General features: G+C 39.6%; 12 protein-coding genes and 1 pseudogene across 12 annotated transcripts; 5 read left to right on the plus strand and 8 right to left on the minus strand.

Moving 5' to 3' along the window:
* Positions 1–7,515: 7,515 nt before the first annotated feature.
* Positions 7,516–10,340, minus strand: LOC146979421 (neural cell adhesion molecule 1-like). Its single transcript, XM_085788902.1, has 5 exons — positions 10,298–10,340; positions 9,811–10,152; positions 9,353–9,697; positions 8,802–8,909; positions 7,516–7,535 (listed from the first exon to the last, which is right to left on the minus strand). Exons 1-5 carry the CDS (start codon positions 10,338–10,340, stop codon positions 7,516–7,518), a joined length of 858 nt encoding a protein of 285 aa, XP_085645028.1.
* An 8,462-nt stretch (positions 10,341–18,802) lies between these two features.
* Positions 18,803–21,325, minus strand: LOC146979422 (uncharacterized). The gene is made up of 6 exons (XM_085788903.1): positions 21,143–21,325; positions 20,671–21,012; positions 20,212–20,556; positions 19,632–19,748; positions 19,209–19,264; positions 18,803–18,949 (listed from the first exon to the last, which is right to left on the minus strand). The coding sequence occupies exons 1-6, from the start codon at positions 21,183–21,185 to the stop codon at positions 18,815–18,817; spliced, it is 1,038 nt and encodes a 345-aa protein (XP_085645029.1). The 5' UTR covers positions 21,186–21,325; the 3' UTR covers positions 18,803–18,814.
* Positions 21,326–23,995: 2,670 nt separating this feature from the next.
* On the minus strand, positions 23,996–26,179 carry LOC146979423 (uncharacterized). The gene is made up of 6 exons (XM_085788904.1): positions 26,137–26,179; positions 25,656–25,997; positions 25,215–25,559; positions 24,863–24,979; positions 24,433–24,494; positions 23,996–24,180 (listed from the first exon to the last, which is right to left on the minus strand). The coding sequence occupies exons 1-6, from the start codon at positions 26,177–26,179 to the stop codon at positions 24,046–24,048; spliced, it is 1,044 nt and encodes a 347-aa protein (XP_085645030.1). The 3' UTR covers positions 23,996–24,045.
* A 777-nt stretch (positions 26,180–26,956) lies between these two features.
* LOC146979424 (uncharacterized) lies at positions 26,957–38,592 on the minus strand. The gene is made up of 5 exons (XM_085788905.1): positions 38,550–38,592; positions 29,901–30,242; positions 29,446–29,790; positions 28,115–28,222; positions 26,957–26,985 (listed from the first exon to the last, which is right to left on the minus strand). The coding sequence occupies exons 1-5, from the start codon at positions 38,590–38,592 to the stop codon at positions 26,957–26,959; spliced, it is 867 nt and encodes a 288-aa protein (XP_085645031.1).
* A 4,893-nt stretch (positions 38,593–43,485) lies between these two features.
* Positions 43,486–45,583, plus strand: LOC146979425 (uncharacterized). Its single transcript, XM_085788906.1, has 6 exons — positions 43,486–43,489; positions 43,993–44,301; positions 44,463–44,810; positions 45,004–45,129; positions 45,297–45,346; positions 45,449–45,583. The coding sequence occupies exons 1-6, from the start codon at positions 43,486–43,488 to the stop codon at positions 45,581–45,583; spliced, it is 972 nt and encodes a 323-aa protein (XP_085645032.1).
* Positions 45,584–46,737: 1,154 nt separating this feature from the next.
* Positions 46,738–49,224, minus strand: LOC146979426 (immunoglobulin kappa light chain-like). The gene is made up of 6 exons (XM_085788907.1): positions 49,125–49,224; positions 48,663–49,007; positions 48,244–48,573; positions 47,857–47,970; positions 47,633–47,682; positions 46,738–46,913 (listed from the first exon to the last, which is right to left on the minus strand). The coding sequence occupies exons 1-6, from the start codon at positions 49,165–49,167 to the stop codon at positions 46,761–46,763; spliced, it is 1,035 nt and encodes a 344-aa protein (XP_085645033.1). The 5' UTR covers positions 49,168–49,224; the 3' UTR covers positions 46,738–46,760.
* Positions 49,225–51,521: 2,297 nt separating this feature from the next.
* Positions 51,522–55,378, plus strand: LOC146979427 (uncharacterized). The gene is made up of 6 exons (XM_085788908.1): positions 51,522–51,564; positions 51,673–52,002; positions 52,103–52,459; positions 52,557–52,676; positions 54,984–55,180; positions 55,373–55,378. Exons 1-6 carry the CDS (start codon positions 51,522–51,524, stop codon positions 55,376–55,378), a joined length of 1,053 nt encoding a protein of 350 aa, XP_085645034.1.
* Positions 55,379–55,395: 17 nt separating this feature from the next.
* Positions 55,396–67,171, plus strand: LOC146979428 (uncharacterized; annotated as a pseudogene).
* LOC146979429 (uncharacterized) lies at positions 58,480–61,991 on the minus strand. The gene is made up of 6 exons (XM_085789274.1): positions 61,949–61,991; positions 61,457–61,798; positions 61,016–61,360; positions 60,658–60,774; positions 59,664–59,728; positions 58,480–58,608 (listed from the first exon to the last, which is right to left on the minus strand). The coding sequence occupies exons 1-6, from the start codon at positions 61,989–61,991 to the stop codon at positions 58,480–58,482; spliced, it is 1,041 nt and encodes a 346-aa protein (XP_085645400.1).
* Positions 67,172–68,485: 1,314 nt separating the features above from the next.
* Positions 68,486–70,418, minus strand: LOC146979430 (immunoglobulin kappa light chain-like). Its single transcript, XM_085788909.1, has 6 exons — positions 70,344–70,418; positions 69,882–70,249; positions 69,481–69,799; positions 69,116–69,229; positions 68,778–68,842; positions 68,486–68,623 (listed from the first exon to the last, which is right to left on the minus strand). The coding sequence occupies exons 1-6, from the start codon at positions 70,384–70,386 to the stop codon at positions 68,486–68,488; spliced, it is 1,047 nt and encodes a 348-aa protein (XP_085645035.1). The 5' UTR covers positions 70,387–70,418.
* A 2,026-nt stretch (positions 70,419–72,444) lies between these two features.
* On the minus strand, positions 72,445–77,537 carry LOC146979431 (uncharacterized). Its single transcript, XM_085788910.1, has 6 exons — positions 77,495–77,537; positions 77,028–77,357; positions 76,577–76,921; positions 76,354–76,464; positions 72,991–73,055; positions 72,445–72,573 (listed from the first exon to the last, which is right to left on the minus strand). Exons 1-6 carry the CDS (start codon positions 77,535–77,537, stop codon positions 72,445–72,447), a joined length of 1,023 nt encoding a protein of 340 aa, XP_085645036.1.
* Positions 77,538–80,894: 3,357 nt separating this feature from the next.
* LOC146979432 (signal-regulatory protein beta-2-like) lies at positions 80,895–82,892 on the plus strand. The gene is made up of 6 exons (XM_085789272.1): positions 80,895–81,132; positions 81,227–81,556; positions 81,741–82,097; positions 82,282–82,413; positions 82,526–82,584; positions 82,691–82,892. The coding sequence occupies exons 1-6, from the start codon at positions 81,090–81,092 to the stop codon at positions 82,814–82,816; spliced, it is 1,047 nt and encodes a 348-aa protein (XP_085645398.1). The 5' UTR covers positions 80,895–81,089; the 3' UTR covers positions 82,817–82,892.
* Positions 82,893–88,138: 5,246 nt separating this feature from the next.
* LOC146979433 (signal-regulatory protein beta-2-like) lies at positions 88,139–90,130 on the plus strand. Its single transcript, XM_085789275.1, has 6 exons — positions 88,139–88,181; positions 88,290–88,616; positions 88,714–89,082; positions 89,228–89,347; positions 89,415–89,461; positions 89,551–90,130. The coding sequence occupies exons 1-6, from the start codon at positions 88,139–88,141 to the stop codon at positions 89,677–89,679; spliced, it is 1,035 nt and encodes a 344-aa protein (XP_085645401.1). The 3' UTR covers positions 89,680–90,130.
* Positions 90,131–101,219: the final 11,089 nt, after the last annotated feature.

Raw genomic sequence — 101,219 nt, forward strand, 5'->3', positions numbered from 1 at the left:
AAATATTAAGTTTGGATTTCAGGATTTCACAAGGCTGTAGCTTTTAAATGGTCAGGGATAAATCTATGGTGTAAATGAGAAAAAATATTCATAATGACCTAAAGTTTGTGCCCCGCCGGCACCGCCACTCGTCCGCGGTACTACCGCGACACGGCTCGGCGGGGCTGGGAGGGAGGGAGGGAGGCGGAGGGGGGTTGACGAGTGTGTGTGTGTGTGTGTGTGTGTGTGTGTGTGTGTGTGTGTGTGGTGTGTGGGGGGGCGCACGGTGTTTCTCAAGACCTGAAGATCACTTCCTGGTCGCTCCGAGCTGCGTGAGCTGCGTGAGCTCCGCGAGAAAAAGCAGAGCGCCTGTGCGCCAATCAAACTTTTTTTCCTCAGATATTTTGTAGAAAAACACACCCACAAATGACGTCAGGATTGAAGCTGAACGTGTTCGCCATCTAGTGGTACCAAGCAGTAACAATATAGGGCAGTAGATTTAAAGATATGGGCTGTTTTATCCAAGCATGCTGCCTGTCGCAATAATGCGACTTTGGCGCCTAGAGGGTTAAATATCGCAATGAAGATATGACTTACAATAAATAAGGAAATAAATAAGGAAATCTTCATCAATCTTCTTTCTACGACTTGCTGCTGTGGTACCATGAAAAGATGTCTCTTCGACTAATATATGAAGAGAAAAATCCCACACACTGTGTACCTTGCACAAATGTATGTTTTAATTAGGGCTGACCCCAAAAAAATCGAAGCTTCGAAGCTTCGTTCGTTGCCATGGAAATCGATCTTTAAGTCCGTGATCGATTGTTTTTTTTTTCTTCCTTTTTTCCTTTTTGACACCGGTTCTCATCGGCAATTGTTACATTAAAATGAGTAGGCGACTTGGCATCCTGGAAACCTGCCTGATTTTGGAGATATGCAGTGTTTGTTTGCCATTACTTTCATTATTTCCGCTACGATCGCGCCCCCCTCCGGCCGTCGAAGCTTTGATTAAAATCGATTTTATATCCGCGAAGCTTCGATTATCACAATATGATAATCGGGTCAGTCCTAGTTTTAATTAATTATAGCAACGTTTCAGTCATCAGACTTTCTTCGTCCGATGACTGAAGCGTTGCTGCTGTTAGTACACACACCAGGCTTGTTGTGGCGCTGTAAGGGCCCATTCACATGGAGCGCCTAAAAACGCATGGAAAACGCCAGCTGGAGCTTTTTGCATGCGTTTTTCAAAGCGCTTCGGTCGCGGTTCCAAAGCGCTGCCGTTGGTCGCGCTGCGGTCGCGCTTCTACCGTCTCTAAGCAACCAAAACTACCTGCTTCTTCTTCCCCCAAAACTTCAAAGGACGTTCATTAAAAAGTAGCGATGGAGGAGCGACTGATACTTCTTGTGCAGGGTTACCCCGAGTTATATGATCTGTCTTCCTGCAATTATTTTGATACCGCCAGGAGGAACAACACCTGGAGGATCATAAGCACGGAGCTTGGGATAACTGGTGAGCATATATGTTATTTATTTATATTTATATTATTTTATGTGGATAACGGTTGAGCTGAGTACGCTAACGTTAGTTCATTCTGATGTTTTTCTTTCCTTTTCTCTCAAAGACAAACATTTCCAGTGTGTAGCAAGTATAAAAAAAATATGTTCAGCCTGTCAGCAAACATTATAGCGATCCAACAGTAACGTCCTGTCAGTCAAGAAGTTATATTGTTTGCAATGTACGTTGCCCTATATTACCGTTACGGTTTGTTGTTTTATAATATTTATACGTTAATTGCTTACTGTTTGTTGTTTTATAATATTTATACGTTAATTGCCGTTGTCTTGTCACAACATCGTATTTACACAGATGACGAAGCGAGAAAGAAGTGGAAATATTTGAGGGACAAGTATATAAAGGAGAGGAAGGCAGAGAAGGAGAAGAAAAGTGGCTCAGAGGGAGGAAACAAAAGGAGGTGGAAGTACATGGGAGCCCTCAGTTTCCTTGAACGTTTTGTGAAGGAGAGGCCGACTTCCTCAAACATCCCCGGGTCCCCAGAGCAGCCTGACTCAGAGGTAGATTATAAGAACGAAATTAATAATAATAATAATAATAATACCCCTAAGTAAGCTCTTCAACAAGAGTGTTAGATTTCTGGTATATTTGTTTGTTATTATTATGATTATGATTATTGTTATTGTTATATTGTTATCATTACTACTAGAATATTAGCCTACTTCTATAGTCTATTTTAAGAAGCTGTACAGTGATGAAAACAGTTTGGATTATTCAAACGTATACCTATTTAAAATATATGTGAGAAATTCATAAGTATTTGTCACATTTAAAGATATTTTGCTAAAACAAACCCTTCTCTTATCCCCATAGGAAAGTCAGGGTGATAACCTCATCACCCTGACCCTGTTTCCAGTGGAACAAGACACAGAGCCAGCAGGAAGCAGCCAGCAGGCACGCAGCAGCCAGTCCCTCTCACCCCAGCCCCCCCTCCCTGTTACCCCTGTCTCATCTGGACCACGTGTGACGAAAAAAAGAAAGAACACTGAAGAAGATCTGAGTGACTTTCAAAAAGTTATTCTGAACAACCTGAGCAAACCTCAAGATCATGACGAACTCTACTTCATGAGTCTTGTGGGAACATTTAAACGGCTATCGCAGCAAAAAAAATCACAAGTTAGAATGAAAATTGAGCAAATTTTATATGAAGCAGAGTTTCAATGAGAATCAATAAATAGATTGTTAGAAATGAGTCGAAGTTTCATTGTTTTTTTTAACAAATATAATCCATTTATTTTATCATGAACACAATTTATATTTGTAGATTCTGTATGATTCAGATATTGATAAGATATTATGATATAATGTTAAATAATGTCTTCCTGCCATGTAACTGCTCCCTCAGCAGACGAGAAATATTCTGTGAACCTCTCTCTGATGGCGATAGCCTCCCGTGAGGCGTTGTTGCTGCTCAAACGTCTCAGGCCCCCCATGGCCCTGGGACTATCTTCAGATCCTGTTGTGGTCTGTGGATGATCATTCGACAGACCTGCCCTGAGAAGATTGTGGAGGACACATGTGGCTTTGACGGCTTTCTCTGCCATTTCCGGTGTCACTCCTAGCACCCTTCTGTACAGCCGCCACTGTGATGCCAATATGCCGAAGGTACACTCCACCATGCGTCTGGCCCGGGACAGTCTGTAGTTGAAGATTCTCTTTTCTCTTCCCATGTTTTGGCCGGGGTATGGCCTCATCATGTATCTTCTCAGGGGAAATGCTTCATCAGCCACAAATACATGTGGCATAGGCCCCAGATGTTCAGCACCAGGAAGTGTTGTGTCGTCCGGAAGAGCAAGAGTTCCCTGACAAAGAGCTCTTCCAAATGTTGAGACAGCTAATGTCCCACCATCACTGCTTCGACCATAAGCTCCAACATCTACCACTCTGAAGCGATACTGGGCATCAACAACAGCAAGCAGCACAATAGAGAAAGACCCTTTATAATTATAATACAGGGATCCGCTGGAGGCAGGGGCCTGGATCACCACGTGCTTTCCATCCACTGCCCCGACACAGTTGGGGAAATTCCACAACTGATGGAAATCGGCCGCAATTCTTCTCCAGCTTTCTCTGTTGGGGGGTGGCATGAACTCTCCTACCAGGTTGTCCCAGATGGCTTCACAAACGTGTTTCACGATGCCAGCAACTGTAGAGTGTCCCACACGGTAACTGAATGCAATGGTCCTGAAGGAATCCCCAGTTGCAAGATACCTGTAATAAATAGAATATATATTAATTGTATGTGAGAAACAGGCTGAGAATTATTGTGACAGTGATTATGTTAATGTAATTTAAAACATTTTTTTTTTAAGTAAACCTAGGACTCTGTTGCACATAAAAATCCAACAGGCCAAATAATTGCAATGCAGTGGCATGATAGATATATGACATGATGTGACATTTTAAAAAATAATTTGTATATATGTGACATTTAAAAAAATAATCAGTTTGGGTAAGAATAAGCATATCTGTGTTTATTTTCGTAATTAAAAATAAACATCAACAAATCCACACAACTGACATTGTTCATCGTTGAGCCATCAATTATGAGATTACTGATGATAGATAGATGATTGATAATTAATTCAGTGGCACTGCTATTTGTAGTGGACAAATGAGGGTCATATTTTGAGCCTTAACATACAGTAAACACTATAGCGGCTGAGACAAAGAAAAGAAAAAGAAAAAAAGTATTACAACCGTCTCGGGTCTCCCCGACATATTGAAATAAAAAAAATAATTACCTCAGACAAATGCACAGCCGTTGCGCTGGAGAGATGGTTTCACGGCAGACGCTCTGTCTTGTGATACTGGGGCCAACTTTTCTGAGGAGCAGCTCAAACTGATCTTTATCAACTCTGAAATATTCCTTGAACCTGCCGTCGTCCAGACGAAGCTCCTGGATCAGATGATGAAATTCACCCAAAGTTTTCCGACGCTGAAGGATGGGATGCACCCAGACACGGCGAGTTTTTCTCTTCTTCTTCACAAAGACACCAAGCAGCAAAGCTGCTGAGAGCAGTTTGCGGTGCTGGAAATCCATCTTTTTCCTCCAAAGGTCTCCTCCAGCAGTGACAGGATGTTTTTGTTGAAGTTGATCTGCTCAATTCTGATCAGATGACACGCGGTGCGCGGGCGGCATTCGAAAAAGTTGAGAATTTTTCATCTCCGTGCGCCTGGGACGCGCCTCGATTGCGCCTCGGACGCGCACGGAAAAAAAGGCGCGTCGCACCGCGTGCGCGGCGCGTCGGCGTCGCTTCGGATTTGGCGCGCGCAAGGCGCGCGGTTACATTGAAAACAATGGAAACGCACGCGCAAAAGACGCTCCATGTGAATGGGCCCTTACACTGCCACAAACAGAGAAGAAGAAGAGTGAAAAGCTGCTGCTGTAAACAAATGACAAATATTATAAGTTGACTGAACAGGAGAAGTTGTGCCAGAACATTTAATATGACGAGCGATCAATGCTAGTGGATCATCGACACGTGCAGACTTCCACTTGCAGCAAAAAGGTACACGGGAGGACTTACAGCAAAGAAGGTTGCTTACAGTAGGCTATGTGCCAGTAATGCAGTGCAGTCCCAATAGAGGATCGGGTTGCAGATCGGCACCAGTCACAGACATTAAAAGAGCATTTTAATCATTTTAAAGTTAATAATCGGTTAATGAGTGTTGGTTAAATTAAAATGTGCGTCCCTAAAATATACTCACTGTGTTTATCGTGCACGTTGGCATCATGATGACGATGAAAATTCAATTAATCGTGCAGCCCTAGCATGCATTATTGTACATGATTAGACTTTTTTGTAAACTGTACTTTCTCTTCAACAATTGGGTTTTTCCTTAATGAGTGGCACGTCAGCTCAGTGAATTCAAACAAAGCAAATGTAAGTAAGTGAGCAAAATATTTATTTCTCATCTAGAACGTCCACACTAATCAACATGTGTGACCACCTAGAGTTAGGGGGCATTGTGGAGCAGCTTTTAACAGCTTCTTTTGGGTCAGGGTTAAAGTTAAACCCTTTTCTGCCTCACTGCTCGTCCTGATTTCAGCCTGGTACAGTATGTTATTACATTAAACATTTAACATAACATAACACTCCAGCATTTTGATCAGTTCAGCATAGTTATCATATTAATATCTTCAGTCCAGTAATCTGAAGATGTCCTGGCAGCGTGCAGAAAGTTGCAGGAAAGAGAGCATAGGAGAAATGACAGGCAGCACCCTTTGTATACCTGTATTGTAGATTTTTTTTGAACAGGTGAATCACACGTGAGTTTGTGATTTCTGGCTGGGGTAGAGTAAGGTGTTGTAACTGTTTGAGTGATGAGCTGCAGATGAGAGGGGTGAATTCCTAGACTCTTATTACTGTGTGGTCTCACAACTTTCAGAAATGCAGCACAAAATTGCTGGGTGTGGTAGTACACTGTTGTTAATCAAGAAAATATTTAGTGTTGTTTATCAAGATGTGTCTTACAACTTTTTTTCTGAGGCTGTTTAGTGTGACATCTGACAGATGTTTTCCTGAGACCTTATGCCTTTTCATCTAAGGTCTGACACTGAAGCCTCAACCTGAGGATGTCCTAAAATATACATTGTACGTGTGTTCCATGCTGTGAGGGATGCTGGTTTTGGAGTCTCTGGTTACTATAGATAGGGTATGTCTGCTCCCTAGGCAAGGCAAGGCAAGGCAATTTTATTTGTATAGCCCGTTTTTACAAACAGTTTGTCTCAAAGGGCTTTACATGGCATCGTAGCAACATCCTCTGTCCTTAGACCCTCACATCGACGGAGGAAAAACTCCATGTGTGTGTGTTTGTGTGTGTGGGAGGGGAGTGGTATCATTTTTATAAATAAATACATTTTGTTAATTTTACCTTCAATGCTTTCTGCAAGACATTAGAGTTGTATATAGCCGTATTTAGCTGTGTATTTCCCATACTGTCAAACTACTTTTCTAATGAGACTAACAAACTCTTCTGCAGATAATCAACCAAATAAAAATTTAGAAAAAGGTAATGTCAGTGAAAAATGAGAACTGTTGATTTGTTGTAAAATCTACCTCTGTCAAATCAGAATGCATGCATATTTATAATCATAAAGACAGGGGTCAATATGGTGATAAGTTATAAAACACAATTTAATGTAAGATTAAGTCGACACAAACATCCCCTTTCTTCATTTCAACAAAACAGCATTAGCAAACACAAGTTAAGATTGGTAACATGCTTTTCTGAAAATACTGGTGTCTACAATGAGTCCTCACAAACCCACCGCCACCCCAAATGGGCTTTATGCACAGTTCCACTACTTCCTGAAATAAGCCAGCTCCTTAATTTCCTGTTTTACATGATTGGACCAATTGATTAATCCAGGTGTGCCTGACCATTGTTGTGAGGTCAGACACACCTGGATTAATCAGTTGGTCCAATAACAGGAAATAAAGGACTTATTTCAGGAAGTAGTGGAACTGTGCATAAAGCCCATTTGGCATCAGATCAACTAAACAGCTTTCTTTTCACTAAGATCCAATACAATGTATTGTACAGATAAGAGCTATATTACAATGGCCCTATCCCCTAAAAAAACATGTTTTTTCTACATAGCCAGTGAATCAACAGCTTGCAATAGCCTACAAATGGTACATGTACACACACAAAAAGCACTGCATTACTCAGATAAATGTACTGTCAGCCAAGCAAAGAAGGTGCAACAGATCAATAAAGTCACGGATCGGCTTGGATCGCGGTTTAAGATTCACGGATTGGATCATTTTTGGATCAGTGAAAATGGGGTGGGGGGTTATTCAGCTGTGGCGGTGCCCCTAAGTATTATCACACTACACGCACAACTTTTTTTTTCATCAACCGATCCGCTGATCAACACTGATCCTTTGCACCACTAAAGTCTACGGAGGAGACCTTGGGGTTCTCCGATCCATGAGCTCTGCCTCTGAAGAGGCTTAGTTCAATGTGCGATAGTCTGCTTTTACAGAAGAGTACACACACTCAGAGTACACAGACTTGCTCTTCTTTCCTCTTCTCTCGCTTCCTTTGGAGAAGTCCGATGCTACATAGTTAACTGATTTCACACCACCAGCCTACGAATGATGATTGTGCATTAGTAACTCATATTTTAGAGCTGTGAAATCAAAACCAGTAACATCACAATCAAGAATGGAATTAATACCATCACACTTTGCTATCCTGAGCACATTCTAACAAATGTTAGGGGTTTAAATTAAGACCCATTTCCTTCTGACAAATTAATTTAGTTGTTACTGTAATGCATTTTGGTGATGAAATATGTTTGAATTAATTTACCAGATGAGTTGATAGATCCACTCCTGTGTCACGTCCAGGATTATGAGAAGCACTCCTTGACCCTGTTCATGAAATCAAACTTTTAAACTGTGCACACACTATTTTACATTTTCACCTTCACAGTAACACATCACTCAAACAAAGCAGTAACTGAAACCTAAGCTGCATTTGCAACATTTGATGTTAGACTAATGCTTGAATTCAAATTTGATATTCATTGAGGTAAAAAGGTAATTATCATGTTCTGTGTTGGATCCAGAATACTATACTGAACATTAGGGCTGACCCAAAAAATTCGAAGCTTCGAAGCTTCGTTCGTTGCCATGGTAATCGATCATGAAAGTCCGTGATCGATTCCCCCCCCCCCCCCCCCTCCTTTTTCCCTTTTTGACACCGGTTCTCATCGGCAATTGTTACATTAAAATGAGTAGGCGACTTGGCATCCTGGAAAACTGCCTGATTTTGGAGATATGCAGTGTTTGTTTCATTATTTCCGCTCGCGCCCCCCGCCCACGGTCGCCGCCGCCGCCCCCCCCCCCCCCCCCCCCCCCCGCCCGGTCAGACGTTAAGATCGCGCACCCCGCCGGCCGCCGAAGCTTCGATTAAAATCGATTTTATGTCCGCAAAGCTTCAATTATCAAAATATGATAATCGGGTCAGCCCTACTGAACATATCCTGTAATAGATATTCAAACATTGTTCCATTAACTAACAAATTACTATCTACAAATTTAAGTGTTCCTGGGCATAAACAAATCACTAAGGGAAACATAAGCTACATTTGCTATATTACTAATGCCTGAAGTCAAATTTATTTATCAATGATATGACAAGTAATTAACCGTTTTAGAATTAGATCCTAAACATAATACATAATATACACATATACATACGTATTAAATCCATGTAGATTTAATGAACTTACCTTTGCAGTCTTCACAAGCTCTCCTTTGATTTAAGCAGAAAATAAGAACAGCCAAACAACAGGCCAACAGTCCTCCAAGGATGATGTTTACAGGGTCTAGTTTGGGTCCTGGAATTAGAAGGAATAATAACTAATAACTAATTTGTGTTGCCTTTACTTGCATTGACTCCTCTCAGAAAAAGTAAACATATGCTAATGATTGCCATGAAGAATACAATTTAAAGATGAACTCTGTTTCACTTTCTTTCACTTCACTGCAACCTGAGAAGGTTTTAAGTCTTGATGAAAATATGAAGCATAGTTCATTTTCAGTAAAAGTTTTGCAGAACAAGTTTAAAATATAAAACTCAAAACCACATAGATTTGAAAAGAAAAGTGATTTATCATTCAAGATTTTTCAAGGCAGATATTTTAATTTAATGTCGCAGGATGAGCGCAGCTGGGAGTAGTGACAGTACATGACATTCATATATCAGACAACTAGATTGAATGCAATCTGACCAGTGTTAAAAGTTCAGATGTATTTAAGATTTGAAGAATTAAAGCCATACTTGTTTCCACTTTAGTTCCTTGACCAAACAGGATCACTCCACATGTGACCACAGCACAGTAGTAAGTCCCATCATCAGAGGAGTTCTGTATAGTTTTAGATAAACTATAGACACAGCTCCTTTCTTCTTGTTCATTGCTTCTGTTGCTGTGAGTGTAAATGATTCCTGGATGAAATCCTTCTGATCCAGCTCTGAACCAGTGCACATGGTGTTCACCTGGACACTGGGCTCTGGTTTCTTTGTTCATGTTGAGAAGTGAACACCAGAGAGTAATTGACTTCCCCGGCTGGACTGATGCTGTCTCTGGACTTTGTTTCACATAGACAGATTGCTGGTCTTTATGATCTACATAAATCAATAAAAAAAAGACATCCACGGGAATTGATGATTAAATTATTTGAATGACAAATTTGGTGATAAATATCAGGTGTATAGACATGGAAAGAAGCAGATTTTACCATTGACAGCCAGGAACATGCCAGTAGAGTTCTGTTGATATGTTGATCCAGTTAGACAGATGTACCTTGCTTCATCCTCTTTAGTTACATTTCTGATGGTAAGAAGACACTGAGACTTGCCTGGTGTAACAATGAAACGTGAATTCATAAATTGTTCACTCAGTGTCAGCTTGAAATAAGTTCCTGTTGCAACAGTTTGAAGCATATATCCAGGAGTCTGCTTAAACCAGGTAATGAATTGGCTCTTTTCTTCTGAGACCGAACATGTCAACTTAACATTGTCACCGACTTCAGCCACAGTCATGGGAATCTGTTGAGGGACCACTGCAGTTTGAATCTGCACTGAAGGAAAGAGACGGTAAAAATTTAGTGATGACACAAGATGAAAACAACAAAGAAACTTCTAAAATGTTTGCCTTTAGAGATATATTGACTGTCATATTTTAACTATATTTAACTAGTCAAATTATTTAAAAGTCACACTTACACACTGCACTGATAAGAATCAAAGCACCCAGCCGTCCCATCATTGTGGTGAAGCACCTATGTCTTTCTCTACTGAAGTCTTCCTATCTAAATGAAGGTTTTGTCACACATCTTATGAGACTAAGTGGAAATCAACCTGATTGGCTGAAAGGCTGAAAATGAACTGTCCCCCAAATGTAGCACAGCTATGATCCATTTTGAAACAGCATATCTATACTCATATACTGTTAGACTAATTGAATTTTTTGAAGCAAGTTTCTCTAATCACAGTATAGAGATCATCTTTGAGTTTTGCTGTCTTTGAACCTCACTTTTTAGTGTGGTGTTAATGGAAATGTGGTGTGCAAAGTAACTTGTATGAAAGAAAGGATGGATATTTTTGGAGTAGCATCCACCTTAATTCACCTCATAAGTCTTGTCTTTTACTTTTTTAGCTAAGTATCAAACTCAGAGGAAAGTTAGATAAGATTAGACTGTTAAATATGCAACATATGAAGCAACACTACTGGAGACTTTTATGAGTCAGTTTATATGTACCAAAAATTTTGAAGAATATTGGACAGTTCTGTTGGAAGCTGTCGACATGTGGGTTGGTGTGAGGTTGCCGTGGTCAACAAAAGTCCTACAGACTGGAGTCCATGGATTGGATCTCAGTACAGGAGAAACATAGTGGTACAGATATGCCTTGGATGCAGAAGGACTACTACTACTCAAGCCTTTGTAACTTCTGACTAGGGATGCACATTTTGATTTTTTTTTTCTGATCGATAACCAACGCCCGTTAACTGATTATTAACCATTAACCGATAAGATTACAACGCTTGCGGTGCACGTATGTATTTAACGGCAAAAAAAAAAATCCAATTTTTTTTTTGCCGTTAGTCGTTACCTATAATGACCATGGTCACCAGTGAAACACAGCATGAGTCTCATGTACCCCTTTCCCAGTGGCCAAAAAACCCCATTTAAACCCGCTTACCCACTGGCCAAAAAAACCCATTTAAACCCGTTTACAACCGGCTTTTTGTGGCAGTGGGAAAGGCGCACCGACCCGCGTCGACCCGTGTCAAACGACTCGGCAAGTTACACGGGTTAAAATCGCCTTCAATCGGCTCTGATTGGCTTGCAGTGGGAACGCCAGACCCGGGTCAACCCGCTAATTTACGTGATGACGTTGAGCATTACGTGACGCCACGTCATAACATCGAGCCAGTCGCGTCTCATATCACGTACCAAAACAAAGCTCTGCTCGCATTCGAGACTGGGATTTGATCAAAAGATCAAACAACACTGACCAAAAAAGACTGAAAAAAGAAGCAACAGTCTGTTTAACTGACGTGTTGTGCCGCCGCAGACGTCCGTCATATACAGCTGCGGCAGACTCGCTGTCCTCCGCGGTCCTGGTGCTCCGCAGGTCAGCCAGTCTGCCTCGGCTGACGGACCTCACACTCCGTGTCAGGCGGCTGTGGCACGACACAGTGTTTCTTGCACCGTGGATGAAAGCAGGGCAACTGATTAAGGTCTGTCTGACTGGTGGGGGTCAGACCCGGCTCATTTTGGTCAATGGGTAACGAGCCAAATGCCGATTGATAGCTGGTTGACCCGCGTCGACAGCCGAAGTGGGTGTCACCCTCACAGGGATTGGTCCAATCAAAAAAAATCAAAAAAATCCTTTTTTTTTGCCACAGGCTTCATCTCTCTCTGTCTTTTTAAAAAAAATAAAACACAACCTCTCACTGGTCACATGTGAAATGCACTGAATCGGTGCTGATGCCGTTTTCTTTTTTTCTTTACTTGGCCTCTACTGTTGTGGAGCAAGCGCACATGCCAGAGGTGGGACCAAGTAATTGTTTTGCAAGTCATAAGTCTCAAGTCTTTGCCCTCAAGTCCCAAGTCAAGACCAAAGTCCTACAGTTTGATAATATTTACACGGATCATGTATGCTTTAAAATCTGTATTTATTTATCGAAACTTTGTTTTGCAAGAACATTCTTCAAACACATTTGAAAAAAACAAGTGCAAATTACTAGACAGGCTCGTCTAAAAAAATGGTGGATTACTCAGTTATTGAAGCACACCCAGGTTTGATGTTATTGGACCAATCCCTGTGAGGGTGACATCCACTTTGGCTGTCGACGCGGGTCAACCAGCTATCAATCGGCATTTGGCTCCTTACCCATTGACCAAAATGAGCCGGGTCTGACCCCCACCCATCCACGGTGCAAGAAACACTGTGTCGTGCCACAGCCGCCTGACACGGAGTGTGAGGTCCGTCAGCCGAGGCAGACTGGCTGACCTGCTGATTGTAAGCGGGTTTAAATGGGTTTTTTTGGCCACTGGGAAAGGGGTACATGAGACTCATGCTGTGTTTCACTGGTGAACATGGTCATTATAGGTAACGACTTGATTCAATTGCAAAGAAATGCCTTTGACCTCGACAAATGAGAATTTGCACAGACAATGTGGTGATAAAAAAATAAAAAAATAAAATAAAAAATAATATACAAGATTAAGTCAACAACAAAAATCAATTTTCTTTATTTCAGCATTAGCAAACACAAGTAAATACTGGAAGATGCTTTTCTGGAAATGCTGCTGTCTTCAAACACTCCTCTCATACATAGATAAACAAGCACTGGGGTCACTGGGAGACACTTGTGTGTGTGTGTTGTCCGTACATGTACATATAGGCCTCATATTTTGAATTTTTTGAATATAAAATATTAATTTGAATATAATGTTACAAAGCCTACAGTAGCCTATGCCCCATTGACATCAGATCAACTAATCAGCTTTCTTTTCATTGAGACCAAATACATGAAATTGTAGAGATCAGAATTATACTACAATGGCACTATCCCTGACAACAACATAGAGAAACCATTTTACATAGCCAACAAATAAACAGCTCTCCACTTGCCATTCCAGAATAGACTTTGCAGGCTCAGCATCCAACATCATTCTTTTACTCGCCAAGTGGATGTTTTGTCTGGTCTCACATTTTCCTCTGCTTAAGGTAGCATGCTATCCAGCTAGCCTCAATCCAGTATGCCCGTCGCATTACTTTCTGATAATTTACCATATCCTCTACCTTTACTCTGCCCTAGGAAGGAAATGATAATTCTCAGAGAGCAAATCATGACCTCTTACAAGATACTGAAAAGATAAAACCCAGCCTCACTCTTCACCGTTGACAGACTGCTGTGCCATTGAACTACTGGCTACTTAGAGGTTATATCTACAACTTTTCGGCTCCAAATATTTACATGTGGTTACATTGGTAACGTCGATTTGAAATGATCTCTGCGCCAACAGCATTAGTACGTTGACGTCATGTGAGGCAGAGCTCAGGGGGTGCCAGATCATGATAGCTGTGTGGAGAAATGGCTGGTAGGCTACTGTAACGTTTCCGGTGCAGGCGTGATGCTGTGGGTTTATTGGGTTCGTCTGCAGTTGAGTTAGCATGAAATGATTCAGATGTGTTTTCAGTCCGCTGTCAACACAAAAGCCAACACTTGTTAAATATGCTTAGCTTTATTAGGGAACATAGGGCTGAGGGAACATAGGGCTGTGGGAACATAAGCACGCTCCCCCGTTCCCTATAGGCATACCTGGCAACCAGTACAATTGAAGGTTGAGCGAGAGCGGGCAAGTGTGAGTGCGACATGTAGGCTACTGGCCGGGACAATTAAACTTGTAGCTAACCCCCTTTAATATAATATACTAGTATACTTAATATAACATCAACACATTCTGAGTGACTTCACATAATTTCCTGTGATATTTGTGGGATGGCAGTAGGCAAAAAAAAAAAGTGCAAATCACAACAGTCATTGCATGGTGTTTGCAAAGCCCTGTGGGTTAGTGCCATGCAAGGTTTTGAACACAGCCACGCAATCACGAGTCAGAAGGCAACACAACACCAAGTTGGATAACAAAACAGACATAAATACCAAATATATCTGGAAAAGTCGTAAAATGGCCTTCATAACAGCAATTGGTATAGGTTCAGCATTCCTCTTTTCTTAGTTCCCCACTCATTCTTTTTTTGTGTTCTTGCAAAATCACAATTTTTGTAAAAAAAAAAAAATCATGTCTTAACTGCCCAAGTGTATACATATGGGACACACACACAAAATCACTGCACTCCTCAGATAATAACTGTATTGTCAGCTAGGGCTGGGCGATATGAGAAAAAATCCTATCACGATAATCTTTTTCATATCAGTCGATATCAATATATATTACGATATAACTCAAGTCACTATTTTTGTCAAGCCTAAATGTTCCATCATACACACATAGATTTGAAGATATCAGAAGGTTATTTTTGATTTAAATATTTATTTTCTGTCAAAAACTGAACATGCAGATGTAATGATGGACATATAATAAAAGCAATGAGTAATAACAGTTTCAGATAAATAAAACTGGTATATAGCCTATATTTATACAATAGTAATTTGATTGGACAGGAGACATTCCATGAGTGCTGATATACAGTATAACAATACTGGGACTTTTACAGACATTATCACTCCACTGTTCAGGTGTTCTTTAACATCACATCAGGCAGGAGTTAAGTCAGAGCCACGCTCCCCATACAGGAGCTGCCCCATCTCTCTGCTGCTGCTACTGTTATAAACGGAAGTGGAAATTAAAACCCGGACCTGACGTGGTCCGTCTAATTAGCGATCATTCTCAGCCTAAACCCGGCTGAAAAAGAAAAGTAATCGCCGCGGTTAGCGCTTGCTTCGCCAGTGGCCAGTGTTTAGGTCGGCACAGTTGAACAGTTGCGGTGCGTCTGTCAGTGTGAACACAGCAGTCGCTCCAGTGTGAGCAGCAGCAGCAGCAGCAGCAAAGCGGCCACGCTGTGACTGCACTCCCTTTGATGTGTGACGGCGAGCCGCTCCGACTGCCTGCTGTCTCCGTGGTTAAAGTTTAGCGTTCTTCACAGTACTGTACTGTATCTCGGGGTTAATGTAAACATGACGTACCACGCCTGTTTTCACGGTCACTCGTCCGAGTTCTCCTTCATTTTTTATTTCGAGGCAACACTCATCCTCTCTCTTTTTTTTCCCCGACGATGTCCCGCTGCAGACGAGCACAGCAGCCCAAACAACTAAATCAAATCAAATCAATCTTTATTTATAGAGCACCTTTCATACATGGAAAATGCAACACAAAGTGCTTTACACACATAGAAAATAAAACAATTACAAGTAAAAACCCCTCCCTTCCACACTCCATACTACACACACACACACACACACACACACACACCCACACACACTCTCTCACTACTGACGCTAGGGAGACATGGCATGACACTGAGGATTGAGGAAGCGCTATCTTTGGGCCGTCCACACTGGGAGGAGTCGCAGGCCGTGCCACAGGGGGCACCAGCGCCCAGGCCCCCCGACCCCGACAGACCACAGCCAGCGGAGCCGAAGGGACCCAGGGACAGTGCCCCCAGCAGCAGCCCCGACGCAGCTCCCAGCGTGGAAGACCCCCCTGAGGAAACACTGGAGTTAAAAACTAAAAACATAAGATAGGATAAAAACCCTGAAAAAATAAGTTAACAGGGTAAACAGTTTAAAAAGATAAAAAGTAAATAAATAAATAAAAATATGTAAGATAATAAATAAAAGAAGTAAAAGAAGTAAAATTATTTAAGGTTAATAACAACTTTAAAAGCCAGATAGAAGCAGAAACATAAAATAAGATAGAATCATAAGAAGAATTTAAAATCGAGTTAAAAGCCTGACTAAAAAGGTGTGTTTCTAACCTTCCCTTAAAAATATCAACTGTCTCTGCGGCCCTGAGGCTCTCCGGCAGGCTGTTCCACAGGTGGGGGCCATAGTAGCTAAATGCCGCCTCACCATGGGTTTTGGTTCTGGGTTTTGGTATGGATAAAAGGCCGGTGCCGGAGGACCTCAGGGTCCGCGAGGGTTGATATGGTAAAAGCAGGTCAGATAAATAAGAGGGCGCAAGGCCGTTAAGACATTTAAAAACTATTAAAAGAACCTTAAAATCGATCCTGAAGCGTACGGGGAGCGACTCTAAAACTGGTGTAATATGCTCCCGCCCTCTGGTCCTCGTCAGCACTCGTGCGGCTGAGTTTTGTAATAATTGGAGATTAAAAATACTCTTTTTGGGAAGACCAGAGAGCAGGGCATTGCAATAATCTAATCGACAGGTGATAAAAGCATGCATCAGCACCTCCGTACTGGCCTGAGAGAGAAACGGGCGGACTCTGGCTATGTTTTTAAGATGATAAAAACCTATTTTTGTCATATTTTTGATATGTGGAAGAAAATTCAGCTCAGAGTCAAAAATCACGCCCAGATTTTTTACTGACTGTGTTGGTTTAAGATCCTGTAGTTTTGGTAAAAGTTTCTCTCTCTGGCCTTCAGGACCAATGACTAAAACCTCAGTTTTGTCCTGGTTGAGCTGTAGGAAATTCACTGCCATCCATGACTTGATGTCTAAAATGCAGTTAAAAAGGGCATCAATTGGCCCTGTGTCATCAGGAGACACGGCGATGTACAGTTGCGTATCGTCAGCATAACTATGGAAGCTGATGCCGTGCCTCCTGATGACATCCCCAAGGGGCAGCATGTACAGATTAAAAAGAAGTGGACCTAAAATTGACCCTTGGGGAACCCCACATCCAATTTCATGGATTTCCGAGGAACATGTATCCATACTTACATAAAAGCATCGGTCTGTGAGATAAGAACAAAACCAGTTAAAAACAGTACCAGAGAGGCCCACCAGGTATCTAAGCCTATTTAATAAAATGTGATGGTCTACTGTGTCAAAAGCAGCGCTTAGATCCAGTAGAACCAACACTGTGAGCTTTTTATTATCTAAATTCCACCTGATGTAGTTTAAAATCTTTAAAAGTGCTGTCTCGGTACTGTGGTATTTCCTAAAACCAGACTGATGCTTTTCTGAAATGTTCTTTCTGTTTAAAAAGTCATTAACTTGGTTAAAAACCAGTTTTTCTAAAACTTTACTTAAAAATGGTAAGTTGGATACAGGTCGGTAGTTATTAAAAATACTTGGATCTAAATTGCTCTTCTTCAGAAGGGGCTTCACCACCGCCGTTTTAAAGGCGGTGGGGAAGACACCCGTCTGAAGAGAGCAATTCATGATGTTTAAAAACTGTTCCTCAAAGAATCCATAAAATGATTTTAAGAGTGATGTGGGAATGGGATCTAAAAGGCAGGTTGTTGGGTTTACTTGGGAGAAAACTCGACCAAGCGTCCTTGCATCAACCAGGGCAAAACTCTCCAGTGTTTCCTCAGGCAAGGACAACAGTTCAGTGTCAACAGATAAAACCTGATGGGATAAAAGGCAGGATCTGATGTCCTTGATTTTGGTTCTGAAGTGGTCTGCAAAGTTCTCACAAAGATCATCTGTTGGTGCCTTAAAAACGTTATTAGAATTAGCACCTGTTAAAACATTAAAAGTGGAGAAGAGGAACCGGGGGTTGTTTTTTATTGATGGTGATGAGTTGTGAGAAATGGGAAATTCGTGCCTTTTTGACTGCATTATTGTAAGTTTTGAGTTGTTGACATAAAATCTCGTAATGAATTATCAGTTTACTTTTCCTCCATCTTCTCTTGGCACTCCTGCATTTTCTTTTCAGTTCATTGATTTCATTGTTTTTTCTCCACGGGGGTGTTGGTTTTCTTTTTACTGTTTTAGTTAAAAGTGGAGCTACTGAGTCCAGAGTTGACTTCAGTCTACTGTTAAAATTATCAACGATAAAATCACAAGGTGCAGGTAAAATTTCAGCAGGAGTGCTCTGTAAAATCTCCATAAAATTTGCAGCCACTTCAGAAGTAAGATAGCGCCTCCTCACTGTTCTCACTGGGGCCTCCTCTTGGTTAAAACTGGTGATGCTAAAAAACACACAGTAATGGTCAGACACAGCCAGGTCGACAACAGAGGACACACCGATGGACAGGCCATGGGTTATGACCAGGTCCAGGATGTGTCCTCTGTTGTGAGTCGGCTGTGCGACGTGCTGCTTAAAATCAAGACAACTTAAAAGATTTAAAAACTCTCTGGATATTGGATCCGAGGTGTCGTCAACGTGTAAATTAAAATCACCAGTTATTAAAATCCTGCTAAAAGAGGTGTGAATAATAGATAAAAGCTCTGAAAATTCACTGATAAAAGAGCTCGAGTAATGGGGTGGTCTGTATACAGTAAGACAAATAATTGGAGGACTGCTAAAAACTACACGTGTTGTTGTGTTGTCTTGAATGTCTTCCTGTGCTGTGTCAACCTAACCTGGCTGGCTCTTGGCTGTTTGTATTTTCTGTCAAAACATGAATGAATGAAACCTATCGACTTTCTATCGACCACATTTCATATTGCTATTGAGTAAAGTTATATCGCGATATATATCGTTATCGTTTTATCGCCCAGCCCTATCAGCAATTCAAAGAGGTTTACTGGGGCGACCTCGTGGTCCTCTGATGTTCTCTGCCTCTGAAGAGGTTTAGTTCAAAGTGCGATTCTCTGCTTTCACAGAAGAGTACACACACTCCTCAGGTGACTTGCTCTTCTTCCCTCTTCTCTCTCTCCTTTTGGAGAAGTCCAAAGCTACATAGTTCAATGCATCTGCACCACCATCCTACAAATGATAAATGTGCATTAGTAACTCATATTTTCGAGATTGGGGCCTTGAAATTAAAACCAGTTACATCACGATCAAGAATGAAATTAATACTGTAATACTTTGCTATCCAGAGCACATTCTAACAAAAGTTGGGGATTTAAATGAAGACCAATTTTCTTCTGACGAATTAGGTATAGCGTTTAAAACTTATAACAACCATGATGTTTATATTGTAATGTACCCTGGTATTCAGTTGTGTTTGAATTATATTTACCACATCAGTTGATACTTCTGTGTTGCGTCCATGAATATGAGAAGCACCCAGTGACCCTGTTAATGAAAGGAAACCTTTAAAGTGTGTGCACACACTTTTGCATTTTCAGCTTCACAGTAACACATTGCTCCTGTGATAAAGCTGTACCTTGAAGTGAAATCCTCCAGTGTCCTCCACTTATAAAGTTAATAACAATGGCTTTCATAGATATTCAAAGCTTCTTTCATCATGGCCAAAACTAAACAATTACTATCTTCAAATTAACAATTCCTAGTTGTTACTGGGCATAAACAAAACAGTACGGGAAACATAAGCTACATTTGCTACATTACTAATGTCTGAATTCACACTTGTATGACAAGTAATTGACATTTTTAGAGTTAGATCCGAAACATATAATCCATGTAAATTCAATTAATTTACCTTTGCAGTCTTCACGAGCCCTCCTTTGATTTAAGTAGAAAATAAGAACAGCTATCACAGTCACGCAACAGGCCAACAGTCCTCCAAGGATGATGTTTACAGGATCCAGTTTGGGTACTGGAATTAGAAGGAAAACACTTAACACCTAACCTTTGTTGCCTTTACTTGCATTGACTCCTCATAGAGAAAGTAAACACACATGCTAATGAGATTTTCATGAAAAATACAATTTAAAGAGAAACTCTGTTTTAGTTTCATTTACTTAATGGTAAAATCAGCTTCATTCCACCTGATATTTATCACCACGATTGTCTTACCTCTTGATATCTTTTTATTGACCCATGTAGATCATAAAGACCAGAAATCTGTCTAAATCTATCTACTCAAAACTACAGGGATGAATAGTTTTATACTTAAAGTGATTAACCATTGAGGATTTTTCGTAGCAGATATTTTAATTTAATGTAGCAGGATGAGTGCAGCTGTGACTAATGACAGTACATGACATGTATCAGACAGCTGGATCAAATTCAATCTGACCAGTGTTGAGTATGTAAGATTTGAAAAATGAAAGTCATACTTGTTTCCACTTTAGTTCCTTGACCGAACAGGATCACTCCACATGTGACCACAGCACAGTAGTAAGTCCCATCATCAGAGGAGTTCTGTATAGTTTTAGATAAACTGTAGACACAGCTCCTTTCTTCTTGTCCATTGCTTCTGTTGCTGTGAGTGTAAATGAATCCTGGATGAAGTCCTTCTGATCCGGCTCTGAACCAGTGCACATGGTGTTCACCTGGGCACTGGGCTCTTGTTTCTTTGTTCATGTTGAGAAGTGAACACTGGAGAGTCATTGAGGCTCCTGGCTGAACTGATGCTGTCTCTGGACTTTGTTTCAAATAGACAGATTTCTGGTCTTTATGATCTACATAAATCAATAAAAAAAGACATCCAAGGGAATTGATGATTAAATTATTTGTATATGACAAACTTTGTGATAAATACCAGGCACATAGACATGGAAAGAAGCAGATTTTACCATTGACAGCCAGGAACATGCTAGTAGAGGTCTGTTGATATGTTGATCCATTTTGACAGATGTACGTTGCTTCATCCTCTTTAGTTACATTTCTGATGGTAAGAAGGTACTGAGACTTGCCCGTTGTGATAATGAAACGCAAATTCATAAATTGTCCACTAAGTGTTAGTTGGATATTAGTTCCTGTTGCAACAGTTTGAAGTATATATCCAGGAGTCTGCTTAAACCAGTTAATGAATTGGCTCCCATCCTCTGAGAATGAACAAGTCAATTTAACATTGTCACCAACTTCAGCCACAGTCACTGGAATCTGCTGAGGGACCTCTGAAGTTTGAGTCTGTGCTGAAGGAAAAAGACGGTAAAAACTTAGTGATGACACTAGATGAAAACAACAAAGAAACAGAGAATGTTTACCTTTAGAGATATATTGACTGTTGTATTTTAACTATAATTATTTAAAAGTCACACTTACACACTGCACTGATAAGAATCAAAGCAACCAGCCATCCCATCATTGTGGTAAAGCACCTGTGTCTTTCTCTACTGAAGTCTTCCTATCTAAATGAAGGTTTTGTCACACGATCTTCAGAGTCTACAAAGTGGAAATCGTCCTGATTGGCTGAAAGGCTGAAAATGAACTGTCCCCCAAATGTAGCAAAGCTATGATCCATTTCGAAATGACGTATCAATACTCATATACTGTTGGACTAATTGAAATTTCTGAAGCAAGTTTCTCTGATCAAAGCACAGAGATCATCTTTGAGTTTTGCTGTCTTTTGAACTTAACTTTTTAGTGTGATTTTAATGTAAATGCTGTGTACAAAGTGATTTGTACTAAAGAAAGGAGGGAAATTTTTGGAGTAGCATCCACATTAATCCACCTATAGTCTTTTACTTTTTCTATTTTCTTTCCTTTAACTTATTGTCAGAAAAGTATCAAACTTAGAGGAAGTGTTTTTGTTTGTTGCAGAGCTGTTTAATATGCCTATCATAAAGCAACAATACTGGAGACTTTTTGTGAGTCTGTCGGTTTTTATGTGTACCAAAAATGTAAATTAATATTGGACAGTTCTATTGGAAGCTGTGTCCTCATAGATGTATGTGGGTTGGTGTGAGGTTGGCGTAGTCAACATAAGTCCTACAGACTGTAGTCCATGGATTGGATCTCAGGGGGAAATACAGTGGTACAGATATGTCTTGGGTGCAGAGGGACTACTACTAGGCAACTTGAGTCTTTGTAATTTCTGACTCCTTCCCAGGGAGAAATTTATAGTTTAAACTTTTTGACAACCCCCTCTGCTGAAAAATCCCTTTTACCCTGCATTTGTAAAGCCATGGATGAAGGTTTGACTTAATGCTGGGCTACTGTACATGTCAGTTGAGTTCAATGGGGAAACTAGGAGTATTATTACTTGTACTATTTCTCTACCCTTAACTGAGCACAAGGCTGTTTCCTCAGAAGAGAGTTGGCAATGGGCTTCAACAGGATATGCAGTGAGGTTAGAGATGAAAGATAAATGAACTCTTAATACACAGACACTCCAACCAATGCGCTCAAGTAACACCAAAAACGTGTTATTTATTCACCACACAACTTTGTGTGATTCAAATGCGCAAACCAAGCAGTCAAGTCAATTTTCAGCATCATAGAAAAGAGGAATCTGCACTTACAAGGTGTGAATCATGTGTGTTTGTTGTTCTGGATCTACACTTTTTTTGATAGACACTTGAACAGATCTTAAAGTGACATTAATTAATTAATTTGCTTTCATGCCTAAACCGCTATGAGAAGTACACACCACCTTCATGTCTGTGTGCTATATGAAGTTAGAAGCACAGAGGCAAATAGCATAGCTTAGCCTATATGCCGAGAACAAGGAGTTAGGTGTTGTAACTGTTTTAGTGGTGAGCTGCAGCTGAGAGTGGGAGACTTCCTGGACTCTTATTGCCCTGTGGTCTCACAACTTGCAGAAATGCAGCACAAGGCCGCTGTAGTTAAGTGGGGAGAATGTTTTTAAAGTTAAAGACAGCGATTAATGTGGTGATATCTCTAGGTAATTGACCCTTCGCGTAAGCCCCGCCCCCTTGGTTACTGTTGCTACGCCGGGCAAGCTTTCACTCCCAGCCATGCTTCTGGCAATATTTGAAATCGATTTCAAAGGAAATATCAGCAAATTTCTGGATAAACTGTTCTGAGATAATAGAGAGAAGAAGTCACAAAGATCATTCATAGTTTTCAGTGACGTGACTCGCGCAGGAGGATAAAACATCTGTTCAACGACACGATTGGACAATGTAGCTACAGAGCAGCAGTAATAAGGGCTGGTCATTTTACCGTCTATCAACCCACGAAGACTTAGGTCATCTCACTGGTTGTCAAACTGCAAGTTTTGGGGCGATTGTGAACCACATACAGCTTTGGCTGCTGTTTTTTTTCTCCCACCACTGTATCAGTCAGTGAAAGCAGTCCCTGCCTGGAGGATCCCTCGCCTAAAAGCCCAGGTAAAAGCCATAAAGGTACAGCTGTCATTTCGGAGGTGAACATATGGTTATCCCCATATTTACACTTGCTCAAGTCGAAAAAAAAGTCTGCTCGTATATGAACATCTCTATATTGCTGCTGCCGCAGCTGCCGCCGCCGTAGTAGCAGCAGCAGCAACAACAACATCCTTCTCTACAAACAAATGTTTTTCGTCCTAGTCTCAAAATGTGTCCACAAAAGCAAACGTAATGACTCACTGCCGAAAGCTTGCCAGGCCTATAGTTACGGTTGCTAACGTAGGATTGGACAATAGCCGTTTGTGGGAGGGTTGCCGAAGGGTCAATTGAATCAAGTCAACTGGACTTAGTTTTTGTCTTGAAGGCGTTTTGCCCCTTATTCAAGTGACTTCAGTTTGTGTAGACTAGACAGGCTCGTCTGAAAAAATGGCTCTGTGAGAGTGACACCCAAGTTTGATGTTATTGGATCAATCCCTGTGAGAGGGACACCCACTTTGGCTGTTATTAGCCCATGAGACTCATGCTGTGTCTCACCAGTGATGATGGTCGTTAGAGGTAACGAGTTGATTCAGTTGCTTAGAGAGATGCCTTTTACCTCGACAAATGAGAATTTGCACAATGTGGTGATATGTTTTTTAAAAAAAGCAAGATTAAGTCAACAACAAAAATACATTTTCTTTATTTCAGCATTAGCAAGTTAATACTAGAAGATGCTTTTCTGGAAATGCTGTGTCTTCAAACTCTCCTCATACGTATGGTACACACACACAAAAGTAGCTACTACACTCCTCAGATAGTAACTGTATTGTCAGCAATGCAAAGAGGTTTACTGGGGCGACCTCGTGGTCCTCTGATGTTCTCTGCCTCTGAAGAGGTTTAGTTCAATGTGCGATTCTCTGCTTTCACAGAAGAGTACACACACTCCTCAGGTGACTTGCTCTTCTTCCCCCTTCTCTCTCTCCTTTTGGAGAAGTCCAAAGCTACATAGTTCAATGCATCTGCACCACCATCCTACAAATGATAATTGTGCATTAGTAAGTCAGATTTTCGCGATGGGGGCCTTGAAATTAAGACCAGTTACAATCAAGAGTGGAATTATTACTTTAACACTTTGCTATCCTGAGCACATTCTAACAAAAGTTGTACGTTAAAATGTAGGCCAATTTCCTTCTGACAAATTAATTAGGTATGGTGTTTAAAACTTATGGCAACCATGATGTTTTTACTGTAATGCGTATTCAGATATATTGGAATTACATTTACCACATCAGTTGATAGATCTACTCCTGTGTCACATCCATGAATATGAGAAGCACCCAGTGACCCTGTTAATGAAAGCAAACCTTTAGACTGTGAGCACACTATATTACATTTTCAGGTTCACAGTAACACATCGCTCCTGTGATAAAGCTGTACCTTGAGCTAACACTCTCCAGTCTTGTCCCCTAATAGAGTTCATACCAATGGCTTTAATAGATATTCAAAGTTTCTTTCACCAAGGCCAAAACTAATCAATTACTATCCATGAATTAACAATTTAGTTGTTACTGGGCATAAACAAAACCGTACGGGAAACGTACGCTAAATTTGCTACATAATGTCTGAATTCAAGCTTATTAATCACTGATATTACAATCAACATTTTTAAAGTTAAATCCTAAACATATAATCCATGTGAATTCAATTAATTTACCTTTGCAGTCTTCACAAGCTCTCCTTTGATTTAAGTAGCAAATAAGAACAGCAATCACAGTCATGCAACAGACCAACAGTCCTCCAAGGATGATGTTTACAGGGTCCAGTTTGGGTACTGAAATTAGAAGGAAAAGACTTCTTATAGATAAGTAAACACACACTAACGAGATGAAAAATACAATTTAAAGAGAAGCTCTGTTACACTTTACAATTACTTCATCATAACACTGTGCTATCCCTCACTTCAAGATGCAACCAGATAAGATGTACTTCAGATGGTGGGATTGAATTGAATCCAACTAGTGTTAACAGTTAAGATGTATTTAAGATTTGAAGAATTAAAGTCATACTTGTTTCCACTTTAGTTCCTTGACCAAACATGATCACTCCACATGTGACCACAGCACAGTAGTAAGTCCCATCATCAGAGGAGTCCTGTAGAGTTTTAGATAAACTGTAGACACAGCTCCCTTCTTCTTGTTCATCGCTTCCGTTGCTGTGAGTGTAAATGAATCCTGGATGAAATCCTTCTGATCCAGCTCTGAACCAGTGCACATGGTGTTCACCTGGACACTGGGCTCTGGTTTCTTTGTTCATGTTGAGAAGTGAACACTGGAGAGTCATTGAGGCTCCTGGCTGAACTGATGCTGTCTCTGGACTTTGTTTCACATAGACAGATTTCTGGTCTTTATGATCTACATGAATCAATAAGGATTAATTAGGAAATTATTGGTATGAAAAACATAATGATAAATATCAGGTACATAGACATTAAAGGAAGCAGATTTTACCATTCACAACCAGGAACATGGCAGTAGAGCTCTGTATGTATGCTGATCCATTTTGACAGATGTACGTTGCTTCATCCTCTTTAGTCACATTTTTGATGGTAAGAAAGTACTGAGACTTTCCTGGTGTGACATGGAAACGTGATTTCATAAACTGTCCACCAAGTGTTAGTTGGATATGAGTTCCCGTTGCAACAGTTTCAGGCATATATCCAGGAGTCAGCTTAAACCAGTTAATGAATTGTTTCTCTGTCAATGTAAATGGACATGTCAAAGTAACATTGTGGCCAACCTCAGCCACAGTCATGGTGATCCGTCGAGGGACCTCTGCAGTTTGAGTCTTTGCTGAAGGAAAGAGATGGTAAATACTTGTGATGACACAAGATGAAAACAAAGAAACATAAACAGTGTGCCATTAGAGAGATATCTACAGTTATATGTTTACTGTATTTTACTGGTCAAATTAATTAAAAGTCACACTTACACACTTTACTGATAAGAATCAAAGCCACCAGCCATCCCATCATTGTGGTAAAGCACCTGTGTCTTTCTCTACTGAAGTCTTCCTAGCAAAATGAAGGTTTTGTCACACGATCTTCAGAGTCTACAAAGTGGAAATCGTCCTGATTGGCTGAAAGGCTGAATATGTACTTTCCCCTAAATGTAGCAAACCCTAACATATCCTATACTTGAATACTGTCAGACAAATTAACATTTTTAAAGCAAGGACTCTTATTGCCATGTGGTCTCACAACTTGCAGATTTGAAGCGCAAGGACACTGTTGTTAATTGGGAATATGGTTTAATGTTCAAGATCGACAAGCTTGCTATTTACTGTATTCCTACTCCTAAATTAAATTAATCTCACCAGCAACACTCTCACTCTGCACAAGACATTACTGTAGGTTGTATATAGACATAGACTTATTACCCATAATGTCAAAATAGTTCTTTGATGATATAACAGACCTTTCTGCAGACAAGACAACCAATGAAAATTAAAAAAAAAAAAGTTTTGAAGGTGACATCAATGTGAAATGAGAGCTGTTGAAATGTTGGAAAATCTGTCAAATCAGAATGCATGCATAATATTTACAATAATAAGGACAGAGGTCAATGTGGTGATATGTTATAAAACACAAATTTCATGCAAGATTAAGTCAACAACAAACATTTAGTTTCTTTATTTCAACATTAGCAAACACAAGTTAAAGGATCATTGTATAGGAATTACTCCTATCTAGCGGTGCAGTTGTATTTCGCAAGCAACTCAATCCTGTTCTTTATGCTGCATTCATGTGGAATCAGGCAGAAGGCAGACGGACGACAGCCACTGCACGTAATGGGATAAACAAGCGTCTATGTTAACAAGTAGTCCGTCAGCACGAGACAAAACAATACACATGACAATATGTTGTCATGGCGATATTGTATTGTTAACCCGATACACGTTTTACCGTCTTTCTCTCATCGACTAAAATGACATCCGGTTTGTTTCCAACTGTTGTCTGCCTGACTCCACCTGAATGCAGCATCAGTGTGACCGTCCATCCTTCCTCACAAAACAGACCTTGGGGTCCTCCAATCATGTCCTCTGCCTCTGAAGAGGTTTAGTTCCAAGTGCAATTCTCTGCTTTCACAGAAGAGTACACACACTCCTCAGGTGACTTGCTCTTCTTCCCTCTTCTCTCTCTCCTTTTGGAGAAGTCCAATGCTACATAGTTCGTGGCATCTGCACCACCATCCTACAAATGATAATTGTGCATTAATAACTCATATCTTAGAGGTTAGGGCTGTGAAATCCAGACCAGTTACATCACGATCAAGAGTGGAATTAATACGGTAACAATTTGCTATCTGAGCACATTCTAACAAAAGTGGGAGGTTTAAAAGAAAGTAAACTCCCTCTGACACATCAGTTACGTACAGTATTGTTGAATAAAAGATTGATTTTAAAACTTTTGGCAACCATTATATACATTGTATTTTTTGTAATGCATTTTTGTGATGAAATATGTTTGAATTACATTTACCAGATGAGTTGATAGAGCCACTCCTCCGTCATGTCCAGGAATATGAGAAGCACCCATTGACCCTTTTAATGAAAGCAAAGCTTTAAACTGTGCACACACAATTTTAGATCTTCAGTTTCACTCATGCAACGTAATAGCATAACATAACGTAATGTAGCTGTTCCTCGTGCAAACCCTCTAATTAAGTTTATTGCAATGGCTATAACAGATATTCAAAGTTTCTTTCATCATGGCCAAAACTAATCAATTACTATCTACAAATTAACCCTTTAGTTGTTCATGGGAATAAACAAAACAGGAAACATAAGCTACATTTTACTGTTAAACAAATACTTCAATTCAAACTTAGTAATAACTAATTGGACAAGTAATTAAAATGTTTTAGTGTTGGATCCTAAACATATAATCTATGTTGATGAATTTACCTACCTTCACAAGCTCTCCTTTGATTTAAGTAGAAAATAAGAACAGCAATCACAGTCATGCAACAGGCCAACAGTCCTCCAAGGATGATGTTAACAGGGTCCAGTTTGGGTACTGCAATTAGAACAAAAACAAATTATACCAAACTTGTGTTGTTTTGGCTTGCATTAACTCCAGAATAAATAAATACACGCCGCTGGGATTGCCATGAAGAATACAATTTTAATAGAAAGATTAACATTGTTTCAGCAATTACTACAGTATATCATAACACTCAGCCCTCCATGACTTCAAGGAATATATTCAGAGTAGTAACCCCTGAAGTATTCAGTATACATTTTTGTGTTAACAGTTTAGAGTATAAAACTTAAAGGGATAGTTCACCCTAGAATGATATTTCGCTCATTATCTACTCACCCTCATGTTGACTAAGGGCTGGAAGAAGTTTCAGATTCCTCCGTGGCTTCTCTGAGTTACAGGGGGTCTCGGCATAGCAGTGCATGTCCATATAACGGTTGCAAAGGGACACCGGAGCTCTTCGTAAAAAAACACACACAAAAAAACATCCAAATACCTCCATGCTGCTCGTATGTAATGTCCGTCTTGTGCTGAAGCCCCAAATTGCGTAATTGTCCCGAAAAAAATTAAATAAGTCTATATTTTAAGCTTGTTTGTAGCGGAAGCTTCTCGAAGCTCCTCTTCCTGGTCCGTCCAATCTCGCGTGATTTGCGCCGGCGTTCAGCATTGCGTCAGTGCGGTTACTGCGAATCACGCGAGATTTGGACGGACCAGGAAGAGGAGCTTCGAGAAGCTTCCGCTACAAACAAGCTTAAAATATAGACTTATTTAATTTTTTTCGGGACAATTACGCAATTTGGGGCTTCAGCACAAGACGGACATTACATACGAGCATCATGGAGGTATTTGGATGTTTTTTTGTGTGTGTTTTTTTACGAAGAGCTCCGGTGTCCCTTTGCAACCGTTATATGGACATGCACTGCTATGCCGAGACCCCCTGTAACTCAGAGAAGGGACGGAGGACTCTGACACTTCTTCCAGCCCTTAGTCAACATGAGGGTGAGTAGATAATGAGCGAAATATCATTCTAGGGTGAACTATCCCTTTAAGACGACAAAGTGGAATAAATTTCAACTAAAAGTGATTTACCATTGTGGTTTCTCATGGCGCATATTTGATTTAGGAGGATGAGTGCAGCTGGGACTAATGACAGTACATGACATTCACCTACTGTATCTGACAGCCAGATCGCATTTAATCTGGCCAGTGTTAACAGTTAAGGTGTAGGCTATTTAAGATTTGAAGAATTAAAGTCATACTTGTTTCCACTTTAGTTCCTTGACCAAACAGGATCACTCCACATGTGACCACAGCACAGTAGTAAGTCCCAGCGTCAGAGGAGTTCTGTATAGTTTTGGATAAACTGTAGACACAGCTCCCTTCTTCTTTTTCATCGCTTCTGTTGCTGTGAGTGTAAATGAATCCTGGATGAAATCCTTCTGATCCGGCTCTGAACCAGTGCACACTGTGTTCACCTGGACACTGGACTTTGGTTTCTTTGTTCATGTTGAGAAGTGAACACCGGAGAGTAATTGGGGCTCCTGGCTGAACTGATGCTGTCTCTGGACTTTGTTTCACATAGACAGATTTCTGGTCTTTATGATCTACATGAATCAATAAAAAAGACATTAAGGGAATTGATGATTAAATTATTTGAATGACAGACTTGGTGATGAATATCAGGGACATAGACGTGGAAAGAAGCAGATTTTACCATTGACAGCCAGGAACATGCCATTAAAGTTCTGTTGATATGTTGATCCAGTTAGACAGATGTACGTTGCTTCATCCTCTTTAGTTACGTTTATGATAGTAAGAAAGTACTGAGACTTGCCCTGTGTGACACTGAAACGTGAATTCATAAATTGTCCACTAAGTGTTGGCTTGTAATAACTTCCCCTAGCAACAATTTGAAGCATAAATCCAGGAGTCTGCTTAAACCAGTAAATGAAGCTCCTCGTCGCGTCTGAGAATGAAAATGTCAAAGTAACATTGTCACCAACTTCAGCCACAGTCAGGGGCATCAGCTGAGGGACTTCTGCAGTTTGAATCTGTGCTGAAGGAAAGAGACAATAAAAGCTTAGTGATGATGAAAACAAAGAAACATCTAAAAAAAAAATGCCATTATTTATCTGCTGTTGTATAATAGTAGTTAAAAGTCACACTTACAGTACACACAGTTCTGATAACAATCAAAGCAATCAGCCATCCCATCATTGTGGTAAAGCACCCGTGTCTTTCTCTACTGAAGTCTTCCTAGCAAAATGAACGTTTTGTCACACGATCTTTAGAGTCTACAAAGTGGAAATCGCCCTGATTGGCTTAAAGGCTGATAATGAACTGTCCCCCAAATGTAGCAAAGCAGTGATCCATTTTCATTTTGAAATAACATAACCATAGTCACTCATATGAATTGAATTTTTCAAAGCAAGTTTATCTGATGAAAGTTCAGGCATCCTCTTTGTTTTCTGCCATCTTTGAACTCCACTTTTTAGTGTAATGTTAATGGTAATGTGGTTTAGCTCGATGAACAACACACATTGCAAGGTGCTGTCATAAGTCCTTCAGACTGGAGGCCTTGTATTGTATCTGTAAGGGTACCATGAAGGTACAGAGGTACTACAAGGGATTTCCTACCTCTTACAAGAGTGCTTGCAAGAATAGGCAATCCCATATTCAGGGAGTCTTTCCAACTTTTGAGCGGGGGGCGGGGGCGGCGGCGTATGAGTTTCGCTTTTACCGTGCCCTGCTGTCATGCTGTCATGCTGTCATGCATGCGCGCTTCTCTGTGTGTGTGTGTGTGTGTGTGTGTGTGTGTGTGTGTGAGGGCTAATAACGGAGAAAGAGCACTATGATCACTGAACGGAACGCTATTGCGTTGCCGAAAGCCGAAAAATCTATTCGTGGCGGACGTAATTTATTTGTGGCATATCAGTGAACACCTCGTCGGGCTGTGACAGGGCTGGCGTTGGCAGCGTCACAGCCACAACACCAGCTAAACGTGTTTCCTCAAATTTGAGGCGGAGTGGCCACCCTGTTTACCACCGAGATTTTGTGTGCGGTCATATGACTACCTGGCTCCGTCTGATTGGACGTCGCCAGTGGCTGCATTTGATTGGTGAAACACTGTCATTTGACAGAGTATCTGTTGGAAGCAGCCAGAGAAGCGGCTTCATTAAAACAAAACAAAACAAACAGATCGCGCATTGGATCAATAAAAAAAAGTAGCGAGTGTGTGTGTGTGTGTGTAAAATCGCCAAGAAAACAAAACATCGCCGATCGTCCTTCCAATCGCCGATAGATGATTGGATCGCCAATCGGCACAACCCTAGTTGGCTTCCTGTGATTTGGGTTCAGTTGTGGACTTTGTAACTTTGTAAAACAAAAAACTGAGCGCCAAGGCTGTTTCCATAGAAGAGACCTTACAATGGGCAGATATGTTGCGAGGTTAGAGATAAATAAAAGACCTTAAAGATGCAGACGCTCCAACCAATAGGCTCTTCCAACACCAAAAATATGTTATGTATTCACCACACATCTCTTTTTCTCAATCAAGAGTGGAAGCCAAGCAGTCAAGTCTATTTTCAGCATCATAGAAAACAGGAATCTGCTCTTACAATGTGCAAAACATGAGTCTTTATTTCTCTTGACCTATGCAGCTTTTTGAGATGTACACTGGAACAGATTTTAAAGGGATATTTGTTTATTTGCTGTCATGCCTGAACTGAACACCACCTTCATGTTTGTAGCTGAAAGCACAGAGGCAACTGAAGTAGCTTAGCTAATGCTGAGCACAAGGAAAACTTAATGGGGAGTTAGGTGTTGTAACTTTGTAGCCTAGTGTTGAGCAGCAGCTGAGCAGAATGACTTCCTGGACTCTTATTACTGTGTGATCTCACAACTTTCAGATATTCAGTAAAAAAATGCTGGGTTGAGCAGTACACTGTTGAGGCAATGATTTCAAAGTTGAAGACTGCCAGGCTAACAGTTACCTGTTCCAATTCCTAAATTTTGTTAATCTTAACTTAAAGGTATAGTTCACCCAAAATTGAAATTTCAGGGTCTGTCCTCTTCCCAGTTCGTCCAAATTTGACGAACCGGGAAGAGGAGCTTCGAGAAGCTTCCGCTACAAAACAAGCTTGAAATATAGACTTATTTAATTTTTTTTGGGACAATTTCGCATTTCGGGGCTTCAATACAAGACAGACATTACATACGAGCAGCATGGAGGTATTTGGATGTTTTTTGGTGTGTCTTTTTGTTACAAAGACAGTTGGTATCCATTTGCAACCGTTATATGGACATGCACCGCTACGCCGAGACCCCCTGTAACTCAGAGAAGCCACGGATAACTTGAAACTTCTCCCAGCCCTTAGTCGACATGAGGGTGAGTAAATAATGAGTGAAATTTCAATTTTGGGCGAACTATCCCTTTAAACACTCTCACTCTCTAAAATGTTGGGTTGTATATTTCCCCAAATGTCAAATCAGCTCTTTAATGAGACTTAAAACCCTCTCAAAAATGATATCAATGTGAAAGGAGAGCTGTTGATTTGTGGTAAAATCTAGCTCTATCAAATAAAAATGTATGCTTACATATAATAATAAAGACAGGGCTCACTGTAGTGATATGTCAAAAATCACAGATTTAGTCAGCACAAACAGCCGTTTTTTATTTTAACAAAACGACATTAGCAAACACAAGTTAAGGCTCGAAGATGCTTTTCTGGAACTCTGGTGTCTTTGAACAGTCCTCACATACATAGATAAACAAGTACAGGGGTCATTGGGAGATACGTGTGTCTCTGTGAAACATTCATTGTCCATTCATGTCTGTACAATATTTTGCATACAATTATTGCAAACCCTCCCCCACCCCATTTACATCAGATGCAATACACAGTATTGTAGAGATCACAAACATTAACATATCTCTGTCAGGCATGCTTACCAATGATTCTCTACACTGACCTTAAAGGGACAACGAGGAGTTTGTATTTGGTTATAAAAAAGTCTCATATTAATGTCGATGAATCTATGTTACCCACACTTGTTAATGGGTCCATTTTCGATGAATATATAGTTTTGTCTTTATCGTTATTTTATTATTATTATTAGTGGTCGGCTCACCCAGCATTTCCTACTTTCGGTTTTGCGGACGCTGCTCGTCGGGTCATGGGAATAACGCAGCCGAATCGCCGTTCATGGTCGGAACTACGACGGTATCTGATCGTCTTTGAACCCCAGACTTTCATTTTTGATCAATGAAAACATTTCTGGCAAATGTTTTCGCTTTCGTCCGCCTTGCGCCGATCCAAGAATTTCACTGTGCGCGTGGAGGCTCATGGGAAATGTAGTGTGAAAACACTTGCTTCCCAAAACTCCTCATTGTCCCTTTAAATGTCGATTGAAAAAAGAAAAACTTAATTGCATTACACTGAGATGCACATCTCACAAAACAAAATGCTGAACCTCTTTTCTTGACATTCAGTGGATTTCATCAAACTGCTACTGTTGATTCTTCTTCTTCTTCTTCTTCTTCTTTGTCTCTCTTGTGGAAAAGGGCTGGCGATACAGCAGCTCAGTCCTCCCTTGCCAGCATCCTAAAACAATGATTTTTTTTCTTAACAAAAGCATTAAATTAAAGCTATGACATTGAGATAAAATTGGCACTTCCAGGCTTAGCACTTTGACTTTTGATTTGATACTGGTGGGTTTATAGTGACAATTTTCCAGCAGGGTTCCCGCGGGTCCTTAAAAAGTCTTAAAAAGTCTTAAATTAAAATCTGGGTAATTAAGGTCTTAAATTGTCTTAAATTTACCGTAAATTTGCTATTGGTATTAAATTTCCAGATGGCGCATTTAATGCCGATGAAAAAGCACAGTGGTCGCCCGTAAAACGTCTATTTGTTTGATCCCGAGTCCGTGTTTTTTTTTCTCTCCGACTTTTTATGCATTTATTTTGAAAAGACAGCTGGCGAGAGACAGGGAGGAGGGAGAGGGTAAGGAGGATTGACAAGTCAGGTTTGGAAATTCTCACCCGTCACTGGATCAAAAAAAAAAAAAAATCGGTATCGTAACGACACGTAGGCCCGATATGAAATGAGTGTGAGAGACAATCGTCCGTGTGCACCGTGTCAGCTGCATTGTGTTTCACTGCTGTCTCCCAAGCAGCTAGCCTATAGCTATAGCTTGTTGATGTTTAGCGCTACCTGGAGCAACAACAACAGTCGCTGTAGCTTCTACTGAGAGCGAGACCTACGACGTAGCGAGTCAGACGTTAGCACGTGACCGACCGCCGCACATGTCGCGTACATCGTCAAACTTCTCACACTGTTAAAAAAAACGACTGTTGTGTTGTGTGACGGCAGATACAGAACCAGGTATTTATTTAAAGTTAGAGAGGGAGGGAGGGAGGGAGGGTTGTGTGTGTGTGTGTTGTTGACTTATGCAGAGTGGAATAAAGAGCTACTGTGGTACAGTATTAGCATACAGTGAGCAGGGCCGTTGCTAGGAATTCTGGGCCCCCTGAAAGAATACTAAAGTGGGCCCCTGACTTTTCCACTTTTTTTAGACTACATATTATCATTTTTTTATTTACCCTATGAGTGTTAGTCAGGGTCTTATGCAGAAAAATTCAGTCATAAAGATTAGACTACTGGGGTTTTTTTGTGGGCCCTATACATGGGCGCTGGCCCCCTAGAATTATCATCACCTTTCTCACCTATACAACGGCCCTTACAGTGAGAGTTTGATATCATGATATGTCTTACAATACTGCAGTGAATATCATAGGCTTGTTATTGAGGTATTGTAATACTAGGGATGTAACGATATGAAAATCTCACAATTGCGATTTTCATATTGTTACATCCTTAGTAAAAGAGCAGAAAAATAGTGGGGTAATACTGTTACTCTACAATAAAAATTAAACGTGAGTGAAGAAATAGAGCATTTTCTAAATATTTTATGTGGTGGTACCGTTCCGTTCAAAATCAAACAAATTACAGTACAAATACCACAATTGTAGGCTACACTTGCAAAATGTTGGCGGAAACATTCATGTCGTTCATGTTGCAGTCACTTTACCTTGGACAATGTGGGAAAGTGGGGTTTTTTTTTCATTTGCATTTGTTTAGTTGGTCTTAAATTTCATTTCAAGTGGCATTAAAAAAGTCTTAAATTTAACTTTACTTAAGCTGCAGGAACCCTGTCCAGATACATTGATGATACACACACATTCCACAACAAGCAAAGTGTGTGATCCAGTTTGTTATGATGTGTCTTCCAGAGCTGTAATGTAGTCACTTTCTGACAAATTCTGTTCATACACAAACAGTGGTGGCATTACATTGTATAAAATGACGATATGTAGTTTAGTTTCATACTAGTGATGGGAATTCCGGCTCTTTTGGGAGAGCCAGTTCTTTCGGCTCGGCTCACTAAAAAGAGCCGGCTCTTTCGGCTCCCAAGTGGCTCTTCAGATTTTATGTTGCTTATCACCAAAATAATTCAAAACTATGTGTAAAATGAATTACTAATGTAAAAAAACAAACATTATATCAAATATTTTCATTTGTGCCTTTATTTACTGAACACACTCAACCTTGAATAGAGTGTTACAAAAATAAATGATAAAGTAGGCCTATAAAAAACAAAATCCAGGGCTCCAGACTAACTTTTCTTTTGCACTTATGGATGAAAATCAAAATCAAAATAATCAATCAAAATTGTCAATGCTGTACATCCTGCATACATATGTGCCTGTGCATGTGTTTGTGGAGCCTGCTCCATATGAGATTTTCACCTTGCACAATCTACACTCTGCCTTTGAACTGCTTACTGCTTATTTAAATGCCCAAATGCCCCCCTCCTCCGTCGGACGGTCAGACTGTCAGATGGGGGAGGATAGCAATTTGAAGCATTAGCGCGATTTAGCGCATTTGTTTATTACTGTCACTACCTACCTGTCCATGTGCCTGCGTGAGTGCCCGCACCAGCTAGAGAGTGAGAGAGGGAGGGGGAGAGAGATGAGAGAGAGGTGCTGCCACAGGCTCGTGCTGGAAGGCGCTGGTTGATTAGTTTCGTTTTACCCCTTCCCCCGTCGATCTGTGGCTTTCACTACAACAAGCAGAGGAGAAAAAAAAAACTAAAACGGCTCCCAATGAGGAGCCGGCTCCCGTCGTTCACTTCAAAGAGCCGGCTCTTAGAGCCGGATCGTTCGCGACCGACACATCACTATTTCATACTGTATTTTTACAGCAGTACACACTTACCTGCAGTCAATTGAGCAAACAAGGACAGCAATCACAATCACACAGAGAGCCAACAGGACCCCAAGCACAGTGACAGCAAGGCCACGTAAAGAAACGTCTAAACAATGTGAGAAAATGATTTTTCAAAAAGTTGTTATAAACAAACCAGAATAACCCTCAAGAAAAGTCTGTGTTGGTTTGGTCATAAATCAAGAGACTTTTGATTGATTCAGAATTTGAGTTTTAATCCGGTTCATGCTGGTATTAACCAAATACAAAGCCACTTACTTGTCCACAATCAGGGTTTCCCGCAGCGCTTTCCTGTTAAGGCGGCCGCCTTAACAACAAAGAGCTGCCGCCTAAACTAACGTCTTAAAAAAAGAAAAAATGTAGCGATATTCGCCGCCCCCCGTGAATCAGAGCTGTAGCTGGACAACTTTATCGCTGCACAGCGACCGCGCGCACCGTTGCACGTCGCTCCAAGAGCCGGTGCGTCCTGTCTGCAGCGGAGACACGGACACTGAGAGGCTGAGTGAGGGGACCGTTCTGTAGGAACGCGCCTTTTAATGAATCAAACCAAACACCCTGAACAGCTGAGTGCGAGAGGGAGAGACGACTGCAGCAGTTAAAACGGAAGCTCCTTGTCCCAGCATGTCGCCCACTCCGTCCGTGGCCGACGTCTTTTAAAACAGTGTTTCCCAACCTTGGGGTCGGGACCCCACGTGGGGTCGCCTGAGATTCAAATGAGGTCGCCTGAAATGTCTAGTAGCCTAATTGATGAATTTAAAAAAAATATGACCAAGAAAGGTTAGGAACCACTGTTTGAAAAGACACTTGGTTTTTTTGGAATGTACTTGCATAGATCTTTCAGCACTCACAATGGGCCGATATAAATGAAAAACTTTATTTAACTTCTAAAAAAAATAGCTTTGATGTAGCTAAGCTACATTTGTCATTTTATTGTAGCGTAGCTTGCTACATTTCTCTGGTGGGTAGCTTCAGTGTAGTGAAGCTTCATTTCATGTAGAGTAACTTGTAGCTTAGCTCACTACATTTTCCAAGTAGCTTGCCCAACACTGTCTCACACACATACACACCACAGAGAAGCGCGCATGCATAACAGCAGCGCGTGTTGAAAGCGAAACTTAATATGGCGCGTCGTCCCCCCCCCCCGACGATCGACCCCCCCCCCCCCCCGTCGACAGGTCAGACACCACCTTAACTAACAAATTTTCTGGGGGAAACACTGACAATGTTTGTCTAGCTTAATTTAGTGTGATTGTTGTCACAGAGAAAGAGTAAGATAGTAATTGTTACCCTCTTTTTCTACTGATCCAGCTCTGATCCAGTGCACACTGCTCACCTGGACACTGGACTCTGGTTTCATTCTTAATGGAGTGAAGAGGGCACTGCAGAATAACTGAGTCTCCCAGCTGGACCCATGCCGTCTCCGGACTTTGTTTCATGTGAGCCGTCAGCTGATTTTTATGATATTTTTGACTCACAAAAAGGAATTCAATTTTCAGTCTGTCATTTAAGTAGAATTGTAATGATTTATAGAACATGGAAAGTGTGGATTATTCACTTAATCAACTACTGGTTATTCACACTGATGTTACAGTTGTGATAAAATGAACATACTTTACCATTCACAGTCAAAATTGTGCCATTAATGAATTTCATTAAGTATGCTCCTCCTGATTGACACAAGAACGTTGCTTCATCTTCTTTGCTCACGTTTCTTATGATAAGAGAATAAAGATCGCCCACTTTTGTGATATTGAATCTTGAACTGTTAAAATGTTCTTTAAGTATCATTGTATCGTACGTTCCTGAGACAACTGTTTCAATCATATACCCAAAATTCAGCTTGTACCAGTAAAACAACCCAAAGTCTTTCCAAATGATTTTACATTTCAGAGTCACATTATCACCAGGTTCAGCCACAGTCAAAGAGATCTGTTGAGGAAACTCTGTTTGAACCAGAGCTGAAGAAAAGACAAACAAATAACAGTTAGTGCATACTGACTAAAACAAGAGATGAGTAATGTTGAATATGTTTACTCTTCACCCTTCACATACATTAACAAATATTTCTTTGCACTCACATGCTGTACCAAGAAGAATCAAAGCCACAAGTCGACCGTTCATTGTGGTATAGCACCCCTTGCACTACTTTTGTCTTGTCTTCCAACTCAGGTGATCAGTTTACAAAGCAACCAAAGTCTGGGGCCTTTTTTTTTTACTTCCTTAAATGATGCTAATGCACAGCTTTCAGATGCACGAAGAAAAACTAAATGACAGACTGATCTCTGTAATGTCAGCAAAATCAAATGGACACCTCTGCTATTTGTTTGTTTACGTCAGTAATACAGTTTTTATGAACACTGTTTCACAACATGTAACTCACTCATGTAGATGCAACTTAGACACACTTTTAAGTCTTGGTGGTTGGGTGGCTAAATTAGCATATTAACATATTCCCATGACCCCTTTTCTAGCCAATGTTTGTTACATGTCATACTCCCTCTCGCGTATCAACTATTCTTCAAACTCCAAAAAGTTAATACTAATTTCAGGAAAGTCAGCTGATGGTGGTTTTAACTGGCAGCACAAGACACTGTAGCTACATATACGACAGCGAGTGCTCTTTAACATACAGAGTGTTACTGAGTGGTGTGTGGTTGATTGGGAGTGAATTGCAGTTGCTTCTGAATGTGTGGGCTGTAACATCTTTACATTTCCAACTAGTGGAAGTGGTGGAGATGTAGAGTTGGTTATCTTGCATTTACATTTTTGGGGGGAATGTTTTAAAAGATAATGTCCTCTATAAAAAGAAATTGGAGAACAACTCCTCTGTCTCTCTTGTCTCACAACACATTGTGAAGGCCGTTTGCAATGAAGACGACAAGAAGCAAAACCACATGCAGCAGCTACATTCACGTACGTAGGCTGCGGTGGGCCATATCTCTGCCTTTGACCAACCACTGAAGCTGTTTACTCAGAACAGTATGGGCTTAAACAGGATATGCTGTGAGGTTAGAAGTATGAGAAAGGAAGTGCTACAAGAGGCAACAGAGAGCTAATTTTACTTTTAACCAATTTGATGCTCATTTCTAGCACAGAAGGATTACAGACATTTCTATTTGGACTGTAACTTTCTTTGAGTTTAACTGACATTCGAGTGAAAGGAAGGTGCAAAACCAGGAGTAACAGTCATGCTTCATCTCCTTATACATTCACCTGTTGTTTGTTTTTATCATCTATGCAAGCAGTTTATTATCCCCTTAACCCTGAATGTGTGTTTATTACAGTAACTATGACAACAAAAGTCCTCTATCTGTTTTTTTAGTAACAAGCCCAAATCACAATCTTTCCCAAAACCAAACTAAGTTGTTTATGTGTCTACTTTAACCAAACAGTGACTAATACACAACCAGATGTTTATTAGTGTAACCATGACAATGATGGTGCAATACATTGAGGTGCTATTTCAGGCGATGCCCCTGTGGGCTGTGACAGAGTGGAGGGACCAACAACTTCATCAAGTTACATCAAGTCGATCCTTTATTTTAAACAGCTACATTTAGTCATGTACACAGTGCAAATAGACATTAGGTCTACGTGAGATTAAAAATTAATAAATAAATAACTATACTGAAAATACGAGTATATAAGAGTATAATGTTCTAAAATGTTCTAAAAAATAAATTCACATACATAACAAAACCTCATTATGCTACTGCACACAGGTACAGACTTTTGCTTTTTTTTAAGCAGTCTAAGCACAAAATAATAATAATAAGTAACATTTTTTAGGAGCAGCTCTACAAATAACCCGTGTACTTTTGTACTGTGTGTGTCTCTGATGTTAAAGTTTAGTGTTACTTCTCAAAGTTTCATTTTTACGATCGGGGGTCATATAAACATGACGTACCGCTTGTCTTTTCAGGTCAGTTGTCATGGAAACATGACTCTGTCACTGGTGAGGAGTGAAAACAAACGTGTGTAGGAGCCATGGACAGCCAAGTATTTTCTGGGGTGGTACTTGGTGTAAAAAGTTTGAGAACTGGTGTATAGGATTACAGTCACCATGCACTGGAAACAAAAAAACACTTTTGGGCCAACCAGGTTTCTCGCACATCATTTGCTGTTTCCAGCCGCCTTGCTGGCACATCATGTGCATCATGGAACAAATACCAAAGAAAAGACATGTCCTCATGTTCTTTGAACTGCCTGTTTCACTGTCACTGGATAAATATACTGTATTAAGTAGTAATTAAACGTCATACTTATATTTATTATATAAATATAAGTATTTCATGGCATGAATGAATGATAGAGAGTAAAAGATAAAGATGTTGCAGTGGTTAATTTAAACTTTGTGAGAAATTCTGCACATTTTTTTCATTTGTTGACACATTCAGTTTGCAGTTTCCCTTAAAGCTGTGAGATGAAAGTAGCAGGTCAAAGAAGGCGGGGGAGGATCACACTTCATTCTGCGGCTTTTGACACATAGATCTCAGGTGGACAAGTGCGTGTGTTGCACAGACATGTCTATCAAACCACAATGAAAGAGCCAAAGAAAGAAAAGCCTAGAGAAGTGCACTGAAAACACTTACTGACGATGCATGAAGATAGTAGTGTGTCACTAAATTGGTGTGAGTTGTACAAATGTTGAATAACCTGCATAGTAACATTGTGCATTGCTATTCCATGAGTGAAACAGTATATTTCTATAATTTTATATTATTATTAAATGTAACTGTCTGTGGTGGAATGTGATGATGGTCACGTAGACTTGGTTGAATAGTGATACGACTAAAATTGTGAGAAGACAGGAAACAACAGTGGCTTTGAAGTCACACCATGTTTTGGTGGTCCAACCACACCAATGCTCATCTTTCCATGCAGCGCTTGTTTGTCAGAGGTGACCGTTAATGTGTCTATGTGTGTCCACACATACACAACAAAGCATAGGACAGAATACAAGTGCAGTATTTTTCACATAAGGATGGAAACTAGTTTGCCTGTTGTAATTGTGCAGGGTGAGGAACACATATGTCACAAACATGTCATTGCACCATGAGTCATTTTGGTCCTTTCAACTCAACCCCTGCAAACAAAAAGCTTCATGGGACGACGTAGTCCTTTGTCCTAAAGACCTGCACTGGTGAATCTGAAACTCTAAACTGTGAAGTGTCAACATACTGGATGGTGTGACAGCCCTCGCCCACTGTCTGTTTCACTCTTGCTGCTACTTTTTCTCAACAAATGACAGACACAGTAGGCAGGGCCACCACTGATGAAGGGAAGTTCCTGTCCTTTGTCCTTGGGTGGGTCCTCGATAGCTCCTCTGGCTTTCTCTTCAATTCACTGTGTCAATCTTTGTTTAATCTGTACAACAACAAAAAGGAAGAAAAAGAAAATTGCATCCTCAAAATCTGTATTAGCAGTGGAACTGAACTGACACGGTGGTTGAATTTTAAATTGCCGTAAGATATTTACTGCAGATACATTACAGCATTATTTGCTTATAGTTTATAGGTTATAGGTTATAGTTTCATTTGCTATTTGTTTTGTTTTTTATGTCATCAGGTTTCTACCAAAAGGTGGCAGTGAAGTGAAGTAAGAACAAAGAAGCTGTTGCAATCCACTGCCCTAAAATCTCAATACACAAACTAAATGTGGGAGGCCACAAATGATGTGACCACTGAATTTTGTTGTGGTTATGGTTGACTGTGTAGTTAGTTTGAAGAAATGTGTTTGTCATATATGATGCCATTGAGTTTAAACTTTGCCTGGTTGCCTCAGTGCTCCACAATTCCTGTGTCAAGTGCCAATACAGGAAATTGTGTGCTGAAGCATCATGGTGAAAATTAAGAAAAGTTGTGTCCCATCACAGTCCAATAATTTCACCTTCATTAAAGGACAATTCCAGGCGAATTCAACTCGGGGGTGTATTTTCCTATCATTTTAGGTCTAAAAGAAGGAATCTGAAGATTTTCAGTTTAATTGCTCCTGTTTTGCAGTAGTTGCATCTGTCCCCGCATCGCCACGGCAGCAATGAATGGGAGTGGATGTAAGTTCCGCTGTTTAGGCTGTTTACATCCCTCAAAGCCGCAATTTTTTTCCACAGACAGCGTCAGATGGCGACTCAAACATGCACCGAGAAGTTTATTTACTTCAAGCAAGCCGACATGTTTGTAAAAGTCGATCTAATTCAAAGTCTCCCGGAGTCTCGCGCGAGCCCGAAGTTGCAGTGCTGGTGTATTCAGGCGCAGTAGGAGCTCCCATTTGTGTCATAAACACAGGAATATCAACTCTTTACTTGCTTGAAGTGTACATTTTTTTCCACAGACAGCGTCAGGTGGCTACTCAAACATGCACCGAGAAGTTTTTTTTACTTGAAGCAAGTAAAGAGTTGATATTCCTGTGTTTATGACACAAACGGTAGCTTTTCCCACTGCACCTGAACACACCGCGCACGGCAACTGGGTCTCGCGCGAGACTCCGGGAGACTTTGAATTAGATCTAGTTTTACAAACATGTCGGCTTGCTTGAAGTAAATAAACTTCTCGGTGCATGTTTGAGTCGCCATCTGACGCTGTCTGTGGAAAAAAAATGCGGCTTTGAGGGCTGGAAACAGCCTAAACAGCGGAACTTACATCCACTCCCATTCATTGCTGCCGTGGCGATGCAGGGACAGACGCAACTACCGCAAAACAGGAGCAATTAAACTGAAAATCTTCAGATTCCTTCTTTTAGACCTAAAATGATAGGAAAATACACCCCCGAGTTGAATTCGCCTGGAATTGTCCTTTAAAGCCTGACCATACTATTTCTCTCATCAAATGTTACCATGTGCAGATACTAAAGAGATATAATCATGTACAGGTTTTAGACAAAAAAAGAAAAGATAGGATGCTCTCAAAAAATTCTAGCCTGTTGATGTTTTTTTAAATTTATCCCATAACTCCACAAAGAGTGCAGAAATAGAGCAAAATCTGGATTAATATTACATCTCCAGGATTGAACTGCATGATGGGTAAGAATTTATACCTAAAGTAATACCTTTGTACACTACTGTATATTTCAATTTTCGTATTTAGTATGAGCAATATAAACTGTTCTGTAAATGAACTTGTCATTTGTGTTATGAATAGAAATGAGTTAACACCAACAGTTAAAGAGGGAACAAACACTTGCTGTTGGTTTTGTTTCACGTGTTATAGTGTTTGATATTATTTCTGTGGCTGCACAGAGAATAAGTATAACAGGCCAATCAAATTTCTCGCACATTGTTCCCTCCCACTTTTTGTAATTATTAAAGTGTCTCATATACGAATTCAACAGCAGTTTCAAGTGGAATGGCAGAAACATGTCAATCATATTTTATATGCTACTGGTCCTGGGAATGGGGTGTAAGTACTGCATATTTATACAGATGTAATTTAGTCCAGTTGTGTTTCAGGTTTGTTTTAGGCTTAGAGAAGAGAATATTAAAACGAGTCGAGTTGTTAATCGTTGTTTTGTTTAATGTGTTTTCAGGGGGCACAGGAGAGCAGATCAGTGAGCCAAAGACTGTTCATGTTGGAGATAATGTGAACCTCACATGTGTCCGAGAAGGTTCAGGGACCTTGTTTTGGATCAGGCTTGTTTCTGGAAATGTTCTTCAGGTCTTAGGAAGAAGTCACAGCTTAAAGGCCATTGATCCCCGAATCACAGCGAGTGAAGAGCCTGGAGAATTTATTTTGCATATTAAAACAACAGAGCTCAGTGATACATCAGTTTACTACTGTGTAAAAACACATCAACGAGACTTGACATTTTTAAAAGGAATCGAACTGAGAGTTAAAAGTAAGTACAAAACAGTCACTTGTGTTTTTTCCGGCACTGTCTCATTACTGTTATTTGACTATCAAGCTAACTATCAACTTACTCTTAAATATAATACAAACATTTGTTTTGTATTAAAATTAAAAAATTAAAATGTTTAATCTTTTCAACTCTTTATACAGCAACAGAACCTGATATCACTGCAGCACCGACATCTGATCCAGTCCGCCCAGAAAACCCAGCGACTCTGCAGTGTTCAGTCCTATTTGACTCTGAGAACAAGACGTGTCCAGAAGATCACAGTGTGTACTGGTTCAGAGCCGGATCAGATAAATCTGATCCCAGTGTATTTTATGTCCATGGAGAAAATGGAGATATATGCAGGAAGGGTCCTGAAGCTCATTTGTCACACAGTTGTATCTACAACTTCTCTAAACGCATCAGTTTCCCTGATGCTGGAACTTATTACTGCGCTGTGGCCACATGTGGACAGATGTTTTTTGGATATGGAACAAAACTGGACATAGAAGGTGAGTGTTAATCATCTCAATTTAGTTGAGAGAAATAAGCTTTTTGGCATGTTCCATTGAAAATCTGTGAGAATCCGTAAAACAAAAACCATACCTCATGTCTATCAATAGTAATACATTGAGGAATTACGCTTTCTTTCGCTTTTACTAATTATTCATTTTCTTTATTTGCTCTTTCTCAATATTTTCACAGCAGTTTATACGTGTGACTGTCAGATGACCAACTCCACCGTGTTTCTCCTGTGTGTTGTTGTGGGTATAAGTCTGATTGTTATACCTCTCCTCCTTTGCTCCATAAATGCTTGGAACTGTTGCAGCGGTAAGGAAACATGAATTTTATAAGTGCTGATCACCGGTTAACCTTTAGAACATTTCCTTTTTTATTTTATTGAAATTCAGATAACCCTTGCTATATTTTACTGTTATTGTGTTTATTTAGAATACAGTACATATAATATAATACAGTACTTATCGTTTATGTAACAGGTACTGCAAACACTGATGGACAGTGCAATCAGCATTTCAGGAAGTCAAAGGTAAGTCTAACAAATGTCAGGTCTGCTGTCATTCATTCATTTATGCTTTCAACGTAATAGTCATAATCATCACAAAATTTGCCATGTACTGTATGTTGTCAGAGAGGTGAGGACGCTTGGGTTTATTCAGCCGTCGTCTTCACCATGATGGACATTGGCAAAGGTGGAGTGAGGGATGCACAAGCAGCAGAGAGAGAGAGGATCCATGACGCTGTCAAGCCTTTTGTGTTGGATTAGCCATACATTCAATTTTAACAAAAAATGAAATCTGGGTCACTCTAGTGGCTCGCCCTGTACAGCAGGTACCATGTGGGCTGAGTCCTAACTGCAGCAGCTCAGGTTAAAATCCATCTCACAGCCTTTTGCTACATGACGCCCCACATTTCCTGTCTCTCTCACTGTCACTGCCATATTAAAGGCCTAAAAAAATATATATATATATACGCCTCCATAGCATAGCTCTGAGCAGATCGCGGCTGTTTTTTTATTTCTTTATTATTTTTTCTAATTGGTTGTATGTCATTTTTGTACTTTTATTCACATATATCTTACATTACTTGTGTTATTGTTGCCAGTGAGCCAAACAAAATCACACAAACACAGCTTTTCTTCACAATATTAACAGCAAAATCACATAATGAAGATAAAATTTGTTACAGTATGTATTGATCCCAAAATCTATGATACACAAAAAATATTGTTACAGTATTGTTACTCAGACACAGAGATAGAACAGAACAACTCAAAATATAGACTTCCATTTAAATCTGAATTATACACCTTCACTGTTGGCAATGTATGTATTTTTTCTCTGATTTTTCTTTTTTTTGGGAGGGGAGGATGTTGCAGAAGATGTGGAGATATTTGTCCTCAAATTGTAAAATTTTGGGGAAATGTTAAACCTAGTTATTGTCAGAATTTTGGGCAATGGTTTACTTAAGTCATGTGCATTACTGTACTTAGGCATCATGACAGGAAATGTTGTGTTAAAAGAGGACGGATATTTACTGAAAATTCTGTTAGTAGATGACTGGCTGAAAATTGTGAATGAAATATATACTATGGAACAATTGACTCATAAGATAAGGACTCAAGGAACAATGTCGCGGAAAGTGGGAGAAATGGACTGTACACATATCAACAACAGCATAAGGACTATCACAGTGATAACAAAGCAAGATCAAACCGTAGAGGCATGGTGATCCAGCATGTTCTTTTTCTGATTGTTTTTCATTTTGCTTATCCCTTTTTTCCTATATAAAATGTACATTGCCAAGAAAAAAAACAATAAAAAGAAAGTATCAAAAAAAAAAGTCACCACTGTCTACATGGCTTCCTGTTACCCATACCACGACAAGATGAGTGGCACCAAAATACTTTTATACTTGTGGTTCTGTTGCGGGACCTGCAAAGCCTATGACGAGGGTTGGTCATGCATGTGGCAATCTGCTGTCCTGTCCTCTACAGCAGAGTACGTACACTCCTGTGGCGCCTCTGTCCGCTTCTTCAGTATTTTTTCTTTCCTTGCAGAGAAATTGAGAGCTGCATAGCTCATTGCTTCACCATCCTAGAAACCATGACCCACATAAAAAGTGAAAACCGTATACATGTAAAGGGGAACTTTACAGTTGGTTAATTATCTGTGAGTTTGACAGAACTGTATACAGTCATTTGACATATTGTTAATACTGAGATATTGACTAGCAGCTTCAAAACATATTTACCCCATTGTTTAAATGACCCACAGTTGACCTATCAGGTCCATGGAGATGGGCAGAATTTGCAGCTCCTGTTAAAAAAATTAATCTCTTGTATCACTTGCTTCGTTGGTTTTCTAGTGAACACAGGTTACCAATTTTCTGCATCACACTCCTCACAAAAATCTAATGGGTCAACTTAGATAAATGCAAGACTCTTTCAAGTAGTTCAATTTTAGTTCAGTCATACAGAACGAAACATCACAATCTACAACTGTGGTATTTTAGCCTTACTTAATTATGAATATTCTAAATGACAAATGTAAGAAAGTCACAAATGTATGTTGTTGTAAAGATGACAAACAGGTGGATGATTCAATTGTTTTTCGGAACATGTGCGGGGAACACACTGCCTGTGTTGCATGTGGAAGGTGGCTGCTGTTGCTGACCCACTGGTGGGAACCGTCACTGCTGCTGTCATCTCTATTCCTTGCAGGCTACTGGAATGTTGGATTATTTATCGTTGTAAAGTAATTTTTCTTATTCACAGTTGTCGTTAAAATGTCACTAAAATGCCATAGACAACTACAGCGAATGTCAATGCAGCCATCAACAAGTCTTTTTCCTTGTCTATTCTTGCTAGGAGCCAAAAGCAAAATGTCTAATCTCAAATCACTCGTGATGTAAGAAGTTAACAGTGTGTTTGCTACAGCCGGCCAGACATTCCCAACTCTAACTCTAAATCATGACTTTTATGTTGTTGTGTCATAAAGCTTGATTGAACTATAAAGTGAAACCAAATGTTGAACGTACCTTTGCAATGTTCGCACACTCTTCGATTTACACAGAAAATGAGGGTGGTAATCACTATCACACAGCACACCAACAGTCCTCCAAGCACAAGTACAACAGGGTCCAGTCCTGGTCCTGAATTGTATAAATATTCTTAGTAATTATTAAACATGATTTGATTGTGGAGTGGACTTTTGGCAGTACTTGTTTGTTATTGATAGGACGAGAATTTTGAAAAATCAAGCCATTTTTTAAACTGGTATAAATATAACATAAATATTATCTAGCTCAAAGCAATTGGCTTTTTGCTTAAATTAACAATAATAGTCAGGAAAAATGCAAGGTGTTTTAACCAACCTAAATTTATCAAAATTCACTTGTGATTTAAATACAACTGTAAATACATACTTGTTTCCACTTTAGTTCCTGGACCGAACAGGATCTCTCCACATGTGACCACAGCGCAGTAGTAAGTCCCATCATCAGAGGAGTTCTGTATAGTTTTGGACAAACTGTAGACACAGCTCCTTTCTTCCTCTTCATCACTCCTGTTGCTGTCAGTGTAAATGATTCCTGGATGAAATCCTCCTGATCCGGCTCTGAACCAGTGCACACTGTGTTCACCTGGACACTGAGTTGTGTTGTAAACCAAACACTGGAGACTCATTGAGGTTCCCAGCTGGACTGATGCTGTCTCTGGAATTTGTTTCACGTAGACAGTTTTCTGCTCCTCACGACCTGTGTGATTTGAGAAAAGACTTTTGTGACTATCCAATCTATGTGATCACTCACATAGGCTTAAACACTGAAAGTATGAGATGTTTTACCATTCACAGCTACGAATGTGCCACTGACGAAATTCTGTAAATATGTTGTTCCATTTTGACAGAAGTACGTTGCTTCGTCCTCTTTGCTGACATTTCTGATGGTAAGAAGATACTGATCATCCCCTTTGGTAATTGCGAAACGTGAGCCTTTAAATTTTTCAGTGAGTGTTACTGTGCCAAGTACTCCTGCAGCAATTTTTTGTACCATATGTCCAAGAGGCTGCTTATACCAATGAAAGAATTTACCCTCAGCCTCCAACACTGGACATGTCAATGTGACATTGCCACCAAGTTCAACCACAGTCAAAGAGATCAGGTGAGGAACCTCTGCAGTTTGAGTCAGAGCTGAAAAAAGAGAAACACAAAAACTAAGTTACAACATGAGATGACAAAATGTCTTCACACACAGTAAACAGCAGTGAGAGTGGTATTTTTGTCGCAGTGGGTAAGTCGTGTACTCACACATTGTACTAAGAAGAACCAAAGCAGCCAGTTTTGCGATCATTGTGGTACTGTACCCTTGTCTTGCACTGCTGATGTGTTTCCACCCAAATGGAAGGTTCAGTCACAAGATCATCACCGTTTGCAGAGAACAAGACATGCTGATTGGCTGAAATAGAAAATGTACTCCTCCCTAAGCTTAGCAAATACACAATTTCAATTCAGCCAAAATTACCATATAAGCAAACCTTTTTTTTTTCTTTACACAAATTTGATTTTATTTGAACAAAATTAAGTGAGATAAAGATTCAAGTCAAATTTTAAAAGTTTTTTTTTTGTTTTTTTTTTAATATTGTTTTTCTGTTGCAAGCTAATGACAACATGTAGCAAGACAGTTTAGTTCAGAATTATGTGATTTCTTTGTACTACACAAACACACAAAGCAGTATACTTATAAAAAACTGAAAGCTGTAGTGTTATAAAAGACTGCATGAGGGACTGAGGTCTAGAACTTCAAGGAACAGGAACAACCAGACAGTCATGATATGTTTTACTGTAAAGAAATCACGCTGACAATCGATGTGGTCATGTACAGTATAATCATGATGAATGCTAATACCAAGCTAAGTCTAAAACGGTGGGTCATACAGGAACAAAGACCCATTGAATATAAAAAGTCCAACCACAACAAAGTTTCCATGCATCATAGACGGTGTGAACAGTACACCGTCTGTGACACACTGCTCTGCTGTGACTTTTACGGAGAGGTAAGGCGAGATGGAGACCCACCACACCACCCACACCCTCCCACCACCTTTTGACAACAGTAGTAGCAGTAAACAATCTCGCTTAAATTCAGGGCCTATCCTGACTTGTGCTTTTCTACCTGTAAGTCTCTCTCTCTTTCCTATTTTTAAAGTTTTTGGGGGGCATTTCATGCCTTTTATTAGGTAGGACAGTGAAGGGACACAGTAGAACAGGTATTGAGACTGGGGGCATGTCAGGCAGTAAAGCTCTTCTCAGTTGGGAGTCAAACCGGCAAACACTGCTTTGGACTATGCATGCATGCAATGTGTTCTAACTACTTGAGCACTCTGCCGGCACCTTACTTGCTGTAATAAATATGAGGATTATTCATTTGAACTGACAGGGAACACAAAATGTGCAGACTATTTGAATAATGGCACACTCCATTGACGTTCAACAATCCTGTATGTTCCTGACTCTTGTTGTTTCAAACTTCTCAACGACGGTGTTTTTGTCACGGCTGACATCATGAGAATGCTGCAAACTAGTCACAAGTTACTACAATCAGAAAGATCCATAAAAGTCTGAAATCCACCTGCCTATGCTGTTTGGTCATCAGTGTGAACAGAAATGGTGGTAAGATCTCCCAGAAGGTCAGATGAAGGCAGTTGAAAGGATAATGTCACCTGATTTTGAAAGTCAGTGCATTGCAAGAATGGGTGGTGCAAAGAGCAGGTAAGTCCGCATAAAAAACATCAATACATTCAATCAGACCCCAGTCCCAATGCATGGCTAGTACTGTACTGTCATCAAGGCAATGGTGTCACGTTTTGGAATAGCAGGACCCAAATACAGACTCAATTGACAAAGGAATTTATTTAGAAAAAGGAAATCAAAGTACAACGGAAACAAAGTAGCAACAAAAGAGTCAACGAGCCTAAGTCTCGGACAGGGAGTAAATGAGGAATCCAAAGTTCAACAGAAAATAAGAAAGTACAAAACAAGGGACTAGAAATACCAAACTCACAACATGGAACACGGCAATGCAGGGGACAAACGCAGACAATCAGACAAAGGGAGACACTGAGGCTAAATACACAAGGGAAGACACAGGTGAGACACATGAGGTAATCAAACAGGCGGGAAACTTAACAGGAAGACAGGAGTAAGACGCTTTACTTCAAAGTGAAACAGGAACACAACAGGAAAACAGGACAGAACTTCAAAATAACAAATGAAATAACTATACAAAGGAACCCACAGAGGACATAACACTAAGACAAGACACAGGGACACAACGGGGACGCAGATCCTGACAAATGGTTCCTTTACCATTTTGCATCCTGCAATAAAAGGCTGTTGATATTTTCTTCACAGGAAACAGCTTGTAAAAACAACAGATATGTTGTTTACAGTACCTCACCTAAGAGAAGTGTTACTGTAGGTGCCCATCATCAGAATCAAATGTGAGTTGTCAAGCTACTGTATTGTTTCATGGTTTTAATGTGGAAAGTTTGGTTGACATATTTCCGCTGTGGTAGAACAGTGGAAGGCCAACATAATAACAGGCCAATCAGGTCGCTCTAAAATTGTTCCCTCCCTTTTGATATGACTACATTAAGGCAAATCGCGCCCTATATCAACTGCTGTGCCAGATGGTGAAACCTGAGAATGCTGATCATAATACATATTCTACTCTTGCTCAAAATTGGGCGTAAGTATTTACTCCAGAAATATTTAAAATACATTTTGCATAGAGACATATGACTGTTTCTCTATTGTTAACCGTTGCCATGTTTTTTGTTTTTTTGTTTTTGTCCAGGCTGCACAGAAGACTACAGTTTTGAGACAAAGACTGTTGATGTTGGAGAAAGTGTGACTCTGACATGTGTCCGCCAGAAGGATTGGCTTTCAACATATGTATATTGGGTCAGAATTGTGTCTGGAACGTCTCCCGAAACTTTAGGAGGAACATTGTCTCATGATTATGAGAAGATCAAGCAAACTCATCACGTAACAGCAAAACAAGAGCCTGGACAGTATGTTCTGCATATTTCCAAAACACAGTTCAGCGATTCTGCAATCTACTACTGTTTAAAAGTGACAAAACTTAAAATGACGTTTCTAAAAGGAGTGTTTCTGAGAGTCAAAGGTAAATCAAACAAAAGCAGAAACAGATATAAATAATTGTAGTGCTCCTGTAATTCATACTCATTGAACTGAGTGAAACATGTTTATGCTTTTTGTCATAGAACCAGAACCTGATATCACTGCCATCACTGAAGACTTCCGATCTGATCCAGTTCATCCAGGAGACTTAGTGACGCTCCAGTGTTCGGTCCTCTCCGACCCTGAGAAGAAATCATGCCCAGACGATCACCGTGTGTACTGGTTCAGAGCCGGATTAGATGAGTCACATCCCCGTTTAATTTACGCTCATGATAACAGTGGTGAACAATGTGACAACAGTACTCAGGCTCAGACGACACAGAAATGTGTCTACAACTTTTCCAAGACCATCAGCCCCTCAGATGTTGGGACTTATTACTGCGCTGTGGCCTCATGTGGACAGATATTAATTGGAAATGGAACAAAACTGGACATTGAAGGTAAGTGTACCACAATTATTTTCAATGAGGAATTTAATACTTTAAGATCTTGCTCATTATTACCTGTAGCTTAGTTTTTTTTTCTTTAATTTTTCAGTTGATTCACAAGAGGACAACACAGTTGCCCTGCTGTTATGTGCTGCATTGGCTTTAAGTCTGTTTGTGATAGCCATCCTTGTCTGTGTCATCACTAAAAAATCTTGTGCTCGTTGCAACGGTAAGAAAAGTTACTCGTATATCGACCTGCTGATGTAAATTTTTCCCAAAATCTATCATCATGATTCACATGTGTAAAGTTACTTTGTCATTCATCTTAAAAAATAAGGGTCTCATCCAGTTGTTTTTATTAAAACAGCTGCTGTCGGTCTGCAAACAATTACTGCTGAAGCCAGTAGTGATCAGCAGGTAAAGCACATGGCTATAAGATATAATCAGTATTCATTTTTTATGTATTAAAACCTGCTCTCATTTTTAATTTTGCAGCGAAACGAGGACTCTTTGGTTTATTCTAAAGTAATCATCACCAAAAGAAAAGCTGAGCAAACAGGGAGAAGGAAGGCAGCAGCAAGAGAGAGGACAGTCTATGCTGATGTCAAGACCTTGGTGATACATTAACAGTTCAAATACTTTGACTTTATTTACTAATGGTACCAAAAAATGTGTGTGACACAATATATCAGATGTATACCACAGTTGCAGCACTGCACAGCTCCTTATTTGCTGTTGTTAACATAGTAATTTAGAAAGTACATAATCTTTTATCTTGTGTAAATTTGACATTTTTATATTTAGTGCAAACTAAATTTCTGTTAGTTTTGTTTGTCTATTTTATTGTTTTCTTTTGTGAGCCATGGAAATAGTTTCCTGTTCTCTCTTTTCTGGGTTCATTTCCTGCTTAAGCTTCAGTTCTGGATCAGCTCAAAACAAAAACCTGTATACTAAAGACAATTGACATGTATGTGCTTGTTGTTTAATTTGTAAATAAACTTCACATCTAAAATGCAGGTGCCATTTACTTCATATGTCCACCCATATACAGTGTGTGTGTGTGTATATATATATACAGTGTATATATATATACTGTATATACACAGTATATATATATTGTGGGATTTTGAAAAGTATTTTAGTTGCATCACTTCCAGAAGCATCATGGAAGGTCAAAGGTCATAATAGTTGACATTTCCTTGCTCTTTCTAACCTCTTTGCATTTTACAAAACATGCTGAGAATTTATCATTCAAATCCACAAAACTTATCACTTCACAGCACAACATTAGACCTCCATTTGTTACTTTAAAAACACTGAAAGTAAAAATCGTAAGTATCCATTTAGGGCTCAGATAATGTCCAAAAGAAAACTGAAAGCATTTTGCTTATCAACCACGGTGGCCCTGATTGAAATATCCTGACACGTGTTGGCTGTATTACCACTGAATTTAATACACTCCAGAGCAAATGAGGAGATAAGGTATTTGGTGATTTTCTTACTTTTCATCTGACTCTTATTTAACTCTGAATGACACAAATGTAAAAAAAAAAAAAAAAAAAAAAGGGTTAGAAAAAAAATCTTCAGCCTTATCAGGCAGTCAAAGAAGAGCTACTTCAGAGCAAGGAGGTTTGAAGGCCACCTGAGCTTGTAACCCAAACCAGTGACAGCATGCACTTCTCTTAGCTTGGGCACCTGAGCTCCTGCATACAGCTGTCTCTTGATGGTCCTGTTCTCTGATCTCAGGAAAATGCTTCAAATCCAAGCAGGACACATCTACAGAGCATCATCACTGCATTTTATTGCATCATTGCTTTGAGTACCTTATTGAATACCTGATTTTACTGTACTTTATATATTTGCATTATAAATCGGGCTGGACTCTTACACCCTCAAAGCCTTCGACACATTTCTTCTGTCAGTGTTACCAAGTGCTGTGTCATATCATGCCACTTTTATGCAAGAATGTTGATTTAATAGATTTAGAAGTGTTGTCTGTTTGAAGACAAACCTGTTTCTCCTTTTGTATTAGCCAAGTATTAGTTCATGCATACATATTTGCTCTTTTCATTTTAATACCGATGTGAAGCAATAATAGTCTCCATGACAACTGTTAGCACGGCTCAAAAAATGATTTTAAAGAAGGAAATGTTCCAAAACCAAACATCACACACAAAAAAGCGTGTGATGAAAAACAAAAAAACCCAAAATGAAGATGAACTGAAAGTGGTCTGAGCCTCCGAGAAGGCAACAACAGTGTGGCAGGAAGTGCGCTTTAGACTCACATAACCAGTCAGGTGCGTTTGATGACCTCAGCTCCTTCCTTCACTGAAATACCTACAAATGTCCCAACAAGAGACACTGTCAAGATGATTGTTTTGTGGGTCACGTTGCTCGTTCTACATCGTGCATGTAAGTGTAGTTTTATTCCTGATTTTCAATTCAAAATAAGAGTTTATGCGTTAGCTGGATTTTAACTTTTAGACATTATACATTAGTTTTTATTAAATGTTTTTCTTCTTTTCTTTCAATTCAGATACGCTGGTTCCAGTGATCACAGTTCAGCTCGGGGAACCTGTGACCTTCACGTGTGCTCTGTTTGATGTTGAGATCAACCACAGGATACTCCACTGGTACAAGCAAAGTGTCGGGGATAATCTGAAATTAATTGTGTCAGTGTGGAGAACAACAAAACCTCAATATGCTCCAGAGTTTTCTGAATCCAGACTGAAGGTAAATAGTGATAACCATTTTATCAACCTGACCATAGTAAGAACGATTCAAGAAGATGAGGGACTGTATCACTGTGCGTTCACGGATTGGACTGACAATGCGTGGACTGGAACATATTTGTCAGTAAAAGGTAAATCTTTTCTTGTGTGTCTAAGCATTTTTTAAATTATCTTACTTGCATATGTCTTACAGATTTAACACAGTTTTGTATCACTCAGGAACTTCTCAGAGGACAAACTATACTGTTGTTCAGCAGCCGACAATGTCTGGTCCAGTCCATCCAGGAGACGCAGTGACTCTGCAGTGTTCAGTCTTCTCTGACAACAAGACGTGTCCAGGTGACCACAGTGTGTACTGGTTCAGAGCCGGATCAGATCAGTCTCATCCTAACATCATCCACACTGATGGAAATGAATGCGAGAAAACATCTGACTCCCTGAGGAGCTGCGTTTATCGCCTCACCAAGAACGTCAGCTCCTCTGATTCTGGGACTTATTACTGCGCCGTGGCCACATGTGGACAGATTTTATTTGGAGATGGAACAAAACTGGACATTCACGGTAACTGTATTATTTTTGTTTTAATTAAGGAATTTGCACATTTAAATTTCAGATAGTATAAAGTTTTACTAATGTAATATTTTACATTTCAAAACTTGTGATACTTAACATCATTGACTTGATCTTATTATTTTTATCTTTTCATGTTGTATCAGGAACCTGCATGTGCTCTCATTTGACCAGTGAAGCCATATTTACACTGTGTGGTCTCTTGGTTGTAAGTCTGGTCGTGACAGCCATCCTCATTTGTGCCATAAAGAAAAAAAAGTGTGACTGTTGCAACGGTAAAACAAAGTGTCACTACTCTGTCCAGAATGATTACATTCAAACTACTGCTCCTGATTTATGGTTTTCTCTTTGTTTCCCATTTCAAAATCCAGCTGCCGTCTGGGCACACATTGATGGTCAGAGGGATGTGAAGGTATTGTGTTTACATTTGGGACTAACCTTATCAAAATAAAATAAAAATCTGTAGCTTTCTTAACTCTTGTCTCATATTCTCTCTCAGTGCAAAGATGACATGAAGGTCTATTCTACTGTCACATTCACCATGATGAAAGCTGACTACAACTAACAGTAAAATAACGATGACAATTAGTTAAGTCCACTTGAGGAAAACAACTGTGTTTAAAATGAATGATGGAATGAGTTGGTAGAAAAACACTGATCCGATTCTATTGCTCAGTATTGGCGCCAGCATATTTAATAAACTGAGGATCAGAAGTTGTCAGATTTGGTTCTGGTGTGAAATGTTATATAATCATATACTTGCTGTAAGTAGCTACGTTGTGTTTCTTTTTTGGTTCATTTGTTTTTGTTGTTTTCCCATTTAAACTATTGAACTACTATTGTGAACATTATTTGGAACAATATCAAACTATCAATAAAGAAAACACATTTGATACTGTTGTTATCCATCATTGTGCAAAAGAAGCAATGGCAACATGTTTTGTCTAATAAATATAAGCAATACTTGATTTATAATTTGTGAAGCATTCTTCCTATATTGATACTAATTGGTGTTATTTATACAGTAAACATGTAAATGCAATCAGCTCTTCATTAATAAGCTCATCTAGAATGTGTTTCATGAATGTATTTTCTTACGAAGTGTAATACTGTATCAATTACAAACAAATTGTAAGATATCAGTGATTTGACTTTTATGCATCAACATTTTATGATGCATCATCATCATGCATATATTTTATGCACAATATATATATATATGCAGTACTGGCTAGTGAATGTTAACAGATGTACAGTATTAAAGCAGATATCATCGGCACGGCCGTTTCGGCTAATGCTGTGTTCAAGGCAGGCTTTTGAAACCGTAAGTTACAGCTTCAAGTCACAATTACGACTTGGTAGCGTTGCAGGTAACCCGTAGCTCGTGTTTTTACCGTCCTGTTGTCTGTGAAAGTTCCCTATAACGGCCACTCGTAACTTCCGACCCGTGAACTCGTACCAGATCGAACTGGTATGACTTCACAGGAAGGAAAAACACAAAGTACGAGTTTCCTTGAACGCACCATGAGTTAGCAGCCCCCGCCCTTGTCAGGCATCAATTGGTCCTCGTGCTACGTCACCACATTCACGCGCATCCCTTGGCTGCACACACAGCCCTTCATGCCGTTCTCTCTCCTCATTGGATAACACTTGTATCCCACAAGGAAAATTTTCTCCTCGGGTTACAGCAGAGCAGAGTGACGGAGAGACTCGTGTTTAGGCTGAAATACTTCATGTAAGTGATTGCTGACGGAAAATAGGACTATTTAGGACTTATATTAACAAAAACATTCCACTGATATCTGCTTTAAGCATTTTATATTTAATTCATATTAGAGTTTATTAGGCCTTAAATACTGACAGCTGCACAGGAAGTAGTTTTCTTACGGCATGTTCCATCCATTTCATGTGGACATCCTGTCAAAGCAAACATGAATTCTTCAGTGACCTCCAGTGAGGATTTTAAAAGGGATAGTTCAACATTTTGGCAAATTCTATTGCCATAATCCCTATCATCATAGCAGTAGGTTCATTACCTTTAATTATTGGCGCATGTTCTTTTGAGATCTGTGGAGCAGAGACGCGAGCTGCTCAATGAACACAATGGAGGTGAATGATACAGGTCCCCTGTCCCTCATCAAACTCATCAAATACACAATCCAACAACTTCAAAACGCTCTCATGGACAAGTGGTTACCTGCACATTGACCACACTATGAAATAATCATGTGGAATTATGTAACTTAACGACACATGAAGCAAATACTCTTAACTACTTGCGCTTTTGAAACCACTCCACTCAGCAGCCGTGTCTGGGATGTAGTTCTGGCTACGCATTTGCCTAGAAAACAACTCTCATAATGTTCCATTATTATTATTTTGTAACAAGAGCGTTTTGGAGTTGTTGGATTGTGTATTTGATGGGTTAGGGACAGAGGACCTGTAGTGTTCAACTTCACCTCCATTGTGTTTGCTGAGCAGCTCGCGTCTCTTCCCCTCTCGGATCTCAAATCAACATGCACTGAAAATTAAAGGTGATGAACCTACCCTGATGACCATAAGGATTATGGCAATAGGCGAATTTACCAAAATGTTGAACTATCCCTTTAAGTAAATGATGGTTGAATTGAATAAATACATTGATATGTAAATCAGCAACATCAACTCCACTGCCCTTAACATGCCCTGCGGCAGAGGGCCAGACACAGACCTCTGTGGAGAAAGGTGTTGCTAGTTGTGGTCATATGCTCTAACATCAGAGTACACACACTCTTGAGGTGACTCCCTCCTCTTCTTCTTTCCACTCTTCACTCTCCTTGTAGAAAAGTCCAGTGCTGCATAGTTCTCCACCTCATCATCCTGCAAACATATAATAATAATGATAATGATAATGATGTTTGTGTAAATTCAGATATCACAGCTGTAACAACCGATCGAGTTGAGAGTGTAAACTTTGAACATCTAAACTTTTGACTGTACTATAAAATAAAGCATTGCACAAAATCATGCAGGACACGGAAGTCATAAACCACAGCTATAGTCAGCTGACAGCCAGCAATTGTATTGCCATTTCTTATCTTGGGCAGAAGAAATTCTGCACAAACCTAAATTAAGAGTGTATTGTTTGATAAAGTCTGTTTACCAACTGGAGCCTTATGTCACCCTTAACCTAACTAGAGCGCAGAGGTCTGTTCGTGCCCAGTTGAGATATGGTATCTTGCCTCTGGCTGGCGGTTGAAACAGGACGTTTCCATTCAATCCCAGAAGAGAATAGAAAGTGTCACCTGTGTGACCTGAGAGAGGTAGAAAATGAAATGCATTTTTTGTTTTACTGTCCTTTTTACCATGACTGTAGACATACAGTAAGCTCTTTCTTAAAATGACCCCGGGCTGTCCTGATTTGTTTTCTGTGTCTGATGACTGTAGACTAGCATATCTGTTTAGTGAAAAAGTGTTTTATTTAGCTCAGTATGTGTTGAATGCTTACCACAAGCGCATGGGCGCGCTTTATGTTTGATTGTGGATTGTGCTTTCTGATGACTGTAGATCCCGGATTTGTGTATGTGGAGATGTTATTTTGTTTATTGTTCTTTATGTCTTTTGGTGTGTCTTGTAAGCCCATGAGGGCTGGGCACCTCTTTGGTGTATGACACCGTGAAAATAAAAAAAAAAACGAACTCCAACTAACTTATCAGTCACTGACCAGTCATCGCCATCCTCCCACAATAAGTGATCTATTTAAACCTAAGCTGTCATACACTGATCTGTCAAAAATGCCTCTTAAGTGATCTGAGTTACTTCAATTTCACTCTTGTTGGGGGGTTATTATTATTACGTATATACAGTGATAAGTCAAGAGTGGGCAAAATAGTTTTTGTCTGAGCAAATATAATACCAAACCACCACATATTTACCAGATTATTCGACTGATCCACATTTGACTCCTCATGTCCACGACGATGGGGAAAATGTATTGCCCCTGTGGGAAAAAAACAACTTCACTATTTATAGATAGATAGATAGATAGATAGATAGATAGATAGATAGATAGATAGATAGATAGATAGATAGATAGATAGATAGATAGATAGATAGATAGATCCATCCATTCATCCATTCATCCATTCATCCATCCATCCATCCATCCATCCATCCATCCATCCATCCAATGACACATAGGAGGGCAAGGGTGGGTTGAGTGTCTTGCCCAAGGACAATTTGACATTTGGACTGGAGGAAATTTAGGTGCAAGCGTACCACACAGACAGTATGTGAGCACAAGGGCTGACCCAAGAAAATAGAAGCTTCGTTCGTTGCCATGGTAATCGATCATGAAGTCCGTGATCGATTGTTTTTTTTTCTTCCTTTTTTCCTTTTTGACACCGGTTCTCATCGGCAATTGTTACATTACAATGAATAGGCTACTTGGCAACCTGGAAACCAGCCTGATTTTGGAGATATGCAGTGTTTGTATGCCATTACTTTCATTATTTCCGCTACGACACCCCCCCCCCGGTCAGACGTTACGGTCGCCGCCGCCACACCATTTTCAACATTTCATGAATCTAAAAATGGAGAATCAACATATTTTCAGTTTTTGGCTTTACAGTTAAACAAAGATGGACATCAAAACCTGTAATGTGCTCAATGCAGTGAGTAGTAATGTCCTAGTTCTTAGCAGAGACGCTTGAAACCTGGTTGAGTGACAACTTGTGGAGACATGTAGTCATGACATGTAAATATTAAAAATACTTGGTTGTTTTACACAAGGCCAAACATACACATTTATATGATTAACTTGTTTACAAAATATCATTACCCAACTACAAAATCCCACAAGCACAGAGACTTTTGAGGTTCCGTTTCAAAACCATAACTGAAATTAGAAGTCGAATATGTTGAACCTACCTTTACAATGTTCGCACACTTTCCTTTGATTTACGTAGAAAATCAGGAGACCAAAACACATCACACAGCAGGCCAACAGTCCTCCAAGAACAATGACAACTGGGCCCAGCACTGATCCTATCTCCAATGACACATTAAGCCAAGTCAAAATAATGCATAATGATTACATAATTATCATGAGTATATCTGGTTCATTTTCAATGTGTTTGCATCAAGTCTCAAAAGTCAAGGTGGATAGCCATTAAATTAAGTTGACCTCCCTAAACCAAAGAACTGATTTGTCACATATATATTTTAACATAGTCATATCAATTAATCAAACATTATTTATAATTTAGATACAATTGTAAACACGTACTTGTTTCCACTTTAGTTCCTGGACCGATCAGGATCTCTCCACATGTGACCACAGCACAGTAGTAAGTCCCAGCATCTGACGAGTTCTGTATAGTTTTGGACAAACTGTAGTCACAGCTCCTTTCTTCCTCTTCATCACTCCTGTTGCTGTGAGTGTAAATGAATCCTGGATGAAATCCTTCTGATCCGGCTCTGAACCAGTGCACACTGTGTTCACCTGGACACTGGACTCTGGTTTCTTTGTTCTTGTTGAGAAGTGAACACTGGAGAGTCATTGACTTCCCCGGCTGGACTGATGTTGACTCTGGACTTTGTTTCACGTAGACAGATTGCTGGTCTTTATGATCTACATGAATCAATAAAAAACAACATCACAGGTATTTCACAGTCTAAACTGTTTCATTCACATTAGAAATAGAATAGAAAGTATCAGATACTCTACCCTTCACAGCCAAGAAACTGCCATTGGAGAAAGTCTGTATATATCCTCCTGATCCACCGTGACAGAAGTACGTTGCTTCGTCCTCTTTGCTGACATTTCTAATGGTCAGATGATACTGACCATCCTCTTTCATTGATATAGTAAAACGGTCAGATTTTTCTTTAATTGTTACTTTGTCATTAAATACAGTAGCAACATGTTGGAGTATTTGTCCAAGAGGCTGCTTATACCAGTGGAGCTTTTCAGCTGAGTTAGTGAATGAACATCGAAAGTTCGCATCACCACCAAGTTCAACCACAGTCACAGAAATCAGGCCAGGACCCTCTGCAGTTTGACTCGGAGCTGAAAATCAGACAAACAAAAACAAAGTTACAACATGAGACGACAAGATTTATGAAAAAACATAAACAACTACCTTCACAGACCTCGCCTAAAATGCCAAAAACAGTTTGCACAGGTATTTTTGTCACAATTTGGACGCCGCACACTTACATACTGTGCTAAGAATAATCAAAGCAGTTAGTCGTCCGTTCATTGTGGTGCAACACCTTTCTCTTGCACTACTGATGTCTTCCTACCTGAGTGGAAGTTTAGTCACAACATCATCACAGTTTATACAGGAGAGGTCAGTGATTGGCTTACTTAAAGAAAAGGACCTCCCTCTTACTAAAGCAAGCCTCTGATGAGAGATGCACATATAGCTACCTTTTTATTTTTAGGGGTGTTATAATGACAACTTAATGATGGCTGATGAAATTTTAATGATGAATTTCATGGTTTATTGGGTATTATCCTCTTCACCATCTTTTGTGTTCTGTGCGACTGTTTTTTATGAACATTTCTGTTCTTTAAAGCAGTGCAGATGTCATCATACACATTTTATCTTTGGATGTAGAGGTGGCTAACCTTGTGACTAATGACATGCAACATGTAAATGCGACACTGCTGGAGTTTCCAACAGTTTTTACTGAGTTTGGCTTGTAAAAAAGATTGATGTTCAGAGGCCTCCATGTAAACTGTATGAGGAGGGTGAAAAGGACATGTGTGTTAGTAGCAACATCGATGGTGGTCTGTGGGTTAGGGAGGGACAACTTCATGAGAAAGTTAAAAGGAAATGTCACCAAAACCACAGAAAACCAAGAGATGTGGAAAACTCAAAAATGTTTGTCTGAGAGAGACAGAGTCAGAGCTCTACAATGTCAATTCACTTTAATTTTATTAAAATAGCATGCACACATTTCTTTTCTCAGGGTCTCTGCTGTGCAAAATAAAAATCTAACTTTTTTCTACAGTTTTCTAGACAATCTTGTTGACATCTACTTCACACTCTCAACTAGTTTCTTGATTGTTCTCAAATGAAACAGGTTTTCAATCAGGTGTTTTTTCACCAGGTTGTCACAGCTTTGGCTTCACTTTACATTTTTGCCAGGTACACTTGAAACTGAGAGAGAGACTAGTAGATGTACACTGAATGGGTTTGATGGTAAATGTATGCACCACAACTCCCCACATCTGCAGACAGAAACACACAAGCAGCATTTTATAACGCAAGAGACAATTCATCCTCCTCTGTTAACAAACACCAGTGTGCAGCTACTAACATTAATGAACCCCTGAGTCTCTCTGATCTCATGTCACTTTGTGCAGATATCCTTCACATCTCACTTGAGCACAACAAGTGAAACCACATGCAGCAGCTTCACGACAGACACAGGCTGTGGTGGGCCATCTCTCCCCCCTCTGACCAACTGAAGCTGTTTACTGAGAACAGACCTGAGTACGAGTTGCAACAGGATAAGAAGTGTGAACACAGTAGTACATATATAGTTGAACACAGTGAAATGAGCATTTTAGTTTTAAATCCACTCTTTTTGTGCTCTTCCAAAGTCCAACTAAAGCTTTGTCTTTATCTTATTAGAAGCATGTTATTGTATGAATATGTGATGTTCAAATAGATTAGATTTGTATTCATTTTGATTTAAGTTCATTCAGTAGTTATATAAACAGGCTACCAGTCCATCACTCAACTATGTGTTGCACATTGAAGCAGATTATCAAGGCTGCCAAACCTCTTTATCCATAATAGGACAAACTAAAAACCAGGTCACAGTACAAACTGCTGCTCTGCGCCAATGAAGACAGAGTGGGACGAGTGAATGATCCGGACCTCCCCCTCTTAGAGCAGCTACCAGTTAAAAGCATCAAACCACAGAAAAGTGTGATTTAAAATAATCAATTAACAGAGCTGCAGCGTCTTTAACTACTCCTGTTACATGATGTAATATCATTAATAATCACTATAGTACAGTGTGGTGATATTTACCTGGTCTCTATAAAAACTTTAATGCAGCAGTACAAGCTCAACTTACTGAGGCTAAAATAGAGAGTGAGAAAGGAAGAGAAGTATCTTTATTTTCACACTTTAGTTGAAAAACCACAGCCACAACAATGCTTAAGTTTCCATGCATCAGTTGTTTGTCAGATGCAGCAGCAGCGTGGACACAAAGACAGAGAAGAGAGCATGAAAGTATTTACTGCAAAACTTTTGTCTTGAATTAGTTTAGTCCCTCTTTGTGTGTAACTGTGTGTTTATTATGTACAGGGGCAGGACACGGCATCGTTTCATGAGATGATGAAATAAACTGTGTGTTTTTTGTTTTGCTTTTTTATACGTCAAAACTCCTGCTGTACATGTAGGATTAAAAATAACATCATTATCAACTTGTTCAGTCTTGTGGTCAACAGTGAACTGACCTCAGTACCGGCCACAAACCAAAGTGTCAGACAAAGACTGATGTGTTTTTAACCCTGTCAGTTTTCTACTTTTCTCTCTGTGCAGGTTGTAAGTAGCTGGAGTTGTATCAGATACCTCGACTCCTTTGTGGTCAGTGTTTGATGCCTCAGTCTGTGGTGTTGTACAGCATCACTGTGTGTGTTTCTACGATGCTGTGAGAGTGCTGCTCTGCTGCTGTCTTTCAGCAGCGCGAGAAGATGGACGATGTGACCACAACCACCTCCCCAGCTCTGTCTGCTCTGCTCTTCCTGCTGAGGTGACTGACAATCAGAGTGGGAGGATCATCGCGATGATGTGGAACGTCTGGATTGGCCGCCTTACACCATAATCAAGATGGCTCCTCACTGTGTGTCTGTGCGCGGCTGCAAAATGGCGGCTTAACCGAGAGTGTGGACATTTTTTGACGTTCAATATTCATCCTCAAAGCGCCACAAATCAAGTTCTTGAAAAGCTTTATTTTGATTTCACTTTGACTCTAAAGACCCTCCACACCAACTCACCCACTCACACCCTGGCTGAACAGATGTCTGGTGAGGTGGAAGCTTTAAAGGAAATTACATGATGTCATCAAACACTAATTAAGACGTTTTTTTGAACTGCAGTAACAGCAACAATATAAACAATAACAAGAAGAGGATGTGTCAATCAAATGTACACATCCAGAATTATTGGTAAATAAAACATTACGCAGACATTTTATACTTATAAAAATATTATAATTACCATGGTAACACCAATGTTATGACAGTGTAATTTACGCACATGTCAGTATGAAGATAGATTTCTATCGATTACATTAATATTTATGTATATAGATTAATATTATTAACCATAGCTTATTGTGGCAAGGTGAAGAGGGCCCGAGCGGGGATTGAACCCACACCTCCCGGGTAATAGTCATGCGCGCTTGCCAGTCACCCAAAGGGACATCCCCTTGGCCAAGTAGCCAGGGCACATGATCAATTGGAGGCATAGTGACAGGACCACCACTGTCACATCTCTCCCCCTCTTTTCACAAGCACGTCCTCGTGCTTCCGCGCAGGCTGCCACACATTAGGAATCCATGGACCCACCCCTAGTGCTACATGGATCCTGCCGACAACGCCAGAATGTGGCAGTTGAGGTTCCTGTCACTATGCCTCCAATTGATCATGTGCCCTGGCTACTTGGCCAAAGGGATGTCCCTTTGGGTGACTGGCAAGCGCGCATGACTCTTACCCGGGAGGTGTGGGTTCAATCCCCGCCCGGGCCCTCTTCACCTTGCCACATTCTGGCGTTGTCGGCAGGATCCATGTAGCACTAGGGGTGGGTCCATGGATTCCTAATGTGTGGCAGCCTGCGCGGAAGCACGAGGACGTGCTTGTGAAAAGAGGGGGAGAGATGTGACAGTGGTGGTCCTGTCACTATGCCTCCAATTGATCATGTGCCCTGGCTACTTGGCCAAGGGGATGTCCCTTTGGGTGACTGGCAAGCGCGCATGACTATTACCCGGGAGGTGTGGGTTCAATCCCCGCTCGGGCCCTCTTCACCTTGCCACATTCTGGCGTTGTTGGCAGGATCCATGTAGCACTAAGGGTGGGTCCATGGATTCCTAATGTGTGGCAGCCTGCGCGGAAGCACGAGGACGTGCTTGTGAAAAGAGGGGGAGAGATGTGGCAGTTGAGGTTCCTGTCACTATGCCTCCAATTGATCATGTGCCCTGGCTACTTGGCCAAAGGGATGTCCCTTTGGGTGACTGGCAAGCGCGCATGACTCTTACCCGGGAGGTGTGGGTTCAATCCCCGCCCGGGCCCTCTTCACCTTGCCACATTCTGATTATTGCTTATTTTTGTGTCTGTGTTTCCCAGAACCAGAACCTGATATCGTTGCCGTCACTGAAGATTTCCTATCTGATCCAGTTCGTCCAGGAGACTCAGTGACTCTCCAGTGTTCGGTCCTCTCTGACCTTGGGAAGAAATCATGTTCAGGAGATCACAGTGTGTACTGGTTCAGAGCCGGACCAGATGAATCTTATCCCCGTTTAATTTACGCTCATGGAAACAGTGGTGATCAATGTGAGAAGAGTCCTGAAGCTCAGACGACACAGAAATGTGTCTACTACAACTTCTCCAAGACCATCAGCTCCTCTGATGTTGGGACTCATTACTGCGCTATGGCCTCATGTGGACAGATATTAATTGGAAATGGAACAAAACTGGACATTGAAGGTAAGTGCAGAACATTTCTATATAATTTTTGTTTATTGCCCATTAAATTTTGTAATTTGGTGGAATCTATTAAGATCATGTATCACATAAATTTGTATCTACTGGATCTTCATATCTTGTCAAATTATAATACATTTTAAATTATGAATATAATTTGGTCTTTATATCATTTCAGGTCTCAACACGGAGGAGTTGCAGAAGTACAATGTAGTTCTGGTTGTATTATGTGCTGTTTTGGCTTTAAGTCTGATTGTCCATTGCCGTCCTGATTTATTTCATCAAGAAGAAAACATATAACTGTTGCAAACTCTCTCTTTACCTCAAACCACATTTTGTATAAGACAACTTTACTTGATTGACATTAGTCCTTTGTCTAAATTAATCTACAGCATCATTCAATTTTATAATTTTCTACTGTTCAGTCACAGTTTCTGGACAAACATATGCTACAACAACCAGTCGTGATCAGCAGAGACAACAGGTAAGGTCCATTAAAGTTGTTGGCATGTGTGTGTGTGTGTGTGTGTGTTTTTTTAAATTTATATGTAGATATTAAGATCTGCTCTTGTAACATTATTTACTATATATGTTCCCAGGGAGATGAGGACTCGCTTGCTGCTCCAACCTTCACCAAGAGGAAAGCTGGAAAAACAGAGAGTGGGTGAAAAGACAGCAGAGAGAGAAACAGTCTACACTGGTGTCAGAGCTCTGTGACAGATTAATGATCTCAGATGCTTAAAGTTGAGTTTCATCTAGTTTTTGTTGTTGTTGTTGTTGTTTTACCTTTTTTTTGTAGGACAGTGTAGAGAGACAGGAAAGCAGGCTGGGGGAATGACACGCGCTAAATAGCGTCTTGATCAGAGGTCAAACCAGTGATAAGCACCTTCACAACAGATGTTTTTACTTGTCATTACAGGGAGAAAACAAACCACTAACATTAACCTTAGACCACTGTGGCAATTGTTACAGTACAATGCAGCAGTAGAGAGTGTTAGAAGTTGTTCTGTACCTGTGTGTGTTCACCTGTGTGGCCAAGGTCTTTGGTTTCACCTCGTATTTTTTTGCCCTTTTTGCCATGTGCACAGTGAAATGCTGTGTGAGTGACAGAGATCTTCATCTTCTTATTTCGTCACTTGTCCGACCTCCCAAAAAGTATTAAACGAACTGCTGACATCTTTCTGATCTCACATCACTTTGTACAGACATGATGTGCCTCTGCCTCAAGCACAAGTGAAACCACACGCAGCAGCTTCACCACAGAAACAGGGTGTGGTGGTCCATCTCTCCACCCTCTGACTAGCACGTGGATAACCATGCTGACAATGGTACCAACATATCTTTATTTGTGAGCACGATTTCCCAGAATATAATTCATAAAGCAGACCAGAAAGAGGACAATGCACAGGTGGAGGCACTTGACATTATTTGTAACGTATATTCCCAACCATGCTTTTATATATATAAAAAACACAGCTATTCTTCACAATTTTAAGCAAAATCACAGTTTCACAATAAAATCAAACAATGAAGATAAAAGTCGTTACAGTATGTGTTCACCCCAAAATCTACAGTATGGTACACAAAAATATTGATCAGATACAGAGATATTGTAGAACAGAACAACTGAAAATATAGACTTTGTTTAAATCTGATATAATCAATTACACTGTTAGCAAAGTATGTATTTTTCTCTTTTTTTTGTTTGTTCTTTGGATAAACATTGTGTCTTAGATGACCTCAGACTTGACCGAATGTGAACCAAGTTAATGTTTAGCAAACTCATTAGCTTGTAAACACAACACACAAACAAACACACTATACAAAAAACATACAGTAATACCATTTACTGTCTCATCACTGTCTGCAAAATATTAAAACTTTTGTGAAACATTTTTTACTGTAGCAGAGGAGCGTATACATTGATGAAACCACCATTATCAAAATGGCTTCCTGTTACCCATAACACGATACGATTAGCTAAGCCAAAATACTTGTATATTTGTTGTTCTGTTACAGGACCTTCAATGCCTATGAGGAGGGCTGGTCTTGCATGTTGTACTCTACCACAGAGTACGTACACTCCTGTGGTGCCACTTTCCTCTTCTTCAGCATTTTTTTTTTCCTTGCAGAGAAATTCAGAGATGGATAGCTCATTGCTTTGCCGTCCTAGAAACCGTGAACCAGAGAAAAAGAAAGCAATACAAAGGGGAATTGCACAGTTGGGTAATAATCTGTGAGTTTGACAGAACTGTACTGTATACAGTCATTTCACATATTGTTAATACTGAGATATTGACTAGCAGCTTCAAAACATATTTACCACTTTGTTTAAATGACCCACAGTTGATCCATCAGGTCCATGGAGATGGTCAGAATTAGCAGATCCTGTTAAAAATAAAGCTTTTGTATCACTTGCATAGTTGGTTTTCTGGTGAAGTAGTCACTACTAATAGTGTTTCTACAAGTTACCATTTTGCTGCATCACACTCCCCACAAAAAGCAAAATGTCAAATCTTGAATCAAGCAAGGTGTGAGACGTAACAGTGTGTTTGCTGCAGCTGGCAAGACCGGGAGTCATGGGAGTCACCTCATGAGTTTTATGATGTTGTCTCATAAAGCTTCATTGAACTATAAAGTGAAATGAAATGTTGAACGTACCTTTGCAATGTTCACTCACTCTTCGATTTACACAGAAAATTAGGGTGGTAATCACTATCACACAGCACACCAACAGTCCTCCAAGCACAAGTACAACAGGGTCCAGTCCTGGTCCTGAATCATACAAATATTCTTAGTAATATTGAAAATGATTTTATTGTTGACTCTTGGCAGTGTGCATTTGTTATTGGCAGGATGGGATTTTTTACTGGTACATAATTATTACCAAGCTCATAGCAATTGGTTTTGTGTTTTTATCAACAAAAAGCCACTCTCCCAGACCTGAGAACAAAATGTAATGTATTTTAACCAACCTAAATTTATCAAAATTCACTTGTGATTTAAATACAACTGTAAATACATACTTGTTTCCACTTTAGTTCCTTGACCGAACAGGATCTCTCCACATGTGACCACAGCACAGTAGTAAGTCCCATCATCAGAGGAGTCCTGTAGAGTTTTGGATAAACTGTAGCCACAGCTCATTTCTTCTTGTTTATGACTCCTGTTACTGTGAGTGTAAATGATTCCTGGATGAAATCCTCCTGATCCGGCTCTGAACCAGTGCACACTGTGTTCACCTGGACACTGAGTTGTGTTGTAAACCAAACACTGGAGTCTCATTGAGGTTCCCAGCTGGACTGATGCTGTCTCTGGAATTTGTTTCACATAGACAGTTTTCTGCTCCTCACGACCTGTGTGATTTAATTTGAGAAAAGACTTTTGTGACCTGTCAATCTGTGTGATCACTCACATAGGCTCAGACAATGAAAGTATGAGATGTTTTACCATTCACAGCCAAGAATGTGCCACTGACGAAATTCGGTAAATATGGTGTTCCATTTTGACAGAAGTACGTTGCTTCGTCCTCTTTGCTGACATTTCTGATGGTAAGAAGATACTGATCATCCCCTTTGGTAATTGCAAAACGTAAGTCTTGAAATTGTTTGGTCGATGTTACTTTGCCAAGTACTCCTGCAGCAATTTTTTGTACCATATGTCCAAGAGGCTGCTTATACCAGTGAAAGAACTGACCCTCAGCCTCCAACACTGGACATGTCAATGTGACATTGCCACCAAGTTCAACCACAGTCAAAGAGATCAGGCGAGGAACCTCTGCAGTTTGAGTCAGAGCTGAAAAAAACAACATTAGATGACAAAATGTCTTCACACACAGTAAACAAAAGTGAGTGGTATTTTTGTCACAGTGGGTAAGTCGTGTACTCACACATTGTACTAAGAAGAACCAAAGCAGCCAGTTTTGCGATCATTGTGGTACTGTACCCTTGTCTTGCACCGCTGATGTGTTTCCACCCAAATGGAAGGTTCAGTCACAAGATCATCACCGTTTGCAGAGAACAAGATGTGCTGATTGGCTGAAATAGAAAATGTACTCCTCCCTAAGCTAAGCAAAAAAACTGCCAAAATTACCATGCATGTCTTTTTCAAGACCTTGAGCATCAAATCATGTGTAAACCTTTTTTCTTATTATTCTTTTTGTCGGTTTTATTTGATCAAAATCAAGTGGGGCAAAGTCAAATTTTAAAAAGTTGTTTTTTTATTTTGAATATTGTATTTCTGTTTCAAGCTAATGAGAACATGAACAAGACAGTTTAGTTAATATAATAACTCTGTGATTTCTTTGTACTACATGTGCAAAAAAAAAAGCACTTGCAACATTTAATAATGACTACACACTAAGCAGTAGTTAATTAATAGGTTAATTACCTTTAATTGGTGCATGTTGTTTTGAGATCTGTGGGGCAGCTGCTCAATGAATACAATGGAGGTGAACGGTACAGGTCCCCTGTCCCTCATTAAACTCATCAAATAAATACTCCAACAACTCCAAAACGCTCTTGTGGACAAGTTGTGACCTGCACATTCACCACACTATGAAATAATCATGTATTGACCCCTTGCAGCTACGTCACAATTAGAACGTGACACGAGAGGCGACGCCATGACGGACGGCAGAAAGTGCTCAGTGATAATGTACTGTCTATGGGTGCCGTCCAACAATGTGGCTCGATCACTTCACACTACAACCTCACAGCATTATCACTTATTTAAAATAGAATATCTACTCATCCGTTGCAATATATGTTTGTTTTTTTGTTATTCGCCGTAGATTATCTCAGTTTTCTGTGCATTTTCCACTGCTAAGTGAGCTAACGTCAGTCAGTGCCACACTCCCCATACAGCAGCTGCTCCTGTCTTTGCTGCTGCTAACTACAGTTAACAGACCTGGAAATTAAAACCTGGTCCGACCCGTGGGTGTTGAAGACCTGACCTGACGTCTGTATAATTAGTGATCATTCTCTGATTAAACCCGGCTGAAAAATAAAAGAAAACAGGAAGCCGTCTTCGTTGTAATCGCCGCGATCCGACGGCGGCAACTACGTTGTGACGGTGCTATGTTTAATACGAGCGTTAGCTGTTGTTAGCCACAGCATGTAGCTCAGCTAGTTAGCTTCAACTGTGTTTACATCGACTATACACTGTAGATAAACTAACTTATAATGGCATTGATAACGTGTCTGTATATCTTCGCACTGGTCCTGTTGCTCATGTAACCCCGCTGCCAGTGGCCAGCCCTGGTTCTTAGCTCCAGACCAGCAAGGAGTTGGTGCTTCAGACCAGTTTTAAGAACCAATAACCGGTTTTTAAGCGGTGGAAAAGCAAAGAGCCGGTGCTAGTCAGGCTCTGGCTCCGAACCAGCACTCGAACCAGCTCAGTGGAAAAGGAGGGGAAACCCTACAACCCCGGTATGTCACAAAACTATAACGCGCCCATTCAATTACATTGACGTTCACTGATCTTTTGCCGTCCATCATGGCGTCCGGAGCTATCGCGAGTGGAACGTGACGTCACGTGCAAGGGGTCAATAATTATGTAACATGAAGTTGACACATGAAGCAAATACGCGGAACTACTTGCACTTTTGAAATCACTCCAAAAAAAACTCTGTTTTATAATATCACATTATATCTCATAGCGTGGTGAATGTGCAGGTCACAACGTCTCCACGAGAGTGTTATGGCATTGTTGGATTCTGTTCACCTCCATTGTGTTCACTGAGCGCTCACATTTCTGCCCCGTGAAACTCAAATCAACATGCACCAATAATTAAAGGAAATGAACCTACTCCTTGGACTAGGGATTATGGCAACAGGTGAATTTACCAAAATGTTGAACTATCCCTTTAATTAAATGATGGTTGAATTGAATAAATACATTGATATGTAAATCAGCAACATCAACTCTACTGCCCTTAACATGCCCTGTGGCAGAGGGCCGTACACACACCACTGTGGAGAGAGGTGTTGCTAGTTGTGGTCATATGCTCTAACATCAGAGTACACACACTCTTGAGGTGACTCCCTCTTCTTCTTCTTTCCTCTCTTCACTCTCCTTGTAGAAAAGTCCAGCGCTGCATAGTTCTCCACCTCATCATCCTGCAAACATATAATAATTATAATAATGATGATGATGATGATGTTTGTGTAAATTCAGATAGCACAGTTGTAACAACAGATCGAGTTGAGAGTGTAAACTTTGAACATCCTAACTACATGCAGGACACAAGTCATGAACCCCAGCTGTAATCAGCTGACAGCCAGCGATTGTATTGCCATTTCTTATCAGTCACTCCTCCCACAGTAGGCAGCCTATTTAAACCTACTGTAAGATGTCATACACAGATTTCAACACCACCACCCCAGCCTCCATCTGCTTCTAAAATGCCTCTAAGTGATCTGAGTTGCTTCAATTCCACTCTTTTTGGGGGGTTGTTATTATTACAGTAATAAGTCAAGAGTGGGCAAAATGTTTTTAGTCTGAGCAAATATAATACCAAACCACCACATATTTACCAGATTATTTGACTGATCCACATTTGACTCCTCATGTCCACGACGATGGGAAAAACTCATTGCCCCTGTAGAAAAAAAACAACTTCACTATTTGTGTAAACATTAGATAGATAGATAGATAGATAGATAGATAGATAGATAGATAGATAGATAGATAGATAGATAGATAGATAGATAGATAGATAGATAGATAGATAGATAGATAGATAGATAGATAGATAGATAGATAGATAGATAGATAGATAGACTCACTCCCGAGTCCATGACCAGCAGATAGACACCGTCCTTTCGACTGTGCGTGCAGTAACAAGGGTGATACCATATCTTGGCACAACCATAGACAACAACCTCACCTTTCAGGGAAATGTAGACAACATTTACAAAAAAGCTAGACAGCGGCTGCATCTTCTTAGACAATTGAAGAGCTTTAACGCCAGTAAACAAACCCTGACCATGGTCTACCGGTCCCTCACTGAGAGTGTTCTCTCCTTTAATATCATCTCCTGGAATGGGAACCTCCCAGTCAGACACAGGAATAAGTTGGCCCAGGTAGTTAACCAGGCCAGTAAGATAACAGGAGACAAGCAAATGCAGCTTCAGGAAATAATCGTTCTATGGCCAAAAAAGCCACTCAAATTTACAGTGACACCACCCACCCTCTCAACTCTGCATTTGTTTTGATGCCACCAGGAAGGAGGCTCAGAGTTCCCTTAGCTAAAAAAGCAGGGTACAAAAAGTCATTTGTGCCGTCTGCAGTGGATATCCTGAACCAGAGCATCTTCAGGTGAACTTTGAGCTACAGTGAAACCGCAGCTGTTGTATGATACTGTAATGTTGTATTTCATGTGTTGTTGTATTTCATGTGTTTATTTATTCTAGTTACTGTGTTGGATGTACCCAGCTGTTGTTGTTGGCTGACTACCAAGATGCCAAAGGCAAATTTCCACTGTGTTTTTAAACCATTGGACAATAAAGTCTTCTTATCTTATCTTATACGCAGAGCTGGCGCACCGCAAATTAGCTTAGCTCAAACGCTGGAAGTACATAGGTAGTGTTAGCCTGCCTCCTACCCAAGCTGAAATCAGCAGTCAGAAGCTGATTTCATTTTAGCTCTAAACTCTGTAAATATATCACTTTGTCGACATTTCAAACATTTTTAGGTGAGAAAGTAGCCTAACCGTTTAGATCAGCAGTGTGTCATTAATTTGTCTAAATACCAGCTGTTTACAATTTTGTTCGGACGAATTTGGCATTACTCAAGCTAGCCGTTGTGACCAATGCACTTCCGGTTACTTTCACAATGCTAATGCTAATGGATAATGAAGCGTTCAACCAAAAAAGAATAAGTCCACTCGCGTATCTCTCTCTCCCTTGACCGGGCTGTTTGTGCGTTCACACCAAAAGCTTACAAAGTATCAAAAACGAAGAACGCCCAGTAGCCTAATGTGCTGCAATTCTCGGTCCCACGCAGCCCTGCAGATGTGACGTCAAATGACACGCATGCACGTCCTCGACGGCTTTGGCTTGCAACCAGCCACGGATGTCTATGCATGCGCCCGTGTCTGTATGTATCTTTATGCGGTGTGCCTGCGTGCACGCGAGAGAGATGGCAGGTGGAGGGGTTAGGGTTTTTTTGTTTTTTTTTTTTAAGGAAAGAAAGAGGTGTGTCTCATAAAACAAGTAGGCCTATGATCCTGCACTGCACATATATTTACATGATGAAATTTATTAAAAACTAATTTAAAAAAAAGAAATATAAGATGTAGAAGGAAAATGCTATAAAAAGAGGTGTGCATCGTATAGCAAGGGTAGATACTGTTTTACACTTATTTTGAGCCAATAGGTCACATGACCTGGAAGTTTTTGTGCTATAATGCTCATATTTACATTATTAAATCTATAAAAGAAATATGAGAAGTGTATTTCATAATGTAAATATGAACCTTATAGCTCAATAACCTCCAGGTCATGTGACCTATTGGCTCAAAAATTGTTTCCACACGCTGCAGTAAGCTTGCACTGACTTTCCCAGTTGTCTGAAAGTCAGCAATAAGGGAGCACTTGAAATGTTGAATCAGCTGGCTTGACTACGCGAAAACGAGAGACGGCTGGCTTGACTGTAGTTTATTTTCTGAAAGTTCTTATGAATGTAGAAAACCTCTCAAAGCCCACGATTGCCCGTCAGAACAGTTTCTAAGATGCTTCATTCCTGCTAGAGTTCTCAAAGACCCGACCATCCACAGGTGTTAAAGCCTGGACCCCATGCGGCCGGACTCACAAGCATTAATTCTCGGCCGGACCGCAGGAAAAAATTAAAAAAATTTAAAGAGAAGAAGCCCATGGTCCGACCCGAGTTATCAAATGTTTTTCGATCCGAACCTAGTGGATCTGGTCATGTTGTTCAGCCTGGTCTGACCCAAGGAAAGAGCCGTGTGGCCAGACCACACATTTATTTAGAAGAAGTTTAATCAGTGTTGATTAAACTTTTAAATTAATGCTGCTGTGGATCCGACTCCTATACTCACTCAAAGTAACAACAGAGCCATATGATTATAGATTTTCCATCTTTGCTGAGCATAAGATTTGTTCAGAATTAATAAAAAGCCTATCCCAGTTCAGCTCGTATAGAGACAGCCAACATACAATTTATGTATGTATACAGTATATTTAAGATACTTCTGGGTTGTCAGCAGAATAATAAAACAGGAATGACTTGATCTGGGTTACTTGAACCACTTTAATGTCTTATGCTACAGCAAGAAAACTGAACACCAATTACAACCAACATACAGGACCTTACTGCCTCAGATCATAATCCAACATGCCTAACCTTAGTATGGAGTTCCCGATGTAAATAAAGGATTTAAAAACAATTTATATTTACAAGATACTGTATGTACTCTGTATATCGTAGTCATCATTAATTTGATTATTCCCATTTGCTCAATAAACTTTTGCAGGAAATTATGTAATCAACAATAAAAGTCTAATTTTAGAATAACATTTTGTCTTTTCTGTCAACCTTTCATGAATTTAACAATGGAGATTCAACATATTTTCAATTTTTGTTTTTACAGTTAAACAAATAGATATATTAAAACCTGCAATGTGCTCAGTGCAGCTTGTCGTGAACTCCAAGCTGTGAACAGAGACGTGTGAAACCTGGCTGAACGGCAGCTTGTAAAGACATGTGGTCATGACGTGTAAATATTAAAAATATTGGGGTGAATTCCCCAAGGCCAAACATACACATTTATATTATTAACTTGTTTAGAAAATATTGTGACCCAACTATACAAAAGAGACTTTTGAGGTTGCATTTCAAAACCATAACTTAAATTAGAAGTTGAATGTTGAACCTACCTTTACAATGTTCACAAACTTTCCTTTGATTTATGTAGAAAATCAGGAGGCCAAACACAATCACACAGCAGGCCAACAGTCCTCCAAGAACAATGACAACTGGGTCCGACGCTGATCCAATGAGACATTAAGCCAAGTCAAAATAATGCATAATATTCTATGATTACAAAAAAAAAGCTATATCAATTCATCAAATATTATTTATGACTTAGATACAACGTACTTGTTTCCACTTTAGTTCCTGGACCAATCAGGATCTCTCCACATGTGACCACAGCACAGTAGTAAGTCCCAGCATCTGAGGAGTTCTGTATAGTTTTGGACAAACTGTAGTCACAGCTCCTTTCTTCCTCTTCATCACTCCTGTTGCTGCGAGGGGAAATGAATCCTGGATGAAATCCTCCTGATCCGGCTCTGAACCAGTGCACACTGTGTTCACCTGGACACTGGACTCTGGTTTCTTTGTTCATGTTGAGAAGTGAACACCAGAGAGTCATTGACTTCCCCGGCTGGACTGATGCAGTCTCTGGACTTTGTTTGACGTAGACAGATCTCTGGTCTTTACGATCTGTGTGATTTAATAAAAATAAATTTAAAAAAACGTCACAGGTATTTCACAGTCTAAACAGTTTCATTCACATTATAGCACAAATAGAAAGTATCAGATACTTTACCCTTCACAGCCAAGAAACTGCCATTGGAGAAAAACGGTACATATCTTACTACACCGTAACAGAAGTATGTTGCTTCGTCCTCTTTGCTGACATTTCTAATGGTCAGATAATACTGACCATCCTCTTTGGTTGATATAAAATGGACAGATTTGTCTTTGATTTCGCCATTGATTACAGTAGCAACAGTTTGAAGCATTTGTCCAAGAGGCTGCTTATACCAGTGGAGACTTTCAGCCGTGTTAGTGAGTGGACATCGAAAGTTAGCATCACCACCAACTTCAACCACGGTCAAAGAAATCAGGCCAGGACCCTCTGCAGTTTGACTCAGAGCTGAAAATCAGACAGACAAAAACAAAGTTACAACATCAGATGAAAAAACATAAACAGCTGCATCACAGACCTCGTCTAAAATGCCAAAAACAGTTTGCACAGGTATTTTTGTCACACTTGTAAAGCCGTACACTTACACGCTGTGCTAAGAATAATCAAAGCAGTTAGTTGTCCGTTCATTGTAGCGCAAAACCTTTCTCTTGCACTACTGATGTCTTCCTACCTGAGTGGAAGGTTTAGTCACAACATCGTCACAGTTTATACAGGAGAGGTCAGTGATTGGCTTACATGAAAAAAAGGACCTCCCTCAAGCAAGCCTTTGATAAGAGATGCACATGTAGCTAGCTTTTTTTTTTTTGTGGTTATGACAATTTATGATGGCTGCTGATTTAATGATTAATATAAGTTTATTATCTATTATCCACAGTTATCAGCACAGATGGCATCAAACACATTTTAACTTTGGATGTAGAGGTGGCTAACCTTCTGGCTGATGACATGCAACACGTAAAAAGTGACACTGCTGGAGTTTTCAACAGTTTTTACTGAGCTTGGCCAAAGTGGATAAAGTAGTTGATATCCGGAGACTTGGACCTCCATGTAAACTGTATGAGGAGGGTGAAAAGGACATGTGTGTTAGCAGCAACGTCGATGGTGGTCTGTGGGTTAGGGAGGGACAACTTCATGAGAAAGTTCAAAGGAAATGTCAACAAAACCAAGAGATGTGGAGAACTCATATGAAAATGTTTGTCTGTCAATTCACTTCAATCCACAACATTAGTGAGGAAATCAACCATGCTTTTATTAAAATAACATTCACACATTTCTTTTCTCAGGCTCCTTCCTAGTTTCTGTCATGCAAAATAAAAATCCAACTTTTTCTACAGTTTTCTAGACAGTTTTTCTAGAGAAAAGATACAAGATATAAATTAATTTTCAATCAGGTGTGTGTTTTCACCAGGTTGTCTCAGCTTTGGCTTCACTTTACATTTTTGCCAGGTTCACTTGAAACTGAGAGAGACTAGTAGATGTACACTGAATGGGTTTGAAACGTATGCACCACACCTCCCACATCTGCAGACAGAAACACACAGGCAGCATTTTATAACACAAGAGACAATTCATCCTCCTCTGTTAACAAACAGCAGTGTGTAGCTACTAACATTAACAAACCCCTGAGTCTCTCTGATCTCATGTCACTTTGTACAGATATCCTTCACATCTCACTTGAGCACAAGAAGTGAAACCACATGCAGCAGCTTCACGACAGACACAGGCTGTGGTGGGCCATCTCTCCCCCCTCTGACCAACTGAAGCTGTTTACTGAGAACAGACCTGAGTACGAGCTGCAACAGGATAAGAAGTGTGAACACAGTAGTACATATGTAGTTGAACACAGTGAAATGAGCATTTTAGTTTTAAATCCAGTCTTTTTGTGCTCTTCCAAAGTCCAAATAAAGTTTTGTCTTTATCTTGTTAGAAGCATGTTATTACATGAATATGTGATCTTGAAACAGATTAGATTTGTTTTAATTTTGATTTCAGTTCATTCAGTAGTTATGTAAACTGGATACCAGTGCATTACTCAACTATGTGTTGCGCATTGAAGCTGAATTTATCATGGCTGCCAAACTCTTTATCCATAATAGGACAAACTAAAACCAGGTCACAGTACAAACTGCTGCTCTGCACCAATGAAGACAGAGTGGGACGAGTGAATGATCAGGACCTCCCCTGTCTCAGAGCAGCCACCAGTTAAAAGCATCAAACCACAGAAAAGTGTGATTTAAAAGAATAGACTGATAGAGCTGGTGTGTGTCTTAAAGTTAAAGACACACACCAGCTCTATCAGTCTATTCTTTTATCATTCATATCATGATGTGATATCATTAATAATCATAATCATAGTATAGTACAGTGTTGGTGATATTCGACTGGCCTGTATAAAAGCTTCAATGCAGCAGTGCAAGCTCAACTTCCTGAGGCTAAAATAGAGAGTGAGAAAGGAAGAGATCATCTTTGTTCACACTTTAGTTGAAAAACCACAACAAAGCTTAAGTTTCCATGCATCAGTTGTCTGTCAGATGCAGCAGCAGCGTGGACACAAAGACAGAGCAGAGAGCATGAAAGTATTTACTGCAAAGCTTTTGTCTTGTGTGTAACTGTGTGTTTATTATGTACAGGGGCAGGACACGGCATCGTTTCATGAGATGATGAATTAAACTGTGTGTTTTTTATTCGTTTGTTTTTGCTTTTTTTTATACATCAAAACTCCTGCTGTACATGTAGGATTAAAAATAACATCATTATCAACTTGTTCAGTCTTGTGGTCAACAGTGAACTGACCTCAGTACCGGCCACAAACCAAAGTGTCAGACAAAGACTGATGTGTTTTTAACCCTGTCAGTTTTCTACTTGTCTGATTTCAGTCTCTGTGCAGGTTGTAAGTAACTGGAGTTGTATCAGATACCTCAACTCCTCTGTGGTCAGTGTTTGATGCCTCAGTCTGTGGTGTTGTACAGCATCACTGTGTGTGTTTCTATGACGCTGTGAGAGTGCTGCTCTGCTGCTGTCTTTCAGCAGCACGAGAAGATGGACGATGTGACCACAACCACCTCCCCAGCTCTGTCTGCTCTGCTCTTCCTGCTGAGGTGACTGACAATCGGAGTGGGAGGGTCATCGCTGATGATGTGGAGCGTCTGGATTGGTCACCTTACACCATAATCAAAATGGCTCCTCACTGCGTGGCTGTGAAAATGGCGGCTTAACCGAGAGGTAACTAAGAGTGTGGACGGATTCATTGAAAGTTTTTAATGTGCAATAGGCTACTTGTCCTCAAATCACCACAAATGAAGTTCTTGAAAAACCTTATTTTGATTTCACTTTGACTCTAAAGACCCTTCACACCAACTCACCCACTCACACCCTGGCTGAACAGATGTCTGGTGAGGTGGAAGCTTTAAAGGAAATTACATGGTGTCATCAAACAAGGCGTACTTGTCAAAAATAATTAAGACGTTTTTCAAACTGCAGTAAGAGCAACAACATAAACAATAACAAGAAGAGGATGTGGCAATCAAATGTACACATCCACGCATTTTCTCAGCATCTGCATCCGTAACAAACATCTGTCAACACAGTTCATTTGTCATCACTTAGATTTTCTCACCCCACCTTAACAAATATAAATAATCACCACACGTAGCTTAAGGTTTTATTTGGCAGCTTGTCTCTAATCTTATTTTTACATGATTGTGTGCTTTGTTTGGAGCAAATAATGACATTACTGACAGGTAAAATATCCACTAAAAAATTAGCACCTGATATTTATTCTAACTTTTGTTGAAACCAGGTAACAATAAATATAGTGGCATTACTGTGAATTAAAACACATAGAAAATATTTTGTTGTGTCATTTTGTGTTGTGTTTTACTGCACACTTTCACATCAACTCACCAGTTGTTGTTTACTCTCAGTGTCAGATATAGAAACCCACCACCAAACATGAGGCAAAAGCTCATTGTTGGTGTTGTTTCATGTACTTTGACTGGAAAGACAGTCTATTTTATTTCCACTGTGGTGGTACAGTCCACTGTGGTGACACGCCAACATAACGACAGGCCAATCAGATTCTCTCACACTGTTCCCTCCCATTTCATACGACTACATCAAGACGAATCAGTTTAATATAGAGTTTAAATTAACTGTTGTCTTCAGTGGATTAACAGGAAAATGGTGATCATACTCCATTTACTGCTGTTACTCAGAGCAGGACGTAAGTATCAATTGTTTTCTTCTTCACTGGAGATGAATTACTGTAATCCATCAGTGTTATTGATCATGGTTCTTCTATTCAATTATATTTTCAGGATGCACAGATGATCTGATCTTTGAGACAAAGACAGTTGATGTTGGAGCTGATGTGAAGTTGACGTGTCCTCGCCGGACATCGGATAACAACGCCAAATTATTTTGGATCAGACTTGTTTCTGGAAACTTGCCTGAATATTTGGGACGAACATTTTCTTTTGATTATGATGGCGTTAATAAAACTCCTCGTATAACAGCAAAACAAGAGACTGGAACTTATGTTCTGCATCTCAGTGAAACAGACTTCAGTGATACTGGACTTTACTATTGTTTGAAAGTAGATCGACTTCACATGACATTTTTAACAGGAACATTTCTGAAGATTAAAGGTAAATAGAACACAGTACACACACATTTCATATCCATTCAAACACTGTATTTATGGTAACACTACCAACATAATTTATCACAGCATGTCTATATAAAGCTAAAGTACATACTTCCATAACAGAGTATTTATATACTGTAAGTATAATAATTCAAACGGGTTTGCTTTGTGTCTGTGTTTCCCAGAACCAGAACCTGATATCGTTGCCGTCACTGAAGACTTCCTATCTGATCCAGTTCGTCCAGGAGACTCAGTGACTCTCCAGTGTTCAGTCCTCTCTGACCCTGAGAAGAAATCATGTTCAGGAGATCACAGTGTGTACTGGTTCAGAGCCGGACCAGATGAATCTTATCCCCGTTTAATTTACGCTCATGGAAACGGTGGTGATCAATGTGAGAAGAGTCCTGAAGCTCAGACGACACAGAAATGTGTCTACAACTTCTCCAAGACCCTCAGCTCCTCTGATGCTGGGACTCATTACTGCGCTGTGGCCTCATGTGGACAGATATTAATTGGAAATGGAACAAAACTGGACATTGAAGGTAAGTGCAGAACATTTCTATATAATTTTGAAGTTTGTTCATTAGTACATTTAATTTTGGAATCTGGTAGAATCTATTAAGATCATGTATCACATAATATTTGTATCTACTGGATTTTCATATCTTACCAAATTATAATTAATTAGAAAATTATGAATATCATTTGGTCTTTATATTATTTCAGAGCTCAACCCGGGGGAGTTGCAGAAGTACAATGTAGGTCTGGTTGTATTATGTGCTGCTTTGTCTTTAAGTCTGATTGTCATTGCCGTCCTGCTTTATTTCATCAAGAAGAAAACTTGTGGCTGTTGCAAAGGTAAGAAACTCTCTTTATACATCAACTTGCAATTTTGTAAAAGAAAACTTCACTTGGCTTACATTGTCTTCATCTACAGCATCTTAAAAATGTATACTTTTCTTCTGTTCAGCCAGAGTTTCTGGACAAACATATGCTACAACAACCAGTCGTGACCAGCGGGGACAGCAGGTAAGGTCCATCAAAGTTGTTGACATGTGTGTGTGTTTTATTTATTTACTTATTTTGATATGTAGATATTCTGCTCTTGTAACATTGTTGATTGATATGTTCCCAGAGAGATGTGGACTCAATGACTTATGCTGCTCCAACCTTCACCAAGAGGAAAGCTGGAAAAACCAAGAGAGCGGATGTAAAGACAGCAGAGAGAGAAACAGTCTACGCTGGTGTCAGAGCTCTGTGACAGATTAACGATCCAGACTGTGGACGATTAGCTATTAGTACGTCTTGCTATTGCAAAACAAGCATTAGCATAAACTCTTATTTTCCAGTCTACAAGGAATATTGCGAGCTCAGCATCAAACGTAATCCCCTCACTTGCCATGATCTGTCTCCTGTGGTGGAAACACTCACATGTAACTTCTTTTTCTATTTTTCTTCCACTTAAGTTAGCGCGCTAATCAGCCTATGTCATTACTTTCCGATACCGAGTCACTGTAGCATAAAACTTGCCCCAAAGAAACACTGCGTTGTTATGTTTGTTATGTTTGCGTGTAACTTTCCCACATTAACTGTCTAACAAGCATAGGGCTCGCTGTATTTGAGTTGTGCTCTGACATTATTCCAAATGTTTCCAGTAATTCTCAAATCTATAGGATTATATGGTTTTAATGGTCAAAATAGTCAGCATTCATATCGCCTGCCGTATTGCCTCTCAGATGCTTAAAATTTAGTCTTTTTTTTGTTTGTTTGTTTTTTGTTTTTTTTTAAGACAATTTTTGCCTCTTTTTTTTGCCTTGTTGCCACATGTTTCTGAGTATCTGTTGTGCAAATTAAATAGCAATTTGGGGGTTTTGGTTTTTTATTCACACAAAACACACAGATCTATTGTTGTGACGTATCGGCAGTGAACTCAAGATCATGTTGGACTTTAAGATATTATGAGGTTGTCTAACAAACTTTATTTTGCCTGACTGTACATCCTGTGTTTTCAAAGGCATTTCACCAATCTTGGCACACTGCGACGGTAAACTGCTGTGTATACTATGTTTAAAACAATTTCTCACAACTTAGTTACAGAGGCAGGACACACAAAAATGCATAGATAGAATTTTATGTTGATACAATTCATCTTCTTTTTCTTCTCTTGTCCAAAACAAACCACAAAATGTTAATGTGCTACAAAAAAAACCCTGTATTAAACGAGCTGCTGATGTGGGCCGTCTCTCAGAACAGACCTGAGTATGAGCTGCAACAGGATAAGAAGTGATGGAAGAACTACATGAGGCTGCAGCTGAGTAATTTTAGTTGAACACCGTGAAATTAGTGTTTTGCTTTTACCTCTTTTTAAATGTGCTTATTCAAAATACAACTAGTAATGTGAAACAGCCTGCCAGTCCATCACTACACGTTGAACCACTCATGGCTGCACAACCTATTTACTGATAAGTGCAACAAGTCAAGTGAATGATCAGCACCTCCCCACACTCACACCAGCTATCAGTCTATGTCAGTCATGCCTGCTCAGTCATGCTTCAGACATGCCTGTGTTCATTCTCCTGATTACTCATAACAATAATTTAGTACACTGTGGTGATATTCAACTGTCTTTTGTTATTTTTATCAAACAGCCATACAAGCCCTACAAGACTAAAATAGAGAGTAGAAGAGGAAGAAAAGCCCCTTTGTATTCACACCTTAATTTGAAACCAAGGCCACAACAAGGCTTAAAGGGATAGTTCACCCTAGAATGATATTTCGCTCATTATCTACTCACCCTCATGTGGACTAAGGGCTGGAAGAAGTTTGAGAGTCCTCCGTCCCTTCTCTGAGTTACAGGGGGTCTCAGCGTAGCAGTGCATGTCCATATAACGGTTGTAAAGGGACACCAGAGCTCTTCGTAAAAAAACACACACAAAAAAACATCCAAATACCTCCATGCTGCTCGTATGTAATGTCCGTCTTGTGCTGAAGCCCCAAATTGCGTAATTGTCCCGAAAAAAATTAAATAAGTCTATATTTTAAGCTTGTTTGTAGCGGAAGCTTCTCAAAGCTCCTCTTCCTGGTCCGTCCAAATCTCGCGTGATTTGCGCCGGCGTCAGTGCGGTTACTGCGAATCACGCGAGATTTGGACGGACCAGGAAGAGGAGCTTTGAGAAGCTTCCGCTACAAACAAGCTTAAAATATAGACTTATTTAATTTTTTTCGGGACAATTACGCAATTTGGGGCTTCAGCACAAGACGGACATTACATACGAGCATCATGGAGGTATTTGGATGTTTTTTTGTGTGTGTTTTTTTACGAAGAGCTCTGGTGTCCCTTTACAACCGTTATATGGACATGCACTGCTACACCAAGACCCCCTGTAACTCAGAGAAGGGACGGAGGACTCTGAAACTTCTTCCAGCCCTTCGTCAACATGAGGGTGAGTAGATAATGAGCGAAATATCATTCTAGGGTGAACTATCCCTTTAAGTTTCCATACATCATTTGTTTGTCACTGGTGACTCTGAATGTGTGTTTATTTGTGTCTCTCTGTGTGAGAGTTCACATGACATAAACCATTACTGTACAGTATATTACATATTACATACACAGCAGTTAAAGAGTCTCATTTCATAGCTGGAGTTGAATCAAGAGCAAATATTGGAAATTGATTGGATTTACATATCCTGGGGTACAACATGCAACGTATGCTAATGTTTCACCTTACCTGATAGAAAAACATTGGAAATGATGGCATGGGAAATGGGCCTTTACATTTTATAAACAGCACATGACATGCAATAGTTATACGTTTTAAAGGCTATAGACAGATCATTTTGAACCTTATGTTCTGTCTGTTGCATCAGTTTCACCAAAATATGGCTCTGATGTAAGAGTGAGCAAACTGCTGGAGATGTGTTTTAGCATTGCTGCAGTTGGGATTAAGTATCATGGCAGGAAGAAGCACACCAGGCATGTGACGGACTCATAGTTTATTTGCCATTACAACAATTGTTCTAAATGGTTATCAAGTAGTTTGAATCAGTAGTTTCCTTAAGGAGCAGTATGTAGCTTATTTGGCTTTTTATTAGCAAAAATCAAATATTGCTTTCATAAATACGTATTTACCAAAGTCTAATCACAATCGCATACAAATAAAGCCGTCTCGTAGCTTAGAATGAGTTGTTTACAAACACATACAGGTAGGTGGCCGGTGCACCCACTGGAGGCTGCCATGTTGCATCGCCATCTTTGAATACGGTACGTGAAAGCAGACAAACTTGGCTCAAACGCTCTATTGAGTGTCTGTGACTAGGCTTGTGCCCGGAGGATGATCAACATAGTTTGTTTGTTTTTTTGCCGTTATAAAATACTCACAGTTCTACAGCAGAGCAGTATTAGCAGCTAGATCTTACATGTTGAACTGTTCTTATACAAAGTGCAGCCAAACACCAGGCTGAAGAGAGAGGGACAGCAGAGCTCCTCTGACCACTGTGGAGCTGCAGCTGAACCACCTGGAGAGCACAGCGACCCACGTCGCCTTAAATGCACATTAACAGACAATTAACATCACAAAGGAATACAAAAAGAAAAACATCTTGAGATTGGGTCTCATCTGTCACACAGATAGCACTGTAAAGGGTATAGCACATATCTTGTTTCTTTTTTTTTTTGCAGCGCCATTGTTACAGCTGATCATTTTACTGTAAAATATGACTGAAGGCACAAGTGAACGTGTGTTTAAAAAAAAAAGATAATTAAATTAACAATAGTAATTGGTCAAAGATATTGTTATCAGTTAGCGGTTAGTTTGCAAACGTGTTTGTCCTCAGCAGCCACTGTCACAGGGATGAGCGAGTGGTGGGGCAATCGCCCTTCCAACATCCCACCAGTCCGACATAGGCCTCTACTTGTCTAAATGGCAACATTCAATTTTCTATCATATGCCCCATCATTCCGACAGTTTTTGCCTCCTATCCACACATCCATTCCTATTTTACGCCAGGTGCCGGATAGTCATAGGATCAGAGAAAAAAGAAAAAGAGAATATCCGCACACTGGATTAAGGCTCCCCGTTTATGGGGTAAATGCAACGTTTCAACCAAAGTGTCAGTGCAGGGAGCTTAAAAGTGTTGCTTAAAGGTACATTGTGTAAGAATTACTCCCATCTAGTGGTGCGGTTGTAGATCACAAGCAACTCAGTCGTATTTTTCATGCTGCATTCACGTGAAATCGGTTAGATGGCAGAAGGACAACAGCTGCTGCAGGTAACGGCTTAAACAAGCCTTTATGTAAACAAGTGGCCTGTCAGCACGAGGCAAACCAATACACATGACAATATGTTGTCATGGTGATGTCGTATTGTTTACCTGACCCACGTTTTACCGGCTTTCTCTCGACTTCTGTGACTAAAATGACATCTGGTTTGTTACCGACGGCCGTTTTTCCGACTGTCCTCACAGTCCTCACTGCACCGCGGTGACTTTTCACAGACGCCACCTCGACCTGAGGGGTGAGTTCCCCGTGGTTTCCTACCGTCACGCTGCCACTGAACGTAAAAACATGGCGATACGACATGTCAGCCATCACCGAGCTTGCCCGCTCGATGTATATATGAACGATATGAACGGCAAATTCAGAGCTAACCAGAACACTTTAGTTTGTTGATGGGGGTATTGATGAATGAAAAACGTACTTTTGAACGAAATAATCGATTTTCGTGAATAGATAACAGGAGAACTTACACAATGTACCTTTAATGAATCAGTGCAACACAGTATAAACAACTATTAAAGTAATAACTTGGGAAATAATCATATCACATTACCATCTTTAATATTAGGCTATTGATTGAACATGCTGATCTGATGACACATGGATTTAAGTGACTCAGATAAACAAATATAACTATGAAAGAAAGACACCAAGACACAGACTCCACAGTTTATATTGACTTTTATTTGAATTGGAATTTGCTGCCTTATAATGGATACATTCACATACACAAAATTTTAATCACTGTGTTTCTCACTTTGACAATGGACCAGACTGAGTTCATAGGCTTCACAAAGATCGGTATCACAGGAAGTGTTCTTTTGAGTATCTGTGTTACGTTGATGCAGTATGTAGTATCCTGTCCTTTACCTACTGAGACACTAAAGAGGTTCCCACCAAGAAGGAAACTCTCCAGTTATCGGTTACACTGCTGCTGCTCTTCATCAAGTATGTAAGTGCTGTGCCTGTGTATGTAGTCATTTTAGATGTTGCAGGTGTGGAGATTATATTGTGTTTTTATCAAGACATGTTTCTACATCTTTGCTTTTTACTGTTTCATGTGTGATTTTTTTTTCTTCTTAAATTCAGACACACTGGCTCTAGTGATCACCGCAGATTTTTCTGATTCCAGATTCAGAGTAAATAAGGATAAGAATTTCATTATTTATTGCTATTAGTTTTATTATTTTTTTATATATTATGTCTAAACCAATCACATACATTTGGTGCTCTGACTTCACAATGACATCACATCCTTCCTTCAATTAAATACCTTCAAGTGAACTGACAATAGACATTGTGAAGATGATCGTGTTGTGGATCACGTTGCTCGTCCTTCATCGTGGATGTAAGTGAAGTTTTATTGTGCTTTATACGCTGTGTCAGCTGCATAATGACTTTAAGACAGTGTGCATTAGTTTTTATTGAATGTTTTGTGTCTCTTCTTTCCATTCAGATTCACTGGCTCCAGTGATCACAGCGCAGCTCGGACAACCTGTGACCTTCACATGTGCTCTGTCTGATGTTCAGATCAGCAGCAAGCAATTCTACTGGTACAAGCAAAGTGCCGGAGATGCTATGAAGTTAATTGTGTCAGTGTATAGAACAACAGAACCTAAGTATGCGCCAGAGTTTTCTGAATCAAGATTCAATACAAATATTGATGAGAGGTTTATGAACTTGACCATAGTGAGGACAAGTCAAGAAGATGAGGGACTGTATCACTGTGCAGTCGTGGATTGGACTGATATTAAATGGAATGGGACATATTTGTTCGTGAAAGGTAAGTATTCCAGCTTCTCTATAAAGGTTTTTTTCCTTTTAATTTACCTGAATATGTTTGTGGTATTTTATTTTTAACAAAGTTCTTCTATTTATAGGAACTTCTGAAAGGACATCAAACTATACTGTAGTTCAGCGGCCGACAGCGTCTGGTCCAGTCCGTCCAGGAGACTCAATGACTCTCCAGTGTTCAGTCTTCTCTGGCTCTGACAACAAGACGTGTCCAGGAGATCACAGCGTGTACTGGTTCAGAGCCGGATCAGATGAGTCTCATCCTGACATCATCTACACTGATGGATACAAACCTGGTAAATGTGAAGGCAGAACCGATGCACGTTCTGCTCCAAAGAGCTGCGTTTATCGCTTCACTAAGAACGTCAGCTCCTCTGATGCTGGGACTTATTACTGCGCCGTGGCCACATGTGGACAGATGTTGATTGGAAATGGAACAAAAGTGGACATTCAAGGTAACTTCATCATTGTTGCGTTAATTTGGAAATTTATACTGAATAAAGTTGTAGTTTATTTAATTTTTATTTTACATTTAAAATTCTACGATACTAAACATTATTTACTTTAACAAACTGTGGCTATCTTTTCATCTTCTTTCAGAATCCATGTGGTCGGCCAGTGGAGTCACTTTTGTGTTGTGTACTCTCTTGGTTTTATGTTTGATTGTTATAGTTGTCCTCATTTGTGCCAGGAAGAAAAACAAGTGTGACGATTGCAATGGTAAGAGAAATTAGTAATTGTCAAACCAATTTTTAAAAGCATTTTTTGATTTTCTTTTTTTACCCAGCAGCTGTTGCCCTGCACAAAAACAATGGAACTCTGAAAAGTCAGCAGGTAGTGTAATTACAGATTTGACTTTATTAAATAGGTTGTGAAGTTTTTCTTTTCTTACTCTGTTGTCTCGTGTCTGTCCGACTCCTCAGAGAGATGAGGACACCTGGGTTTATTCTGCCGTCATGTTCGCTGTGATGAAAACCAACAGGCAGGACGCAATGTCAGCAGAGAGAGAGAGGATCTATGCTGCTGTAAAGGCTTTTGGTTTGGATCAGTGAGCTACACGTCTCTCAGTGTCAGGCTGTATTTAATTTGTGTCCCTTAACTTTAAAGTAAATTTTAAAAAATAAGTTAAACCTTTTGATAACAAAAGCGACTACAATTTGTTGCCAGTTCCAAGTTTCACTAAAATTGAAATGAGACATGATGTTGTGGAAGCATTGAAGAGGGTTCTGTGCATTATAAACACATCTGGAGACTCAACACAGGTTCCTGGGTCAGATGAGTGAGCATTCAGCGTGTTGTACTGTGTCGTACACTGTACAACGCTAATGCACAACGGATCATTGTGTGGAGGCTCCAGATTCGTTCGCAAAGTAGAAAACTAAACGTCGTTTCAGAAAGAGAAACTGTAGTGAGGTGGACGGAGCAGGCTACAGCAACTGTGGTGAAGCAGATGGTGGAGGAGCTGAGGTTTTGATGTTCCATGCAGATAAAAAAATAAACAGTTCAGAGGAAGGATTTTGGTCTGAAACTGAATGTGACACACAGATCAACATTGGTGTGGTGTGACTTTCCCTTGTGGCACTGGAGGAAGTGGAGGGACCGGGGGCAGATGTGGCCGTCACCTGTCTGCTGTTGGTCTACTTTGCATTTTTTTACTTAGATTATATCGCCGATTTACAGGTGTCTTTCCTGTGTTTTGCCCAGTAGTCATGTTGCATTGTTATCTATTTGTCTGTCTTAACTTGTTGGAATCGAGGTTTCATATATGTGTTTCCCACTTGGATTAAGGAATTGTTACATTGTTAATGTTTTTGTAAATGTGCTTTGGAGAATGTATCTGTACTATGAAATTCTAGTTGATGATTTTTTTTCCATCTGTCTTACTGATGCCAAGGCCCAGAGGTTTTTCTTAGGCTTCCCTTGGTTCCGCTCAGAGTTATATTTACCCCCATCCGTCTCCATGGTTTTTAAATAGTCAGTGGCGGACACCTTTGTACACCTTTGCCTTGTCATATTTTTATGTAGTGTTTCCTATTTAGTCATGTACTGCCGGGTCAAAGAGTACAGTAAATGTATGTGTAACCGGGTGGTTATTTGTTGTGTGAATATATATGTGTGTTCTCCTGTGTCCCTCAGTCTCTGATGCTGCAGCAGGTCTGGCGCCTCGCATCAGGTGTGTGGTCACGCCCCTTACCGGCACCTGTAGTGCGGAGTCGCTCATTGGCTGTTAATGCGGACCTGTTTAAATAGCCCCCGTTGTTGTTCAGTCTCCCTCCTCGCCTGCGTAGGCCCGGCAAACGGCTCCTCCGAGCCGCGGTCTACCGGCGCCATTATGCGCCGGGGTGTTGGTTCTCCAGGTATGTAGCGCAGTCTCAGAATGCTTAAAGTGTTATAAGGTGCAGTGTTGACAATTTTCTGTTGTAGGTTGGCATGTATGCCGAGATGGTGGATGTGTGTGTGTCCCCCTCGGTTAGCCACCGCTGCCGCGCTAGCTTCTGACGGCTACATTATTTATTGGTGCAGGCTACAGCCCGCCATGCAGGTAAACAGTGCCACAAGTCTTACGTTGTGTCTGTTAATGTAGCTTGTATGCATTTATTTACATCTGGCTCAGTTTCTTTGTTTAAAGCCTGCCTGGCGTTAGGCTGTTGTGCCCTGCCTTGCCTCTTGCCTTTATCTCCACGTTTTTGTTTCTTTTTGTTGCCTTGCTCATAGTTGCTCTGCCCTCGTCAGTTAGACGCTCGTTTTAAAGTGGTGTACTGTAGTTCAAGACTGACGACCGCGACTCCTTAGTGGGGGGTGGGAAGTAGCACAGCTTTGAGGACCTGCAGAAGTTATGCATGTAGCATTATGGTTTTTGTTTTCTTTTGTGTTGATTTGAGTTTGTTTTTGTGTATATAAGATATTTTGTTTGGTTTCTTTTCTCTTTTTGCTTATTTAGCCTTTGCAGTGACCTCAGCATTTTCTCAGTCTCAACTTAAGCTGAGTCTGTGGTACAGATTAATATTGTGCTCTTTGGAAATAAAAATAACTATAATTGTTTTTTTTTACAGAAGATAAGTAACTTAAATAAATTAATGCTTCCATGTGCGACTAAATAAAACTTGTTAAACTTTTTCTATAACCGTGCCTGTATTCATTTGTGTACCTACCTGTGCATGGGTTGTTTTTGGGAAACCCTCTGAGAAAGTAAAGTTTGAAAAAGAGTAAATTCTTTAGGTGCAAGTCCTAAGGTAGCGTTGTTGGTGTAATTCTCTAGATCTGCCACTCGCAGACCAGCGGTATATCGTATCGCCTTCGTTTCGTCTACCGCCCCCCGCCACATATGCATCAATCCGCCTGAGTGTTCTCCTCTTGTAGCTGTATTCGCTGATGTTGTTGCATTGTATTTGTTTATCTATTTGGTTGTGTTCTTATTGCCTACCATTAGGCTTTTTTCTGAGAGACTGTATAATTTATAGCACAGGGTGATATGTTTATGTTTTTGATTTTCCTCATCAATGAAAATACTCTGCCTTTTTTTCTCTCCTTTACGGGCAGAGGGGGTAGGTCCACACCTCCACGCCAATTACAGGTCCAGGTGTGGACTCCCCCACCTCATCAACCCCTGATCAATTTTCTTCCCTTTTTAAACATTGTAGCGCTACACAGTCTCCCACCCTGACGAAGACCATGTTTGGTCGAAACGTTGGTTTTTAACACAGTTTGAATAAATATTTTTGCATCTGAAGCTACGAGTCCCTTTTTTTCCTCTGCTTTGCATTTGTAAAATATCTGAAGAAGGCTATCACCTTTACTTTGCTTAAATCATGAATTATGCTATACAGTGTAATGACTCCTGCTGCCAGAGGGGGGAGACAAAAGTTTCACAGTGCAGGTTCAAAGAGTAATAAGTTAGTGGCGATAAACCGAAGCGCTTTGCTGTGTCACTGCTGGCAACAATATATTTGTTGGACAGAATATCGAAGAGATTTATAAATACTGATCTGAATAATTAGGATCGGTATCAATATCAGTCAGTTTGAATTGTAACCAACATCAGTAAAGAGAAAATCAGATCCTAAGATTTGAATGCAAGTTTATTTCATCATTACACAGAATTTATGCATCTTGCGTTCTTGTATTTTTATTATATGGCAATGCAAACTACTTGTTAACCTAACTTGAAATATGCCAAAATAAAAAAAAACAAAATAAAAATATAAAACAATAAAATATTCTGTTGCTACTGCTGCTATGCACTGTGTTGGAAGTTTATTAGGTGTAGGTGCAGGATAGGTGAAGGATGTCCTTGTCCTTGAAACAGAAACTTCCATCATCTCAATTCAACTGGTGAGAGTCATGATGATCATAGCAGCTGCATCAGAGCGATATCGCTCTGAGCTGCATGTCCCTAAAGTCTGTTGTAATTTAATGATTGTTTTTCAAACCATGTCCTCAGACTTACAATGAAAACAAAAAATATAAAAGTGTAAATGCCTGAATTAAATTACTTACTGAGTAAAACCCATAAATCTGTGTTTTATATTCACCAACAACCATTGTCATTATATAAAAAGAACAATAACACACATGCAAACACAATCATATCATTCTAGGATCAATTTACATGTAAATTCTGCTCTGATGTTGCCGTTCACATTTTGCATCGAACTTGAGCGTACAAGCTTTCTTCTTGTTTCAACTCTCTCTTCTGCCTCCCCCCTGAAACTTTCCTTACAGAGAAATGTATGTCAGCGTAGTTCTGGTCAAGTCCATCTTCAGTCTGTGCAGCAAATAAAAGGCTCATAATTTAATCATGTTGCTATGACGCATGTTACTGTTGGGAATCGTGTTAATGAAACAACAAGAAATGTAACTTATGTCTTTACTCACAACGTCAAGCACTCGTTGGCTCAAGTTCTCACGTCGTCTTTCTGATGAGACATTTTCTGTTCCTATTGATGAATGTGAACATGGATATCAATAATTAAAACCTTCAACTGGCTCATTGTGTTTTCATTTGTAAATATTGATAAACTAAACGTTTTAAGTTATAAACACATTTATTGTCAATGAGACACATGAAAGAAACAACAATATGGAAAATACAAATGTGATTTAGATTAAATGTTGATACTGTGCAAGATAAAGCAATTCTCCATTATCCTGTTTATGGTAACATATAATATACAAACATTTCTAACACAGTGATAGATTAAACTAGAAAATTTCCTCTCGGGAAATTTTGAATGGGCCACGGGAGCTACTGCGGGTTGTGCCATCTCTGTCAACATGGGAATCAAACCCACGATCTTAAGGTCAAGACAGAGCTGATCAGACAGACACATGATCATCTTTCTATAAGCACTGATATGGAGGAGCTGTAACCACATTAGGTTACCTGTGTGTGTGTGTGTGTGTGTGTGTGTGTGTGTGTGTGTGTGTGTGTGTGTGTGTGTGTGTGTGACTGTAATCACATGAAGCTGGCTCTAGAGTCTGTGTGTGTGTGTGTGACTGACTTGTCACATAGTTAGTTAGTAGCTGCATCCTGTGTCAGTCTGATTTAGCTGTGTCTGTGTTTATAAACATTTAAACGAGCGCCAGGTGGATTGTTTATGAAGTTAACGAGCCCTGGCCTGAGGATCAAAGAGGTTACCACGGCGATAGGGGCCCCCGCAGGCTGAGACAGACAGAAACGTGGAGAAAAACAGCCATTTTCTGCCTCTAAACCGGCCTCACAATTAGGCTTAGCATGACAAAACGGTAACTCCTATCAGAACAAAACACAGATCAACGTTGGTCTAAGGACTTACTGAAAATTTCGGTACGATTTGGTGTTTCTACAGTAAATATTTTGGCGACGCTGGCAGTTTTAAAACATCAGGCCGTTCTGCTCCTCTCAGAAAATATTTGTATTGGACTCAATGAGGAGCAGGGACAGATGTGGCCGCACTCAGAGGCTGATTCTGTAAGTTCTGTAAGTCTCTCTGATATTTTGAGCACATGACATGAGAGATAACAAGTTTGTCTTACAAATTCTGAAAAAATTATGTCTGTAGAGTGTAAATTGTGGCCGTGGTGGCAATTTATCCAGAAAAAATACAGAATGTTTCTTCACTCTCTCCCACTCTAACCGATGATGTCACGCACTCTGACACGAACATTCCATGCAATACACACCCATTATAAACTCATAATTTCTCCAAAAATGATCATGGTCATTGATCAGGGATTGATCAAAAACGATATGACCTATCAAAACGTGGAGTAATACGACAATACACAAGACTTGTGTCTACTGTTTAAAGTTTAAATGGAGTCTCTAGGTGAAAGTATGCCTGAGCAGTAGACTTTTGTTAAACTCCAATGATTGGTCTTTTTCGCTCTTTTTTTTTCGCCCGTCCCATTGACTTACATGCAAAATTTTTGCGCAGTTTTTCGCGACTACGTCGCGAAAAATTCGTAAACAGTTGAGAAAAGTAATAGCACCCCGATCCCGATCAAACCGCACGTTTTGATATATAATTTGTCCTGCAACTCTTCGAGTTGCAGGACTAGTAGCGAATCGAAAATCGTCCGGAAGTGGAAAAATAATAATAACTAGAAAATGCATTTCCTGAAGGAAATACGGGTGAATGCTGAAAGCTGGAAGCTGAATGAGCTGAATAAATTGTTGAAACTATGCTGAATTAAGTTAAGAAACTGCTGAAGAAATCTTGAAGAGATGAAACAATATATGAAGAGTATGAAATGGTTTGAAATTACTTGAATTGTTGAAGATCAGTATGAAGAAATTGAAAGTCTGAAGTCTACTCAGATTTACTTAAAACTGACAGTTTGAAAACATTTTTGAACCATTACTAATGTAGATTAAACAATATCTGAATAGTAAAAGTAGAAGATGAAAGATGGAGGATGTATGAAATGGGTGGTAATTACTTGAATTAGTGAAGAACAGTATGAATGAATTGAAAAGCTTGAGTCTACTCAAACAAGTTTAAAACTGGTGGCTTGAAAACATTGTTAAACCATCACTAATATATGAAAGAATATCTGAGGAATAAAAGTAAAATAATATAGAAGTTGTTACAATCCTTTAAAGGAAAGGATAAGTTAGAATAACTACATCATATCTGAAGGCTAAAAGTCGAGCATGTAAGAGTAGAAGGGTTGAAATCTGAAATACGTGAGAAAAGATTAAAAAGTAAAACTTATAAGAAGGACGTTGAATTTGTATGAAATGTTTGGAAAATTGCTTGAATTTTTGAAGATTGGTGTGAAAAAATTAACATTTCAGTCTACTCAAATGAATAAATATATTAACAGCTTGAAAGCATTTGTTGAACAAATATAAATAAAGATGAAGCAATACCTGAAGAGTATAACTTGTAAGCAGGAGGCTGAATGATATGGAATGGATGCATTTGTTGTTATTTAAAACAGTTAGAATTTTTTTTTTGAACCATTACTAATATAGATGAAACAATATCTGAAGTGTAAAAGTAGAATAATATAGAAGTAGTTACAATCCGTTAAAGGGCAGAATAACTACAACATATCTGAAGGGTAAAAGTTAAACATGTTAATAAAAAGTTTGAGGAAAATGTAGAAATCCTGCATCTTTATAGTTTAACAGTTGAATGGTTGAAATCTGAAATAGGTGAGAAAAAAAATAAAAAGAAGAACTTATAAGAAGGATGTTGGAAAATTGCTTGAATTTTTGAAGATTGGTGTGGAAAAAATAGGTCTACTCAAATGAATAAATATATTAAGAGCTTGAAAGTATTTGTTGAACAAATATGTATAAAAATGAAGCAATACCTGAAGTGTATAACTTGTAAGCAAGAGACTGAATGATAGGGAATGGATGCAAATCCCAGAATTGTTTAAGTGTAAAAAAAAGTGTGAAAATATACATTTTTAAATGAAAAATATGAAACTCCTTACATGGTTGAGAAATGGCCTGAATTTTTGGAATTAATGAGGAAAAAGTCCAAGTCGTTCAAAGTAAAATGTAAGGATTGAAGGTGGAAAAGTCTAAAGTCAGGACATGAAGAAGCTCCAAATCCTGAAATATCCATTATGAGAACTGGGGTATATATAGAAATGGGGTAGAAACAAGGAAACAAGGAATGAAGTAAAAAGAAAGAGAAAGGGAGTAGAAAGAAAGAAAGAGACTGAATGATGTGGATTGGATGCAAATGCCAGAATTGTTTATGATACGTGTAAAAAAGAGTGTGAAGATATACATCCATAAATGAAAAATGTGAAAGTCCTTAAATGGTTGAGAAATGGTCTGAATTGTTGGAATTAATGAGACAAAGTTCAAGTCCTTCAAAGTAAAGGGTTAAAGAGGAAAGTCAGGACATGAAGAAGCTCCAAATCCTGAAATCTCCATTACAAGAATAAACTGAAATGTATGTAAGAGAAATAAATTATTAGAGATGTTTAAAAATTCCCCTCAAAGATATGAACTCATTTAGAGGCTGATTATGAGCTGTAAGCCAGTGTGTCTCTGTGTCTGTGTGTCTATCTGTCTGTGTGTGTGTGTGTGTGTGTGTGTGTCTCTCTCTCTCTGTCTGCACCACACAGAGCAGAGCAGTGAGATTTGAGCTCTGTGCAGCTCCGAACAACAGCCTCTGAAAAGAGAACCGTACCTCTTACCAGAATGTGGTCATGACTATCGGGGCAAGGAGACCTTCCTGAGCGAGCCAATGTGCATTAAATGTTTGTAGGACAAAAACTTTTCTCACAGTCGCAAGAAATATAAGGAGGTCATTTCTGCTTTTCTCAGAAAATCTGCTCCTACTTTTTAATGGGAGTCAATGAGAGGAAGAGAGGGAACTGGCTGCACTTAGAGGCTCCCAGTTTAAATTCTGTTAGCCTCTCTGCGTTTTCGAGCACACTGTGAGACACAGCACAAGTTTGTCTACCAAAGTGGGGGAAAATTATGTGTCTAGAGTGTAATTTGTGGCCGTGGTGACAGGTTAGAGAGCAAAGTGTCAGAGGATTTTTAGACTCTCTGTCACTCTAGCTGATGTCATCATCACTCTAGCTCTGAAAATTCCGTGCCATTGACTTGCATGTTAAATTTGAATTTTGTCAAAAAATGATCATGAACAGTTGAAGTGTACTGATCAATAATGGTAGAAGATATGAAAAAGTTGAATATACCGTGAATACTTGAAAGTTTTGTGAACATTTTAAAAGTTGAATGAGGTCTGTAGGTGAAAGTATGTTGAAGCAGTTGAAGTTCAAAGAAGGAGAGGATTTGAACAGTTTGAAGACCGATTCAATGTATTCCTATGGGGAAAAATTTTTCAATAAAGTTTGAATATTTTGAAAAGTATGAATGATATGAAAAAGTTGAATACATCCAATGATCTCCTGAAGAAGCCGCACGTTTTGATATATGAATTGTTTGAATAGTAGAAAGTATGAAGAAGTAGTTAAGGGCCAAAAAAGGGAAGAAGTAAGAATAACTAGAAAATGCATTTCCTGAAGGAAATACGGGTGAATGCTGGAAGCTGGAAGCTGAATGAGCTGAATAAATTGTTGAAACTATGCTGAATTAAGTTAAGAAACTGCTGAAGAAATCTTGAAGAGATGAAACAATATATGAAGAGTATGAAATGGTTTGAAATTACTTGAATTGTTGAAGATCAGTATGAAGAAATTGAAAGTCTGAAGTCTACTCGGATTTACTTAAAACTGACAGTTTGAAAACATTTTTGAACCATTACTAATGTAGATTAAACAATATCTGAATAGTAAAAGTAGAAGATGAAAGATGGAGGATGTATGAAATGGGTGCTAATTACTTGAATTAATGAAGAATAGTATGAATGAATTGAAAAGCTTGAGTCTACTCAAACAAGTTTAAAACTGGTGGCTTGAAAACATTGTTGAAACCATCACTAATATATGAAAGAATATCTGAGGAATAAAAGTAAAATAATATAGAAGTTGTTACAATCCTTTAAAGGTAAGGATAAGTTAGAATAACTACATCATATCTGAAGGCTAAAAGTCGAGCATGTAAGAGTAGAAGGGTTGAAATCTGAAATACGTGAGAAAAGATTAAAAAGTAAAACTTATAAGAAGGACATTGAATTTGTATGAAATGTTTGGAAAATTGCTTGAATTTTTGAAGATTGGTGTGAAAAAATTAACATTTCAGTCTACTCAAATGAATAAATATATTAACAGCTTGAAAGCATTTGTTGAACAAATATAAATAAAGATGAAGCAATACCTGAAGAGTATAACTTGTAAGCAGGAGGCTGAATGATATGGAATGGATGCATTTGTTATTATTTAAAACAGTTAGAATTTTTTTTTTGAACCATTACTAATATAGATGAAACAATATCTGAAGTGTAAAAGTAGAATAATATAGAAGTAGTTACAATCCGTTAAAGGGCAGAATAACTACAACATATCTGAAGGGTAAAATTTAAACATGTTAATAAAAAGTTTGAGGAAAATGTAGAAATCCTGCATCTTTATAGTTTAACAGTTGAATGGTTGAAATCTGAAATAGGTGAGAAAAAAATTAAAAAGAAGAACTTATAAGAAGGATGTTGGAAAATTGCTTGAATTTTTGAAGATTGGTGTGGAAAAAATAGGTCTACTCAAATGAATAAATATATTAAGAGCTTGAAAGTATTTGTTGAACAAATATGTATAAAAATGAAGCAATACCTGAAGTGTATAACTTGTAAGCAAGAGACTGAATGATAGGGAATGGATGCAAATCCCAGAATTGTTTAAGTGTAAAAAATAGTGTGAAAATATAAATTTATAAATGAAAAATATGAAACTCCTTACATGGTTGAGAAATGGCCTGAATTGTTGGAATTAATGAGGAAAAAGTCAAAGTCCTTCAAAGTAAAATGTAAGGATTGAAGGTGGAAAAGTCTAAAGTCAGGACATGAAGAAGCTCCAAATCCTGAAATATCCATTATGAGAACTGGGGTATATATAGAAATGGGGTAGAAACAAGGAAACAAAGAATGAAGTAAAAAGAAAGAGAAAGGGAGTAGAAAGAAAGAAAGAGACTGAATGATGTGGAATGGATGCAAATGCCAGAATTGTTTAAGATACGTGTAAAAAAAGAGTGTGAAGATATACATTCATAAATGAAAAATGTGAAAGTCCTTAAATGGTTGAGAAATGGTCTGAATTGTTGGAATTAATGAGAAAAAGTTCAAGTCCTTCAAAGTAAAGGGTTAAAGAGGAAAGTCAGGACATGAAGAAGCTCCAAATCCTGAAATCTCCATTACAAGAATAAACTGAAATGTATGTAAGAGAAATAAATTATTAGAGATGTTTAAAAATTCCCCTCAAAGATATGAACTCATTTAGAGGCTGATTATGAGCTGTAAGCCAGTGTGTCTCTGTGTCTGTGTATCTATCTGTCTGTGTGTGTGTGTGTGTGTGTGTCTCTCTCTCTCTGTCTGCACCACACAGAGCAGAGCAGTGAGATTTGAGCTCTGTGCAGCTCCGAACAACAGCCTCTGAAAAGAGAACCGTACCTCTTACCAGAATGTGGTCATGACTATCGGGCAAGGAGACCTTCCTGAGCGAGCCAATGTGCATTAAATGTTTGTAGGGCAAAAACTTTTCTCACCGTCGCAAGAAATATAAGGAGGTCATTTCTGCTTTTCTCAGAAAATCTGCTCCTACTTTACAATGTGAGTCAATGAGAGGAAGAGAGGGAACTGGCTGCACTTAGAGGCTCCCAGTTTAAATTCTGTTAGCCTCTCTGCGTTTTCGAGCACACTGTGAGACACAGCATAAGTTTGTCTACCAAAGTGGGGGAAAATTATGTGTCTAGAAAGAAATTTGTGGCCGTGGTGACAGGATAGAGAGCAAAGTGTCAGAGGATTTTTAGACTCTCTGTCACTCTAGCTGATGTCATCATCACTCTAGCTCTGAAAATTCCGTGCCATTGACTTGCATGTTAAATTTGAATTTTGTCAAAAAATGATCATGAACAGTTGAAGGGTACTGATCAATAACGGTAGAAGATATGAAAAAGTTGAATATACCGTGAATACTTGAAAGTTTTGTGAACGTTTTAAAAGTGGAATGAAGTCTGTAGGTGAAAGTATGTTGAAGCAGTTGAAGTTCAAAGAAGGAGAGGATTTGAACAGTTTGAAGACCGATTCAATGTATTCCTATGGGGAAAAATTTTTCAATAAAGTTTGAATATTTTGAAAAGTATGAATGATATGAAAAAGTTGAATACATCCCATGATCTCCTGAAGAAGCCGCACGTTTTGATATATGAATTGTTTGAATAGTAGAAAGTATGAAGAAGTAGTTAAGGGCCAAAAAAGGGAAGAAGTAAGAATAATAATAATATTAATAATAAAGATTTGAATAACAATAGTGTGAATGCTTTCAGCATTCACCCTAATAATAATATTAATAATAATAAAGATTTGAATAACAATAGTGTGAATGCTTTCAGCATTCACCCTAACTAGAAAAAGATAGCATTTCCTGCAGAAAATGCGTGTGAATGCTGAAAGCAGCTGAACGCTGTTGCTGAAGCAATGCTGAATGAGCTGAAGAAATTGTTGAATCAATGCTAAATTAGTTG

This window comes from Trachurus japonicus, chromosome 10, assembly GCF_045865225.1.
Source record: "Trachurus japonicus isolate A0001 chromosome 10, Traja_1.0".
In the NCBI taxonomy this organism is placed as follows: domain Eukaryota; kingdom Metazoa; phylum Chordata; class Actinopteri; order Carangiformes; family Carangidae; genus Trachurus; species Trachurus japonicus.

Bases quoted from the DNA above. Each gene is read 5' to 3' on its own strand.
- LOC146979426 (XM_085788907.1), bottom strand. From the start codon at position 49,167: ATGATCGCAAAACTGGCTGCTTTGGTTCTTCTTAGTACAATGT. The intron at 49,008-49,124 runs GTGAGTACACGA...CTCTTTTTTCAG, and splicing joins GGTTCTTCTTAGTACAATGT to CTCTGACTCAAACTGCAGAG. The intron at 46,914-47,632 runs GTAGTTGTCTAT...CATGGTTTCTAG, and splicing joins TGGCTGCATTGACATTCGCT to GATGGTGAAGCAATGAGCTA.
- LOC146979427 (XM_085788908.1), top strand. From the start codon at position 51,522: ATGCTGATCATAATACATATTCTACTCTTGCTCAAAATTGGGC. The intron at 52,003-52,102 runs GTAAATCAAACA...TTTTTGTCATAG, and splicing joins AGTGTTTCTGAGAGTCAAAG to AACCAGAACCTGATATCACT. The intron at 52,677-54,983 runs GTAAGAAAAGTT...CTTTCAATTCAG, and splicing joins ATCTTGTGCTCGTTGCAACG to ATACGCTGGTTCCAGTGATC.
- LOC146979422 (XM_085788903.1), bottom strand. From the start codon at position 21,185: ATGATGGGATGGCTGGTTGCTTTGATTCTTATCAGTGCAGTGT. The intron at 19,749-20,211 runs GTATGACTTTCA...TTCTAATTCCAG, and splicing joins AGGAACTAAAGTGGAAACAA to TACCCAAACTGGATCCTGTA. The intron at 19,265-19,631 runs GTAAATTAATTG...TTTCATTAACAG, and splicing joins GGCTCGTGAAGACTGCAAAG to GGTCACTGGGTGCTTCTCAT.
- LOC146979424 (XM_085788905.1), bottom strand. From the start codon at position 38,592: ATGAACGGTCGACTTGTGGCTTTGATTCTTCTTGGTACAGCAT. The intron at 28,223-29,445 runs GTATGACTTTAA...TTCTAATTGCAG, and splicing joins AGGAACTAAAGTGGAAACAA to TACCCAAACTGGACCCTGTT. The intron at 26,986-28,114 runs GTAGGTAAATTC...CATTACGTGCAG, and splicing joins TCAAAGGAGAGCTTGTGAAG to TGGCTGTCGTCCGTCTGCCT.
- LOC146979432 (XM_085789272.1), top strand. From the start codon at position 81,090: ATGGTGATCATACTCCATTTACTGCTGTTACTCAGAGCAGGAC. The intron at 81,557-81,740 runs GTAAATAGAACA...TGTGTTTCCCAG, and splicing joins AACATTTCTGAAGATTAAAG to AACCAGAACCTGATATCGTT. The intron at 82,098-82,281 runs GTAAGTGCAGAA...ATATTATTTCAG, and splicing joins AACAAAACTGGACATTGAAG to AGCTCAACCCGGGGGAGTTG.
- LOC146979433 (XM_085789275.1), top strand. From the start codon at position 88,139: ATGATCGTGTTGTGGATCACGTTGCTCGTCCTTCATCGTGGAT. The intron at 88,182-88,289 runs GTAAGTGAAGTT...CTTTCCATTCAG, and splicing joins GCTCGTCCTTCATCGTGGAT to ATTCACTGGCTCCAGTGATC. The intron at 89,083-89,227 runs GTAACTTCATCA...ATCTTCTTTCAG, and splicing joins AACAAAAGTGGACATTCAAG to AATCCATGTGGTCGGCCAGT.
- LOC146979423 (XM_085788904.1), bottom strand. From the start codon at position 26,179: ATGATGGGATGGCTGGTGGCTTTGATTCTTATCAGTAAAGTGT. The intron at 25,560-25,655 runs GTAAAATCTGCT...TGATTCATGTAG, and splicing joins CATGTTCCTGGTTGTGAATG to ATCATAAAGACCAGAAATCT. The intron at 24,181-24,432 runs GTAAATGTAATT...TATCATTTGTAG, and splicing joins TAGATCTATCAACTGATGTG to GATGGTGGTGCAGATGCATT.
- LOC146979430 (XM_085788909.1), bottom strand. From the start codon at position 70,386: ATGATCGCAAAACTGGCTGCTTTGGTTCTTCTTAGTACAATGT. The intron at 70,250-70,343 runs GTGAGTACACGA...TGTTTTTTTCAG, and splicing joins GGTTCTTCTTAGTACAATGT to CTCTGACTCAAACTGCAGAG. The intron at 69,800-69,881 runs GTCTGAGCCTAT...GGTCGTGAGGAG, and splicing joins AAACATCTCATACTTTCATT to CAGAAAACTGTCTATGTGAA.
- LOC146979425 (XM_085788906.1), top strand. The intron at 45,130-45,296 runs GTAAGGAAACAT...TTTATGTAACAG, and splicing joins TGCTTGGAACTGTTGCAGCG to GTACTGCAAACACTGATGGA. The intron at 45,347-45,448 runs GTAAGTCTAACA...GTATGTTGTCAG, and splicing joins AGCATTTCAGGAAGTCAAAG to AGAGGTGAGGACGCTTGGGT.
- LOC146979429 (XM_085789274.1), bottom strand. From the start codon at position 61,991: ATGAACGGACGACTAACTGCTTTGATTATTCTTAGCACAGTAT. The intron at 61,361-61,456 runs GTAGAGTATCTG...TGATTCATGTAG, and splicing joins CAGTTTCTTGGCTGTGAAGG to ATCATAAAGACCAGCAATCT. The intron at 60,775-61,015 runs GTACGTGTTTAC...CATTGGAGATAG, and splicing joins AGGAACTAAAGTGGAAACAA to GATCAGTGCTGGGCCCAGTT.
- LOC146979431 (XM_085788910.1), bottom strand. From the start codon at position 77,537: ATGAACGGACAACTAACTGCTTTGATTATTCTTAGCACAGCGT. The intron at 77,358-77,494 runs GTAAGTGTACGG...TCTGATTTTCAG, and splicing joins GATTATTCTTAGCACAGCGT to CTCTGAGTCAAACTGCAGAG. The intron at 76,922-77,027 runs GTAAAGTATCTG...TAAATCACACAG, and splicing joins CAGTTTCTTGGCTGTGAAGG to ATCGTAAAGACCAGAGATCT.
- LOC146979421 (XM_085788902.1), bottom strand. From the start codon at position 10,340: ATGATGGGACGGCTGGGTGCTTTGATTCTTATCAGTGCAGTGT. The intron at 10,153-10,297 runs GTAAGTGTGACT...TCTTTCCTTCAG, and splicing joins GATTCTTATCAGTGCAGTGT to TGCAGATTCAAACTGCAGTG. The intron at 8,910-9,352 runs GTATGGCTTTAA...TTCTAATTCCAG, and splicing joins AGGAACTAAAGTGGAAACAA to GACCCAAACTAGACCCTGTA.